The 112,252-nt window shown below is 45.7% G+C and overlaps 2 protein-coding genes and 1 long non-coding RNA gene across 3 annotated transcripts; all 3 read right to left on the bottom strand.

Moving 5' to 3' along the window:
* Window positions 1-23,322: 23,322 nt before the first annotated feature.
* Window positions 23,323-37,851, bottom strand: Lsmem1 (leucine rich single-pass membrane protein 1). The gene is made up of 4 exons (XM_040743207.1): window positions 37,120-37,851; window positions 31,525-31,656; window positions 30,033-30,161; window positions 23,323-25,215 (listed from the first exon to the last, which is right to left on the bottom strand). The coding sequence occupies exons 2-4, from the start codon at window positions 31,649-31,651 to the stop codon at window positions 25,085-25,087; spliced, it is 387 nt and encodes a 128-aa protein (XP_040599141.1). The 5' UTR covers window positions 31,652-31,656; window positions 37,120-37,851; the 3' UTR covers window positions 23,323-25,084.
* Window positions 37,852-41,216: 3,365 nt separating this feature from the next.
* On the bottom strand, window positions 41,217-56,744 carry Ifrd1 (interferon related developmental regulator 1). Its single transcript, XM_005076204.4, has 12 exons — window positions 56,437-56,744; window positions 50,521-50,625; window positions 50,299-50,383; window positions 49,301-49,425; window positions 47,776-47,933; window positions 47,165-47,215; window positions 46,902-47,080; window positions 46,386-46,494; window positions 43,737-43,871; window positions 42,433-42,561; window positions 42,033-42,128; window positions 41,217-41,606 (listed from the first exon to the last, which is right to left on the bottom strand). Exons 1-12 carry the CDS (start codon window positions 56,522-56,524, stop codon window positions 41,517-41,519), a joined length of 1,350 nt encoding a protein of 449 aa, XP_005076261.1. The 5' UTR covers window positions 56,525-56,744; the 3' UTR covers window positions 41,217-41,516.
* A 1,767-nt stretch (window positions 56,745-58,511) lies between these two features.
* Window positions 58,512-84,015, bottom strand: LOC110342035. Its single transcript, XR_005876358.1, has 3 exons — window positions 83,583-84,015; window positions 83,408-83,466; window positions 58,512-58,893 (listed from the first exon to the last, which is right to left on the bottom strand). It is a non-coding gene; the product is annotated as an uncharacterized LOC110342035 (long non-coding RNA).
* Window positions 84,016-112,252: the final 28,237 nt, after the last annotated feature.

Here is a 112,252-nt window from a genome sequence, read left to right as displayed (position 1 = left end):
CCAAGTTGAAGCAGGACCAAGCCCCTCTCCCCTGCATCAAGGTTGAGCAAGGTATCCCATCATAGGGAATGGGCTCCAAAATGCCAGTTGATGTGACTACTCTAATTTTCATCATCCTGCATCCAGTAACTGATGCAATGCAGTGATCCACAGCCAGGCACTGGGCTGAGCTCCTGGACCTCAATGGAAGAGAGGGAAGAGTAAGGGGGAGTCAAGATTATCTGACAATTTTATGGTTCTATCTGATAGAAGGTTGTCAAGTCAGACATGGAAGTGGGCAATAAATGGCCATTAAGAGGTTAAAGATGACCCAGCACAATTTTAGTTGTGGATCTTCAATACCCGCCCCCCACAATCACAAAGTTGTAATCAGCCAATCAGCCTTATAGACTGTTTATCATAGATGTAACTTTTTGCTGGGGTCACATGATTAATGTACATGTAAGTGAGTGCTACCATACAGCATGAGTGTTCTGGGCTGCTGTGCTGAATAAACACTCTTTTTTACTAACATAATGTCTTAATTGAATCTTTGGGAATGTCACATCGTGCTCCCTACATCTGCTTATCTCCCAGCCCCTCCATGTCCCCCCTCACCCCTGCAGCATCCCCCAAAAGAAAACTCTTTAAAAAATCAAAACAAAACAAGCAAAGAACAAACAATAACAACAACCTCTTTGCTCCCCCATCTTTCCTGCCTCTCCAACCCCTCTTCATTCATCCTGATGTCACTGGGAACGACGGTGTGTGACACAGTTTACTCTTCCATGCAGTCAGCTTTACCTGCAAATGCTCATTGCAGTGAGTCTCTGGTCTGCTTCGGGGCCTCTGGTTTCTGGTACCATCATCACTGGGTCCTCACTGAAATTCCTCTTGGGTATTCCACAGCCACCCTGAGTCATGGAGATCCTACAGGTATCGTTTCTACAGGACCAGTCCCTTCATGAGCTCCAGCAGGTCCTAGATGTTAGAATAGGCCAGTCCAAGGCCGGGCTGAGGGCCTGAGTGGTAGCTGAGCTGATCATTCGGGTGGCAGATGCCACCCGTGGGTGGAGGGGGACCAGCTCCCCTGCACCCATCCCCCCAGGGTCAATTCTCCCTGGACTGTGGTGAGGGGTGGGGACATCGCTCCAGAGTGTGTGTGGGGGCATCTCTCCTATGAGGGTCCAGACCAGCTCTCTTGCTGAAGTGTCCAGTGAGGGGCAGAGCCAGATATCCCAGGGCTCAGCATGACCCACTGATTTCATCACTCACGTTTCCTAAGGTCTCCTGAGCTGACACAGGCTACAAACATCAACCCAGACCCAAGATGCAGCAGGACCGTGGACCCAGACACAGCCTTTGGCAGCAGCTTGGACCCAGACAACATCCTGGCTCCTGGCGGAAGCACTGGCCACTCAGATCCAGACCCAAACAAGGCTAAAGGTTTCAGCCTCAACCCAGGACTTCCGTGTAACCTTTGGTAGCAACATGGTCCTCAGGAGCAGCTGGGTCTGGATGTCACCATTCCCTCAGGTGGCAATGCGGGCCACTCAGATAGGCACAGCCCCAGCGGCAGTGTGGCCCTGGGACACCAACACGGCATCCCCATGGTCTTCGATGGTAATGGGAACCTTAGACATCACCACAGACCCTGGTTGCAGTAGGGCCACAGACCCAGACATGGCCCTCAGCTGCAGCTCTAGTCAGGACGTCACCATGGCATCAGGAAATAGTACAGGCCACTCAGATCTGCATGGCCCCAGTGGTGGCGTGGCCAATGGTCAACAACATAGACTCAGGTGGCTGGCCTGGGCGTCTGCATGGCCCTCAGTGGTGAAATGGGTCACAGACTTCAACATAGATCCTGGCTTCTATAAGGCCACAGACTCAGACGTGGCCCTTGGAAGCAGCCTGAGCCCAGACGGCACCATGACCCCAGATGGTAGGACAAGCCACCCAAGATGGGCTGGGCTCTCCTACATGAATTGTTCATCAAGAAAATGCCCCACAGACTTGTTCACAGGCCAATCTGAGAGAGACATTTCCTCAATTGTGATTGCCTTTTCTCAGATGACTCTAGCTTGTGTTGATCTGACAGAGCACTGACCAGGACAAGCTCTGAAGATCAAACTAAGAGATAAGTGGTTGTGTTTCATAGAGAAGCTACCAGAATGCACACCCTACCAGCCTTTCTACAAGATGGATTTGCCCAGAGTCTGTTCCATCTAAATTAACAATTGACATTCTGAAATGTTTGGTTTGGTTTTTTTTTTTTTTTTTTTTTTGTGGGCACTATTATTCCTGAAGGAAAGCCCTGTGAAAAACCACTCTGATTCCTGGAAAACCAATACATGGGTGTTTAGTAGAAACATTTGTGATGCCTGTTACTATCTGTTGACGAAGAAGGCAGCAGCCACATATATCCAGGATACATGCTAGCTGCAGCCACATCCTGGATACAAGCTTGCTGCAGCCACATCCTGGATACATGCTAGCTGCAGCCACATCCTGGATACATGCTTGCTGCAGCCACATCCTGGATACATGCTTGCTGCAGCCACATCCTGGATACAAGCTTGCTGCAGCCACATCCCGGATACATGCTTGCTGCAGCCACATCCTGGATACATGCTTGCTGCAGCCACATCCCAGATACATGCTTGCTGCAGCCACATCCTGGATACATGCTTGCTGCAGCCACATCCCAGATACATGCTTGCTGCAGCCACATCCTGGATACAAGCTTGCTGCAGCCACATCCTGGATACATGCTAGCTGCAGCCACATCCTGGATACATGCTTGCTGCAGCCACATCCTGGATACATGCTTGCTGCAGCCACATCCTGGATACATGCTTGCTGCAGCCACATCCCAGATACATGCTTGCTGCAGCCACATCCTGGATACATGCTTGCTGTAGCCACATCCTGGATACATGCTAGCTGCAGCCACATCCTGGATACATGCTTGCTGCAGCCACATCCTGGATACATGCTTGCTGCAGCCACATCCTGGATACATGCTTGCTGCAGCCACATCCCAGATACATGCTTGCTGCAGCCACATCCTGGATACAAGCTTGCTGCAGCCACATCCTGGATACATGCTAGCTGCAGCCACATCCTGGATACATGCTTGCTGCAGCCACATCCTGGATACATGCTTGCTGCAGCCACATCCCGGATACATGCTTGCTGCAGCCACATCCTGGATACATGCTTGCTGCAGCCACATCCCAGATACATGCTTGCTGCAGCCACATCCTGGATACATGCTTGCTGTAGCCACATCCTGGATACATGCTTGCTGCGGTCACATCCTGGATACAAGCTTGCTGCAGCCACATCCTGGTTACATGCATGCTGCACTTCCGGGATTGCAGAGACCAGTCTCCTGTCACTCAATGTGGTGTGGAAACTCCAGTGGGAGAGGTGGTTTGTAAATGTTCTCAGAGGTCTTTGAAGTGAACATTTGGTCACAGGGAATGCACCTGGAGATTAAAAGATAAGCGGCTTATTGTCAAAAGAGAAGCAAAGGGTAGGGCTATGTGTGGTCTTTGACGGCCTGCATGGAACATCCTATAAACAAAGGAACTTAATGGACAGGTGGACTCCAGTAGGGTATCTATCGGTCAAGGCCTCTGAAAGTACCAGTAAGAAACAGCAGGCCTAGGCCAGAATTCTAGAGGCTCAAGCAGGGCCTCTGTGAATTCTGGAAGCAGGGACTCAGATGAATAAAGAATGAAGCTGCTGCCCAGGATGGAGAAAAAGAGCAAAAATGTCCTCCAGAAGCCAGTCGATGCTTAGACGCCAACATAGAGGTGCCAGTGACTAATGGTATCAGTGTCTGTGACATATTTTCTCCTCTCTCTCTCCCCGTCACCAACAGCGTGGAGATAAAATGTAGACAAGAAGCAAGTGTGGCTGATGGAAGAAGTTTCAGAAAGAGAGGAAATGACAACTTCCCATCTTACATTCGCGAGCTGCAGAGCGGCCCCTACTGGGGCCCGTGGAGGACTTTTGAGCTGAGCGTGAGACCCAAAGTTTACTTTAAAACGCTGGAGACCTTATTTGTTTTTGAAATTTAAGGCAATTACAGAAGAACTTCTGATTCAGAGATTTATTGAAGTCTTAGATATACATAGTACCCAGATTGGTATACGGTTCGTTTGGTTTTAGTTTTGACTGGTCCTGTCATGTAACCCAAGCTGACCTCAAATACTTTGCTCAGGTTGGCCTTGAATGTGTGATCCTCCTGGCTTTGCTTCCCAAGTGCTGGGATTACAACTGAACATCACCACACCCAGCCTGAAAGAAATATAGTGCCACAAAGTAACCACATCTGGAGTCAGAAACAATACATTTCCAAGACTCAGAAGTTCTCACTGAGTTCATTCCCTTCAAATGAAAGGAAGCAAACTTTCTGATTTCCCACATATGGACAGATGATTTCCTTCATGTAAACAGAATCTTCTGTATATGAGGCAATGCATCTGATGTTTTGTTTTGTTTTGTTCGAGACAGGGTCTCACTATGTAGACCAGACTGGCCTTAAACTCACAAAGATCGTCTGCCTCTGCCTCCCAAGTGCTAGAATTAAAGGCATTCACCATCATGTCTGGCTGACTTTTTTTTTCTCTGTTTCACTGGTATGTTTGTGGAAGTCATCCATGTTGTACTTATATCAACAATTTGTTTATTTTCCATACTGTATCTAACCCATTGCATATTAGCACACTCTAGCCATTGTGTTATCCATTGACACTGGACGTGATCCTGCCTTAAAGGTCATCACAATAATTTTATTATGGATATTCCTACACATATATTTCGTATATATGTGTGTGTATGTGTATTAGCTAAATATAACTACAATGAAATCCTGCATCATAAATTATATATACAGACTCAACGTTAGAGTATTTTGTGAAATAATTTTTCGAATTGCATTTTTCAAACCTTCAAGCAGCATACCGGATTCTAGTCACGCATACACCAGCCAGTCCTCACAGTGTTTAATTTTCTTGTTTCAGCTCTGTGGGGGAGAGTGTATTACAGCCACTGTTGTGTAGATGATTGAATCTTCCTGATAAAGACGAGCATATTTTGATATCTTGTGGTGTTTACCTAAACTCTCTGAAATCCCTTTTACTCTGTTAGTTTTTGTGCCTATTTCTTTCATTGTTAACTCCATAACCATCATTCACAAATACAAAAGAATTCTTGCCCTTCTGAAGACATCTTTCTGGCAGACAACCCATTCTTTACATGTTCATCTGACCCTCTAGGAGGCAGCCATCCGATGACGGATATTCTACGTACCCTCACACTATGGACTTGTAGATTATTTCTGAACAAGTATTGAATCGCCACTATTCTGGTAGCACAGAATGCCACCCTCTCTTCATTTTTGCTTTATAAATTTGAAGCGCACAGTTTTTAAGTGTTTCCTCATACAACATGTGAGTAGCCGTGAGTGCCTCATGCTCTGATGCCAATGCTTTTTGAACTGACCGTTCAGAGCAATCAAATCGAGTCATTTCACAATGATCCCACCAACATGCTGCAGATGAGAAAACTATGCCAGGCAGTGAGAAAGTTACCCACAATCCCACAAGGCCTATCTCTCTGCAGTCGTGATGTTGATGACATGTTGATATGATAGTGGTTACAACGGAGCTAAAATTTCTTCTTCCCTATTTATTGTCACTGCGGCCCGCACAGGGTTCGCGTGCGATGCATCACTCGTGGGTGTGGGGTGAGACACATGCTATCAAACCTGCTGGGCTGCTGGCCCTGCGGAAGAGTCCCACACACACTTGTATATACTTAGCACACAGTATACCATGCTTGAGAGGACTGACAAATGCCTGCATTGCTGGGTTATGTGTTTGTTGTTGTTGTTTTAGGCAGTCTCACTGTGTAGCCCAGGCTAGCTCAACCCACTATCTTCAGCCTCCCAAAGAGATGGAATTGTGGCACATGCCACCTCACTCAGCTTTGTGCTATAATTCCCACTATTGTTGTTACTTTAGAGTGCATTCTTGCATGTACATTTGTTCGTTTGTCTTTCTTGTATTTCTTTAGGTCAATTATTAAACAGTTGCAGAAAGCAGCAGGTGCACTCTGGATACGTGATTGCTGCAATGCAGAAAATGCAAAGTCTATTCTGCCCAGGAGTGTGGATTGAGTTTGACATGAATGACATGTTCCAGTGTGGAAGCGGTTCCTTGAACATTAATAGTCACAGGACAAAAAAAAATCATAGATCAAGGCATTTGCCGAGTGCACTGTTGGGGACTTGAGGTTGGCAGATGACCACAAAGTAGGAAAAGCTCTGCTATTGGTCTCAGATGTTATCTGACGGCAAAGCTAGCCCTCACCTATCTGATGACCGCTGTGTTTCTTCTTGTTTTGTTCTGTTTGTACAGATCTTCTCAGTGGTGGCAGGGAGACATTGTCCAGAGCTGCGGCCAGCAGCCTGGCAAGGTCAACTCAGGGACCTGTGCCACTAAAACTGGATCAAGAGTTTTGCCGTAGAGAATTATTCCAGGAGAAGTGAGAATGAAACCAAGTTTATTAAATAGAAATGAAAGACAGTCCCTGCTTCCGATTTAACTGCAACCGCTGGGGGCCAGCAAGGGAGAGCAATAAAATAGGAGAAAGGAGGCCAGGCGTTGGTGGCACACTCCTTTAGTCCCAGCACTCAGGAGGCAGAGGCAGGCAGATCTCTGTGAGTTCGAGACCAGCCTGGTCTACAAGAGCTAGTTCCAGGACAGTCTCCAAAGCCACAGAGAAACCCTGTCTCGAAAAACCAAAAAAAAAAAAAAAAAAAAAGAGAGAGAGAGAGAGAGAGAGAGAGAGAGAGAGAGAGAGAGAGAGAGAGAGAGAGAGAGAGAAAGGTTGGCATACACCCACGGTGTCTGTGCAGGCCTCTCCAAGGACAAAGCCCACGTGTCCTAACACTCACTACTATTCTGGCCACCAAGTGGATTGCACTCAAGTGGCACCAGACAACTTGAGTCATCTTCATTTATGTTTTATCAGAGTTTTATTTTCTACCAGGCTGACATGGACAGTCTTATTACTGATTCCTAGTTCTGACTTTTAAGAAACACATCTTACTTTAAGAACTATATCGTAGTCCTTATGCTTCCCCGCTGATTCCCCAAACATACTTCCCCACCCCCTACACACCCTTATTGCAGACACAGAGGTCAGCATTTCTGCAGGGTTAGCTAAATATCCAGCCAGATACACTCCACTCCTGCAGCACTATGCCAGCAGGCAGCTACTTGCGTTGCAAAGTTCAGAAGTAATAGACGTGGATACAACGCTTTCAGGACAACAGTATCCAAACCCAAAAATCAATTCTTGCATGTGTGTAAGATACATTTTTATTCAGTTCCCTTTTCCACCGGAGAGTCCTACTCACCTCTGTCTCTCTGCAAAAGGCAGACTTTGATAAGACTCTTCTCCCATGCCACCGCACCATTGCTCTTCCACCAGTATAAGCCCCTGTATATGGTAAAGATGGGTCTCTCCATCCCTTATTTTACATTGCACTTTTTCCTCTTGGAGGAAACCGGATCCTACCATGGATTCTACATGCTGGGTGTCCAGGAACTTACTCTCACCTACTGCTGCTATGAGTATCCCCGGACTTTTCCCCTATGCTGTGTAAGGATCCCTTGCTCCCTTCTCCACAACTGGGAGGCGTGGCTAACGCTTCAAGTGTTGTTTTCCTGTGTGTACCCGTTATCTCCCGCCAGTACTGTTCCGAGTCTCTTTCTCCACACAGTGGTTCTATCTGCCTTTGCCTTACAATTACCAGAGCAGGACCCATTCATCTTAACTGCCTCTACTGAGCCAGAAAATTTTCCAGTATTAAGAGTTACAGTTAGTAATTCCAGATTTAAAAAAAAAATCTAACAGATAGGAAACTTAAAAAACATTGGTCCCTGCTGAATCTTAGGGGAAAACACTCAAGAAAGAACATCCAGGGGAAATTACAGCTGCTGCATGCATGCCTGACAAAGTGAAACAAACAACAACAACAAAAAACCTCCGGAAGAGTAAACAGCGAGAGAAAAGGGCCTGCAGGCTGTGTGAATTCAGCAAAGTTCTTCACTGTCCTGTGGTCTACTGGTCCTTGCCAAGGGAGAATTGTTTCCAAGGGTATCTTGCCCCGAGGAGACCCGTTGGACAGGCAGATCCAAGATTAGGCTGCACGACTCCCTCCCGACAGAGGCTTGGAAGTTTCAAAGATTATTTCATTCCTGAGTCTCTCTCTCTCTCTCTCTCTCTCTCTCTCTCTCTCTCTCTCTCTCTCTCTCTCTCTCTCTCTCTCTCTCTCTCTCTCTGTCTCTCTCTCTCTGTCTCTCTCTCTGTCTCTGTCTCTGTCTCTCTGTCTCTCTGTCTCTCTGTCTCTCTCTCTCTCTCTGTCTCTCTCTCTCTCTCTCTCTCCTTGTTGCCCACAGATCCAGAGAGGTAGAACTCTTAGCTACTTCCCAGCACCATGCTCCCAGGATGGTGACAGTGGATTAAACCTCTGAAACTGTGAGTGAGTCCCCACTAAACGCTTTCCTTTGTAAGAGTTACAGTGATCATGGTGTCTCCTCGCAGCAACAGAACACTGACTAAGACAGGCACCCTCATCTAGTTGCCTGTTATGAAGGCAGACTTGACTTGGCATTAAAGTCCAGAAGATGAGGCATAATGGCTTCCATTATAATCATATATATGGACATGATTATATATAAGTATATATTTTATATATTTATATGCAAATATATTCAGTTATATATATATAGTCTAGGTCTTGGAATTTTTGTTACTAGTATAAAAATATGCATTCTAAGTATATTCAAGATTGATATTATATCTGTTTTCCAAATATTGAGAAAGTTGTTGGGTTTTTGATCACTTTTGTTTTGCATCAACAGAACTGGCTGCTTTCAGCAAAAATGAATAAATATAAAAGTTTTCTATAGTTGTTTCAGTTATCAGGGAAAAAAATCCCTCCGAACCACAAACAGTCTGGCCCCAAAGACACACCCTTTGTCAGCTGTTTCTAACTGCCTCGCTTTAGAAACCTTCAGGAAAAATCTCATTGTCTGGATGATTGCATCAGTTAGGTTGCTGTTCCTGATTCACAACCAGCAACAGATTCAACTGGATCCCAGTACGAAGGGCTCCTTCCCTTCCTGTGTCCTTATATTTCCCTTGTCTTTTCATCCTGACTTCGTTCTAGAAACAATAAGCCACATATCATAGAGCCTGAGTACATAGCAGTCTGTACCATCCAGATCCATGTAAAAACACTCTGTGATGCCCACACAGCAATAAAAACATCCAGCCATTCACTTCTGAGTATATCTCTACTGTTAAGCAACATGAATGGCTGTATTATCATCAATAATCACAATCAATAATTGAATCAAAGTGATGTCAGCGGCTGTGTCCACAGTTCATATATGTTGTATTTTATAATGACCTGAAACCTGAGAAAGCAGATTCTAAATTTTAGTAAATAATTCAGTATCACACAATTACAGGTTAACTTGCCTTCTATCTGAATCGGCCACTGGTCCCCTTCTCATGGACTGTGTGACTGCAGAGGAAAGAAATGAGAACGTGAGAAGGCACAGGGCCACTCAGATCCCTGTCTGTGCCCCAGCTATGAGAAGACGTGACTGCCATTCCATAGGTGAAGGCGTCTGTGCGAGCAATGCGCCCAGGACCACATGCAAGATGGGACCTCTGCCCAGGCTTCCTGCCTGGCAACAGCACTCCTCCGCTTCCTGGGGTCCGGAATCAGACAATGAATCCAGACGCTGGTGAAAATGAAGGCAGCTCTTAAAAAAAAAAAAAAAAAGTAAGCTTGTGGGCAAGCGAGGCAGGGAAGGCAATGGAGTGCACATTGAACCTTGAACCCCGGGGAATTCTGGGAATAGTGGTGTCAAGCAACCGCTTTATCGCGACTTGTCGGATGGATACTACTGGGAACCTCTGCGTCTTCAGACCTGCTGTGGGCTTCCCGACCAAGCCTCACGCAAGGATACACAAATGTTTCCCAATGGAAGTCAGGCAAAATGTTTCCAGTCATAAACATTGGGAGAACAAACATGGGAGTCTTCTAATACTTCTGAGAAATCTTAAATGGTGACAGTCTATTGGTAGTTTTCAAAATTCATTAAAACCTGGAAAAACAATGATTAGCAGGTCTTTCAATCTCTAATTAAAACGCTGTGAGTGCCAACCAGACACTTCATTCAATGTTACTATGATACAATTTTTCTGGGCTACCATATACCTCAGTTAAGAGAATAACTGGATCGTTATTCTAACGAGTTAAATGAGCATTCAGTAACAAACCCGGATTATTGGCTCACCTAGGCAGGTGTGTCTACATCTTTTTCCACCCAATCCATAAATGCACCACACACCTTACCTGCTGCCTGCTGTGTGTCTGCTGGAAGACGCTACAGAGGAAGCCAGCAAAAGCAAACATGCATTAACTTTAATAGGTATTTCTTTTTTCCTAAATTGGTAGCTGTGAATCTGCTTTAGAGCCGAGCATGGTCATACACACCCTCTAATCCTACACTCAGGAAGCTCAAATAGGTGGATGGCAATTCCAAGTTATATAATGCTTCCTTGCTAGCCTGGCTACACAGGAGATCCTGTCTCAAATGATGGGGAGGGTGTGCTTTGACTGCTCAGGCGTACACCGGGTGAACATCTTGTTCATCTAGACCTCAGAAATTACAGAACGGACTTATTTGCCTAGGGTAGACTTTAAACCATTGTAAAAGCATGTTTTCTCAAGTGTGTACTATGAGGGGAGCGACAAAGGAAGAGGAAAAAGAGAGAGGGAGGGAAGGTGGGAGAGAGAGAGCACACACGCATGGGACTTTCTGTCAGAACTTCTTTAAACACGATATTTAAATTCTCTGAACTTAGTGCCCATGGGCTCCCTGTGGGGGGAAGGGGAAATTTGGGAACTATTCATCACAACATTCACCTTTCAATCTACTATATCAGTGATATCCATAATAAGGGGGAAATAAAAATATCTAAATAATGCACTCTTCACATTTCAAGAGAAAATTGGGGTTCTCTATATGATTTCTTTTCAAAGATACTTCTCACGATTACCTAAAAACTCCTGTTCAAAGTGCTGGACACATTCCCAAACCTGTGCAGAAGAAGCCCAAAGCACTATGTAGATTTAAAAGCTGTGAAGCTGGAGAGATGGCTCAGTGGTTAACAGCCCTTGTTGCTCTTGCAAATGACCCGGATTCAGCTCCCCATACCCACACAAGCGGCTCACAACTGCGGATAACTCCGGTTCCAGTAGATCCAATGCAGTCTTCTGGAAGACCCCACATGCTCACATTTATGCTGGCAAACACTCATATTAATTCCAGCCCTTGGGAGGTCTTGTAAGTTCAAGGCCAATCTAGTCTAAATATCAGTTTCCAGGACAGTCAAGGCTACAAAGACAGACCTCCTCTCTCTCAAAAAAGGAAAAAAAAAAAAACAGTGAACATTTGGTAAAATTAGTTTTGAATCCTAAGTGCATTCACAAGGCTTGAAGATGGCAAGTCTTTCTGTGCTGTCTCGTGCACTATCTTTTCAGGGGCAACACTCGTGTGCTAGACACAGAAACTCAACAAGAAAGTTACCAAAACCTGCCTTTGTTCAGGGTGTCTCTGGCTAGGTAACTGCTTTGGTGATAAATTGCTAGGTTTACTCATCTCTTCTACCCAATCTGCTGAAATTAACCCTGTCCTTCATAGTCCCGCTCCAAGCCCACTTTCCTAAAGGTCTCTTACTCTTTTTTCTCTTTCTGTCTTTCTTTTTTCTTTTCTTTTCTTTTTGGTTTGTTTTTCAAGACAGGGTTTCTCTGTTTAGTCCTTGCTGTCCTGGAACTCACTAGGTAGATCAGCCTGGCCTTGAACTCAGAGATCCATCTGCCTCTGTCTCCCAAGCGCTGGGATTGAAGGATTGGGAAGTGTCTCTCTAAAGCATCTCCTCCCAGGACTTTGTAATGTGAATGGCACGTTTTACATCCTATTTTTTATTTTGCCTCCAAGGTTCTTGAGGTCAGGTGTTCATTAAAAGCATCCTTGGCATTTTCTCCCATAATGAACTACAGACAACAAGCACATGCAAGGAAGTTGACATGTTCCGTTTCACTACACACACGCACATAAAAGCAATCCATACTAAAGTATGTGCACTAAAATTACTGCAGTTTTATAATTATAAAATCATTTGCTTCTCATTTTGAAAAGAAGAAAATCTAACTACTATCCTACCACCCAGGGACAGCCACTCTTGACATCTGCTGAGGTTTGAATGTTGTAGTAGATTTTTTTGTCTGTTTGTTTGTTTGTTTCGAGACAGGGTTTCTCTGTATTGTTTTGGAGGCTGTCCTGGAACTCGCTCTCGTAGACCAGGCTGGCCTTGAACTCACAGAGATACACCTGCCTCTGCCTCCCTCCCGAGTGCTGTGATTAAAGGCGTGGCCATCAACGCCCGACATCTTCTTAGTAGATCTTAAGAGATGGGACCAGGTAAGAGATCGTCATAGCAATGGGATGCTCACTCAGGAGGATTCACATAGTTTCCTTGGAATCTCAGCCTGTTCCACAGAGTGGATGATGGCATAAAACCAAGCCTCACCCTAGCAACTCTCTGGCTTCCTGTCTTGTCATGTGATCTTTCTTTTCCATGGACTCCCATCATGATGCTGTCTGCCATGTATTGATGGGGTCACCCTCAGAGGTCACACTGATGGAACCTCATGCTCTTGGACCTTCATCCTCCCAAAATGTGGACTACATAAACCTCTTTCCTTTCTAAATATCCACCCTCAAGTATTATGTTATAGAAACGTAACATCTTACTGTCTGTTTTTAGATATAATCACAATAACTAAATATAATATGCATTCTGTATTCACCCTTGTCTAAATAAGGAGTGTTGGACAATGTGAACTAAGCCTACAAATGGTATCATAGCAATAACAATGATGACACTAGGCATGGGGACATATGCCTGTAATCTCAGGAATCAGGGGGCTGGTACAGAAGGATTCTAAATTCAAGACAGTCAGACCTACACGATGAGACAAAAACAAGTAAGTAGTGATTGAAAGCTGCCTGTATAGCCCAGCCTTGGGAAAGAAGAGACAGGTGGAGGACTGGGGGTCACTGGGGGCCACAAGGTGTGCCTGTACAGCCCAGCCTTGGGAAAACAGAAACAGGTGGGGCTGAGTGTCACTGGCCTGAGTAACAGGGCAAGTGAGCCACCCATCTCCAAAGCAAAAGAGCTTGTTCCTGAGGAAAGATGCCTGAGGCTAACCTCTGACCTCAATACATACATGTACACACACACACACACACACACACACACACACACACGCGCGCGAACATGCACATAAATTCAGGATAATAAGTAAAATGTATTTAAAGACGTTCAAATTCATTCTTTGCTGCATAGAGTTTAATGACATACCAGAACACTGGTGTTGTACCATGTGAACTAGCTTAATTTTTGCAGTGCTCATAACTTTATGACAGCTTACCTGTACCTGAGTAACTTCAATTTAAGTCAAAAGAGTACTTCTCAACAATTGTCTTTTTGCCCACGAACCACAAAACGACCAGCATGGCAAGATAACACTAAGGGTGCAATAGCAGTATGCACACCTTGGCCATAGCCAACAGTTCTCTAATTGGACTTAAGGCCTCCTCAACAAAAGGGGAGCAATGCCTAGTACTGGAAACCCGGCCAACTTCTCGGGACTAGTGAAGTCATGGACTTTGGAGGGAAACCTACAACCACCTCCTTACCGAATCAGCATAGCCCTTCCCTGGATTCTAAACATTTGTCCCTATACCCACAGATAAGGTTAGCCCTCATCCCTTACCAAGGGGACTTCTCTTCCAAACAGATGGACACCATCGCAGAGAACCGTAACCAATGAAAACACAGAACTATGGAGCCCAATGGAAAGGGTGCAAAGATGGGAAGAACAGGAGGATCAGGGATGTTGCTGCAAGACTGTGTCTCCTAGGAATGTCAGAAACCCATAAAGTCTCACTGACATGACTGCCTGGGAACTAAACAAGGGTGATGATAGTAGAAATGTCAACGTGGATTGGAGAAGCTCAGGAGGTCTCAACCCTACACAAAGAGCTACAGACAACTAAGGAATGGGAGGAACGGCCTTCTTCAGGGAAGAGCACATGAATGGCTTGTCCAATACCAAACGGTGAGCTCTGAAAACGTACTTATGAGTAACATTTTCACAATGAGTGTGTGTGTGTGTGTGTGTGTGTGTAGTAACAGTTAATGAAAAAGAGATCATGAATTTGAAAGAGAATACAGCAGAGTGCATAGGAGGGTTTGGTGGGAAGAAAGTGAAGGGGAAAATGGTATATTATAATCTCGAAATGTAAAGCAAAAATTTAAAAAAAATTTCACTTCAAGAGTATAATAAAATAGAGAAGTCGAATTATAGCTATTGAGCATGTTATACATCTAAAACATCACTAAATAAAAGCTCACAAAACAAACAAAAAAAAAACCAACTGTATTTGTTCTCATCTACTCCAGGAGGAAGCCTCTCTGGTGATGGGCGAGAGAAAACTTATCTATGAGCATAGCAGAACATCATTAGGTGTCATTTTACAAGTACATTTTTTTCAGAACAATGCTATTTGTTTTTCCTAGGTTCCTGGCCCATCTGGTCTTTGGGTCTCGGCTACCCTAGCAGTGTCAGGGAGGGGTCCACCTTATGGAGTCAGACAGTGGTCAGCTGCTCCCACAGCTGTGCGCCGCTGTTGTAGTAGTGGTGACTTGCACCGTTTTAGATGGCAAAGACTGTAGTTGGTGTTTACCTTCCTCCTTTGGAAGCATGCAGGGTACCTTCTAATCTGCAGAGGCGAAGGCTGTAGGTAGGCACCATCTCCACATTCAAGGTGATGTCTTTAGCAATAAGGCCTTGCTGTCAGTTTGTGGAGAGCAACCAGTAGTCTGGACTGTTCTGGAGATTCCCATGGGGCCCCTTTGGTCAAGTTGGCAACTTAATCTTATTTGCAGATGGATTTACTGGTGTTTGGTTTTGTTGTGTTTTTTTTGGGGGGGTGTTGTTTGTGTGTGTGTGCGTATGTGTGTTTGTTTTGAGTTAAACTTATTTCAGGAATATAGCAAATTTATCAACACACGCCTAAGGCAGAGAGACAATTGGGGTGCTGTTAGTAAGTAAGTCATAGAACAAGTGAAACTTTTTTATTTCCTTTTTTTTGTTGTTTTGCTTTTTTGAGATAGGGTTTCTCTGTATTGTCTTGAAGCCTGTCCTGGAACTCGCTCTGTAGGCCAGGCTGGCCTCGAACTCACAAAGATCCACCTGCCTCTGCAATTTTTTTTATTACTTAAATGAACTAAATTGAACTGAAATAAAATTGGTACACTCAAATAAAATACAAGGGTTTCTCCCAAAGGCTGAATTGTCATAGCACAGAAAGTGAGCATGGCGGTAGCAATCAAGTTGGGTGTGGCTCTCTTCTTAGTGAGTAACCAGGAGTCTTCCCCCAGCACACAAGGAACACCGACCATTCCAAAGGCTGCTCTAGTCCTGTCAAACAGACTCTAAGGCCACATCGGAATCAACCTGTTACAGTACTGACATCTGGTGGTCATACTAGTAATGACACTATGCTTCCAGTTCACTCGCTATCCAGAAAGATAAAACACTCTTTGAACTTTACTTCGTAAATCCTAAAGTTTCAACTAGGATTTGTGAAATACTTAAATAAACCCCAGAAGCTATTTCCAACTGACAACCACTCTCAAATGAAAAAAAAACATGTTTCATTGACAGTAATGCATTTCATTTATGAATGGAAGTTATTTGATGCCCTGAACAGGAGAGTTGTTGCCCATAGTTTCCCAACATTTACACTGACAGGTATAATAAGTGACGTAAGATTGACATCACTGAATATTTAAATAAGCCACACCAGGTTGTAAGCACTTTACCTACGTCCATATTCAGAATTTGTACTGTTATCCCATTCATAAATGAGGAAAGAGTCTCTCTAGTTTGTGCACAGCTATTAGATAGAATGAAAACAGAAACGATCTGACCCTGGGGACCAGGCTCCTACCTGCTTCACTGCAAGTACAAATTCATTCTTTTTGTCATACTTGTGTATACTTGTTCTTCTCTTTGCATAGGGAGAATCATATTTATATGCTGGAATTATAAATATTCATATGGAATATATTCATATTGTGATAGGATTGTATTTGACATCATTTCTGCTTCTGCATTTCCTGATACTCTTTTCAATTATAAACCCAATTCTTACCTATACGTTAAATGATTAATCATCAGAAGGAAAATATTAAAACAAGGAGAAATCCTTTTTAGTCAACCTTCATTCATCCCGGTCCAACCTGCTTCACTCTCTGTATTAGATGTTTGGGGGAACTGAGTTAACTTGTAACTCAATTTTTGCATCAGATAGGGTCTCTTGGGGATTTGGGGGTTCAGAGTTTGGACACAAAACATATATATACAATTAAAAATACAAATACTTTGTATCTCAGAAAAATGACTTTATTATAATTCTGTGTATGGATGTCTGTGTGGGCGTGTGGACATGAGTGAAGGTATTATCCCTAGAGACCAGAGAAGGTCATCGGATTCCATTACCTTGGATTTACTCCTGCAAGAACAGCGTGGTTCCTGACTGCGGAGTCATCCCCAGCTGTGTTATCCACAGGATCCCATAACAGGAGCAGTGCGGTACTGTGATGGTGTAGGCAGCCACAAACACAGCTGAACCGGCTATGACAAGCTGTCCTTTTGTGTGTGCGTCTCGGTAAGAGGTCAGGTCCTTCCTTACCACCCGGAATGTTCACACTTGTCCTTCGACATCTCTACAAATAAACCCTGGACACCACCCCTCTCCTCCTATTAGAACCCATTGGTTTCTCTTGCTTTCCCCGGCAGTGTTGTAGCATCTATCTTACTACAGACACGTTAGTTTTTGGTTTCGAGTCTAACTCACAACTGACCTTTGAGTTCCTTAAGGACATGGGTTGTCAGTCAATTCTTTTTCAATTCCTTCTCCCTAGCACATGGCATTAACCGAGACAAAGGTCCTCAGAAAACGCAGCGAGGATTCTCTTCCTTTGTGCAATCGCTCTCTGCATTTCTGAAGTCCTTCTCTACTTTGTGAGCCATTCGAAGATGGCCTCACCTGAGAGCAGCCCATAGGTTCCACTATTCCTTTAGAGACAAACGTGCCCCATTCCCATGCCCACGGCAGATTCTTCCATGGGAAGACGCCCTCTGCATGCTGCATCGTGAGTAACTCATTGCAGTATCCCTCACAGGCTCCCAGCTCTCAACAGGTGAAAAACACTGCCCAAACGAAAGGATAACCCACGGGAAACACGGCCGCTGACCCTTCAACTTTCTAGAACTCCGTCAGGGACTGTTAAAGAGAAGATGGAGACTTCCCAGAAACACAGCTTTGCCTGCGGAGTCTCAGCCTCCAATCCAGATAGCCCGCTTTTTCCACATCTGGATTCGCACAAAGTGAAGCTCATGTTTGTGGAGATTGGAAAACCTAGCTAGTGAGTACTATGTCCCAGAACCACATGACGTTGGCATTTACGAGAGTGTTTGATCCTCAGGAGCTTTAGACAGCCCGGGGAAACAACGCACGCTGGTAGAGAAAGAACGCACACATGCCGGATGCTTGCTGCCTTTTCACCCATCTTATACAGCTCAGAACCCAAAGCAAAGGATGGATGCCAACCACATGGCAAGGGAAACCCCCACAGACACGCCCTCAGACCAATCCAATCTAGATAATTCCTCATTGAGACTTTCTTTCTCTATCAGTCTAGACTGTATCAAAGATATATTAAAGTCTTACACAAATGCAGAGTAATACCAGCTATATTTGGTTGGTTGCTTGGTTGGTTTTGGTTTTCTCTCGTCTCATTGGGTAGCCTAGGCTGACCTGGAATGTTTTGTATAGCTCAGGTTAGCCTTGAATGTGTGATCCTTCTAGCTCTACCTACCAGTGTTGATATTACACGTGTACACCACCATAGTATATTTATTATTAAAATAAATATAGTGCCCCAAAATAACCGTATCCCGGGTTAGAAATAATGCATTTCCAAGACTCATAAGTTCTTGCTGTGTTCATTCCCTTCAGATGAAAGGAGGCAAACTTCCTGGTTTTCCACACATGGACAAATAATTTCTTGCACATTTGAATACATGTGGGGGAAAATCCAACAATCCTTCAAGATAATAATCCCTGAATAGACTAGAAATGGAGGCAACCCACCACAACACAATGAAGGCACATATTCAAAGGACAGGCTCTTGAAATAGACAAGCAAGATGACTCTGAGTAAAAGCACTTTCTGACTTTGATCCCAGGAACTCACAGGGGAAGCAAAGAATTGACTCCCAAAAGTTGTCCTCTTGCCTCCAACATAACGCTCTCTCTCTCTCTCTCTCTCTCTCTCTCTCTCTCTCTCTCTCTCTCTCTCTCTCTCTCTCTCTCTCTCTCATAAAAAATAGCATTTTCTAAATTAGCCTTAATTTTAGAACTTAGAAAAGAGAAACAAAACCCACATATATTCCTTCGGTCAGAAGTCAGCATACGAAACAAATACCTATGTACATGCGTAAGCTCACTGTAATGTTATTTGCAATAGCTAAGCTACGCAGTCGACCTCAACAGCCACCGACAGATGAATAGACTGAAAGGTGTGAGTGCTATTCGTCCATAAAGAAGAATGAAACCACATCATTTGCATCAGAATAACTAGAACAGAACATCACGTTAAGTGAAAGAAGTCAATACAAGTACAGTATGTTCTCTCTCATGCAAGAAAACTAAACAACAACAACAAAAATAGAGACTACCGGGGTCTGTGTGATGTGACTGGGGGTGGGTCACGTCATTACCTCTTGCTCTATGCGTATTTGGAATCTCCTCGCTGTGCACAGTTGGTATGTGTTAATAAAGTATATACAAAGAAAGCTTAGCAAGGACGGTTTCCGCTGTGAGTGTCCATCAGCCTGCGGCAGGGGACGAGGAACGGATGAGAGGTTGAACAGTAGGAGACGCAAGATAGGACTATGGGCGAACTCAAGTCCTTCAACTCCAAAGCTGTTGGTCTTCCAGCTGCCTGGCAGCCCTCTGACAGTTCTTGTTCCAGATGTGTATCCCAGATGTTCTATCTGAAACAGCTGCTTGCCCTCCATCAGTGTGCCAGGGTCTTCTCTTGCCTGCCTGCCTGCTCCCTTCCTTTTTTTCAGATGGACTTGCTGAAATAAGCAGCTGCCACCAGGTGTCACCCTCTGCTCTAAGTGAGCACAGTTTTGTTCCTGTTTCAAAGCAGAGGTCATGGAGGTGGCCTGAAGGAGACTCTTCCTCACTGAATCCATTTAAACAAACGCACAGGGTCAATCGATGTGCCACACCCTGGAGATGCCTAGAAGAGACAAATTCCCAGTTTCAAGGCAAAGCTGAGAGGTTCAGATAAAGTTGAAGGAAGAGACTATTTCAAATTGATTAGGAAAAACAATGATTTAAAAAACAAAAACAAAAAACCTTTTGTGAGATTGGGGGAATAGCTCAGCTGATAAAGTGCTTGCTTGCCTTACAAGCATGAAGACCTGAGTTCAATCCCCAAAATGCATGTAAAAAATACAAGAGAATGCTAACATGTGCTTGTATTGCCAGCACTGGGGAGACGAGGCAGAAGGATCCCTAGGCTTGACTGGCTAGTCAGTAGAACCTATGTGTCCAGTTCTAGACTAGTGAGAGACCCTGGCTCAATGGAGGTGCATGATATTCCTCAGGATAACACCTGACGTCATCCTCTGACCTCTACACACATGTGCATGTCTACCTGCACATACATGAACATGCAGACACATTCACAGGAAAAGAAAGCTCCTTTATTACTTCTGCAATTAATATGGAAACATCTGAGGCTCTCTGTTGTCTTCACTCTGGAGACATTTAAGGAGAGCCCTAGGGGAATAGGGAAATGTCTTGATAGGTAGAGCGTATCCTGGGAGGGCATGAGAACATGAGCTCAGATAGACAGCACCATGTAAAGAGTCAGGCATGGGGGCATGCTTCTGCAATTTCAGTCCTGGGAGGTGTGAAACACACACACACACGTGCACACATACATGCACAGACTCACACACATGCACACACACATGCACAGACTAACACACACACGAACAGACTCACACACACTCATGCACAAACACATGCACAGACTCACACACATGCACACACACATGCACAGACTAACACACACACGAACAGACTCACACACACATACACACACGCATGCACACACACATGCACAGACTCACACACATGCACACACACACACACACACACACACACACACGTCCTCGAGTGTTGCCTACGTCCTTTCCAACACTTCTGTCGCGTCTGCTGCGCGGCCTGTGTCTGAGAAGGTGCGGAGGGTGTCGGGGATTGACAACACAGAGACTCGTTCAACGATGTAAAGAAAACTTTAAGCAGGCCCCCAAAAAGGTTCAAGAAAACTTCCTAAGAAAGGCCCCCACCAGAGAAGCTTCTGCTCTCTCCTCTCCCCTGGCTGGTTCTGCTCTCCCCAGAAACTGATCTGGGCGTGGCAGAAGAGGCGGTTAGTCTTTGGACAAGGTCGAGGTCAGGGTGGTTTCTGTGGGCAGGCCTTTTCCAGGAACTTAATGCCCCCAGGCATTGTATTGTTTTTAGTAAACATTGTCTTACAGCTGCCTACTCCCAGGCAGAAGGGGAAGTGGGTCTCTGCTCAAGGTCTGGTGTTCCCACAACTTCTTTTCTGAATATATAAAAACTATTTTTAAGCCCCTAGACAGATGTACGGCAATTCAGAAATTGACCCCAGTATACAAATATCAAATTAATTTAGTCTGTCTCTAGTAATATTTTAAAAATCATTTTATAGCATGGAAAATTTGACATTTTTAACAGCTAAGGAGTCATAATTAATCACTTTTTCAAGTTTTTGATCTCCTCTGTCTGTTCATCAGACAATAAATGCCCTGTAGAAGACATCACATTCAGAAAAAAATAGTCCTGTTGGAACAAACTTACACAATCTGCATCCTTGAGGACTCATGCATGAATAATAATGAAGCCTGTTTCAAAACCTAAAAGTGAACTTTCAGAGTCAGAGAGCTCAAGACATAAAGAAAAATGAGGAACCACAACTTCCTCTGAATTCCTCTGTGTTCCTTTGAATGAGAATGGCACCTATAGACTCATATACTTGAACTTTAGCCACCAGGGAATAGAAGCATTTGAGAAAGATAGAAGGATTAGGAGGTGTGGCCTTGTTGGAGGAAGTGTGCCACCGGGGTAAGCGTTCAAAAGCCCACGCCAGGCCCATGTCTCTCTCTCTCTTCCTGCTGCCTCTGGGTCAGGACATAAAATGCTCAGCTTTTGCCCGAGCACCACACCTGACTGATTAGCGCCATGATGATCCCAGACTCTCTAAAACTATAGGTCAGCCCTTGAGGAAATGCTTTCTTTTCTATGTTGCTTTGGCCATGGAATCTTCTCACAGTAATAGAACAGCAACAAAGCCACGACCATGAAACCTTTCTGTCTTCCTCCACCATGAAAGAGGCCAAACACTTCGAGGTAGGATCTGTATTCTGTGACACAGCTGCCTTCTCTACCCTTATTTGCCTTCATCCTCCTATTTATACAACTGAACAAAAAGCAAGTGCCTATAGAGAAATCCCTAGGCATTTTTTAAAAATTATTTTAGAAAACTAAACAAAGGGCTGAGGAGCTAACTGGGTCAGAAAAGCACTTGTCGTGAAACATGAGGACCTGAGTTCAAAAACTAGAACCCATGAAAACAATCTGGCCATGTGGCGTACCTGTCATCTTAGAAGCATGGATGTAGAGACAGGGAGACCCCTGGAACTCACTGGCCCATCAGCCAAGCCCATTCCGTGGGCTCCAGACTAGTGAGGGACTCTTGGTAGTCAGGGTCCTCAGGTAGCCCCACACCCCAGTAGCGGGCAGGTGTCTCACAGAGTGTGGTGAGCTGGACAGGGCGGGGTAAACAGGAGAGACACCAGAGGTTCACTTCCGGTCTACAGACACGCTAAGAAGTGCATACATGTGAATACTCACACATAGATACGAAAAAGAAAAGAAAAAAATCTGAACTGCATGCAAGACAGTCTCTACTCTTAAAGTTGCCCTCCCGTTATAACTGCCCAGCCCTCCCTTGCCATCTTCAACTCGTGGTTTTCAACCTGAACGTTTCCTTGCCTGGATTCGTGACGTATGACTATCACTGGCTTCAGTTAACCAAGCGCCATTTGTGTTGAGACCATGCTTCTTTAAAAAACGACTTATTTTTATTTTATGTGTGTGGGTGTTTTGCCTGAATGCAGATCTGTGTACCACGCGTGTGCTGGGCCTGCAGAAACCAGAAGATGGCATCAGAGATGGTTGTAAGCCTCCATATGAGTGCTGGGAATCAAACCTTGGTCTTCCAGAACAGCCCGTGCTCTTAGCTGCTAAGCCATTGCTCCGGCCCAAGATGTGGATTCCTTTCAAACCTGCTCCTCTTTGATTTGTTTTTTTCTTTTTACAAAACATGCTTTGGAGATGGGTGACCACCAGCAGTTCTGGCTACATAGCCCTCCTGGTTACAGGCAGCCCCACACCCCAGTGGCCTTCGGGTGTCCCACAAAGCATGGAGAGCTGGGCTTACTGCAGGGAGTTGCCATGGCAAGGTCTGAAAGAGGGCCCTGCCAGGATCTCGTGACTAAAGAGAAAGTACATGACACCACAGGACCTGGTGTCTTCAGATCTGTGCCATCTTCTAATCACAGCCGGAAGAGGACATTTAAACTTTCCTTTCGTTTCCCATCAAGATGTGTGTCACCAGTCCCTTCTATTTCTTTTCTACTCTTTTGCTTTTAATATTCTGCCACACACACATACACACACACTCACACACACGCACGCATGCACGCACGCACCTTGTAGTCAAGTCATTGATGAGTACAATGGAGACAGGTCTTGATTCCATCTAGGATAGGCAACAACAGACCCTAGCGGTCTCCAAACTAAATCGCTAGGGAAACAAGAAACCCTTTCATACCTGTCACCTCCTAAAATAGTCCCTCTCTTCCTATACCTGATGCTATCGTGATACTATGATCTTAAATGGCATTCAAAAATAATCAGGTCTCTGCCAATAGACAATGTTTACCCACATCAGTTTATTTCCATAGTGCATTCCATTACTTTAACGATAATAGCCGCAACACTAGCTGGAATTTGCTGAGTACTCACTCTGTTTCAAAACACTTCCAATGCCTTCACTTTTGTCACCTTCTAAGGTCTCACACTAGTACCATGAAATGAATGTATAGGCATCCAGTTTTACCAGTTATTCTCCCAAAGTCACAGTCAGCAGTGACGCCAGGATTTGAATTGGTAAGTCAGATTGCCATTCCCATGTTCCTATTGCTGCCAGTTCCACAATTTAATAAAAGTCCCAGAGACAGAGATTGGGGTTCAAGCTGAAGATCAGAGAAGCAAAGCCGCTGGCCACTAGCTCCCACCTCTACCTCATCTCAGACCAAAGGGGCAGCATCCTCAAACTGCTCCAGAGTTTAAAATAAATCCTTACGACAAGAAGCTTTTGCCATAACAGAATTTTCCAGTAAACACAATAAATGGGGCGTTTTCGAGACAGGGTTTCTCTGTGTATCCCTGACTGTCCTGGAGCCGGCCAGGCTGACTGTCTAGGCTGGCCTTGAAATCACGGAGATCTGCCTGCCTCTGCCTCCCAAGTGCTAGGATTAAAGGTGTGCACCACCACTGCCGGGCTCAAAATTTTGTATTTTTTAATGATCTGCATGATATTGATCAATTTTAAGAAAAAGTATGCAATATAAATATTTTAGTGCAAAATTAATAAATAACTAGTAGAAGTAAAATTGTTCATGTTTATCCCATCATCTATTATTATTCAAGATGTGTTTTTGCACCTGTTTCATTTTCAGGTTTACTCAAATGTTTTGAATAAACCAAAATGACAAAAAAAATCAAGATAATTCTTCAACTGACTCACAGTATATTCCAATTAAATGAAAACTCATGCTTTAAACTCACTTATTTTGCCCCGTTTTGCCATATACAGCATACCCTATTCTTGTGTGCTAAAACAAGAAAGCTTCCAAATACACATGTTTCTTCTCTACTTTAGCAAAGACCGCAAATCTAAGCCAGTTTCTCCCGAAGGAGAAAAAAACCAAGGGTTTTTTTGTTTGTTTGTTTTTCATGGCAAAGCTATCAGGGCTTATAAATTAGACACAAGTCAACATAATTGCCTTTATCCGCGTGTGCGTGGGAGTGTCTCTGGAGTCGGCTGGTTCCCACATAGCAGGGGCTCAGGAAATGGTGGTAGACTACAGTAGGCTTTCCCTCTGTCCTCAGCTTCACCACACACACCTCTACCCAGGCTTTCTCAGCAATGAGCACACAGCGGGCGCTCAAAAGCTGTCGCCCGAGTGAGTCATCCCAATAGAAGAACGTGTGCAAAGAGTGAGCCCCTGGCCCGCCTCCAACACAGACAGTTCCGTGGATTCCTTGGGCTGGTGCAGGAGTCTGCACGGGTTCTGGGGGGCATCGCAGACCTCAGTAGAACACTGGAAGTCTTCTAAGCCAGGCTCGTTTTCTGTGAGTAGCGGCACGCAGAGAGCCGAGTTCTCTTGCTGTTGATTCTTCTCCATGCTAGCCCCCACCACCCTAACCGCACCAAAGCTGAAGCAACCGGTTAGCAGGAAATTAGCCTGAATCAGGTTCAGTGCGTTGGAGTGATTCCCGTCCTGGAACCAGCCGGTATAACAGATCAGATCTGCTGCCTGAAGAAGTCCACTTTCTCAGTCCTGAGCCTACGTACTTTCAGGCAAGTGAGACGCTCCAGGTATCCGTGGCTTCCCCTGGGGAAAAACCCTTCAGTTCCGTCCCGAGTCCAGTTGGTTGAGCCGCTTGACGATCATGCTGTTGATTTTCTTAAGATCATCTATGTCCTTTCCCTCAGCCGTCAGTCTTCTTGACACGTCGTCCATCTGGTTTCCTGTCTGAACTTCCAAGTGGAAAACAGACTGTTATGTCAGAGCCTGCAGAGGGGGCCCTGTGAAGATGCTCAGCTGAGTACTGAGCAAATCACCCTGCATCCCGGAAACCCAGAGAGAACTGGAGTAGCCCAGTGAACTCTCCTTATGACCTCGTGGTGCCAGGGTGGACCACCCCTAGTAACTCTGTAAGGTTCTGGCTGAGAAGGCTGCGCCAGGGGCTGCCAGTGCGCCTGGTTAGTTCCCCGGGAGTGACTGTCACATTTCCAGGCCCTTTCTCAGAAATAGCTGTCTCTGTTACGTGAAAAATGACATTTTCTGGGTGCCAACATTTACCTCGGCCTCCATACACATGAACATGCATACACACAAATATATACACATGAACATAAAAGATAATGAGATTAATGTCTGGCCAGGGCTGCTTGTACAACAAAAATATACATTTTTTTTAATGTAGAGTCTCAGGTTGGCCTTGAACTCACGTTCCCCTATCTCTGTCTGCCAAGTTTTGAGATTACAAGTGTGTGCCATCCCATTCAGCATAAGGGCACTCTAATTCCCTCAGGTCGCTTATGCTTATCTTACTCGGTATAAAACACTTGAGCAAAGCATGCTGGTCCACAACCCTAGTCCCAGCACGCAGGAAGTGGATGGGAGCAGATTACACACTCCAGTGAGGCCAAATCAAAACCGAAAGCAAGCTAAAAGCAAACACTTGAGGCAAATACCAACTAATTCCTTTCTGTTTTATCTATTTATTTGTAAAGTTTCTTCTTTTTGAAGATTTGTTTTATTTCATGTGTGTGAGCATTTCACCTGAATGTCTGAGCACCACGCATGTACCTCCCTGAGGTGGCCAGAAGAGGGCATCAGACCCTCTGGAACTAGAGTTACAAACTGTTATGGCCTGCTGTGTAGATGCTGGGAATTGAACCTGTGCCCTCCGCAAGAGCGACAAGAGGTCTTAACCACTGAGCCATATCTCCAGCTCCTACTTATCTGCAGCCCAGACTGGCCTTGAACTCGCTGGACAGCCAAGAATAACCTTGAGCTTCTGGTCTTTCCACCACAAGCCTGTGCCCCTCAAATAAATTCTACTTTAAAAGAGGGCTAAGGGGCAGGGCTGGAGAGATGTCTTAGTAGTTCAGAGCGACTACTGTTCCTGCAGACGACCCAAGTTCACTTCCTATGGTGGCTTACAACTGACTCTCATTCCAGTTCAGGAAGACTGGATGCCCTCTCTGGCCTCTACCAACACCAGGCATGCACATGGTACATGCGCACACATGCATGCAAGGCATTCATACACACAAAGTATTAATCTTAAAAACCAGGCAGTGACATTCCCGCCACGCCTTATGTTTTATGTCAGTGTCTGTGAGTCCTGAGTTGGCCTTCTTAGCTCCATCACCTTGAGCCTATGAGGTTTCAGTGCCACCAACAGTAAACGGGAGATAATGGTAGGACCTAGCCAGGCATGGTAATGTCATTCAGCAATTCCAGCTACTCAGAAGGTTGAGGCAGGAGGATAGCAGGTTCAGCAGCCTAAATGGACTTCTCAGTGAATTTAAGACAGTCTAGTGAGTCTCAAAATAAAAAGCAAAGAGGGTGCTAGCAATCCAGTTTCGTAGTAGAAAAGGTGCCTAATATGCACAAACCCCTAAGTTCACTCCTCAGTATTAAAAAAAAATAGACCCTATACTACACAGTTATCAGAAGGTTTTTGACAGACAGTCATCAAGTATTCAGTGCATGGTACCTAGGACTACATACCTCATATAAAACACTTGTTATTGTTACTTCTCTTAGTCGTCCACTTATCCTATAGAAGTCAGGTTTTCCTTTGGGTCGCTTGGTAGTCTATAGACATATCTAAAATATCTTGCTAGTTTAATTGGGTCTTTACCTGCAGTTAGGCTTGGCAGGACAATGGGCAGATCATTCGTTTATGTTGGGCTAGCATTTCAGAATAAGAACATATTATCTCTTTTGGCCCTGTGGGTTCAATTGCTGAGCCTCCTCCAAATCGATAGCTAGCTACTAGATTACATTATTGCAAGGATAGTTCACCTGGCTGCTTCTAAGTAGAAAAGGAAATAAGCTGGGAGGGAAGGAAGCAATTGAACTTCATCCCTGTTGTATGGCTTTTCCTGGGAAGATGTGAAAAATGCCTCTTGATCCCCTCTGAGGCACACAGAACACCCCAGAAGAGGGGACATAAATAAGTAAGTGCTTGGGGACTGCAGGGGGTTGGAGAGGTGGCTCACTGGTCAAGAGTGATTGCTGCTCTAGTGGAGCAGAGTTCTATTCCCCGAACTCATGCTGTACCATCTGTAACTACCAATTCAGGAAATTCGGTTGGTCACTTCTAACCTCCAAGGCCGCCTGCACATACATACTCATAAATAAGAAGAAAAATAACCTTTGTTTTTTAGGAGGAGCAGTGAAAGCCACAGCCAGAAGAGGAGAAAGACCAGGAGGAGAGCCAGAGGACAAGGTGGAGGGTCCTGTGGCTATTTCCTCCAAGTTGAAATATTCCTTTCTGGATGGAGGAGAAAGGTTCATAGCATTTAAGGCTCAGGACTCATAAGGCTCCTCCCCAAGGAGAAATCAGTCACCAGCTGCTGGGAGAGGACACTGCCTGGCGGAGCTTCCTACAGATATACAGAAAGTTCCCAGGATGCAGCCGTTCCAAGCAGCCTCACGTGTTGGAGTGGGCTTCGTGATGATGCAATCTGCCTTAGAGGTGCTCATGGTTGGCTCTCGCGTGTGAACACTCGGTCCCGTGGTGGACTGTTTGGAGCCCCATTAGAGGTGGTATGTCACTGGGGGTGGGGACTGAGAGTTTATGTCCTCGTCACATCCCCTGTTCCCTCTTACATCTGTGGTGAACGACGTGACCTCTCAGAACCCCGCTCCTGCCACCATGCCTCCCCAGCATGGTGGACTGTTCTCCCTCTGAAACCCAGTGTCTTAAGGCACTTTACTGCTCCAGGACAGGGTCGTTGGGCACAGGTCCACGGCATGCTCCTACAATGCTAGATCTCATTTGCATATCACCCCAGAGGGATGATCAAAATTGACCGATGCTCTACTGCACAACTCCTAAGTGATCTTCTAGAGAGTCCAAGTTCCCTTTTCTTTAAGTTGTCTTTTATCGTGTTTTATCGCAGCAACAGAGAAGTAAGTAATACACCTTAATGCGCGATAATATAAATACATAATCCCAATAGACCCATCGGCTCACCAAGGTGAGCTGGAATACAGTCATTTTGGTCTATCTGGGTGCCGAGGATAGACACTTTTTTCATGGCCTCGCAGGAAAAGTCACACAGCAGCCCTTCTCACACACCCAGCCTCAGACACCCAAAGGAGTCTTCTCACGATCGACACCTCCACCTCCTCTGCTCTGGAAGGAGCTTAAATAAGAGGCTTTGCAAAGACATGGAGTTACAGTTCTCATTGAAGAGTGCTGGAGGCAAGGTAAGCACGGTGTCACATGCCTATAATCCAGAGCTCAGGAGGCTAGACACAAGGATCTCAAATTCAAGGCAAACCTTGGCTATGTAGTGAAATCCTGTCTCAAAACAAACAAACAAACAAAACCAGATACCAAGGCATGCAAGGGAAGAAGAAATGACAGTCAAAATGGTGTTAAACGTAATTCCCTGTCGGGGCCATAGAAACGCCTCAGTGGTTAAGAGCACTGCTTGCTCTTCCAGAGGACCCAGATTCAATTCCCAGCAACCACATGGAGGCTGACAACTGTCTGTAACTCTCGTCCCAAAGAATCGGATGCCCTCTCACAGACATACATGCAGGCAGAACACAAATGCACGTGAAATAAAAATTTAAAAAAAACAAAAAGGTAAGACCCTCCTATCCTCAGCTCTTTGTAGCCTTCTGTGGTATGGAAAAGCAGTAACTCCAGATATAGTATAAAAGGGTCATCTGAGAGAGAATTTTCGTGGCTCTGGTGGAGGAGTGAGCGCCCCCCCTCACATCCTACACACACACACACACACACACACACACACACACACACACACACGACACTGCAGGCAGGCAGTTCCTCTCCTGCTGTCCAAAGCTGACAGGAGGTTGACAGGAATCCGCTTAGGGGTCTCTACACTGAGATGTGGGAAAGCCTCCATGTCACCAATTAAGAGTATGACACGTATCTCTCAGGCCGAGAGTAGACAGGACAGAGGCTAACCCCAGACAGGGAAGAAGTGACCTGCTCCTCGCATCCCTGGCACTGTCTCCCGTCACCAGCCTGAGCCCTGGTTACTCTGGACTGACCTCTTGGGTGATATGCAAATGAGAAAAGATGCAGGGAGTGGAGAACCTCATGAAAATGTATGTTACGTCTAGATGTAAGGAAGAAATCTATGCAATGAGCAAAGGAAGCTAAAATTAAGTAGGATATGTTGTGTACAATTTGGGGCTCCAAGTGACAAATTAAAAGCTTATATAAGTATTTAACATAAATGTGACCCTGCATTGTGGGAGCGTGCTGTGAGCTTGTTCTCAAAGACCCTATCCAGAAGCAACAAGGTGCCCTTAAGACACTGGCTCTCCCCCTGGCTTTTCCTGGAAATTCTGATGGCCAGAAAGTGCTAGCTAGATACAGGACCAGGACACAGAGAGAGAGAGAGAGAGAGAGAGAGAGAGAGAGAGAGACAGAGACAGAGACAGAGACAGAGACAGAGACAGAGACAGAGACAGAGACAGAGAGACAGAGACAGAGACAGAGACAGAGACAGAGACAGAGAGACAGAGAGACAGAGAGACAGAGAGAGGCAAGCCTGCCTGAAGTACTTACTTATTAGGAAGATGGCAAAGAAGACCATAGCTAGGCTGACTGTCAACACCAGGAGCAGCCCCACAAAAAACAGACCTCGGCTTCCATTTCCTGGGTTTGTACCAGCGTTTGGGATTTTCTCCTCTAAAGCTAACAGGAGAGAAAACAACAGAATCTCAGAACCACACTGAGAGATGTGATGGTACACTTTTTTCCCCCCTGGAAAGCCCTGGGAAGTGATTCTGCATCTGGGATGCCTTTGGAAGAGCAGTTTTGGATCTGTTTACCTTCTCTGTTAGAATTCAAAGAGTGAGTAGGCTTAAGCTATGACCTTGTACCCATTTGGAAGGATCTTTGGAAACTGTTAACTGTGGAGTAGAAGGGGCATGAATTATTCTTTGGAAATGGAATGGAAGATTGATGGAGGAGCTACTGCCCATCTCCTCAGTGATCTAAGTGGAGCTGGGTATGTGATACCTTCCCCGTGTGGAAGACCAAACACTGTGTGGCATCTCTCAGGAAATTGTTTTTATTGTCAGAATAATCACTTAGGTCCAATATCCATTAGACAAAAGAACCCCTGGGGTATTTTGGTTTCTTAAAGCTATTTCCAAGATAGCTTTGCTCTCGGAGGAGGCTCTTCTTAACACTTTGGGCTGGGAACTGCCTTTCATTAGCTACTTTGTAACTCTTATGTGCCTAGTAACGCTCGAATAAAGTTGGATAAGAGCTGTGAGCCCCTAGGGTAGGGAGATTGCTGGATTACATTTTACATTCTCCTCCTCTCTGAATTGGTCCCACACATCGCACTGATTGATTATCTAATCAGGTACATCCCGTGTCCCATCCTCTCAACAGCTTCAGCCTCCTAATCAAAGCCGTATATAGCACAGGCTGACACCAATGCCTCCCTCCTGCCCAGTGGCAAAAACACTGCATGATTCTTCCCCAGAAGGCTTTTATTGTTGTTTCGGTTTTTCGAGACAGGGTTTCTCTGTGTAGCAGCCTTGGCTGTCCTGGAGCTTGCTCTGAAGGCTGGCCTTGAACTCACAGAGATCCACCTGCCTCTGCCTCCTAAGTGCTGGGATTAAAGGCGTGCGCCACCACTACCCCACTCCCCAGGAGTTTCAAAGGGAAAAAATAGGACATGAAGCGGACTCTTACTATGCAACCAGGCTGCCAGGAACTACCTGTTGTAGCCCAAGCTGACCTTAAATTTATGATTCTCCTGCCTCACCTGTCCAACAGTTGGAATTACAAGCATGGGCCAGTATGCCTTGCTTGTCTCAGGAATTTTGAAGGGTTTAGATATTGCCAAAAAAAAGTCGATTATCCTGTGAAGGATTAGGAGCATAAAATGAAAACTGTTTAATGGTAAATAGCATTTCTGGTGCCCAGTGATCGCTGATGCACACCCTGCCCCCACCACGTGGAACACAGCCACTGTGCCCTTGATACTTTTAGGAAGTCCCAAAGCCATGGCAGCCTGAAACACTTCCAGGACCATACGTACGGAATAGATGCTGCGATTCTGTCTGGCAAAGATTGAGTTTGTTTAAGTCATTTATGGAATCCACAACATAAAGTTTCCCTTCTTCGTGGATGCCATGAGGTCGGGCATCCTGGGAGGAATGAGTCATTGTCCCTGAAAGAAAATACCACCATCAGGAAGAAGAGGCCGAGGAAATGCATAAGCCAGAGCATTGCCCACAAACGCGGTGCTATAGTCCAGCAAGACTGTGTCTAGAAGGAAGTATGTCCTTGTGGGCCTCTGTAGTGGCCATTCTTTGGCCTCTGGTTGCCAGACTCGAATGTGTGGCTAGCATCCAGCAGCTCCTACCTGTGTGCCTGCAATGCTCTCTCCTCCTTCTCAGCTTCCCATGTCATCTTATTTTCCCTGGATCTGACTTTTATTTCATAATTGCCTTTCGAAACGTGTCTCTCTTATTAGCTTGTTCCTAGATCGACACACTTCAAGGCCTTTCTGCAAAAATACTACTTATAATTATGAAGACAAAACAAGCTCGTCAACAAATGACCACAAAGACAGGCAGATGAACAAATAGATAACCCTTCTACTTTCCTAATTTTTAAAAATCATTTATGTATTGTTATTTTGTGTGCATCGGTGTTCTGCCTGCAGGTATGCCCTTGGGAGGGGGCCAGGTCCCCTAGAATGGAGTTACAAACAGTTGTGAGCTGCCATATGGGTGCTGGGAATTGAACTCAGAGCGTCTGGAAGAGCAGCCAGTGCTCTTAACCTGTAAGCCAGGTCTCCAGGCCCCTGGTTTCCTAATTTAACACAAAATTGCAATCTTGCACTTGCCACCAGCCTGACCTCCTGAGTTGGCTCTCAGATGTCCCTGCGGTGGAAGGAAAGAACAGAATCACACATCTCCCACGTTAACACAGCAGACAACGAAAAAGTGCTAACGGCAAGCTCTGTGTTTTCTTCAGTTTGGCTTGAGTCCTTGCTCTCAGACATATCCTTTAGCCGTTAGGTGCTTGCTGTGGCTTCCCAGGACAAAACCTTAGCAAATATAGGCACTAAGGAAAGGATCTGTCAAGGGCATGGGCATGGTCACACACGCCTTTAATCTCAGCACTCAGGAGGCAGAGACGGCAGATCTCAGTGAGTCTGAGGCCAGCCTGGTCTACAGAGACCAGAACAATCGGGGCTATTACACAGATATGATTATTTCTATTTTCAGTTTTCTTTTTATTTGCTTGCATGTGTGTATATGCACCACATGTAAGCCTGGTGCCCGAGGAAGCCTGAAAAGACAGTTGGATTTCTGGAAACTAGAGTTAGGGAGCTGTGAACTACAGTGTGGTGACTGTAGTTTACCTGAACTCAGGGCCTCTGCAAGAGTAGCAAGTGCCCTAACTGCTGAGACACCTCTTCAGCCAATCTTTTCTTGCTTATTTTTGTTTTCTGAGGCAAGGTTTCTCTATGTAGCCCTTGCTATTCTGGAGCTGTTTCTGTAGATCATGCTGGCCTTGAACTCACAGAGACCTGCCTGCCTCTGCCTTTGGAACACTGGGATTGAAGAGGTACACCACGACTGCCCAGAAAGAGAGGAATCTTGACAGTTGTGGGACCTGATCTCTTCCATCTGGCTTCCAAGAAACTGAGGTCATTTATGTAAGAATTACTTTTTATATCACCTGGAGGGAGCTGGGCTACAGGTAGTTGTAAGCTGCCTGATGTGGTTGCCGGGAATTGAACTCAGCTCCCCGGGAAGAGTGGTATGTATTCTTAACCACTGACCCACTGATTGCTCTCTCCTGACAGCACAGCTTCCACACAGAAGAACCTGAGGCAGCTAATCAAGTCTGCAGGAACACCCTTCAGTGCACAGCCGGCAAGCTGTCTCTGTGTGTAAATGCTTGCTGCACAACCATGAGGTCCTGACGTCACATCTCCAGCACATAAACCTGGGCGCACGGGTGTCCATCCACAGCCCCAATGAGGGTGGAGACAAGCGGATCGCAGGGGCGCATTGGATTGGCCAGTCCAGCCAAAGCGGGAAGTTCCAGGTTCAGTGAGAGACCCTGTCTCAAACATAATGTGATAGCGGAAGATATTTGACATTGACCTCCTACCTACATGTGAGTGCACGCGTACACACACCACACACATGCACACACATAGACATCGCACACCACTCACATATGCACACATAGGCACACACACATGCACACATACACAGATAGACTCACACATACAGACACCACACACACAAGCACACATAGACACACACATGCACACACACAGACACCATACACCACACACACACGCACACATAAACACATACATAGACACACACATGCACACACACAGACACCACCCACCACACACACATGCACACATAGACACATACATAGACACATACACATGCACACACACAGACAGCACACCACACACATGCACACAGACACATACATAGACACACAGACACCACACACCACACACACATAGACACATACATAGACACACACATGCACACACACAGACACCACACACCACACACACATGCACACATAGACACATACATAGACACACACACACACACACACACACACACACACACACAATCTAACATAATAGGAGATCCTGGACCGTTTAAAGATGTGAAAAGCAAGCTGCCAAAACTTGCCAATGACTAAGGAAGCTTGTTTCTTTCCATAAAGTGAGTTAGTGGTGATATAAGGTCTGGGGTCTAGAAGGCACTGGGGACTGGAGAGAGGGCTCCACGTTCTGGGTGAGTACTGTTCCCTCAGAGGATCTGGGTGCAGTTCTCAGCACCACGGTCCAGGGCCTCACAAGTACCTGGAACTCCAGCTCCAGGGGATGCAGCTCCCTCTTGTGGCCTTCTTGGACACCTGCCCTCACACGCACATACTAAGTAAGATACACATACACAACTAAAATAATTCTTAGGGGGGTAGGAAGCGCTGTACATGTTGTGCCTGCCTATAGGTGGCAACAGATTTCTTCCTGATACCATTCTCCTTTTTTTGTTGTTTTTTTTATTTTGTTTTGTTTTGTTTTTCGAGACAGGTCTTCTCTGTATTGTTTTGGAGGCTATCCTGGATCTCGCTTTGTAGACCAGGCTGGCCTCGAACTCACAGAGATCCTCCTGCCTCTGCCTCCCGAGTGCTGGGATTAAAGGTGTGTGCCACCAACGCCCAGCTGATACCATTCTCTTGAAGAGATTTCTTTTAAGACCCAACCATAGAATAAAAATAACTACAGAGATAGGAGAGACTAAATGGGGGAAAGGATGCTAATATAGCCAGGGAAAATCTGGAAAGTATCACACATTTAAACTACACTATAAAGAATCAGGAGCTTCAGGGCTGGACGAATGACTCAGCTTCAGAAGCTTGCTGCTCTTCCAGAGGACCTGAGTTTGGTTCCCAGCACCGAGACCATGCAGCTCACAACCACCTTAAACTGCAGCTCCAGGGGATCTGACCTCCTCCTACGGCCTCTGTACCTACACACATGTGGCTCACACACAAATGCAGACACAGAGAGAGAGAGAGAGAGAGAGAGAGAGAGAGAGAGAGAGACAGAGACAGAGACAGAGAGAGACAGAGAGAGACCGAGAGAGACCGAGACTAATAACAATAAGTAAAAAAAAAAGTAAGTCTTTAAAATAATAAAAATCCAGTGATTTTCCAGTGGCACCTACAATTTAGTGGTACTTGTGTAAAACATTCGTAGATCCCTACCTAAGAGACACTCTGCAATCAGAAAGTCATGCATTGTGTTTAATCCCAGCACTCGGGAGGCAGAGGCAGGCAGATCTCTGTGAGTTCGAGGCCGGGCTGGACCGACAGCCTCCAAAACAATACAGAGAAACCCTGCCTCGTAACCCCCCCCCCAAAAAAGGAAAGTCATGCATTGGTTCTTTTTTTCAGGAATTCAAACTGTTTTCATTTTCCTGAATTTTCGATTGGAAAAACACAGTGCACTGTATGCATTGAGACATTACAAAACATGTGAAGAAGTGAAATTAGTGAATTTCAAGTATATTCCATGGAGCGGTCCAAACGCAGCAGCAGCAGCGGCCGGAGTGAACATGCCCTAGCGAGCAAAGCTCACCCCTTGGCGGACAAGCCAGGTCCCCCAGTGCTGACACCTAGCCCTCAGCCATCCTACAAGTGCTTCCTTTCTTTCTCGTCATCTCTACGCACCTCATTACCACAAGCACTACTCTTTTTTTTTTTTTTCCTTTTGGATCAGAAAAAAAAAGCTGTCTGTGTCAGGTGGTGGGATGATTGTTGCAAAGACAGCTTCTATTTTGGGCATGGTAACGGAGACACAGTTCATTTCTGAATCTGACTTAATATCCTCCAGCTTCTATTTCACCCTCAGGAATGCTACTGCTGTTGGAAAAAAAAGTTTACAAAGTAGAGGACTAGCTAGAAAAGTCATTGCTTAAAAAGTCTTGTCTTGAGAGTCCAGCTATAAAATGGACTGGCCTTGCCTTGCCAGAGTAAGAAAGCGATGCTGAGAAACCGAACGGATGGAGAGATGACAGCAAGCCACGCAGCCAGAATTCCCCGTCCTTCACGTGCTTCCCAGAGACTCCTGTGAGTTTGCAGGCTGTCCTCCGACCGCCACGTAAGCACTGTGGCATGAGCAGGTGCCCTCCAACACACGATTTAAAATAAAATCTGCGATAAAAGTTGTTAATGGAGCACTCTGACAGAAAATCGTCACAGTGGGCGCGGTGTCGGTAGATGTATTTCAATATACTTTTCCAGTGTTGCAACACATAAAAAGATAAGCTGGTAAAGAAAACAGGCTTAGGTGACACATGGCTTCTGAGAGCCTGCGGGTGGCTGGCCAGTGACTCTGCCAGTAAATGGATACAAGGTCACATGTCTTGAAACCCAGAACCCACAGCTGTTGACGCCAGCGGTTGCTATCTTTGGCAGCTCAAATGAGGGCATTTGGGAGCAACCAGCACGACGGGTGCGGAGGGTGACTACCCATCCTGTGTCACACTACCTCGGCCCTCCTGTCCCACTCCGCCGAGTAGGTCACCAATGGCCAAGGCAGCATAACGGGACAGCTTCTAACCCTGGAGCGGAGACGATAAGTAATTTCATTTTCCCGTGCTCTCAATCACTGCTTCAGCTGAACCATTTGGCCATTCGTCACTTAATAGTTGCTTGATTTTTCTACCAATAGATATTGTGACAAATAAAAAGTCTCTGAAAAAAAAAATCAATGTACTCCCTTCCACCCCCCACCCCCGCACACCTTTCATATCAAAACAAACAACACCGCATTGCATGCCACAAACTCAGAATTGCTTGCAGTTAAAACTGAATTCAAAGCTTAACAAGATGCTTTGTTGAGTGAGTCATCCCCACTTGTTAACTGCACTCCTGAGTTCACTCTGCAGTCACGGAGCAAATTTTTAAAAGCAAGTCTACATCTTTTCAAGAAGTCAAAAAGCACATTGAGCATGCAGTGAAAACCCCACGAACTCAAGAACTGTCCTTCAGTGAAAGGTCCATAGACTCACAAACTGGACACAAGAACCACCCTTCAGTCTCAGTACGGAAAAGCATGCAAATTACTTACAAAGATGTGCGCTCTGACTGCTCAGTTGCCTGGGAAAGACTATTCGGGAGCAATGACAGCAAAACTTTCTACCAACTCTGTACTTTGTTCTTGGTCTTTCTGCTGCTCACAGTGCTCTCCCATAAGCCCAGCACATTATTGGTGGTCTATATTTAGTGTTCATTTAGCCACGCAATGCAAGATTCACCCATATTGTCTGAGAGTTTTAGATATGAATTCCTGAAACTTTTGCTTTAAGACAAGAAACCACGAAGCCTTGATTGAGTTGGTAGCTAATGTGGTTCTTGGTTAAATTGAAGTCCAAAGTCCTCGCTCAGTGGAAGTGACTGGGCTGAGTCAGCTGACCACACACGCCCAGCACTTCTGCTACGGTATGCTCCTGTGTAGAAATAAGTAGCCCTGCCTGGAGCAGGTGTTACTGCGGCGACAGCTGGCGTGCAGGGACTCCAGCCTGACCAGAGAGCTACAGTAAACAGGAATAGCTGTGATAACACAACTAGCATGGTGGCCGGTGTTAGCTTTCCATTCCTGTGTCAAAAGTATCCAAAATGAGTCTGCTGTTATAAAGGTTTATACTAGCGCACTGTTGCAGACCTCTGGCCCAGGCTTGCAGCAAGAGTAGACACCGTAGTGGGTACAGCAGAGATCAGAGGCTTTGTCCCTGGCAGCCAAGAAGCAAAGCAGAGGAAGGGACCAGGTCCAAGTGTGCCCTTCAGGGGCATGATCCTAACGATCTGCCTTCCACCAAGTTCCACACTTAAAGGTCCACGGGCTGGTGACTAGGCAAGCCTTTGACACCTGCCTTTAGGGAGACTTTTACAGATCTAGAGCAGAGGACTCCTGGGTCTCCAATTAGCTTTTTTTTTTTAAATGTGACTGCAAAGATTGCACATTTCATCATTCCAAGCTTTCTTCTAAGCTTAGGCACAGCATCAGTTCTCGGGAAAAGCAGTCTTGTTTCCCTTCTACCCCCGGCAAGCAGCTCTGCCCCCTGGTGTACACAAAAGGCTGTAACAGTGAGTGGAGGACCTACAGATGTCACTCGGGCTGCTCTGTTAGCATGGGCAGAGACTTGTAGTTGTTTATGAGCTGTGGTACCTTGCACGGCTGCCTGCTCATTACTCAGTTTCCCTTACAGCTTTCTTTAGGGACTCAGTTGAACTGTTGGGGAACAGGAATGCTCATTTTGAGAACTAGAAGACTATGTAATTGGTAACTTTTATCCCAAGTGTCACACATTTTAAACTAAGCTCCATCATCTTGTCCTGCAGGTCACAAAACAAAAGCCTAATTCCCCCATGTGTCTCAAACCCCCATCATTTGCAACAGTACCTGCTCCATTTCCTGACCAGTTTCTCCCCTCTTGACTAACTTTCTAATCCTCAAGTGTGAGCCCTTGAGAACTACAGAGCCTAGGAACTCCACTGCCAGCGGGCAAGTGGCGGACTCCAGGCATCCCCCCACACCTGTCTGAAGGTGACTGTCTTTAGTCAGAATCCTAGAAGAGGACTTGACCAGAACATGACCACTTCTTGAATATCTGAAATGCTGCTTTCGGAATTCCAAATCAGAAGAAAATATTGTCAAAGATTCCTTGCTATTTCTTTGAAATGTTCCTGGTGGTATTCAGATTCAGTTCCCAGGAAACCCAATAAATACCACCAGAGTCAAGTTGGCCATAGTTGATTGCTCCAAAATGAATTCTTGAACCACAGCCATTTGGCTGAGAATAAGTGGTTGGCTGGCCAACCACACAGCAGCACAGCACCTCACTACTTTCAATTCATTTTTACCCATCAGGTTCCCAGAAATCTTTATCAGCAGAAATTACTCAATGATCTGGAAGTTTCCATCTTTGTAAACTCCATAGGAATAAAGGCCACAAGATGACAAAAAGGAAGAAATACTACGATTCAGTAAATGAGAGCACTCTGGGAGGAGACTGAGGTGCCTGGATTTGCAGGCGGATTCTGACAAACCAACCACTGCTGCAGACAGGCCAGCTGGGATGTTAAGATGTAAGCGTGAACTAAACCAAGGCAAGTCAATTAATGTGAGCCACAGACAAGATGGACTAAGACTGAACGTGTTAAGGCATTGTCTCTCAAGGAAGAAACTAGAAAAATAAGGCCCGAAGTCATTCTGGTAGCTCCAGCAACAAAATGAAGACTATGAAAAACTTATTTCCAGATTGCTCAGCATGCTATCTGCCATGTAACCGATTTTAGGTGCTAACGACGAAAAACTCATTTTCACACATCACAACAAACCTTTCAAAACTGAATTGTCCAAAGTTTAATTCTGAACTTGATCTTCTACACAGAAATTCACAAGTCAAACTAGCCTCCAGACGAGGCCTTAAAATAACTGATCCCTTTTGTATACATTCCTAAGAAACCACAGGAGACACGGAACTCCAAGAATGAATGCCACCCGGGAGGACAAATGAGTGTGGACTCTGACTTGGAAACAAATCCAAATAATTTTGATATTTCAAAAACAGCTGTACACTTACTTGGGCGAGACACTAACCTACACTGACTGACAGAGAACCAAGTCGGTTAGGAGAACTGTCGGCAAGCATTTGGTGTGTGTGTAAAATCCAAGTAAACACCACTTTAAGGCAAAAATAACTCTTCACTTAAGTCAACCAATGCAGAAAGACAATAAATCAAGAAACTATTTTAGCCGGGCGGTGGTGGCGCACGCCTTTAATCCCAGCACTCAGGAGGCAGAGGCCGGCGGATCTCTGTGAGTTTGAGGCCGGGCTGGACCGACAGCCTCCAAAACAATACAGAGAAACCCTGTCTCGAAAAAAAACAAAAAACAAAAAAGAAACTGCTATTTTGCATAATCAGAGAAATGTGAGAAACATGAAACTAAGGGAGAACGCCACTGAAGCTTAAGCTGGTGCTGAGGAGCTGACAGATTACAGGGAGAGAGAAACAGCCTTCATAATAAGCCTTGAAGTAAATAAACTATGTTTACTGTGATAAAAACTCCTTAGAACACATACACAGGACTGGAAGTACAGTGCTCGTCTGGAAAGCCCAAGTCTTGACTTGGGTACTCAGAACCCACAAATCAAAGTGGCCAGTCTCAGTAGTGGAGAGGTCGAGGCAGGATCCGTTTTCAGGAAAAGATGAAGGGACGATGAGGAATGGCGCTCGTGTACACAAATGTGGAGGGACACATAAAGTATACATATGCGCGAACTGAAAATGTAGGGGATCCTATTGACAATGGTTCCTAAGACTCTAGCCTACTTGGAATCAAAGTGACAATACACACCGCCACGCTCTGGATCCCAGTGTTCCCCACTGTGCTGTATCTGAGGGTTGAACTGAGAGCCACAAGCCAGATTTTCCCCGAAGAGTAAGATTTCTTCCTGTTTCTGAGGACACAAACAGTAATCTGGGAGAAACTCCTCAAGCGACATGCTTCCTAGGCCCACCCTCAGCATCAAGTTAACAAGTCCTAGGCCCACCCTCAGCATCAAGTTAACAAGTCCATGTACCCACTGCACACATGGAAGCACAGGGTATGCACTCAAAATGTTTAAGTCAAGATGCCAGGCAGGGGCAACAAGGCAGAAACCCCGAGGTTCACTAACCTAAGTCCGGTTATCCATGATGCTACATCTCTTCATCTCAATGTCTGAGTACTCAAAGCTTTGTCTCCTTTGGTTTCCAAATACAGCTGTCTCACTCCCTGGTGCCTGGCTTGACTCCAGTCATAAACTGTTTCTTCTATTAAGAGGCACTTTCAGTGGGAAAAAACCTTTATTCCCAAGAGGAAAACACACAGCACCTCCTGCTCTTGGCTCTTAGGGACGAAGGTTGGCAGCCATTCTGGCATAAGCTAATTATAACATGAATCCCAAGGTCTGAACACAAGGGCCTGAACGCAGCGTGCAGTAACAGCCTTTGATGAGCCCACTGGCCCAACTAAAATAGTGACCACCTTCCACTTAAACTTAATACAGTAGCTTTCCCAGAGGAATGCATTCCCCAAAATTATCTATGTGTCAAGTGAAATACCCTATATGCGTGTATCATTTTAATCTGTCAGTACTTCTGAGGAACAGTGTAAACAAGTTAACCTTTGGCTGCTAATTTTTATTATGAAATACCATCTTCTGCTCATTACACAGAATATGACCAAACATCATAAACACTTTATTTGTGGATTCCAATTATTTTTACAGAGATAATTAATAAACAGAATTCATTAATTTGTAACACTGTACATTAAATTAAAATATAATCCACCCAACATTAAAAATTATCTAAATTTACCTCAAGATAAAAAACTGTCTCTAAAAGCTTATATACATTAGAAGTAGCAAAAATAATAATAAAAGAAGAAATTAGAAAACAGCCATCAAGTGCAGACATCTAGAAGAATTCTCCAACATCTGCTCTCTTATCTCGGCATTTGCTTCGAGCTTTTGTTCGAGCTTTGAAAGCTGCAGAGTTATATAAATGCTGAAACGAAAAAGAAAAATATACACAGATCAAGAAGGCAAGATAAACTTATAAACAAGCTAGGGGAAAGAGATAAAATCACAAAGGAACTAGACAGCTAACAGATGTACATCACACTGGGTCATAATAAAGTACATTAAAATTCTGTTACATAATGTCACCTCAATAAAAAGCCAAACTCCACTTAACAATTTTTGAAATGGTAAAAAGGCAATGATGCCCAGTAACGATTTCATGCTATACATGCTCTCCTGGATCTCACCAAGCTATTACCCAGTACAACAGAAACGTGGAAATGTTCCCATTACCAGACAGAGTAAGAGTTTTGGGTCTATTTCTCTTCAAAACCAAAAGATCTCTATCACCTGAAGAGAAACCAGAGTAGCTGTGCATTTAGTTCTATTAAAACACAAAAAGAAAACCCACCCTTTCAAAACGAGAAATCTTCATGGTCTTAAGAGCTGCAGCGTCAAGCATCACAGGGGGCCCAAGCTCAAATACATTGCGAAGGAATTCATTTGTCTAAAATAAACAGAAGAGGTGAAATCCAAGTATCTGTTTCACTACATAACAACTCCAACATGGTTATCTCTAACTAAGAAGAGTTATGTTTTCCCAGTAAGAAGGCAAAGTGTTTTCTACAGCCCTAAGTCCTAGCAAACCACCGATGCTGTGCTTTCAGAGAGCGCCAGTCATGTTCCAGCAGACTTTTACTGCTTTCTAATGCCTGCTGCATCCATCCCGGATGTTGAATTAACTTCAAAAGCCAGGCCAGTCCTGTGACTCCACCCCACTCCTCAATTAAAGCAAGGATGTCGTCACTCACCTGCAGGTGGTACTGCATCCCTGATCCAAGAACCTCCTTAAAGGAGTCATAGGTATGTTTTTTGACCCAGCTATCAATATACATGCGTTCAGGACCAAACTTGACAGTTTCTGTTGGAAAATCCCGTTCCTACACAACAGAGGAGCCAAAATTATCACATGCCCTAAAATGACCCAAACACAACTTCTACACCAAAAAAAAAAAGGGGGGGGCTGGTACTTCTCTACCAAAGTACCAGTTCCTCTATCTCATAAGATGACCATAGGGTTTCAGAGGTAGAGTCATTCTGTGGAATATAAGGAGGGGAGGGGAGAGGGAGAGAGAGGAGGAGAGGGGAGAGAGAGAGAGAGAGAGAGAGAGAGAGAGAGAGAGAGAGAGAGAGAGAGAGAGAGAGAGAGAGAGAGTGAGTATAACAGATGACTGTAGGGTTTCAGAGAGGGTGATTCTGTCAGAACACCACTTCACCATTTCTGAAGTAAAGTCAGGAAGTTTTAGCCCAAGAGAAATGGACGTCACAGGCTAAGTGAAACATACAGAATAAGATTTCCCTATAAATAACAAAGTCACCCAAAATGGAATGAGGAAACCCTACTGTTTAACTCTTGGAAGACTTCCAAGAGCAAGCACGGGAACAAAGCAGCCAGCGATCACAGGATCATAAACACTTCACACCTACTTAACCCTTCTCCAAACAGATTAAGTCTATCTGGACTTACAGGGCTTGTCATTTTAGCAATTAACCTTTCTGAATCTATTTTGTGACCTATAAAATGAAGCCACCAATATGCCAGCTTTTATAGGTATTAAGTAAAAAGCATGAAGGACATCCTGGAGTCAAAACTAGTGACACTGTTCTTTCAACCTTCGTAGCTTCAAGCATTTAGGTTTTTTGTTTTGGTTTGGTTTTTTGGTTTTTCGAGACAGGGTTTCTCTGTATGGCTTTGGAGGCTGTCCTGGAACTCGCTTGGTAGTCCAGGCTGGTCTCGAACTCACAGAGATCCGCCTGCCTCTGCCTGTTGAGTGCTGAGATTAAAGGTGTGCACCACCAACGCCTGGCTTAAGGAACACTCTTATCTACCAAGCCCTGCCCCAGGCCCTCTTCAAACCTACTCGGTGAAGCGCTTTTGCTTTCCAGGGGTTCTTCCCTCACACCGTGAAAGCCCTGCTCTGCTGTTTACATGAGGAAATTCTTCTGAGTCAAAGTGGAAAATAAAGCAACAAAATGACTCGTGTCAAACACATTCAGTTTTGGACAACCTCATTGACGAGTGAGCCGCTAACTGTCTGCAACTGCAGAAGCCTACCTCCACGGCCCTCAGGACATCTCTAAAGACGGACCGCTGCTTTCTCTTGTCCACTTTGGCACGGTGCTTATTTCCATCTGTAGCCAGAGCCCGGAGCATCTGGGTCAAAGAATCCATGTCTTCATAAAAAAAGTCCTGACCAAGGAAAGAGAGTTCATTTCATAAATTTCTTTTACAACATCCTCTAGAACAAACAATGACCTACCTCCGAAACACAACAGCTACATAAAGCAACAATTTTGCTATTCCTGGAGATTTGTATTATATGTGCAGATTAATTTTATATCTGTACATAAGATTATTATGCAAAAATTCAACTCCAAGACGCCCCAGAAAATCAGCACATGCTTGGGTGTACACGGGGCTGAGATGCCTGTAGGAGTGCCGACTCCCTGTTCTGACTCCCGATTCTAGACAGCTGCTCTCTAAAACAGTCCCCTCTGTTTCACAGGTGAAGTTAGTCAGCAGCCATTTTCACAGGACGTGATTTCTATTCACTGCCATCATCTCAAATAAGCAGTAAGATATAGCAAGAAACACCGTTCAGTAATTAAATTGATCTACTACCGGTAGAAAACAAACTTGAAATCAATGTGATATTTCATTAATCTGATTTTAGTGCTGCTGGTATTTCAGATTATCTTTAACTCTTCTGACAAATTTCCTCAAATCCTCCAACCAACTTATGTCTCTTACATACCATACCCATCTGTTAAGTCAGACCCAAGTTACACTACCTTTACATTTAAATGCCAAGAAATTTGATTGTATCCAAGCATACACTTCAAGGACTTCAAATTTTTCACCCAAAATTTTACCAACTTGTTATCCTATTTTTTAAAGAATGTGTGGAGATTTTTCAAATCTATACAGACAAGCCAAAACTTCTTAGAATCCAATCCATTATCTTAATTGGATCCAAGAACTGCAAAGCACTACCAGCGATTCTCACTGGAAACACCCGACAGCACACTAGAAGCCTTTAGTCACACATCACAACCTGTCGGCTCTTAGCACAGCAGTGCCGAGGCTGGCACTGCTTGAGTGCAATCTGTGCAACGGGAAAAACCCAATCTAAGGACAACTGGTCAGTCACTAAGCTCAAGGCAGTACTAAACCTTGGAAATACAAATGCCTGACACAAAGTTTCCATAAAGTGTGAACACTCAAAAATAAATAAATAAATAAACGCAATACATGCCCCAAGGATGTAAGGGGAAACTTAGGACTCCGCCATTAGCCACATTGCACTCTAAAGACGCATAGGACAAGTAAGCTAGCAAAAGGTTCTGAATAATTCAATTCTACTCATTTTTGCTCTGCTCTAGGAATTATTTTAAATCTGCCTATTCATCAACCTGCTTCTAAAGTTTTTTCTTTTTTCCAGCACTGGGACCCTGCTCACTCTTCAGCAATTGCTTTACCCATAGCCTTAATTTAATTACCTTTAAAAACACTGTAACTACCCAATGTAAAAAAAAAAAAAAAACCAGGGTCTGTTTGTAACCTAATTTACTATTATTGTCCATTGGTAAGTGTTTACATCATACCAAGCACATCCGTCAGAGAACAGGAGACACACCTGGGTGGCACATGACATTTACAAAGTTTAAACAAATAATCTCTAATTTAAACTTAAGCTGCATATTACTTTTAAAGTGCATTTCAGACAGTGGAAACTAAGGTAACTTATTTCTAGCCAGTAGAGTAATGCAAGATTAAACCCAGGGCCGGGAAGTGGTGGCGCACACCTTTAATCCCAGCACTCAGGAGGCAGAGGCAGGTGGATCTCTGTGAGTTCGAGATCAGCCTGGTCTACAAGAGCTAAATTCTAGGACAGTCTCCAACATAGAGAAACCCTGCTTTAAACCCCGCCCCCCCAGGCTGTGACAGGCTAAAAGCTATTTCTCAATTTCATTTAATTTTCTTCCCTTTACTTTCATATGTGTGAGTGTTTGCCTTCATGTATGTGTCCACGGGCACCAGAAGAGCACATGGATTCCTTAAGACTGAAGTTACAGACAGTAGTATATAGGTGAGGAAATGAAACTTAAGAGTCCTTGAAAGAACAAGTGCTCTTGACCTCTGAGCCATCACCCCGAGCCTGTTCCTCAGCTTAAGAAACCTGCACATTACAATGATTAGTAGCTAGGAACAAATTCACCTTTCCAGTGGCAGTAACAATTAAGAACTAGGATTATCAAATATCATTGAATGCCCAAGAAAAAAGGTTTTTGAAACATAGGGCTTTGGGGTGCAGTTTAACACTACCAGAATCAGAGCCAACATTCAAATACCCTAGAGGACCCAGACACTGTAATTACCATCTGCATGGGGACAGTGGGTAGGACACAAAGCCACACACTCTCAAAAGCAATGCTAAGTAACTACAGAATTTATCTCTGTGCAAATCTATGCTGACTGATATTTACCCATATGTCTTATATTATAAAGCATCACATGCCTGAAGTACTGTTAACAGTACACAATTCCCTAACTTTTCCAGATAGCGAGTAAGTTCCTGCCAACTCACCAATCAATCACAAAGTTCCTTCTCAGGTCATCAGTCCATAGATTTATTATCCAATTCCTAATTGTGACAATGACAATGGAGGAATGTGTGTCTCCTCTTGCCAACTAGATACTCACACTCTCCACTCCTCTGGCCAGTTCAAACAGAAGTGCCAAAGATTCGCCAGCAGCAATTCTCATGTTTACATCATCACAAGAAAGGAGGCTGGGAAGTTTATGGAAATGCCTAGAAAATAGTCATTACTTTATGAGTACAACCAGTTATGTCAATTAAATGGCTTATTTTTAATTTTAAAAGAAGAAGAAAGCTAAAGAGGGGGATTGGAAAACTGGCTCAGTCATTTAAGAGCACTTGCTGCCGTTCTTGCAGGACTCAAATTTGGTCCCAGCACACTCCAGTTCCACAGCATGACCGCCTCTGCTGGCCTGTGAGTGTTCACGTGATACACACACACATAAAAAATGAAACTAGAGTTGCAGAGTTAAAAACACGGGCTGCTCTTCATGCACCCACACGACGACACTCAACCACCTCCAGTTCTAGGGAGCTGAAGCTCTTGGGGCCTCCAGAGACCGCACTCACATGGTGCAGACACCCATACACACGATAATTAAAAAAGAAGAAATACATACAGCTCCAGCTTTTTCTTCACTTCATTGATTGGGCAAATGGTCAGTAACAATGTCCAGGCAAGAAGGGAGCTGATGTGAAGCACTGTATTAGGGGTGCTGCAGATGACACTGGTGTCTTTCTCTTTAAGATAGGACTGGGTGAAGAGATTTTCCAAACATTCCAAAGCTGAATACAGCTCCTAGTAGAGAAGAATGGGAAGTAAGTCTCCAACTGTCAATCAAAAATAACAGTACTAATTAGAATTAAAGATTACTCTGCTTACAGTGATGTCATCTGTGGCAATAAAACAGCACACTCCAAAGCAAGTTGCACACTGGCAAATAAAAAAGGAAAGATATTAATGACTGTTATTTTACTATATATCTGCTTTTTAAAATTCAATGGGAAATTTCTCTCAACTACTTCCCTGCATTAGGTGCCATATGGTATAAGGAGAACGGGAAAGAAAGAATAGTGGACTAAAGTTGGGACAAGAGGGCTTTAGTGCAAGCTCTGCTATCAACTTTGCAAGACAACTTTAGAAAAGTGAAGTGTTCCTCGTGCTCTTCCTCCGTTACTAATCCATCAAACTAGAGGAATAGAGCACACAGATCAGCTGCTAGGAAGCTCTAGGCAGAAACTAGGAAATTCAGTAGTTCTCACTGGAGAACTGGAAGCATGCCCACACCCCAAGACAGATTAAAGACCTCACAAGAGGAGACGTCAGAGTTCTCCATTTACCCAAATTACCCTTTTCTAAGGACGGAACCCAACAGACATAGTGTCTAAACCTATAGCTTAAGCTCCAGTTAAATGTGTTCGGTTTAAGACAGAGCAAGATACTAATTAAACTCAATTTCTTCAGGCTGGGTGTCATGTAGTTTCCATACTTACAGTTTGCCTAGCCTGAATGCTAGCTGTTCCATCACAAATTATTTTTTTTAGGACTGGCCCAAGAGTCTTTAGTATCTCTTCACTTTCAAATCCAGGGCCCAACTGAATACAAAGAACAGACGCCAACGCTGCCGCTGCTCGCTGCTCATCACTCTTTCCTGGAAAGTAGCAGGGATGAAAGCAAGGTCGATTTTACTGTCAGTAGATCTGTATCAAGACAGTCGGTTTCAAAGCTTTCAATTGGAGGGGAACGTTTACCAGTATGAAATCCATACTGTGCTTCAGGCTTATGCCAGAGACGGACATGCCTCATTCAAATCCTGGTCAACACTTACTAGTCCTCCCCTTAACTATTCTGACTCTCCAAACAGACTTCCTCTCTGCAACAGACTGTATGCATCCTGGAGTTCTGGACTGACGAGCAGAGGCATGTGTTCCCGTCAGTCTCTGCCTTCTAATCCCTGAAGGCACTCGCACCAACAGTGCTACAGCAGCCCTTAGATTGGCCCAGCACTCCATTATGGGCATGTGCAGGGTCCCCTTCTGATTACTTTAACAAAATAAGGAACCAAATAAAAGATTCTTTCTACATACAGACAAATGCACTAGAGGGTTTGGGTAAACACTGGACTTATTTGTTTGTTTATTTATTGAGACACGGTGGTGGTTATGGTTGGCCTTAACTATGCAGACCAGAACAGCCTCAGAGACCCTCCTGTCTGTCTCTGCTACGATTAGACACGCACCACCTTGGCTGGCCTGAATTAAAGATACCATCTAAGAAACTATAAAATATGTATATTGAAATGGAATTTTGTTTTGGTTTTTTGAGACAAGGTTTCTCTGTATTGTTTTGGAGGCTGTCCTGGAACTCACTCTGTAGACCAGGCTGTCCTCGAACTCACAGAGATCTGCCTGCCTCCCGAGTGCTGGGATTCAAGGCATGAGCCACCAACACCCGGGTTGAAATGAGATTTCTAATGTCAACTCTAGCTACCACTAAGGGAGAAGGTATCAATGTAATTAATATACCTCAAAAAGAAACTGCTAGGCCATCTCCCCTTAGTTTCTGAGACAAGGTTTCTCCCTGGCTTAGAGCTTGCTTTTGTTTAGGATTCCTAAGATGGAAAGCAAACATTTTACCTAGTATCTCTGTGGCCTTTCCTCTTTATTCTTAGGAATTCCAGAATTCCTACTACACAGTTACAGAACTAAATATGCCAGGGACACCCTAAAAAATGGCGTTATGTTAGCATTACAACTTGTTTTACATGCGAGGGAAAATAAGCTGCAGTCTTACGCTGCTTTCCCACGTTTAGAAAAATGAAGATGTCTTTTGAAATCATATTTCAAGTTACAATCTGATGCTTTCATTCCTTCCTATGCAACCTGAGAATGGCAATTACCTCTTCTAAGGTAACAAAGAATTACAATCTTTTGTTTCTACTTTCAATTTGTTTATCAGTAAATGTCACTGCAAGAAGAGAGTCAATCCTTTATTCGTTCTGCACAGGTCTGGAATTACCTTTTTTCAGACAGCGCTCAATGCTATCAGTTAAAGTCATTCTTCTCTCTAGAACAAACTCATACAGCACTTTTGAAGACAATGCATTCTTAACACCTTCAAGGGCTGCCTGTCTTGTCTTCGCACTGTTTAAAACGTAATTGAAGAGAAGGAAGATCTGGTTAGGAGAGTGCTACAAGCCAATGACTCTGAAGACGTCAGATCTCTGCACCTGTCACCAGGCTGCAAGTATCTTTCAATAACACACCTTTTACCTACTTCATTATCTCAACGACGGGCTTCTAAGGTGCTTTCTGTCGTGCCACTTCACTGTTAGTAACCACAACTATAAATGACTATGAGTAAGACATGCTAGATAGTACATATTTTAGTAAATTCACACTGCTTTAGTCTACTCTACCCCTTTAAAGCTGAGAACTTGTCATTTTGTCCATCCAGTCTCCAATTCCTGAGCTCAAATATCTTCTCACCTGTCAGCCTCCTCCATTAACCACCTGGGACCAGAGACACAAACCACTATACACAAATAAGTTCATATAAGTCTAGTACTCATATCTGCATATTCCAGACTTCCTCTTTCCCTCCGTTTAATTCCAGAGATATGAAGAAAACCTGATAGCTTACATGCCCATAGGGAATTTAGTAGACAAACAACTTAAAATAGTTTGTCATTTTTAGTTGCTCATACTACCACATTAAAAGGCCTAAGTAATGTTACATCATCCAAAGTAAACAACCAAGCTTCAGAAAGTCATACTACTGTTGTCAGAGAGATGCATGAATTAAAAGTAACTGATTAGAGCCGGGCGTTGGTGGCGCCCGCCTTTAATCCCAGCACTCGGGAGGCAGAGGCAGGTGGATCTCTGTGAGTTCAAGACCAGCCTGGTTCCAGGACAGCCTCCAAAGTCACAGAGAAACCCTGTCTTGAACCACCCCCCCCCAAAAAGTAACTGATTAGAATCATCTGCCCAGAATGGAAAGCTTTTAACATCTCTTACCTCTTATCAAGGGTTAGGTCAATTAATCCCTTCAATTTGTACTCTAAGTCTTCTTGAGTTCCTTCCTCATCAAGAACTTCTGGTCCTATGGAATAGAAACCAACGTTGTAACATAAGAAGGCAAAGGCCGAGTGGGAAAAGGGACACTGCAGATTCCATGTAAGAACCCCACCTACACCAGCTTTGTGTGGCAAGTACAAAGTTTACATTTAAAGCTCCTACCGTCCTCGGCAAAACTGGAGGGATCGCTATAGCCACTGCAGTGACTCATTGTTTCAATGGATGCGTCTTCATCACTGAAAGGTTGAACAGTCCGATGCGGGCCACCTGTGACATGGGAAAAAGAGACAGATCAGTTTTTTACCGTCTTTTTTTTTTCTTTGCTATACATGCAAATACTTGACTTACGAGTTCTAAAACTTACTTGAGAGCTATCTAGTAATAAATTCAAACTTTTTGTAATGAGATACTCACATTGCCAAAGAATGCAATGCCCCTAAAATACATGGATGCACCTCATCTGTATTTCACAAGGGCCAGTTCTTCAGTTGCTACACATTATGAAGCAACTTTAGAAATGCTATTTGTCAATCAGCTAGCAAAACTTGGTAAGATGAAAATTACTTCCCAAACTACTTCAAATCGTAAAAATGAAAACAAGATTTAAAAAGAGTATTATGCTTTAGATCATCATAAGGCAATTATATTTCCCAATAAGTAAATGGCCTATTGCTCAGATGTATCTTATTTTAAAGACAAGTAGCAAGTTGAAAAGGGGCAGTTTTAAAGGTAACAAGAGAGAAGCAGAAGTTTCATATTCGATGTTACAAAAAGCCTGGTCAAATTAAGTTTGCTTCCCTTACTCCACACCCCTTTAAGTCAGGGTCTCACTGTGTAGGCGGGGCTGGCTTGGAATTTACTATATAGGCAAGGTTGACCTTAAACTCACAGCAATCCTCCTACTTCAGTTTCCTGAGTGCTCTGCATAATTTAAGATAAAATTACATCGTGGGGAAGAAGGCATGTGTAATGCGAGCTGTGGGAGATCAATCTTGGGTGTCCATCTTGGCTTCCACCGTGTTTGAGGCAGGGTCTCAATTCTGATGTCTGACACTGTGTACAGCGTTAGCTGGACCACAAGCTTCTAGGGGATTCTCCTATTTCCATCTCTCCACAGGAGCACTAGGATTACAGATGTGTACTACCATCCCGGCTTTACAAGGGCTCAGGATTTGAACTCAGGTTTCACGTCTGCAAAACTGACCGGCCCATCTGCCTGTTACCACATCCAAGAGTTTAAAAATACCATTGCATCAGGCAGTGGTGGTGCACACCTTTAATCCCAGCAGGCTCCAAAGCTACAGAAAAAGCCTGTCTCAAAACGAAAGAAACCACAAACAAAAAAAATACCAATGCCATAAAAAGAGAAATTTAACTAGCATTATTTTCAACTTCATTAAAGAATAAATTCATAATTTAGGGATCTCACATTAACTTAAAAATTATAAAATCATGAATCCTGAGTCCTGAGTTAAAATGAGTCTCAAGTTCTGACCATCAAGTGTCCAGGGTAGCCTAATTTACCTGAATTCAATTTCCTTGTACTAGCAAAATCAAAAACAGCATCATATATTAAGTTCCATAATACCTGGTGCTTTTTAATATTTAAGAGTATACTCTGCAGGAGAGCTGCTAAGATTATTACCTGGGCAGAGTACAGAAAGATGAATATAAACTATACAAATGGAGGTTAATCTCATTCACTCTCCAACTTACCTAACCTCTTCCTTTGGTACCTATTATGTACAGATCTTATATACTTACTTATTTGCAATCATACAGAAATATATTTCAACACTAAGCGTATCAAAACACAATTGTATCATTCAGGAGTATTACAATTAGTATGTTCGATACTCCAAATTTAGGAAGTGTTCTACTGATAAAAGATGTTAAGTGTTGTGATTATGCAATCATGACTATGTATGATATACTAATGTAACAATGTATCCTCTAGATGCATATAATCTTTCCTTGCCAATTCTCAACAAAGACCGGATGGAAAAGGAAAACATCAAAAGTCCATAATAAGTATATTCAGTGATCAATGTTATCATTTATGACTAGCTAAGCAAATGTAGATTAATGGGCATTACATTTGATTGCATATCTACAGAACTGCAATTATTAACACATTATTGGTCTTTTGTTTTTTTGAGACAGGGTTTCTCCTGTGTAACCATTCTGGCAGTCCTGGAATTTGCTCTGTAGACTAGGCTGGTCTTGAACTCAGAGATCTGTCTATCTCTGTATGCACCACTGCCACCCATCCTATTAACGAATAATTGTTTATCAATGCCTCAAAAAATTAAGCCCCTATTTCTTTCCTTTTTTTTTTTGTTTTGTTTTTTGTTTTTTGAGGCTGTCCTGGAACTTGCCCTGTAGACCAGGCTGGCCTTGAACTCACAGAGATCCTCCTACCTCTACCTCCTGAGTGCTGGGATTAAAGGCGTGCGCCACCACCGCCCAGCTATATTTTTCTTTAAAATGTCTATTGTTTGGGGGCTGGAGAGATGGCTCAGAGGTTAAGAGCACTGATTGCTCTTCCAAAGGTCCTGAGTTCAATTCCCAGCAACCACATGGTGGCTCACAACCATCTGTAGTGAGACCTGGTGCCTTCTTCTGGCCAGCAGACATATACATGTAGGCAGAATACTGTATACATAATAAATTAATTAAAAAGAAAAAGGATTTTCTAAAAAAACGTCTATTGTTTGTTACCTTACTTTTATTTACTGCTTTATTTCAGTTTTTGATGACCCAGTCTGACTCTACAAGCCAACCACTATGTAACCCAGATTAGCCCTCGACTCCTGCCAATCTTCCTGCCATCCCAGCCTCTCCAATCCTAGGATTAATGGGTGTTAAGTTTACTTTTTAAATCCTCTAATATTTTAAGCCTGTTAAGAGTTAGGCTAATTTGCTTTTAAATAAGGGTTGCTTTAAAAAAAAAATCAATGCAGAGAAGTTAGCAAAATTCTCAGTTAACAAGTGACCTTGAAATGTGCTTATCCAATGCCAAAGCAACTCCAATCAATGTAGGAAAGCACAGAGAATAGGTGAAGATGCCAAAAGTCCTTAATCACAGTACTTAGGAGAAAAATAAACATCAGCTATTTCTGGATCTTTCCTCACGACGAATTATGCTACCAGCTGAGTTTATTCTGGATAATCTTACCATATTTACATACAAGCCAATGCCATTTTAAAACTGTATTTGGCCTGTTTTTATGAGGGCTCCTAACTAGTTTCTTCATGACTGGAGAAAGGGGTTTGAAAGCAGAAAGGCTAGCAAGATGTTTCTGTTAAGCCAAGCCTGTCTGCCTGAGCTCATGGCTCCCTGCAACCCACACACAAATGTGTCCTCTGACCCTACATTTGGCATCTTGGTGTGCTCATATACATGCAAATAAATGCTTTTTCTACAGTAAGTTGACGCATCTTGTAAGAATGCCGAACATCCAGGTCAAACTTACCTTGTAATATTGTAATCCAGGTATCAATAATTAGCTAATATGCTAGACATTTGACGTCTCATTTCTTAAACTTTGTTTTTTCTTTTTCTGTTTTTTGTCTGTTTGTTTGGTTTGGTTTTTACAGGATTTCTCTGTAGCTTTTGGAGCCTGTCCTGGAACTCCACTCTGTAGACCAGGCCAGCCTTGAACTCAGAGATCCTCCTGTCTGTCTCCTGGAGTGCTGGGAGTAAAGGTGTGCACAACCAGGCCCAGGCCCCCCAACTTCATTTTTTCTTAAAACCCCTGTCTTTCATACTAAACTTTGTGGCTTTACATCTGCAATCCCTGTATCTGAAGGCCAAGTCAAGAGAAGACCAGCTAGGACTACATTGAATCCCAGGTCAGGCTACAGTCAGACTGTCAAATCAGAACAAGTGCTTACTGTGTAAATACAAGTGTCTAAGGTGAATTTTCTCGGTTTCCCAGCACTCCCCGTTTACTTACAAAGGAGAACGTACAAACCTACGAACCTAACCAGCTGAAAAGTTGGCTATCACCTTGGTTGTATGGGAGATTCATTTAAATTGCACTTGTTCTGTCATCCAAACCTCAAAAGGAAAATTGGGTTTTTTTCTTTTTCTTTTTTGGTTTTTCAAGACAGGATTTCTCTGTATTGTTTTGGAGGCTGTATTGGAACTCGCTCTGTAGACCAGGCTGGCCTCGAACTCAGAGATCCGCCTGCCTCTGCCTCTGTCACCATCACCCGGCTAGGAAAATTGGGGTAAGTAAAATTTTTGATAATTCCCGTTATCTGGCTCATCCATTTACTAAGTAAAATATACACGTGACTAAGGTAAAAAATTACAGACAAGTATATTTCGTCCAGTTCCACTTTTATGGTAACGATGTCAAACATTACAGTTGTTACCAACAAATCAATTACTTTCCATTTGTTTATAGATGCTAAGGAAAAAAACAAAGCTCAGTGCTTGTACTACATAGGCTAGAATGTAGTGTTTAAATGTTATCTTTTCCACTAAGGAGAATTTAAAAGACAGCTGTGATGACCAGTCTGATGACAGGCCAGGCAAGCCCTAGGAAAATGTGTCCTAAGAATGGAAGAATGCTTGGCAGGAACTAGAGAAGGACAGGACGGATCCAGTGAGGCGGATCCAGTGAGGCGGAGGCCACTTCTAACACCACCCGTTTCCAAAATGTCAGTGTCTTCTCCATTATTTTACCTCTTAAAAGGTAAATGAACAAAACTAGTGAGACTCTTCCAGAAAGCGCTCAAGTATTTATTCAGGAGGGAAAGCTTAACCAGTGGTAAGCAGTATCCTTGACTCAACCTCATCTAGATTAAATGAACAGTGTCTCATAACTTCACATGAATTTCACGATGCGAAAAATCTGTATTTGTAATAACCTATTCTCAATCATCGTTTAGTGCATGATCAAGAGCGTTCAGTCTTCTCCAAGCCCTGTAGGAACACGGTTTTTTTTTTGTTTGCTTCTTTTTTGTTTTTGCGATGCCAGTTTCTAACATTTAACAAGAAAACTGTTCATCTACTTTTCCAATGAACAAAGGCCTAGCATTCGAATGATCAAAACCTAGCTATGTCAAACACCTAGTGGCTATTTCCTTGGTGTGAAACGTCTGCGGGTATTACAATGTTGAACTCCATAATCTTAAATGAGATGACTACCCAGTTTAACAGTGTTTTGTGTGCCGTCTTGGAGAAGGGACCTTCGCCTGCAGTCATTTTTTTTCTTTCTTAACCATGTGTTCAACAAATTATCCGTCCAGGACAAGCTTCCGCTTGACACGGAAGATTCAAACAAACAACAAAAAACCCACACCAACACTATCCCTAAAACTTTCAGCCAATTGCAGCCTCGGCTGTCTCACCATCTCTACCGCTGCATGGAACCCACACTATAGAATGCAGCACAAAGGAGAACGCGGTGGCCCGGGCTGGTGGCCCAGGACCGCGGGGGGCTCCTGGTTCCCGCAGGCACAGGGTTAGGCGTGGGAGCCACGCTATGGGTGGGGCGGTGGCCCTGGGCTTCCGACGCCTCCACCCCGCCTAGCGGACCCGCGGGACGCGCAGGGACGCGGCGGGGTGGAAGCCACTCGCGCCTGTGCGTCACCCCCCGGCGGCGCCGCGCAAAGCCCAGGCCGCGTGACACAAAAGCCGGACCGGACGTTTGGCACTCCCGGGAACTCCGCGTCGGAGAGCCGCAAGCAGCGGGCGGCACGGCGAGCCACCGGCGCTCCCCGCCCCCCATCTATAGTCCGGCATCAAGAGCGGACAGGAAGCAAGAGCTCCGAGTAAAAGAGAGCCAGATCCTGATCACCCCATTCCAACTCTGCCCCCGGCCTCAGGTCCCGCTTCTCCGCCCCCACCCCGCCCGCCCGCCCGCCCCCAGGGCCGGTGCCCCAGCCCCAGCCCCGCGAGCGCGGCGCCCGGGGCATGATGGGAACTGCAGTCCAGGCGCGCCACGCGCCAGGCAGCCGCGGGCGCCCGAAGCCGAGCCCCGGACTACAAGTCCCGCCGCGCCCCAGGCCGGGGCCTCCCATCCGGCCGGGGCCGCCGGCTGCCGGCGCGGGGACGCCCCTCACCTGCCGTGGCCGCCGACGTCGCTGCCCCGGAGCCGCCGCCACCCCCGCCACCGCGGTGGGGGGCGTTCCGCCTCTTGTTCTTCGGCATCGTGGGCCGCCCGGTGCCGCCTACCCTGGGAGCTCTCAGCGAGGATCAGCCGATGGAGCTGCACTGTCTACTCGTGCGTCTGTGCGGCGGGCGGCTGAGCGGCGAGTCTCGGGCTAACGAGAGAGGCGAGGAGCGGCGCGGGTGAGAGGCGGCGGCGGCGGTAGCAGCAGAAATCCCCGTGAAGACCTGCGAGCGGAAACGATACATGTTTCTCTCTAGCGCGGGAGCCAGGGCGGGCTGGGCCAGACCGCGACGCCTTAAGTAGCCAGACGGCTGCCTGTCGTCACCATGCGTGGGCGGGCCTGCGGCGCCCGCTGGCCAATCGCTGCACATCTCCCCACCCGGCGTCCACGGGGTGGGGGCGGGGCCTGCATTCGGACTCCCATTCCCAGAACTCCACTCTGCGCCCGGCGCCCGAGCTGCTAGGTCTTGGGGCCCGCGCGGAGCTTTGGGAGATGTAGTAGGCCAGAGGGCGCGGCCTCCTCGGGGCTCCACCCAAGGCCGATTGCGTCGTGACCGGGTCCCTGCTGGGCGCCCGCCCTGGGACTCACCCGGGTCGTCACCGCGATGAGCCATGCGGCAGCTATGCAGCGTGACGAGCGTCAGGCCGGAAGATTGCGTGTAATGACCTTTCTCCTGCTCACATGGGGCCTCTGCCCAAGCACGGCCACACTCCTCCTGCGGATCTAGGACGCGTGTGCTCTCCACCCTCCAGAAGAGCGGTGCTTTCGGCTGGCTGCTTTAGTTGTATTGTTCGCGGGTCCTACGTTCTAGACTAGAACAATCTCAAATAACTGGGCCGGTGTGGTCCAGTCTCAGATTTCCTTACCAAAACTAAAAAAATAAAAATGAAAATAAAAAAAATGTCACCCTGATTCTGCCTGCCAGTTAGGAGGTCAACCCGGGATAAGCGTTTCTGAGAAGTTAGCAGCTGAGGAAACATACTTGCCTTTTTCATATCAGTAATCACAGCGGGGTCTGTTTTCTCAAGGTCTTCATAGTCCTCTGTTTTCCCAGTCACAGCGTGGGTCCTGTATTCAGGGCGTGCTAGCGCTGGTAGTTCCTGTGTGTCCCTACGGCAGACTAAACTCACGGGCTGACTCGTGTAAGTGACTCATGCTCAACTCCACCTGTCTCATCAGCTTCGTTGTCTTCACGTGCCTGGACATTCCACCGGAGTGTCCCTCTTGTACTTTAATCCAACCTCAAAAGTTCTTTTTCTCTTCCTCTTTTTTAAACTGCCATATATTAAATACCCAGTGAATTATCTTCCCCTGTGTTCAGTTTACACAATTGTAATTCATTCACAGCTCCTTTTAGTGTCCTCTGGAGCAGTTGATTTTAAAATGAAATTCAAGTTCACATCTTGATTTCTAGCACACGTGGCCTCAGTTCATGCCAGGTTCCCAGGGCCATGTTTCATGCCCAGTAAGGCTCATTATTTACTCTTGTGTCCCTTGTTTGGCTTATCCACCTGGGTAAATAGCTGTTCCAAACCCTTACAGATATGCTAAAGGCCAACACTCTTAACCTGCCCTGCCTCTCTCTCACTTCTTTCCATATAGCTCCTTCTTTTCCTGAACTAAACCGGTCTTCATTTCTGGTACACAGCTCTTTTTGTTGCTTTGACTTCATCATTCGTCTTGCTTCCTGGTCTTCCAATGAGTGCCCTAAGCCCCCCATCTTCATCTTTTTGTTGTTTTGTTTTGTTTTGTTTTTTTGAGACAGGGTTTCTCTGTATTGTTTTAGAGGCTATCCTGGAGCTTGCTTTGTAGACCAGGCTGGCCTGGAACTCATAGAGATCCTCTTGCCTCTGCCTCCCGAGTGCTGGGATTAAAGGCGTGCGCCACCGACGCCCGGCCCCATCTTCATCTTAAGAGTTACAGCCATCCACGGAGAGGAGATGAAATGCCATCACCTTCATGAAGCTTCCCCCTCACAGGTCTTTAACTTTGTAATACTCTGCCAGAACTCTCTGTCCCTACAGATCACACGTGGCCTATTCAAAGATTTGATTTGCAGAGAAACATTAAAGGGTTGCTTTACTTTGTGTACTTTGGAAGAACAAGTTGCGGGCACAAAGCATGGATACCAGAAAGGTTGCAGCGGCAGTGGACAGAGGCTCCATTGTGTCCCTGGTGTCTACACCTGAAATCCAAAGGTCTTGGCTCACATGGAGACAAAAGAACATGCTCTGAGCCTGACTTTTGGGGCCTGCCTCCCTCCTCATCCACAGTTCTGGGGATAAAACCCAGGGCTTTCTGCCTGGTGGTCATGCGCTGTACCCATATAATACATTTCCAAGCAGTAGTGATACACACCTTTAATCGCCAGCCTGGTTTACAAAGTGAGTTCCAGAACAGTCAGGGCTATACAGAGAAAACAAAAGCAAACAAACAAAAATTTCATCAGTTTTATTTAAAACTAAGACTGTAGAAGTTAAAAATGAACGCCCTCGTGCATGAGCGTTTTAGAGACACAGAAATACCAGCCTTGTGCTCCGTGTTGTTTGATTCAGTGGCTCTTAAGGATTGGCTGCCATCAGGTTCTCGGGATTGTCTGGTCCACATTTTCACTCGGGACCACCAAGTGTGCACGGACTGTGATGCCCAGCCAGCAGGGGGCAGCTGATTTCCCCTGTAGCTTTTTTTTGAGTTGGTTTGACAGAATTTCTCCCCTACAGCTGCATGCTTCCCACTGAACGTTTTCTCCAACTCATACACTAGACATGTTTATGTTTTCTGGATAGATTTCAGTAGAATTGCTGGAACAATAATGGTGACTTTTCAAACCACTTCCAACTTTACTTGGCTTGGGTGCCATGATGAACCTTGGGGTCAGAGTTCATCTCCAGCTACAACAGTGCGGTAAGAGGCCCAACTCAAACTTGTCCAACATTAGACACCATCATCCTAGCATCTCTGGCTGAATGTGGGTTTGGACATACAGCCTGCTGGCTGGGGAAAAAGCCCAACTCTCAAAGAGCTCCAGACTTGTTTTCCCTTTTCAAATAGCCACTTACACCTACATTTCATATTATGTCCTATTATGGCCTCTAGTTGCAAGAGGTTAGAGGATAAATGTTCATGCTATGCTCATTTGCATTCACATCCGAGGGCGTAGAAAGATATGAGAAAGTCAGCTTAGCGATGCCCATCTTCTATATTATGAGGCAAAGTTCTCCCATGTTCTGCTCTGTGACATCCTTCTCCATCTAGGCATTAGGCTCTGCCTCTTAACACTGAGTCATGGTGACATACACTCTGATAAAACATTCCATCTGATAGATAATGACATATTGGTAAGTCTACTCAAAATGTTGTAAAAATGGGGGTTACATTAGAATCCTCAGCTGTCATGGAGTCTCTATGTTGGGCACTTTGGCTTAAGAATGTAGCACATGTATGTTCCTTAAAGGCATGAGAGGTTTTCTTTTAATGACTTTAGTCATAGCTCCTTGAGATTCTTTGCATAATATTTAGTAGAATTAAACATTTCCTTTGTCCTCCATATAGTGTTTGGTACAATTTAGTTGTTAAAAGATTTTCTTTTTTTATTCATATGTATGTGTGAGTGTATGTTACATATGTGTGGGTGCATGACAAGACCAGCAGAGGTCAGATTTCCTGGAATTGAAGTTACAGGCATTTATAAGCTGCCTGATGGTGGATTCTGGGAACTGAACGTGGTCCTCTGCAAGAACAGTAAGCACTCTTACACAACGAGCCATCTCTCCAGCCCCAGAATCTAGCTCTGGCTTATATCTTCCACACCGTTTCTCACCACCTAATCCAGCCTCTTTCCTTCTAAGCTCACGGGGCCCGTGATCTGGGCTTCCCACATGTTTGGTATGTACTTACCTCTTACCTACCCCTTTAGCTTACTCTAATTCAGCCATGTCAGTCATCTTTGCCGACCCCAAAGCACAAAACGGATTGCTTGCTTAAGCCTTCTGCAGTAGCTCCTGTCTGTGCTATGATCATCTTGAGCTTCCCACAGTTGCCATTCCGATCTCAGCTTAAATGACACCTCCCCAAGAAATCTTCCCACTCTTCCTCCTAAAGTAGCAGCACTTCTCCGTCCCGCAGCCTAACCTACCCTCCCAAGGCGCCTCTCCGTACCTCTCACTTCAGTTTTCTCCCTCCACTAACTAAAACCACAGAAGCAACTGCTTTATTGCTGCTGTTTAACACAGGGCCTTGCTTTGCAGCCCACAAAGGCCGAGAATGTGCCAAGTAACCGAGACTCACTGTACTTGTCTCTGCTCCCGAGCACTGGACTTGCGGCATTCTGCTTAAGAGAGCCTGTTTCATTCAGCACTGAGACAGTCTGTGGAACTTAATACATGTTCAGTCAGGTTGAGTAGAGACGTAATTGAATGTCACATCTGCTAGAACATCACCCACGATCTCTCCATCGTCTGTTGTCACGGACATTGCCCCCATCCCAACTTGTCTGATTAAATGTCTCTGGTGTCCTCAACGTTTGCTGTAGAACATTATTAATTATGGACATTATAATATTTTTTATCTCTTTCCCCATCAGAGACAAGGTCCATATATATATATATACATATATATATATATATGGTGAAGGTGATCATTCTGTAGCATGTCTTTGCAGATATGCGTAGCACCTTTGTGTGAGTTAGAAGAGGAAGCTAGCAGACTTGAAGATTGAAGAAGTCTCCTGCTGAACCCTTCATCAAGGAAAGGGGGATGGCTGTGGTATACAGGCTTACGATGAATTCCTAAGCGAATGTACCATGTATCCGAATGGTTTCCTCGAAAGCAAAGAAACAGGTGGGTATAGAACCCAGTAGGCACACAGGTCCACACTGTTGGGCTGAGGAGATGGCAGGCAGAAAGAGTGCTGCCTTACTGTACACGCTCCTGAATTTGTTTCTCAGAACTCACATTTTAATGGAAAAGAAAGTCAGATGTGGTGGTGCCCCGGTACTCTCCTGGCTGGAGAGGCAGGGACGGGATCCCTGGGGCTCACTGGCCAGCCAATCCTAACTTACTTGACAAGTTTGAGTCCCATAAAGTCCTTGTTTCAGAAACAAACAAAACAGATATGTGGCTCCTGAGGAATGGCACCCAAAGTTGTCCTCCGGTTTTCATGGGTGCAGGCACACACGTGCACACACATGCACACATGCGCGCACACGCACACACATGCACAGAAGTTTTTCATACATCTCACGTGATTCTTACAACAGTCAGAATGAATAGTCTTACCATTCATAGATGAAGAGATGAGCTCAAAGGGTTTCCAACACCACTAAGGTCATGGGTATCAGTGGAAATAGTGAGGTTGTGACCGACACCCAGGCCCATCTGCTTCCAGCGCTGTTCCTGGCCAAGCTTTGCCACGTGGGAACCTGACTAAGAGTCATTGCCCAAAGGTTCATTTGGACAAAATCATCACTGTACATCTTTTTGTTTAGTGTTCTTTGACCTCCACTGTCATTCTGTAGTCCCTATTCATGACTGATGATTTCATGGCACATTTAGATCATTCAGATTATCTAATAAGATTGCAGCAGAACTTTATTATCAAATAATATTATTCAAACCAGGCAGTGGTGACACACGCCTTTAGTCTGAGCACTCTGGGGGCAGAGGCAGGCAGATCTCTGAGTTTGAGGCCAGCCTAGTTTACAGAGGAAGTTCCAAGTCAGCCAGGGATATATGGACAAGCCCTGTCTCGAAAAAAATAAAAACTAAATATATATGCATATATATATAATTTTATCAAACAATTTTTAAGTAGACTGCCACCTGTAATCTTTGGTTTTCTTAGCGTGTTTGCAATTTTTGTCTTATTGCCAAGAATGGTGATAATGCAGTATGCTAAATATGAAATCCCTGTTAGCTTGAAAATGGACACAATGCTGGGCAGTGGTGGCGCACGCCTTTAATCCCAGCACTCGGGAGGCAGAGGCAGGCGGATCTCTGTGAGTTCGAGGCCAGCCTGGTCTACAGAGTGAGCTCTAGGATAGCTTCAAAAACAAAACCCTGTGTCAAAAAAAAAAAAAAACCAAAAAAGAAAATGGACACAATGACAAATTTAGTCAAAACTCTCTTGGCCTTGGAATATATTGTTTCTCATTATCCTCAACATAGTATAGAGAACTTTGGGTATGGTTTAGTATTGAAGTTGCATACTTTCTCTAATAAAATTTCCAGCAAAAGACTTAGATAATGATGTTAAAGTCTCCTCTAAGATAAGGATGTTTATCTCACACGGTTGCAGTATTGTCAATAATACAATGAGGCTGTGTTTGAAAGAGTACAGTGATCCATTAGCACGGCAAATCAGTACTTGTGACATCACATTGGAAGAGCTTTTCTATGGCAACAACAACAACACACACACACACACACACACACACACACACACGGTAGAATATTAGTTTATGGTGTGTTACTTTTGTTTATGCTGCATTTGTTTATGTTAAACTGATTTTTTTTGCCTGTCTAATAAAGAGCTGAGTAGCCAATAGTGAGGCAGGAGCCAGACTAGGTGGGCCTGGCAGACAGAGTATAAATAATTAAATAGAAGGAGAAATGAGGACGAAGGGAAGCAAAGAGGGAAGGAGCCAGCCAGCCATGGAGTAAGAATGAAAGTAAGATATACAGAAGAAAAGGAAAAGTCCAGAGGCAAAAGATAGATGGGATAATTTAGATCAAGAATCAAGCCAAGCTAAGGCTGGCTATTCGTAACTGAGAATAAGCCTCCATGTGTGATTTATTTGGGAGCTGGGTAGCAGGCCCCTCAAAAAGGACAAAAAGTAAAAAGAGTAAAACTTTACACAACACACACCTGAGTTATCCTTTCCTAACAAAGAATGCCACTGGACTTTGTCATTTAGCTAACCTTGGACCTTTCACACCAAACGTAATCAAGCCAATTGGTCTTTACTGACCTCTCCATCCTGTTTCCTTCAGCCATTTCGCTTCACCAGCATGGCCTCATCTCTGGCTAAGCCAGGAGATGACAAAGTTGAGAAAGACTTGAGAGTTGACCTACTTCAAATTCCTCACCCAGGAAACACTCTAACAGTATGGTTACAATCTAGTACCACAGTCGTAGCCAACACTCAGAGACAGGTGGATCTCTAGGTTGAGGCCGGCCTGGTCTAGAATGAGTCCCAGAAGGAGATCCAGGGTTGCACAGAGAAACCCTGATCCAAAGCAAAACAAAAGTTCTAGTACTGAGCTAGAACTTAAGATCGGGGAAAGGAAGGGACGTGGGTATTGGGCCTCGTGTATCCCCAACAAAGGGCACAGCAAGAGGCACCACAGCTGGCCTTCCCTCTCCGCCCACTCAGAGGTTGTCCTGATTCTCGTGACCAGCTTCCACCCCCAATACTCAGGACAGGACCAAAGAGGACCTTCATCTACACTAGGGAACTAGTGTGTTCTGAGCAGTCATCCTACCCCCAAGTGCCTCCCTTGCCTTCTGTGAAAAAGGAGCCAATAATTGCTGCCCTGTTGTCACTAGATATCATAGAAAAAATTGAGATCATTAAAGTCTCTGTAACTTGCCAAGTACTCTATGCTGATGGGGTAATCTGTTTTAAACTAAAGAAAGAAATAATTCTCCTAATTACCGATTTTAGGTTTCGGTAAGCAAAGGAAGACATTTTGGCTGAGGGTTGAAAAGAGAATTTACCACGCCCCGGATCAGATTTATTTTCTTTCTTTCTTTCTTTTTTTTGTTTTTTTTTGTTTGTTTGTTTGTTTGTTTTTCGAGACAGGATTTCTCTGTGGCTTTGGAGGCTGTCCTGGAACTAGCTCTTCAGATTTATTTTCAAGGACACCTTAGTCAGCAAGGTGGTCAGCCAGCATTGCTCCTACGAGCCTCATTGTTGGCTACAGATTTGCAATCTAGATGGATCTAGATTGAAAAGTCGATTTCAGTGACCAGTTTGGCAACTCTTAGGAGTCCTTAACTGCTATTCTCTCATTTGTAAATCAGATTCTCTGAGAATCTTTCTCATCGTCAAAGAGACACTGTCTTCTGCCTACTGCAGACATGGCAAACACCAGAGCAGGTTTGCAGTGAGAGAGGAATGAGACAGGGTTGTTGGAAGAGAGAGATCCAAAGGGAGGGCCCAGCTACCTACAGTTCTTTTTCAGGTGGCAGAGCTCTCGGAGTCCCCACGACCTCGCCGTGAGGGTCAGAGGATACCTTTAAGCTTCTAAAGCTCTTTCTTCAAGCTTAGGTCAGATCGTGCCGGTCTTCCTTGTAAGCCAGAATAGAAGCCAGTGTCTTTTAAGCATTCCCCTTTCCTTGGTCTAGTCTCCCAGGAAACTGTCTGGTCACCCTCAGGTAGAACTTACAAAGCCTGTCTTTTACTCTCGGCTGAAAGGCAATAGGAAATAGGAACAGATTGGCAGCAATTCTGAGGCAGTTTGGCAACGAAAATGAGGGAGCTGCCAAATTTGAACTTTAGCAATATTTATTGTGAAGGAATCCAGTCAAAAGAACTCCAAAGACACTGAAAACTATTTTTCTGTTGGTGATATCCCAGATCGTATTTGGCACATTGAAACATTTAGTTCTAGTTTCATGTCTGTCGATGTGATAAAGCATTGACCAAAAACAACTCAGGGGAGGAAAGTTTATTTCAGCTTACAAGTTACAACCCATTTTGGGGGAAAGTCAAGGCAGGAACTCAAACGGCAACTTGAAGCAGAAACCATGGAAGAATGCTGCTTACTGGCTCACTCACAGCTCATGCTTAGCCTTCTCCTTATACAACCCAGAACCGCCTACCTAGGGAATGGTGCAGCCCACTATGGGCTGGGAAAGCATTGGTGATTGCCCGCCCATGACCCATAATATCTCCCATGTTCAATCTCAGAATGTTAATGTTCTCAGTGCCAGCTTCCCTTGGGGAGCCAAGTGCTTCCCAGGGATTGGGCTATGACTGATCCCATGACTAATCCCCTCCTACAAATGGCTGGTTAATCTTGGAAGCACAACACAATTCTAGCCAGTAGGGTATTGGAGAGAAGAGGCATAGGGAAAGTAATTGTCCTCAAGAAAAATGCAAGTGAAAAGACAGTCATGTCTTTGGATGTTGTCACTTGCAACCACAGGACAGGCAAATCCAGTACCCAATGGCAAAAGCAAAGAGCAAAAGAGCCTGGATGGGGTTCTGTGCGGCTAACCTGGCGCCACACGCCACCTCTAGACACGACACATGAGAGGCAAGTACCCCAATATTTAAGCTAATATTTCACTTCTATGACTTGGGGCTGAAAGTATCCCAACCAACTATGTTGTATCTAACCATCTCTTTTAAATGATGATAACATTTGGCAAGGTCTAGCATTCTCAAAGTCTGCAGAAATGAGTGGAGTAAAAATAGTCGCTCAACTCTTCCTTTACCTCCCTTTAAAGTCCCATATGTTTCAAGACAGAAAATGCCTTTGATTCCCTCACTCCTGTCATCTGCTGTTTTGTACATAGAACGTACCAACATAGGGCCACTGCCCACTTTCTGCCGCCTCCACAGACTTCTGTCCAAGGACACCCTGTTAAAGCTCTCTATTTGGAGCTCCCTTCCATCCACACACACGGTATCATGTGTGACTGGTTTTGAGGGAATCTTATCCGGTCTCTATTTTCCTCTCCTTCTTTAGAATCCCTAATTAACAGTTTTCCCTTCCCTTCATGGTCCTAATAGGAATCCTCCTTACTGTTTGTTATTGCTAATTGGCAACATACTTTTTTTTTTCTTAACTGAAATGTCTTCCAATGGGAGAAATCTATTTTTCTGTCGGTGGTATCCCAGATGGCTAACTTCGATTATGATTCATGAATGGTTATGTTTCCTTCTAAATCAGACTTGTCACGATGAGTAAGCTGTGGTACCTTCTCTATATTCCAAACACTGAGAAAAGGAAATGTCCTCCATCTCACGGGCATATTTAATAAGGTCACGACTTGTTTCTTTGAAGGCTGTTTCTCTATTCCCTTTATATTCGTAACTTGTCCTTTCTGGTGGGGATGAAGGAAGTATCTTCTAGCCCTAAGCATCTACCCAAACAAATTTGCCTTTGTCTCCTCGCTCTGCTTCTTACAATACATTTAAGAAGCCCTAGGTGGATCAAGCAATTCTAATCAGTGAGTCAGTAGCTTTTATACTGCTTCTTTACATGCTCATGGCAGTATCTTCTTACCCTGTTCTCCCAAGTTCTACATCTTGACCTTAGTCGGCCCTCTCCCACCCCCAGAATTATAAATAGTACTTCAACACCGTTTTCACACCATAGAAGTGAAAATACCTGCCTACATGTTTGCTTTCGTTAATAAAGTAGTATATAAAGAAGCTTCACGGTTTTCTTACTTGTGGTATTATTCTTTTTTTTTTTTTACATTTGGCCTCATTTTAAGATGGAATCAGTGGTTGCATTTTGACACATTAGTGAGATATAAACAATTAACTAATGTATTGGTTTGAAATTCTTCAGATATGACACAATACAGTTTTTAGCTTTGATAGTAACCCCAGGTTCCAAAACCCATGTTCCAATATTACATCCCACCAATTCCCTAAATTCCACCACTGGAAAATTTAGTCACCTCTACTCCTGCTCCATTAATAATGTTAGCGGGTTTACGATTCACCTCAGCACCAAACTATTCCACACCTGAGCCATGTCTAGATTCTACCGCCTCCCTCTCATTGCCATGGAAACTATGAAGCACAGCTTAGCCTAGGCTTGCATTCCTAATTCCCACTTCCTGCCCTGAGCCACGAGAATGGCTTTCCTGACAGGTACCATTATCATTTCCATAACTTTCCAGCTCCTGTTTCTTTTAAATGTGTTGTCCTCTGGTGTGGTCCTGGTGCCCTAGACAGATCTCTGTCCTGAGGAAACAGCATAGCCTTTAGTAAAGGTGCATTTTCTGGAGTGAGACAATTAGGAACTAAACTCTGGTTCTGCCACTTAACAGCAGGTAAGTTACCAGATCACCACGTGCCTCAAATTCATCTCCTACAAGATGGTCCTAACCTAGGGTCTGTCTCAGAGATGATAGGAGAATTAAATCAGTTAACACAAGTTAAAACATCTCCTTTGATCCAATATCCCATTTTAAACACACACACACACACTTCTTCTGTCTCAGCTTTGTGTTGGCGAATTCCAACTCAGTTTGCTCTCAGTGAATTGTCCAATGAAACACTGTTTCTTAAAGATGACATTCAGCCAGAAGAAATAGATGCTCAACATGACAGTTTCATGACATTGTCTGTGAAACTGCAGAGAGCCTCTGGCTAATGATGATAACCACATTGTCAGACCCATGTTTTACAAAGGAGCCCTGGCTGGTTTAATGAGGGAACATATCACTGTCCTGGGAAACTTCACTTTCTCTGAGAATAAGCCCTGGGGTGGCTCATAATTTGATGGTCACTGTGAGAACTATGAAGAACTCAGAGACGCTCTGGATCAGCTGGAGGTGACATACTGGAGCTGATTTTGAGGAAGCTCTGTGGAAAGGTCACGATGCTGCTACCACTCACTAAAATGCAAACTGAATTATTGCCAATAAGGTATTTCTGTGTCCACTGTTAGCATCCAGGCATTATGCTAGCCTGCCCCCTGTCACCAAGCAGGATGTGTTTGCCAGCACTCAGGCAAATACCAAGCCACCAAGCCAGCCTCAGAGTCTTACAGCCCCACATGTGCTTATCAGTATTCAGGCAAATGCTTAGTCAGCCTGGGATGGGGGCCTATAGCACATCCTGTGCTGTGTGACTACATAAGACTCAGAACCCATGGGCAAAGGGCCCCTTTTAAGCCAAGCTCTGCCCACCCCCTGCTATCTCTTCTGATGGGGGAAGTCCTTCTGTATGTTGTGAACATAAGTTTCTCATATTGGTTGATAAATAAAGCTGTTTTGGCCAATGGGCAGGCAGGATGTATAGGCAGGGCTACCAGACTAGGAGCATTCTGGAAAGAGGAATGCAGAGAGTGAGTCTCCAGTGAGACGCCATGTAGCTGCCGAGGGAGCAAGAGGTTTGGGCATCACCGGTGAGCCAACACCATATTAATAGAAATGGGTTAATAATTAAGAGAGAGCTAGCCTATAAGAAGCCTGAGCCATCGGTCAAACAGTTATAATTAATACACGCCTCTGTGTGTTCATGGCACTAAACAGCTAAACCGGGTGGGACATAAACATCCACGTACCCTCTTCACCACTCCCCCTGCCCAGTCCACGGCCTGACTTCCTCTTTCACTCCCCTATCAATAAACTTCCTTGTGGGTTTGCTGAATTCTGCGATTTGTTTTGGCTGAGACACCAAACTACAGCATCCACCATTAGCCCAGCCGACCAAAAGCATCTTGTAATATGAGCACAGCAGTATCTCAAAGGAGCAATGTCAAAAGTGCTATGTGTAACTCCTCGGAAGTTGTTAACTAACGCAGGATGAATCAAAAAGAAAGACTGCCATGGTGTGTTGCAAGCTATCCATCCAACATCCAAAACGCTTGGGACCAGGAGTCTTTCAGATGGCAGGGTTTTCAGATTTGGAAATGTTTACATAGAGTTTACTGTTTGAACAATCTGAAATGTATATTGTTTCAGAATCCAAGGATTTGGGGTTTGGGGATCTGGGGCCTATATTCGTTTTGCCTGTATTAAAGAATCATGTCAGGGTCAATTTATGAGTAACTACTTCAATGTCTAGCTATACGGACTGTGTTAGGTTTTGCTTTCTGATAAGTATTTTGATTATTTTCAGTCATTCTGTAACATAGTAGGGGCATGTAAGCTAGGTCCAAAACACTCCTGAGGCGGTTTGAACGAGAATGGCCCCCAGAGGCTTGGTTGTTTTGAGACAGGGTTTCTCTGTGGCTTTGGATGCTGTCCTGAAACTTTCTCTGTAGACCAGACCAGGCTGGCCTCGAACTCACAGAGATCCGCCTGCCTCTGCCTCCCGAGTGCTGGGATTAAAGACGTGTGCCACCACCGCCTGGCAAGGCTTGTATATTTGAATGCTTGGTCATCAAGGAGTGGGATGACTTGAGAGGTACTAGGAGAGATAGCCTTATTAGAATAGGTGTGGCCTTGCTGGAGGACGTGTGTCTTGGAGTGCGGGGGGGGGGGGGTTGAGGTTTTAAAATCCCAAGCCAGTTCCTGTCTCTGTCTTCCTGCAGGTCCACAAGCAGAAATACCAACTACTTCCCCAGTACCACGTCTGCCTGCATGCTGCCATTCTCCGGCACCATGACGATAATGGAATACATCTCTGAAATTGTAAGCAAGCCTCAATTAAATGCTTTCTTTCATAAGAGTTGCTGTGGTCATGGTGTCCCTCCCTACACAGCAAGAGAACACTGACCAAGACAGTCCACAATTGAAATTTAGATAGTCTATGAAGTCACTGAAGGTAAAAATATTGTGTAGTTAAGTGTTTAAGCTATTTTATTACAGATAATACTTTAAATCATTCTTACTTAAATAACAGTGACATTATAGTTTCTTGATTATAATGAACATGAGGCTGCAGAATAACTGTCTAGTATTTCCACTAATTAAAATACTTTGAACACAGCAAAACACTCATAGACCCATCTGCTAAAACAGTTTAACATCACTGGGGGGTAGTAACACACGCCTTTAATCCCAGTTCTGGAGAAGCAGAGGCAGGCAGATCTCTGTGAGTTCAAGGCCAGCCTGGTGTACAGCGCTAGTTCCAGGACTGTTATACAGAGAAACCCTGTCTTGAAAAACAACAAAAAAACAAAACAAAAAAAACAGTTCAACATCCTACTCAATGAGTATTATATAATGCACGTATTTGTTGATCAAAACAATAGCAACACCAAAAAGATTAAGGAGTAAAATAATCTTACCTTTCATGTATTGTATTTCCACTGGATAATAAGTCATTTTCAACGTGAAAGTGATACCCTATAGCGCTCTACTCAATAAAGCCCTTTCCCTTGGCCTTAGTTTTCAAGGATGTCTCATGTTAAATCCCTCCTTGGCCCCCAGACATTGTTTATTCTCTCTGGGCGGCGTACGACTCCTCTGCTTAGTAACTTTATTCACTTGCCTGCTGGCCATGAGTTCCTACAGTCTGAAGCGTGTGGACAATTCCTCCTAGGCAGGGTCCCAGGCAGCAGCAATGTGAGGCCTGAGGCTAAGCAGAGGGGCACACAGCTCTGTGATCGTCGGGAGCTATTTTAACTCTCACTGTCTGATTTCTCTATTTATAAATTGGAGATAATAATGCTGAATGCATGGGATTTCTGTAAGAATTTAAAATGGGCCATCGCGGAAAAGATCATCAAGATGCAGGTTCCTTAGAAACAACCGGCACTGTGTTTTAGAGGGAACATTCATTTTGGGATCCTAACTTCAGGTACTTTCTCTGAGGCTCAGCTTCTAAATGCCATGTAGGTGGGATCTTGTCTGTCTTTGTGATGTAAGTGTCTAACACAGCCTGCCACATAATTGATGAATGAATCAAAACACAAACACAGTTCCTTATAACAACAACAACAACAAAAGAACCACTTATAATTACAATGCCTAGTGTCTTAGTTAAGGTTTCTATTGCTGTAAGGAATTGAAACAGCATGACTGAAAAGCAAGTTGAGGAGGAAAGGGATTATTTGGCTAACAGGGCAGGATCTCAGAGGCGGGAGCTGATACAGAGGCCATGGAATGGAGCTTCTTACTGGCTTCCTCGGCCTGCTTTCTTATAGTAGCCGGGATCAGAAGCCCAGGGATGGCACCCCCCCCCATGGGCTGGTCCCTCCCACACTGATCACTAAATGAGAAAATGACGTACAGCTGGATCTCATCCTGGGCTTCTCCCTGCAACCTGGGGATTGACAATTAGGCTAGACTGGCTGGCTAGCAAGCCTCAGGAATCTGCCTGTCTCTGCCTCCCCAGTGTTGGGATTAAAAGCACACAGTACCAAACTGTCCAATGAAGACTGAACTCGAGTCCTCATACTTACATGCAAACACTACTAACTCCCTAGCCCCACAACTGAAACAAAATTTAAATGTATAGGTATGCATGCATGTATCTGTGTAAGTATGCATGTGTGTTCCTGTGTAGGCATACATGCTTGTCTCTGTGAGTACAGGTGCCCAGGAGACCAGAGGCATCAGATTCCTTGGAGTCACGGGCATTTATTAGCTACCTGATGTGGCTGCTAAGAACTGAACTTGGTTTCCCTGCAAGAGCAGTACATGCCTCAACAACTGATTCTTTTTTTTTTTTTTTTTTTTTTTTTTTTTTGGTTTTTTAAGACAGGGTTTCTCTGTGGTTTTGGAGGCTGTCTTGGAACTCTCTTGGTAGTCCAGGCTGGTCTCGAACTCACAGAGATCCGCCTGCCTCTGCCTCCGCCTCCTGAGTGCTGGGATTAAAGGCGTCCGCCACCAACGCCCGGCAACAACTGATTCTTGATGGTCAAAATAAATGGACACAAAGACATAGATGTAAAAGGCCTCATGCCATTCATTCTCCTGTAATTACGGACATGGCTAGTGTTTGCCCTGATGACTAACTGTGCCTATGCTCCCCACGCTACTATTATAGGCAACGAGAGTCACTTGCCGGTTTAGTAAATATTTATGACATACTTAGGACGGAGGAGATCCCAGAATAGATAAAATACTTATGAACACAGCATCTCTGTGAGAGACAGAACATTGGGGTGCTGTTTTATAAGGCTCACAGCCTCGGATGACTGGAGTTTTCACCCCCAAAAGATCACAGTGAGTAGGCGACACATGGTGTAGCCCTTTCTTTTCTCTGTTTCAGATATTACTTCCAGAGCTGTGACTTTTCTGATTCTCCCATTGAGGCAGCATGAGTAATCCCGTTTGGTTATAAATGCAGATGGCACAGAAATGTATCACGTAAGGAGACTGGTTTGTTGACCCTGATTTGAACATTTCACAAAGTATGCGTATATGTGGGAGCATCACACTACACCTCATAAGTGTACGTGAGTTTTGTTTTTCTGTATCAGCTCTAAAAATAAGCCATAATTAATAGAAGCAACAGGTTATGGAGGTCAGGACAAGGGAGTTGCCTGGTGCCCTGGATACTTTCCTCCTATTGCTTTGACTCAAAGGGAGGGAGGGAGGGCAGACCTCAGCGGGCAGCCTAACAAGAATGACTGTGCCCTTTCCTAATCTAGATCCAGGTAATCTCACACACAACATGCTAAGTGGATGCATATCCTTCCTGCTGTCCACCCCACTCGGGATAACAGCCCCACGAGGAGCACTGGAACCCCATTTGTCAGAGAGGAAGGCCTCTGAGCTGCTTTGCTGAGGTCACAATTTGAATCACATTGCCCTGCGCTGAGATCAATCGATCTAGATTCAAAATAGATGATAGGACAATAGTTACAAGAACGCTCAGCTCCCTCCGTATCCTCCAAGCCACTAATGAGGCAAACAGATTGCTGGCCACCACAGGAAACAGAGGACACTGGAGTGAAATAGCAACACAGCTTGAAAAATAATGAGCAGAAGATGCATTAGGATCAAGGACACCAGCAAAGAAGCGGGAGGGCCCGACAAAGGAGGATGGAAGAGCCGCGGCAGCCGAGGAGGAACTTAACAAATTCCACCGCCTCGAGGATGTCAGCTCTGAGCTGAGTCAGCTCTGAGGAAGGGTCCTCCCGCCCTCACTGACCTTTGAGGGTCAGCTGTGTCATCTGGAACAACAGAGTGTTGACCTGTGTAATAGCCAGAAGCTGGGAAGTCTTCTTTAATTTAACCTTAATTTCTTGAGAATGTCATACAAGAGCAGTGTGTGTGTGTGTGTGTGTGTTTATATAATTTCTACCCCCTTTCCCTTTCAATTCCTCCCTGTGTCTCGTCCCCACCCTGACTCAAATTCGTGTTTCTTCTGTGATTATTGTTGTTTTACACACACACACACACACACCACAGATGAGGTGGGGGAGGGGGGAGCAAGACTGTGGGAATGAGTAGCTGTGGGGAGGGAATGTTAGCTGTCAGGAGTTTAGGGTAGGAAGAAGGGCTAGGATGTTAGCATGGACTGTGAAGTGTGTAGCAGGAGCTTGTGATACTGAAGGAGCCTGGAGGCCAGCAAGAGCTGAGAAAGGCTAATAGGCACCACAGGTAGCCATATGTCCCTTCTGCCAGAACTCCCTTTAGCTAGTTGAAAACCGGTTTCACAAGTCCCCGAGGAATGCTGGCTTTTATCCAAATGCCAGAAATCCTCCTATGGTCCAGGCTGACAGCTCACTGGGACTGCCTTTTGGAGTCTGAGGAACTGGAGTTTCCTTTGAGCCTAACAACAGACACTCTTTCTCCCTCTCCCTCTCCCTCTTATCTCTGTCCCTGTCCCAGTCCCTGTCCCCCCCCCCGTCCCTCTCTCTCTCTCTCTCTCTCTCTCTCTCTCTCTCTCTCTCTCTCTCTCTCTCTCTCTCTCTCTCTCACACACACACACACACACACACACAAAGCCTACTGAATCTCACCGGCATTACCAGCATGTACATAATTTAGGGCTGACGGCTTAGGAGTGGGAACCTATCACTGGGCACATCACTGGGGAAACTGATTTACCCTCAGCAGCCACTGACTGCCCGTAGCTGTTCAACCAGATCAAAAGCTGGGGAAAACCTTATTCAGGCACCATACTGTGTTCTCGGTCAGGGCTGGTAGGGGGAGGAGGGGTAAGAGGTAAAACCTGCTACAAAAAAAAAAAAAAAATGTTTGAAGGTCTCTGATATCTTTCTAGTTCCCTTTATGTAAAATACCTCCTCCTTTGTCTCCTTCCCCTTAGCTAACCACCAACAGAACAGAGGGGAAAGAGAAAGGCGGTTAGCGGTTAGGCACGAATGTGTGCAGAATACACGGGCTCTGGCCTTGTTTGAGCACCGGGCTCCTTAGTGCTGGTTCTGCATTGACCAGAGAGTATATCATTTTGCTCTCCTCTGTAGTTTTCTGGTGGAAGCAAGGGTCAGAGTTCACGCTGTGTGTGACTGAAAGGAAGCTTGGTGTCCCACTAAGTGCTCCTTCCTGACTGCTTCTGAAAATCAAGGACTCCACACCTCGCCCCTAGCCTGGAGTCCATGCCTGCTCAGGCCACCCAGCACCATCTCCTACCCACCTTCCTCAGGCTCCGCCCAGCTTCTTTCTCTTTCTTACTCCAGCCACCAACGCACAGCATCCCTACGGCCCCCAAAGCAACAGACACCAAAGGACCTGGCACACGGAAGGAATTAACGCTAGAGAAAACAGCATTTTCTCAAAAAAAAAAATGGACACAGACACATATACATAATGGGGATACACACACACACAATGGACTCTCTCTCTGTCTCTCTGCTGCACCTGTCCAAATCTTCTTGCTTACCCAATGGAAATGTCTTTTTTTTTTTTCTGTTTGGACTGTTTGTTTTTGTTGTCTCACATAGCCTAAGCTGGCCTTGAACGCTGTAAGTAGTTGAGGTTGTCTTTGAACTCTTGATCCTCCTGCCGCCAACTCCCTCCGTGCCTGGTTGGAAATGACCTTTTCTTTAATGAGGAATGATGGTGGATATTCCCCTGAGCTCTTCAACCAGGACAAGCCCCTGGGGTTTGCCACCAGCCTCACCGCCCCTCTGGTTTCCACCGAGTGACACGTCACAGGCGTGGGATTGTGAAGAAGAGCCCTAAGGAACATCTGGCACGAATCACCTCCACAGGATGTGGAGTGTCCTACAGGGAAAGCTGCCCTCACTTTCCTTTCCTTCTGTAGAACTTTCCCCATGATAGAACTCACTCCACAGAGAACTGAAGGACATCGCCAAAGAGCTTAAGAGAGCGCCAGCTTTTATTTATTTATTTATTTATTTATTTATTTATTTATTTGGTTTTTCGAGACAGGGTTTCTCTGTATTGTTTTGGAGGCTGTCCTGGAACTAGCTCTGTAGACCAGGCTGGCCTCGAACTCACAGAGGGGCTCCAGCTTTTGTAACACAAGGCTGAACAGCATGTTCTTCCTAGACCATGGTAGGCCTGCCCTAACATAAGCACACACAGAGAGTGTCTTGTTTATTGAGCTTGCCAAGATAATAAACGGACAGGATGCGTCCCATTTTAGTGTGTCCGAATGAGATCCTGTGGAAGCCGGTGGGGTGTTATGAGGAAGAAACGCTTAGAAAGTGAAATGAGATTCTTTTTCATACAAGGCACAGCAGCTGCCCAGATAACAGAAGAACTCTCAGAAGTCATTTACCAGGTGACAATGCAGCAGACAACAATGATGAGACCCGGTCAGACCAGCCCTGTGACTGCAGGTGACGACCAGTTACAGATAGAGGGACTATCAGATAACGAATGGCCAAAGGTTAATATTCTAAAATGTAAATTGCCTCTTGACCCAACGTCATCGAGCAGGGAATTCCGAAGTGTGACCTCATGCTAAATGTACTCTCTGGCCACAGTAAAGGGTGACGTTTGCCAGTGTCAGGTGGTTTTCAGGGAGGAAACTGCCACAGTCATAGTCATTGCTGAATGACTACTGGGAATTCCACGGAAAATGACCAGCAAGCAAGAGAGTTCAACAAAACAGTCACGGGAAAGCACTTTGCAGGCAGATAGGTCTCAAAGGACTGACAGTCAAAAGTTATCTTTCTGAAACTATAAGCACCTGCTGAGAAATTAATTTTAGACAAAAGAGGTGTGGTAGTTTAAATGTAACTGGCCCCTATAAGCTCATAGGGAGTGGCACTATTAGAAGGGGTGGCTTTTTTGAAGTGGATATGGCTTTGTTAGAGGAAGTGCGTCACTGTGGGGGCGGGCTTTCGGGTTTCCTATGTTCAGGATACCACCCAGTGTCTCAGCTGACTTCCTATTGCCTGCAAGATGTAGGACTCGCAGCTACCATGTCTGCCTGCATGCTGCCTCGCTCCCTGTCATGATGCTAGTGGACTGAACCTCTGAGACTGTAATCGAGCCCACCCCAATTAAACGTTTTCTCCATAAGAGATGCCATGGTCATGGTGTCTCTTCACAGCGATAAAAACCTAAGACAGGAGGCAACGGGCAACTCCTCGGTTAGACTGTCAAGTTGACAAAAGCCACTGGGGTGATGACCAAGATGTTGAGCCTACGGCTGACACAATGCAGCTGTCTGGAGGAGATGTCAGGGGCTAGTAACGGACGAGCTGGGGGTGGATCTGGGGTCTGTATCTGCAGCTAATATCAGCTGAAGTAGGCTTGGGACCCCTTCAAGAGAAAGAGGATGGATTTTTAGAAGACAACATTTCCAGGGCCTCTTCTCCTCTATCACCTTTGAAGAGGCGCATGCAAGAGTCTCCGCATGAAGTCTCTCAACCTTCCCGGTGAACCGCCTCATGGGTAAGGCAGTGTTGGCTTTCACGCCTGGGAAGAATGGCTTGGGGTGCCTATTTAACCTATCAAAGCAGACATTGGCCTCCAGGTTCTCCCCCTCCCTCAACCCCTGCCAGTTACAAGGCCCTTCTGGCTGGCGTACCCCACCCCCTGCCCTGAACTCCCCAGCCCAGGGGCCTGGGCTGCTGTTCCCCATATAATCCAAACGTTTGGGTTACCCTCTCTCTTTGTACCTTTGGCTCTCCTGGCTGCATCTTGTCCCCCCCACCCTTCCCTTGCCCGGCTCCATGTATACATGGCCCTGCTCAGTCTGGTCATGACCGCTCTGGGCTCTCCCTGATATCCCCATCTCTACTGTCCCCATATCTACAGTAACTCTCCTCCTCCTCCACGCTTATAAGCCGTCACATGCCCTTTCCTTTTTATTTCTTCTTTTTTTTGTTTTTCATTTAGTCGGTATGACTTTTCTCATTACTGTGGCAACGTGCTTGACAAAGGCCACTTAAGGAAGGAGGATTTTTCTCGTGATTTAAGAAGGAATCCATAACAGGGAGAGTTGGATACATTATGACCACAGTCAGGAATCAGAGAGCAGTCTGGAGGCTCCCTTCGCTTTGGACTTTTTTCTTGTTTTATTAACTGTCAGGGCACACAGCCCATGGGCTGGTGTCACCTGCGTTCAGGATGAACCTTCCCTCTGTCAGTTAAATCAGTTAGTCTAGGTGTGATTTAACTCACCTAGAGCTGTGTTTCCTAGATGATTGGGAATCCAGTCAATTTGACAATGAAGATTACACATTACAGCAGTCACAGCAGAACCACCAAGGCCGCCCTCACTAGCTGGTGCCAGGCCAGAACCCCAGGAGTGACCCTTGATTTGTTCTCATGTTTTCTCTTGGTTACGGAGTCATTTATTTCCTAAGCATTTCTCAGACTCACTTCTTTCTTCCTTCTTACTGCTAGGACCAGAGATCTGACCATCTCTGCCTCTAACTTGCTCCATTCCTAAAACCCTCTAAGCCGGTGCATTTTCCGCTCGTAAGCTTCTTGAAATTTTGTTTTTCATTCTAATGCTCAGAATACTCTTTCTGCAGGTAGACCTGACTACATGGTACTCCCCGGAAGGAAACCCCCTCAGGATCCCAAGGGCTCTGTGACCTCACCCCTTTGTACCTTAAACCTGCAGCTCTGAGGATCTGGCTTTAGTCTTTGCACACTGCTCAGAGTCCTTTGAAAAGTCTTTGCAAGTTCTTAACGTAAATTTCTGGTTTCTGACTTGGGATTACTCTCCCTTCACCAAAGCTCGCCCCGTACCCGGCTCTCTATAAATGCTCACCTTTTCTGGCATGGTGACTAACGTTATGCTGAAAGCTAACTTTGTGTTTAAAAGTTTAAAATCCCTGTGCTTAAGAGAACTACAAAGCAAAATTAGACCTCCAAATGTTAAGGGCTATTAAGGGTTACTTTTTTTTTACGCAGCTGTTTCTGCTTCTGTAAACAAGCTTGCTTTACATAAGATGACCTTCTGTTAGCAAGAGAACAAATTGTAACTTTGTATTCTTTGCCTTTATAAACCCCTGACTGAGGTGGCTGGGCTCCCAATTCCTGAATCCCAAATCCTAGGTGTAGTCCTGGGGCCAGTATTTGTATAAAAGCATCCATTGTCTTCGTTAATACTTATTAATGGGTAGATGTGATTCTCTGAACAACTGCAGACCCACTAAACGGGAAGCCTTCTCTAACACCTATCTCTCTGTCCTCAAGCCGGTGCGTCCTGAGTAACCACACAGACAATGCTCCACTGAGGCACTCACGTACCACATGAGCTGGTTGGAAAGAAAATGTCCTCCAAAGGTGGTAGCACTATGAGAAGGTGCAGCTTTGTTGCAATAGGTGTGACCTTGTTGGAGGAAATGCGTCACCCTGGGGGTGCACTTTGAGGGGTCATATATGCTCAAGCCACACCCACTTCCTGTTGCCAGCCAATCAAGATGTAGCACTCTCAGCTCCAGCACCGAGTCTGCCTGCGGGCCACCATGTCCCTCCATGATGATAATGGACTACACCTCTGAGACCGTATGCGGCTCCAATGAAATGTTTTCCTTTATAAGAGGTGTCATGGTCATAGTGTCTCTTCACAGCAACAGAAACCCTAAGACAGAAGCTGGTACCAGAAGTACCAGTGTTGCTGTAATAGGCCTGACCATGCTTTGCTTTTGTCTGGAGGAATTTGGACTTTGGGAGTTTGGGTTAGGAAAGCAGTTGGACATTTTAAGTGCTGCTTAACGGGCCACACTAACAGGAGCATGGAAGAGTGATTTGAACTGGGCTGGGCTGGCTCAAGAGGCTTCAAAGGAGAAACATTTTAATGTTTCCTGGAGATCTTTCTTGCCGTATTTTGGTGAAGAATGTGGTTGCTTTTTGTCCTTGTCCAGAGTCTGCCTGAGCCTAAAGTGAAGAGATTTGGATTAATTCTGTTGACAGAGGAAATCTCAAAAGAGCCTAGTATAGACTCTGCCATGCGGTTGCTAGTATTCACATTTATAAAATCTAAAATGAAAAGGGGCAAGCTGAGGAAGCAAAAACAGACATTGTAAAATCTGGGGAGAAAAGGAGTACAAGGAAGTGAAATGGAGCTAAATCCTGTGCTCAAAGGAGATAAACAGATTAAGAAACAGAATAAAGGGAGTGGTAACCTCCGGGCGAGATCCCACCCAGCTAAGTTTCCAGCCTGTGAAGGCGAAGTAAAGGAAAGCTCAGAGCCGTCCCGACCAGACGGTGGGACAGATGGCTAGGTGTGCAGTGACCTCGAACTTGTGAGTCAGAAAACGGAGTTTCTGCATCCCAGGGTCTCCAGCACACACCATGGTGGACTCTGAGAGCTTCTCAGCCCCGGGCTACTGGTTAGCGTGCACCAGCTTCTGGAGCACCAAAGGGGGCGTCTTCCTGCCGGCTGAGAGTGAACCGAGCCTGGTGTTTTCAGTTTGCTTCCAAGCTTCAGCATTAGCACCGTCCTCCGTGCTGGTGACTAAGATGATCTTTGCTGGGGCTGGAGAGATGGCTCAGAGGTTAAGAGTGCTGGCTATTCTTCCAGAGGTCCTAAATTCAATTCCCAGCAACCACGTGGTGGCTCACAACCATCTGTAATGAGATCTGGTGCCCTCTTCTGGCATGCAGGCGTACATGCAGACAGAACACTGTATATGTAATAAATCTTTAAAAAAAATAAAAGGTGGTCTTTGCTGCTGTCTTACTTGTCTTTTATGTGCATGACCTGCACTCCCAGATATTCTTCAACTGGTCAGGAACAGACTTCAGATCCCTCACAGCAGCCATTCTCTGTCTGACCACCTCCACTGTCCTTGTAGAAGGAAAAGGCAACTCCAAAATGCCGATGGGATATTGGGCATTTTTGTTACATTGCTCTTTTCCCTCTAAAGAGCAAAGACACACACAGCCCACAGACAGCCTGGGATCCTCATTCTGCTACCTGCAAACAGCTCCTCCGTCAAAAACTTCCTCTTGGCAGGTGTGGTGGCCCATGCCTTTAACAACCGGCACCCAGGAGGCAGAGACAGGTGGATCTCTGTGAGTTCAAGGCCAGCTAGGGCTATACAGTGAGACCTTGTTCACAAAAACAAAAAACAAAACAAAACAAAAACCCTCCTCCTGTTTCCACAACACTTCTGCCAATTCTCTAACCCCACTGAAAGTGCAGGAGATTAACCTAGAGTCATCTGCATACTAGGCTAGTGCTCCTCACTGAGCTACATGCCTTGTTGGGAGAGCTTTGCCTTCAGTCAACACTCCCAGGTGCGGTCACCCTTATGGGTGACCTAGGCGCCCCCTTGCTCTGCAGTACCAGCAGCAGCTGACATGAGTTCTGCGTGAGCCATCCCCTCACATAAAGGACAGAATGGATGACCCACTACAGATTGCCTTTCCTCTGTGTGGGGTGAGCTGTGAAGGGCTAAAGAGATAATAAACGGGTTGTTAAAATCTACAAAAAAGAAGGGAAGAAAGTGACAGGACTGAGCCGATGCCGTAACAGGCTGCCCAGTCTTCTCTCAGGTATCAGACCTCAATTTCAGTTTCTTGAGACTGAGCAAGCAGTTTCTGAGGAAGAGCCATGAAGAAAGGACAATCAACCTCCAACACCCACCACTGACATGGAGGACATGCAGTACCAGGTCAGGCCAGGCCTGAGTCACAGTCAGCAGATAACCAAACACGGACAAAGCCTGGGACTTGTCCAGGCCTGCCTCCAAATGGAAAACTGTACTCCTGAAAAGCCCCTAATTACGCTGCTGGGATCCGGCTTGTATCAGTCCTACGCTGCAGGGGCCATCTATTCCGGACTGATGTCTTTGGTCCAGACCTGAGTGGGAGAGTGTGGATCAGGGAAGTCCTAGCTACCCAGTGGTGTTAAGGATGAGACAGAGGCATCATGTCATATCAGGAGGGCTCCCAGTTAATACTGGAGACCACAGTTTATTCAAGCTTCCTCTTAAATAGCTTTCCAAAAGCGGGGACACTAGCAGAAGACATCTATTATCATGTATATAAGGCTGACTAGGAAACATTTCCTTTAACCCTAGAGATGGTCCTAGAATGCATGTACACAAGCCCACTGTGGCCAGGCCATCCAGAGGTAACCAGCCAACATCTAGAAGACAGTAGGAGATTCGAGCTCCTGGAATTGAGCTGAGGCCTATACCCAAAATATCATATTCAGGCCCAACATTACCCTTAGTCAATTAGAACAGATTAATGCCGTTGCCACTTGCTTAAGTCAATTATAGATAAAATGACATTAGGCCCTTGTCTATGCTTAGAAGGAGCTCCTCAGGGTCATCCCTATTTTGACTTTGTGTGGGATGGACAGTCCCATCATGCTGGAATAATTAATGCTCTTGCTGATTGCATACATGGATGGTAGTCTTCTGTGGGATTTCTCCAGGACCCTGGCAAAAGAAAAGGAAGGAAGGAAGGGAGGAAGGAAGGAAGGAAGGAAGGAAGGAAGGAAGGAAGGAAGGAAGGGAGGAAGGAAGGAAGGAAGGAAGGAAGGAAGGAAGGAAGGAAGGAAGGAAGGAAGGAAGGAAGGAAAGCTTAGAGCTGGGTGTGGTGACGCATGCCTTTAATCTTAGCACTGGGAAGGCAGAGGCTGGCAGATCTCTGAGTTTGAGGCCAGCCTGGTCTACAGAGAAATTCGAGCTTTGGCAGTGAAGAAAACCATGGAAAACAGAAAGCTGGTGAAGATGTAATTGAATGAGAGGCCACATTCCAGCTCAGCTCGCAGCCCAACTTGGCAGCTTCAGCCACGTGGTTTCAGAGTTAAGGATGGCCACGGAATTTGCTGAGGCCAGGCAAGTGTCAGGGGTGTCCCTGAATGGAGGCCTGGAGAGGGCTGTAGCTTAGTGGTGACGAACTTGCTTAGCAAGTCTGGGTTCCATCCTTAGCACTAGCCCCAAATAAAAATAAAAAAGTAAATAGGGGAGATGAGATAAGAATTGCAAAATGTTTTGCTTTTGCTTTTTCTTTTCCTGAAGGAAGAATAACCAGTTTGTTTGACAACATCAGTGGAGAAAGAGTTTTTTTTTTTTAATGTTGGAGTCTTAAAGCTGGAGGTTTTAGTCCCAAATCCAGGATACCACTCCTTTCTCAGCTGGATCAAAGGAGAAGGCAGTTTAGAGTCACTGACGGGGAAAGAAAGCAGGACCAGAAATAATAGTAGTTGCCGGCTTTCAGGCCCCTGCACTATGGGGCCCAAGCACCAAAGTTGTCCACCCCAACCTGACTACACCCCAGCCCGTGTTATCAACTAGGAACCATCCCTTCCTACTCTCCAGGCGGCAGGGCGGAAAACATCAGCTACGTAAGAAAGAGTATCAGCCTTCAAGAGAGGCTGTCTCACTCACCTCACCTCTGTAATTACACATCCCTAACCCAGTGCATGAAGGGCACTTTCCGCATGCCTACAGCCAAGGGCAAGGGAACAAGCAACGCCAAGCCTTTGCTGCCGTGGGTCTGACTCGCATTCGGAAAGCAATGCCCTGCCTCTGTCTGACTCGCACCCACAAACGTAGGCTTGTGCATACACACAAATGTATGGGATAGTCAGACTCTCACTCCTTGAACAATTCAACTGTGGTAGACTACTGAAGTGTAGTTATACCATCTCCTGAAAGTACTCCCAAGTGCACAGTGAGTGCTAGAACTATCTTGGGTAATACAGGTGTCTGGACCAACCCTAAATTCCATACAACGGGACGCCGAGCTAAAGGTTAACTGACCATTTAACTGCTGTCTCCACTTCTGTAAACAACGCTAGCTTGCTGTAGATCTCCAGAGATGCACCTCACAGTTGCAGAGTTGTAGAGGTTGGGGACAGTCCCATTCACCTTATTCAGGCCTCTCGGGAGTTTTTCTCTTCAAGTACCCCATAACATAACGTCATCACCATGCCTCCAGTTTCTCATCGCAAATAGACACGACAATTCTTACCTCACTGTCAGCTTCTGAGACGTACACAGAGTCTCCCGTTGGTCCCATAGTATTGGCACCTAGAGATAGATCACCAATAAATGGTAGTTATTATAAAACAATACTGACAAAAGAGGCCAGCGTCGGCCCAAAGCATAGCAAATTCCATCTGTCGGCTCAAGGGAAAGGAAAGTACCATCAAATATTGGGATGAGCTGCACCCATCCGGTCTGGAACAACCTTTTACTGTACGGACAGAGAATGTTCCGGGGGCCAGAAGGAGAACAGTGTGGTTTCGCAGCCGTCAGCCTGGGTAGGGCCTCCTGGGCTTGGCCTTTGTAGTGATGGGAAGTGCTGAGTCACCCTGGCCCTGGAGAGGGTGTGGCAGGGCCAGGCCTCCGGGAGAGCTGTCCAGGCCCACTCCATCCACTGGGTCTCCTGACCCACTTAAGGGTGACCTTCTCTTTGTCCCAGCCCTGTTTACACTCCAGTCTCTCACCACTGATCCAGCTGGTCATTTTCCTGTTCTGAGCACTAGCCTCCTGTCTCAGTTTCTGAGGCGGAGCTCAAAGGGGAAGGTGCCCTAACAGACACCTTCACATTACAGGGAGTCCTGGGCAGGAAGAAGTGCCTAAGAAGTGGGTTCTTAGGAGTGAAAATTGAGAGGGAGGAGGGATGGGTCAAAGTCCTGTACAAAACGGGATTGGATGCCAGGGAAGCCAAGGGGAGAAGGAGGCAGGTTCTAGAGGACGGAGCTCCGCCCCTTTGTTCCTTTCCCTACCCATCCGTGCCCTCTGGGAGGAGGTGCCAGGGTTGCAAAGACGGCTTGCTCTCTCTCCTCTGCTCTGGGTTATCTCTATAACAAGTACTTATTTTAGTCGTTAATTGGCCCCGGCTCCATACACTCGCAACTATGAAATGGCTTTGTAGGCTGCACAGCTCTCTAGCACTCAGACGTCAGAGTCAACCGACGGTTGACACTGACACAAATGACTGTCATTGTAAAGAACCCTGCCTTCTCCCGGTGTTAAGTTGACCACTCCCAGCCCCCTGTTTCCTTTTAACTTCACTTCCTGTTTCCTCGAGTGTGTAATGCAGAGTGGTTGGAAGTCTCAGGCGTGAGGACCACGCTGTCAGAGAGGCCTCCTCTGTCACCACTTTTCTTGCAACCGTGGCCGCAAGCCTGTGAAATGAGGAACACAACAGGAGCTTAGAGGTTGAGAAAACAGCAACCACCGCCTTAGCCACGCCCTTCCTCTTGGGCACCAATCTCTGAGATTATTCTTTTGAGCCTGTGGGAACTGCCAGCGCCTCCAGTGATGATGCAGATGACATACCCCCTCACACACACACATACACACACACACATACACACACACACAGACACACACACACAGACACACACACACAGACACACCCCCCACAGACACACACACATCCCCCCCCACAGACACACACACATCCCCCCCACAGACACACACACACATATACACACACTCACACACACAGAAACACACCCACACACACAGGCACACACACATCTCCCCACACATCCCCCACACACACATACACACACTCACACACACAGAAACACCCCCACACACAGACACACACACAGACACACACTCACACACACAGAAACACCCACACACACACAGACACACACAGACACACACTCACACACACAGAAACACCCACACACACACAGACACACACTCACACACACTCACACACCACACACACTCACACACAGACACACATGCGCACACACATACACACACTCACACTCTCACACACACACACACACACACACTCTCACATGCACTCTCACACTCTCACACACACCACCCACACACTCACACACACACACACACACACACACACACACACACACACACACACACACACACACACGGGCTTTCTGCGTGCTGATCACTGCGGATGCCACAGCAGCAGCTGTTTCCCTACTCCAAGCCCATCATCAGTCCAGTTCCTTTGAAGCAGGCACTCTCCCAGCACAGAGTGGGGAACTAAGCTTCCCAGAGGACACTCTGTTACTCCGTCCCCTGAAGTGAGATTCCTTGTCTTGCCCCATGCTTTGAAAGACTTGCCAGATACCCACAAGGTCTTAAAAGTTCTCACTCTGACGTGAGTGCTAAGATCTACTCCTCAGTTTCAGTTCTTAGGTTAATCAAATTTAATTATATTTAAGTTCTTTGTCCTAAGATCTGCTCCTCGGTCCATTAGCTACCATGTCTGGGCAGTCATTGCTTCTTCAGCCTGCCAACGAGATGAACAGATATTATTTCCTTCCTCTAGTTTAATTTTTGTTGTTATTACTGAGAAGCCACATAGAATAATTAATAATTTTTAACTATAAAATGTACGAACCATTCTTTCATTAACAATTCTGATTATAAAGTGACTATAAAGTCATTTTTATAAGATGTAAAAGTCCAGGAAAGTTTAATCATCAACAATAAAAAACCTAATAATCTCACAACCCAAGACTGCCATCATGTTTCCACTAATCTTACTTCTCTACAACTGGGGGTGGAAAAGCTGCTCTTAAAAAGATAATGGAAGCTCCATTTAGTAAGACTGGCACTGTCTTAGCGCCATAGCACATAGATTTGCTGTGTCTCCAGTGTGGAAAGATAGGTGTTGGGAACCCAGCGAGACGACTCAGCAGGCAAAGGTGATTCTTGGCTCTCCCTTCTCCTGATAACCTGAGTTTGGTCCTCGGACCCATATCATGAAAGGACAGAACAGATCACAAAAGTTGTTCTTAGAACTGTATACATACACACACACACACACACACACACACACACACACACACACAGAGTATGTACATAGTAAATAGATGCAATTTTTAAAATATAATTTAAAGAGTAAGTGTTCCTAAGATTGAGTAAGCTGAGTCCCTGAATGGTGAGCTCGTCACTCATCCAAGTGGGATCCAGACCTCGGCCCCCGTCTCATTCCCAGTGTCCTAAGGATTTTCATGCTGACACAGGAAATACCGAGAGGGGTCCGAAGGTGGATGCTGCCCTTGTGACTCAGATCTCCCCAGGCTGCCGTTTAAGCAACAGGAGGAAAGCTTTCTGTGTTCAGACTTTTTTTTTTGAAAGGAGATTTTTTTCTTCTAAGCATTCAAAATACAGAAGCTGACTAGAAAGCAAGGGAGAGATTCCTCTGAAACTCCACAAAAGCAACCAGACTGGAAGTCCACCAAGGAGAGAGGAAATCCTTGACCCGTGGGCCACTTTGAACACTGCATGAGCCTGGGTAATGTCTAGCCTATTGGGGACTGCCAGCTGCAGATAAAGTCACAGCAACAGGGTCCAGGGCTGTGGTCCAGGCATGAATACATGTCAGTAAGGACAGAGACGCAGCTGTAGTTCTCCTGAAAACATCTGGGCGCAGATAAAAGTATATCAGGCTGTCTCTGTATTCATCTCCTGCCATCTTTTGTCATTCAATAAATACCTAAAGGAGAGCTTGTTCACAGGAGCTTTCCTCACTCCTCACACATTTTCAGTACGTAGGTTCCAGACATTGTGTAGGCTGTGTGGATAACTCCAGGAACAAAACAAGGAAGCATGCTGTGTGCAGCTGTTTAGTTGGAGAAGACTCACAAGAGACAAGAACCACAACAGAAACGAGTTGTGCATAGTCCCTTCTTTCATGTGGTCCAGTATGAAGAGGGGCCTTGAGGTGGACACTCAGGGTGGACATCAGTGACGGAGGCATGCCATACTGTGGTTTGACTTTTTTTTTTTTTTTTTTTTTTTGGTTTTACGAGATAGGGTTTCTCTGTGGTTTTGGAGGCTGTCCTGGAACTAGCTCTTGCAGACCAGGCTGGTCTTGAACTCACAGAGATCCGCCTGCTTCTGCCTTCCAAGTGCTGGGATTAAAGGTGCACACCATCACACACCCCCAACCCGGCTCTTTTGTAACTTGCTTTTATCACAGCAGCAGAAAAGCAGATGAGCACAGTGGTGCACGTCTTCAATCCCAGCACCAGGGGGCAGAAGAGACACCTTCCTGTTGAGGTTATTTCCCATTGGTAATGATGGGCGGCAGTGTCTGCGTGCAGTCAACAGTGGGCACATGCAAATACGACTTATTACCGAGTTCCCGACGGAACTCATGGAGTTCCCGACAGAACACAGAGGTTGGGCCTTCTGTTCTTTCAGCAGTGATGACAGCAAGCTTGCCGCCTGCCACAGCCTCCGCAACACAGAATGGCAGCAAACATTTTGAGTTCTACCTATTAGAAATGTTTAAGATTGCTTTTAATTTACTTTTTTTTTTTTACAAACATAATCAGGATTAGCTAACTTTCCAGATATTTAAGGGTCATTGTTTCTCGAGATAGGGTTTCTCTGTGTGGCCCTGGCTGTCCTGGAACTCACTCTGTAAACCAGGTTAACCTCGAACTCATTGCCTCCCCAGTGCCGTGAATAAGGCATGCACCACCATGCCTGGCTAGGACCACCTTTTAAATTATGTTTCTCTTCTCTGAACAACTCCTTCATACCTTTGGTCCTTTACGCTGCCTTTTCGGGGAATTCCAGAACATTCTGGTGTATAACTAGCTCTCCATGTGCAGCAATCCCTTGCCTAGTCACACAGTCTACTTTGTGTGTCACTACTGGGAGCACACTCTTCTTTGTATGTGCTTTGCAATTTTCCTGTTCTTAGCAGAACGGCAGCAGGATGCAGCTGAACGCAGCCAGAGTTGAGCGCACCATCACGATGACTAGTCATACTTTAATCGTATTCCCACAGACCTCAAGCAACGCCTCCTCCAGCGTTCCCAGCTCCCCGGGCTGGGCTTTGCGCTTTTCCCGTCTGCACTTACTGACAGAACAAAGAAACAGAAAATCAGCAGAACACCTGCTGTTTCCCATACACTAATAATCACAACCACCTCAACTGAAGCCCCTCCAACATACCCACTCTCTGGAAAAAGTACAAATCGACTGTCAGGGAGAGAAGCTACAACAGTTAAATAAGTAAATAAAACATGCATCATTAGCATAAGTAGGAGATAGAATAATGCATCATTAATATGTATTCACTGGGGATTGATTCCAGGTCCCCAGAGAATATCACATGTTTTTGGATGCTCAACTCCCTCATGTAAAATGGTAAAGTTTGTAGACGTCAACCTGCACATGGCTTCTTATCTGATTTTAGTCATCTCTACATTATCTGTAATTTTTTTTTCCAAGACAGGGTTTCTCTATGGCTTTGGAGACTGTCCTAGAACTAGCTTTTGTAGACCAGGCTGGTCTGGAACTCACAGAGATCCGCCTGCCTCTGCCTCCCGAGTGCTGTGATTAAAGGTGTGTGCCACCAACGGCCGGCTATCTGTTAATAGTGTATCGCAACAAGAAAAACATCTGCGCATGTCAGCATATGTGTAGTTGTTTTCAGAACACTGTTTCCACAGTTGGCATTGTAATCCGGGCAAACCTGGTCCTGGCAATCACCCACCTGTGCAAGGCAGGCGAATGCACCCTAACTCTTTAAAAGAAATCTCTGTGAGTTCGAGACCAGCATGGTCTACAAGAGCTAGTTCCAGGACAGCCTCCAAAGCCACAGAGAAACCCTGTCTTGAAAAACCAAACCAACCAACCAAACAAATAAAAAAGTTCACCCACTCACATTCCCCACCCCCGTTCCTCTGAAGAGCAGACAGAACCTTTCCTGTCTCCCCCACTCCACCCCCCTTCTCTTCCGTCCTGTCTCTGTGTCTCTTTACCTTTTTTTTTTTACCTCCCCCTCAATAAAGCTTCCAATATGACTCGCATCTACAGGTCTCCGTTCCCCATCCGCCCACCGCCCATCACAGACCAGGGGCTGCGACCTGCAGTCCCAGCCGGGTCCACCGTATTCCTCACAGTTGGCTCAATCGGAGGAACTCAAACCTTTGGACACGGAGGGCCAACTGTACGGATTTCAGTTGAACTCTTAAATGGAGAAATCAGAATCCGAGAGAAGCCGTTGTTGGAGAGTTTCCTCCAAACACAAGGCTTCGGGAATACTGCTCGAGAGGAGAGGGTGCAGGGTCTCTGTGGGCAAAACCTTCCATACCCACAGCTGGGGTCCGTAGCGGCAGGGCAGGGGTGAGTCTGGGGCTGTGCTTGGTTCAGCCCCTGCACTTGCCCCACAGAAAAAGGATGGCCTCACGGCCTTACATAACTGTGCGTATTCTGCCTTGACCACTGCACATGGGCTGGGGAAGTAGGAGATCTCACACAGTGCGACCCCCGGAGGGGATCCCCGACCCGCAAGGATGAGGTGATGAGGGTCGCTACTAATTTGGTGGGTCTTCACGAGCAGATCCGATCTTAAAACTTCAAGAGGTTAAGGGAAGCAGGCTCAAGACAACTTTTGCTGATCAAGAGCGTTTATTTTTGGGGTGAGATGATTCTTATAGGAAAAGAATCTCAGGGGGCGGTACAAGCATGCCGATCAAGTCTCAACTCAAATATACACCAAATAAGGTAAAGACAAAGCTATAATTTTCCATCGGTCATTAGTTACATTCCACAAATGCTTGTCAGCATAAGTCAGGTGCAGGAATTAGGGAGGGGTAGGAAGTATTCAAAGGAACACTTTAACCTTTTGTTAACAAAGACAATTACTCTGTAAGGGTTACTTCCGCCTGGCTAGGTGGGTGGGCTGCCCTGTATAAATTTAACTTTTATGGTTAACCTTTTCCTTTGTCTCAAGGGCATGTGTGCTCGCAGTCACGTAGGCAGAAGGCCAAGAAATGGCTGACAGACTCCATTTTGTTCAAGATTCTAGCAGTCCCCAACAGCACAGGACGTCAGGGGAGATGGGAGACCCTAGTTCCTCTGCCTCTGGTCTTGTTTGTCGTCAACTGATGGTTCCAAATGTGACCCAAGAGATGACAGCACGTGGCAGTTAATAACCAAGGTGGAACAGCACTCCCGGCACGAGCTGACGACTTTCTTAATGAAATAGAGCCACTGAGAATAGATAGGAAGCGGGGTCTACAGACAGATTTTCATTTCTGGTACACACATCGTCAAGGAGACAGTTGCTAAAGGAACCCCAAAAGCAAGCAGCATGGAGGGCGTATATCTGAGATCCACATGGATGTCTGATTGACAGGTTCTCAGAGAGGTTTTAATTTAGCCAGCAGAGGGCAAGAGAACATTTGCCTGTCCAAGAACTGTGGTCTTGAGCATGTTTGGAATGGGGTTGTGTAGGTGTCTTTGCAAAAACAAGTTACATAACCAATATGAGTGTGTGCGTCTGAAAAGAATGCATTTGGAAACTATATGCCTAAACCAGAAATGAATCCCCACTGGCACTGCAACAAATAATTTTTATTTAGAATAATCTTCTCTAAGTGGCACACACTCTTCTTTGAAGGTCCTTGAGTGCTTGACAAAAGCACGGAACTAATTTCAGAGTAATGAAACCTTATATTTTGAGAAACATCTATTTGAGGATTCTATAGAAATAATGTCCCTGAAACCTTAATAAACATCTGTAGCGGTGACTTATTACATAAATCTCAAAAATAAGTTCCCTTAAAGAATGTGAAGCATGCAATGACATCCATCGGAGAGAGGACGAATGTTTAAAACAGCCACGTATCAAACAAAGGTAGATGGGAAGGAGAGCGGAAATGCCCTTCTATGGGCAGCAGACAAGAGGGGGAACAGAGCTCAGGGAACCCCTGAGGCCAGCGGCCAAGTGTCTGCTCCCTCCAACGGCCTTCAGCTCTTCCTATGGAGACATGCAACCCCCCCCCCCCCACTGCTGGAAGAATGCTTGCTGATCTGATGGGGTTTCAAGCCCACCGGCTATAGGACCAATAGGGGGCTTGTGGCATGGCTCCCCCGTGTGTTGAAAATTTGCTGTCTGAGTAGACATAGCTTTCTGTAGGGCTCTTGCCTAGCAGAGTATACACGAGGACCTGTGTGTGATCCCTGGAACCACTCGGACGGAATTTAACATTGTAGTTAATTTGAGGTAGCAACAGAGAGGGGCATTAGCTAAGCAAAAGGCCTGGGATTCTGGCTCTAACACGGACATGATCGGGATAAAGCCTCTGTTTGCTTTTTGTTTGTTGTGTTAGGCACGTACCTAGAGCCTTGTGTGTGTGCTGGGCATGTGCTGAACCACCCGGCTACACCTCTAGCTCACATTTTCAGTGTAAAAGGAAGATTTGCCGCTAGGTGATCCCCAAGATACCTACCTAATCACGGATCCCATAATTCTGTCCCATCTGTCCCCATCTTAATGTTCCCTATCTCAGTCAACACACCAACTTGTAGAAGAGTAGGAAGCTAGTCTTTCACCAACAATCAGGTCATGTAGGAAAGGATTCCTACTGACTCTACCGTGTAGTGAGCTCGCAGTATTGTCCACGCCCAAAGGGGCGGGGACAGGGGATGGACATAGCTGAGATATTTAAGGGAAGGAAAAGGAAACTCGCTGTCTCTCTTGGAAGCCTGCCACGCTTCTGACCTTTCAGCTTGTGTGTAAGATCTTTCTCTGGTAAATAATTATATTCCATATTCCATTGACCTCCCTCGTCAGTGGGTACCAGAAGTGGGCTCACCCCTACACTAGTCTGTCTTTCCAGTAGGAATTTCTGACTTGAAAACATGAGGAAATCAATTTTCTTCTATTTATTTCAGGTAGACAGTTTGTGTACCCTTCAACCTGCTTCAGGCTGGAATACATATTGTTCGTATACAACCCTAGGTTTTATGAACTTTATTCCTTGGGGCTTCTCAAAAAAAAATTCTAACGCTTCTGCAGACTGCAGCAGCTGAAATGAACAGAATATTCAGTCACTGAGACCTCCACTTGAAGGAACAAGAAGTTTAGAACCAGGCCTTTCCAGAAGCGGCCATCGTGAAACAGTCATCGCTGGTCAAATTAGGAGCACGAAACTATAGAGTGACAGCCAGGTGTAGGGATTCTCAACCCGGCCGAAAAGCAAGAAGCCTGGGTAAGCAGAAAGGGATGGGTGGGCAGCCCCGGGTAAGCAGAAAGGGATGGGTGGGCAGCCCCGGGTAAGCAGAAAGGGATGGGTGGGTAGCCCCGGGTAAGCAGAAAGGGATGGGCGGGCCCCTGGAATTTCTTCTCATGCAGCTCTTATGTATGAGAGAAAGAAAAGTATTGGCCCAACCTTGCTCAGGCCACTCCAGGGGTCTGCACAGGTATCCTGACACTGCTGTCACTGACTGGTCCTGTCTTCCAAATGATCTCACATAAATGAGTACGTTTCTCTGCTAATTCAAAACAGTGACCAGGCTTAACCCCGACTGTGGCACACAGAGGGAAAATTAAAAACAAACAAATAATGAAACACAGCTGTTGGCAGAGTAGATGATCAGCACTGCCTTTGTTGAAGCCAGCTAAGGTGAGGTCATCAGAATTCTTTATGAAGGAGGTCACAGATTTCTCTAGGAGAGTGCCTTGTGAGCTGGTCATCGCTTCGCTACTACTTAGTGCTATTTGTACGAGAGGGGTGGACTCAGTGAGTTCCAGCAATAAAAACCACAATAAAAGTCAACGTGGAACAGATGGGCTCTGTGGCGGGCTACCCAAGCCACGTGGTTTCCAAACTAAAATCAGGAAGTCCACGCACTTCCCTGAGACTGTTTCTTCAGCACCGTTCTATAATGTAGGGACACTTGGAGCTGAGAGAAAACTGTCATTTATGAAATGTATAATGACTCAAGTAAAAGAACAATGGTAGGGAAGCCAGGGTCAACAACACGAGCCTTATTTAGGCCAATCTTGTCACCATGTTCCAAAGCCTGGTATACTCCACAGTCCTGTCTAACCTGCACTACACAGGCTGCAACGACACCAGATGATCTACCAAATATCTACAGCAGTGACAATGCTTAAAGATGTCTCAGTGTAATCAAATAAGGGAATTGGTCCTGTTTCGAAGCGTGTTTTTCTTTCCTGTTTTGTATAGCTCTCCAATTAAATCTTTAAGATTAAAACTATTTTTTATTTATATTCATGTATATGTTCACGGTCTACATTTCTGTGTACCACATGGATGCAGTGCCCTCGGACACCAGAAGGGGGCATCAGACATCTTGGAATTGGAATTGCAAGTGGCTGTGAGCTTCCTGATGTTGGCCTGGGAACTGAACCTGACCCACCCCACAGGAGCAACACGAGCTCTTTCATTAGTGAGCCGTCTCTTTAGCCCCACAACCGTAGCATTAAAGTGCTCAGTTAAGCCTGCTCCCAAAAGAAAGCTGGCAGTGATGCCTCCAATGCAGGCAACCTAGTCTGTCGCAAGCAGAGGCGCATGGCGCGATGGAGGGAAAATGCTGCCTCTGCTTTCCCGATATCCATCGAGCCAACAGAGAAACACCAAGCATCCTTTCCCTCTTCCGTCCCTGTAGCTGCAGAGTCGCAGACCAAGTCCTAATGGGGAGCTCAGGACGTTTGTCAGGGATCGTATGCATCTTTGTACTTGAACAACCCAGTTTGGGCTTTTTGTTCGTTTCTAATGTATGATTCTCCAACTTATTTTTTTGTTTCTTCTTCATCATATTTTATGGTGATATATTATTTATGATCTAATAAAGCTTGCCTGAAGATCAGAGTGCCAGGCTAGCCACAGCCATAGAGGCCGTGGTGGCGCACGCCTTTAGTCCCGGCACTAGAGAGGGGTATCAGACAGGAGCAGACTCTCAGCGCTGACCGTTTGTCAGCCCCGTTGAGCCTCGGTAGAGGCAAGAGCTCTCTGGCGGTTGGCTGCTTTGCTTTTCTGGTCTTCAGCCTGAACCCCAATATCTGTCTTGGGTTTTTATTACTCACAATACAATATTTAGCCCCACTTTCTTATCGGTTGGGGTTACTATGCTAAAATGCCACAATTGGGTAAAATAAACAGTTAACATTTATTTCTCGTAGCTCTTGAGGTCTGGAGGTCCAAGACTTAGATTAGGTACTGTCCAGTCGGCTCCGGGAAGGGTTTTCTGCGGCTTTGGTTTTCTGTTGCATCTTCTTATTGAGACACTAATCCTATGCATGAGGCTTCACTTTCACAATTTAATTCCCTCCTTCAGATCCACTTTCAAATGTCGTCACTTCTGGGATTTAGGTGTCAACACACAAGTTTTGGGCATAGTTATTTGGTCTACGGCATCCACTAAATGAGTCTCAGCAAATTTAATCTCCACCTTTCCTCTCTATTGTTTAGCTTGTTGTGTTTTGCTATCTTCTGTGAAAGGAAGTCTGTTTTAGCAGACTACCTGATTATCACCAGGGAGACATTTCTGAGGCCGGCTTTGCGTGCGTTTCTGCAGTAGCCCAACAGAGGGCAGCACCGCACTGCTCGCGCCTCCTGCGTGGGCGGCCGCAGTTGTCAAAGGAATTCCTTTCTGAAAAGCCGAACATGGTTCTTTCTGAGCTTCTATCTGTTCAAGACTTTAGAGCAGAACTTTAGACAAAGGATCTTTAATTGCATGCCGATAAAATGTCAAAACTATTGAGCACTAAGTAACTGGGCTTTAAAAAAAATAACTTTTTAAACAATGCATTCAGGTTGCCTCTGCGAGTGAAATTCATTTTGTAACTCATTAGAAAATCTTCAACCTTATAATCTCTGTAAGTCTTTAGGCCTTGCCGTCCTACCTCTTGGATTACATAATAATACCATATGCGAAAATGAATGGTCTGCAGGTTTTGGTTAACCCATTTTTAACTACAAAGGGAGTGTTTTTATTTTTTAATTTTAAGCTTCCCCGTGAAACTCTCAGTGATGAGTAAGCGCCGTTGTTTGGGAAGTTGCTTATTTCATAGAACACAGCTGTTATGCCTCATGTTAAATGGGGAGAGGCGTCAGAAGGTGACCTTCTCTCACAGTCTGCCATGGAAATAACCCCCAGAAAACACAGCAGAGGACACCGCTGGGCTTTCAACCAAGGCATAGGTAACCTATTGCTGCCTAGAGTTAAGGGGGCAGGAGCTGCAAGGTTTCAAACCCAGTTCCTAAGGCACCAGTAAGAAACTTAGAAATAACTTCCTTGGAAGTGGGAAGGTTTTGTTTCTCTTGAGCTAAGACACTTTCTAAGAGGGAACATTTGGTGAACAGAATGATCCAGAAAAGAACAGGCACATGGCCCCCACCCTAAGCACCGTATTTAAGGCTGAAGACCAGGCAGGAACCAGTGCAGGCCTATCCGCTAGTGTTCTCTTCTCGATTTCCGTAAAGATTCGTGTCTGTCTCTGAAACACATTCAACAATCCAAAGTAACAAAACAGACATGCTGTATGCTGTCAATGCTCAGGTGGAAAGGTATCCTGGAGCTTGGGAGCCAAGGACCATCACAGGTTGCAGTAAGCTTGGCAGCTTACAGCCTTGCCTCAGAGAAAGTCTTCTCTGGTGTATCCGGCAGGAGGTTTCTCAGGCCGAAGTTGCTACAGTTCAGCTCTGCTCCTGGAGAGTGGAGAGACGGGGAGCAGAGTGTAACAATTGGAAGGCAGCTGGACCAGCCAAGGTGGACATACACAGGGTTTATATAGGGATTCTTGGGGTTGGGGAAGTTTTTCCAGAGTAGGGATTGGTCCGATTTCAGTGCTGAGCTCAGATTGGCTAGAGCTCTGCTCCGGGATTGGTTACTTTTTTACACAGGATTAGGGTCAGATTTGGCTCTGGTTTCAGGGCCAAAGTGTGTTTCTTTTTCTGGTCCTTTTTAGCCTTTTGGCTCCAATTTTAGGGCCAGGGTACATTTCTTTCACTGACTCTGATTCCAGGGACAAAGTGTGTTCCTTTGGCACTGGTTTTAGGGTCAGGGTACATTTCTTTGGTAGTGGTTGCAGGGCCAAAGTGTGTTTCTTTGGCTCTGCTCAGGGTGTGTTTCTTTGACTGGTCCCTTTCCCTACAGGGTGATCTTCAGAACGTCAGTGCTGAGACCTGTGGCACAGGGTGTTAAAGATGTAAGAACACCACACAAAGGGCTGGCGATGCCTCTGAGGAGGGATACCATAAATCTCACGCTCATCTAAGAACACCGCCGCCCACCTTTCTCAGAGCGTCTGTAGCGGATGTCAGGAGTAGGTGTGAAGAATAAACTCCATTCACGCCCTTTAGAAGAACCATCTCGAACACATTCATAATGAGCACATTTTACAAGGCATGCAGCTAAGTTTAGGAGTACAATAAACTTCAGAGGAGACCAAGTTCACGTGGATAAACAAATGATCACTGGCTGGGCGATATTGACGCATGCCTGGTCTACAGAGTGAGTTCTAGGACAGCCAGCTACACAGAGAAACCCTGTCTCAAAAACAAAAAACAAAGAGAAAAAACAACAAAAACCAAAATGAACAAAGAAACAAACAAAAAGAAAAAGAAAAGAGATCATTGTAAAAAATATCTGTCGGAGCCCAGCATTGGTGGAGCACGCCTTTAATCCTAGAATTTGGGAGGCAGAGGCAGGCCAGTCTCTGAGTTCAAGGCCAACCTGGTTTACAGAGTGAATTCCAGGGCAGGTTCCAAAGCCACAGAGAAACCCTGTCTCAAAAAACCAAATATATATACATATCTGTTGGGCTGGAGAGATCACTAAGATCACCGACTGCTCTTTCAGAGGATCCAGGTTCAATTCCCAGCACAGCACCTGCACTGCAGCTCACAACTGTGTGTAACTCTAGTTCCAGGGCTTCTGACACCTCACACAGGTATACACACAGGCAAAGCACCAATGCACATAAAATAAAAATAAACTATATTAAAAACGCTTGTTAGATTCTTGGTGCACATTGGGCCCTAACTTGTGCTACACACACACACACACACACACACACACACACACACACACACACAAAATCGCAAGTTTGCTGACATAAGATCTTGCACCCTCCACCGCTTGCCAACAATAAGGGGTCCTCAGCCCAGAGAGATTAGGTGTCTACTCCAAAGCCAGACAGATCATGGGCATCTGATGCTGTGGACAAGGACCTCAGAGAACCTGAGGTTCTGCTATCAGAGTAAAATGAAAACTCTTTTCTCTTCTTTTCTGTGATGGGGATTGCTTTAAATTAGTCTATTAAAATTAAAAGAAAAATCTCTGATTATAGAAAATGTATTATGGTAAAAACATAAGACTGTGTCAAACCTTTCAAAGACTATGATAAAGTGGTGTTAACCATGTGTGCCTTGCTATGTAATGAGCTCTGGGACTCTTCCTGGTTACAAAGCTGGAGCTCTGGGTTGACTCCCCTATTCCTCTGTGACTGTCAGCAATCACCTCTGCTCACCCTTTCTAAGAGTTCAGCCACTTTACAAACTTCACACAATGGAACCAAGCCGTGAGATGACTCAGCAGGTAAAATTGCTGTTGCCCAAAGACCCAAGTGTACTCTCTGGAACCATCGTAGAAGGAGAACACTCCCAAGAGTCATCCTCTGACCTCCACACGGGTGCTGTGTTATGCAAGCACATGTATGCACCAACACACACGCACGCACACACTTTGAAAAACTGACATAATACTATAGTATTTGGCTTTTTTGTGACTTACTTATTTTACTTACGATGATGTTCTTAAGGTCCATCCATGGTGTAGAGTGATTATCAAAATTTTAAACCAAGTTGGTTTAAATTTGTATTTAATATATTATAAACAAACATGTTTGCTTTTTACTTACTATTTAAAACTATTACCAAATCTCATTAAATGTTTTTATGAAACGGAAAGTTATGGTTATTACTAGCCATGGGAGTGAGATCCTCAGAATTCCCTCTAGAGGAAAAAAAGGCCAAGAAGGGTACTAGAGCCTCCTGCTATGGCATGACACAGACATTCAAAATTTATCAGCATGAATTATCCAACCGTTGTCCCCAACGAGTGGTGTAGTCCAGAGGGCAGAGTTTACCAAGTACCAAGTGAGTGCTTCCATAACCCACCTCTTGTAACCATTTTATAATCTTAGAGAACTATGGGTCCTGCTAAGTTTCCAGAGTGGTCTCTTTAATTGCCAGTGTTAGGTTCAAGTTAAGCAATTTTCTACCCACACGAATGGGTAGAATCACACAGTGACTCACCAATTCTCCCACTCAGCAGAGCTGGGTACAACTCTTAGGCCATCTGGCTAAGATAGCAACTCTGCGATTAATAACCCAGGGTTCTCTGGGACCTAATAATTATAACAGAAGAATACATATAAATCCTGCTAGCTGAATAACTGCATTGTGCCAAGGCCAGGACACAAAGGAGATAATGATTTAAATAACATTTGAAGAACAACTTAGAATGTAGCAAATTATCTGTCATTCATAGTCACATTTGTTTCTTAGCAAGCATCTTATGTGCTAGATGCTATTTTTATTATAACCCTTTCACCACGTTCCTTCTTTGTATCCAGAAAAGGATTTTGAGGACTCCAGAATTCAAGAGCAATTTTCCAGAAAGAGTAGCAGTCGGCCCTCTAAACGGTAGCATTCCTGAGTAAAAAAGGAACTATCTCCAATGACAAAAATCCTATCGTTCTTCTCTCCCAACCTACCCTTGCTGGACTTTGAAATTGTTTCTATTTCAGATTCTGGAGATTTTGTGTCTGTTTTCTTCTGGTTGTTTTTGTCTTGCCTAATGAGTCAAATTTTCTGAGAGAAAGGTTACCTTTGGTACTGGCTGCATAAACAAAACTGACCGTGTTTGCTGTGAGGAAGAGGCGGCTTTGATGTCATGGTAATGAGGACCTCCTGTGGGATCTTCATCTCCCATAGCATAGATAAACAAGCTTCCAGAGAAAGGAAAGTCCACAGTTTCTGTCTGTCTGGAAGCTGATGTGTAGTCAGGAGTCACATGTGCACGCTCACTTCTGAAGCGGGACTCTAAGTGTGCCCAGGAATCCACTCCAGTAGTTTGAAATCATCTGCTGCAAGAGCCCCGTTTCTACAGCTGATGTGTAGCCAGGGGTCACATGTGCATGCTCACTTCTGAAGCAGTTTCTACAGTGAGGCTGCGCCACACCCTGCTATCTGTTGCTACTTCGTTGCCCAGGTCGGAAGTTCTTCTTTGCAAATGCTTCTGGCTATGAGACTCATGGCCCACCTGGGTTAGTTTGGGGGATCTCCCAAGCTGTGTCAACCTGTGTTGGGTATTGGAATCATTTGATATTTTTCATTGGTGCTTTGGACTAGGGGATCCAAAGAATATTATAGGGTACCTATGACCAGCAAGGACTCATCAAAATATCTCTCTCTTTAAAAAGGAAATACTTGAGGGAGCTGGAGAGAGGGCTCAGGAGTTAAGAGCATCTGCTGTAAAATCACAGGGATCAGAGTTCAGATCTCAGCACCCATGTAACAGGCCAGCTGGGCATCCAGCTGCCACCGTACAAACAAGGTAGGCATCCCACAAACGCCTGTAACTCTAGCTCCAAGGGATCTAATGGTCTCTTCTGTCCTCTACTGGTGTGCATGTGAATACACACATACACACACACACACACACACACATATACATGAAAGACCTCGGCATCAAAGCACCGGGCACTGAACCGAACCCTCTGCCCAAGAACCGGGGCCAGACCACTGGCTGCAAATGCAAGAGGTGATTTATTGAGTACACAGGCGCCTGCGGATGCTACTGCAACTCGGGTGCAGAGCATACCGGGCTTTCAGGGAGTACAATATTTATAGAGTTTTAATGGTTACATAAGTAACAGGTATTTCATTGCCTCATCTTGGGGGCAGGGGTAGTTCCCAAGGACTAAGTTTCCTGGTATTACTTTATGAAAGACCCCGGCACGCTTCAGCAATTATTATCCGGGTCCCATGACTACTATGGTGATCATAGACACAACTGGGGGCAAGGGTAGTTGCCAAGGACTAGGTGTCCTGGTATTGCCATATGAAAGTTCCCAGCACGCTTCAGCAATTATTATCCGGGTCCCATGACTGCTATCACAGATATCCTGTTTTGAGGGTGAGACACCTGGTCTGGGTTTCTTTCATTAGGCAACGGCCTGGCCTTGCTTTTCTTTTCCTAGGGGGTCCTGGGTAGGGGTCTTTCATACACACACAAACACACACATACATACACACGTGCACATATACATACACAAACACACACATATACACACATACATACACACACACACACACACATAGACATACACATAGACACACACACACACACTATTTTTTAAAAAGGAAATACTCGAACAGTAAAGAAAACAGGTTACAAAGTGACATGTTTTGGCAGAGCTGACAAGATTTCTATCAACCTTTATTTTCTTCGTATTTCAACTTTTGATTTTTAACATGGACACATCAGAAACAAAGGTATTTTTTTCAGTCACTCATCTTAGTTCCGGACAAAGAGGTCCTATTGAATTGAACGCAGATAAGATGGTGGGAGCAAAAAAAAAAAAAAAAAAAAAAAAAAAAGATGGTGGGAGCACAATTAACTGCCCCACATCAGGACTATGCCAGGACAGCCACTGCATTCCAGTTGGTTCCACATACCACGGAATAGACCCAAAGTATCTCCACGCTTTATGCACACGACAAAGAAACAACAGCTCTTTTATGTCGTCACTATTCTGGATTTTTATCGTAAGTGAAGAATCTATGTTCGCCCTACTTTAATATAATTATGTAACTGTGTAAGCCGCTTATACTCAAGGAGCCCAGCCCTGCAGCCCCCATTCTTCCTCTGTGACCCCCATGTAGGAAGTTTCCTCTCTCACTGACACCCTCATGCCCTCCCATTCTCTTTCTGGTGGAATCTAGGGTTTCGGGAGGTCTCTTTCCTTGAGTCCTTGTTGTCCCGCCCCTCCCCCTCCAGTGAATTTCCCAACAGTTTTCAGTTCCCTCTTGCGGGACTCCTGAAGAATCCCGCCATCACCAGCCGGGCGGTGGTGGCACACGCCTTTAATCCCAGCACTCGGGAGGCAGAGGCAGGTGGATCTCTGTGACTTCGAGGCCGGGCTGGACCAACAGCCTCGAAAACAATACAGAGAAACCCTGTCTCATTAAAACCAAAAAAAAAAAAAAAAAAAAAAAAAAGAAGAAGAAGAAGAAGAAGAAGAAGAAGATGGCCCACGAAGCACAGGTCTCCACTGAGCTTCTGCTCTGAGCTCAGGGGGGTTTCAGGTTCCTGGCAGAGACTGATGATGCGCTTGGATTCCAATAGGAGGGGTGGGCGGAGCACAGCATAGGGAACTTACTCGTAGAATTCTAGAACAAGCCAGAGCCTCTACTCAGAACGTAAGAGGGAGGGGGAAGGAAGGGAGTGCCACACCGGGAGAAAACAAGTACTCTGAGCCCTGGCTGAGGCATCCAGCAGCCCTCATCCGCCCTGCCAGGAGGAAGTCAGGGGAGCGGGTACCCACCATCCTCCCTCTGCTGATCTCACAGGGGCCCGGGCAGGGGAGGGGAGGGAGGGTGAGTCTGCCCCCTGAAGCACAGACCATGCCTGGGATCTGGGTACCCAAAGGCCTAGTCAACACATTTTGAAGCACCATGACATTTCAAACTCAGCACGCCCCATATCTAACCTTGCCCCACACTTGGCCACACTTATCTCTTCTGCTGTTCCTGATCGCAGGAAGTGGCCCAGTCCCCAGTTGGCTCATACAGAGGGAGAAGCGTGGGAGGGCCTCCTGGACTGTCTGCCTCTCCCCTCCTACATCAGCTGCAGCCCAGCGGAGAAGCGCTGTGTGGGCTAAACTCAAGAACACAGATTAAAACTGCTGTCTTCCAGTATTTGCGTTCTTGAGCACAGGGCCGTCAAGGGCAGAGGTCTGGGCGCCTTTCCACGGTGTCCCCTGACCGTTGGACGTCTCTGCTCTTCAGCTTCCCATCAGTCCGCGAACGCGGGCTCCTAGATTTGGCTGGAAAGCCTCCTGTCGCTTCGTTAGTGAAAGTTAGTTTTTGCTGCTTGTAGGAGAGTTTCAATGAGAAAATAAGATGCCAACTGGGAACCTGGCTCAAAACGTCCTTCTGTCCCTAAAACACTCCATTCCCCTTCACAGTCTATGGAAACATCTCTATTTAAAGATGTCTTCTCCAAAAACGAATCAATAAGAGATAATGTTAGTAATTTAAACATGCAAGGCACTGCTCTGTGTGACCGGATCACAGCTCATGCCGGTGTGACAGTGTGTCTCTGGGGCATGCTTAAAGGTCACATACTTTCCTCTTTCAGTCTTTGGCCCCGTGTTTTCAAATTGTGTGAGTGAGTACACATCACTCTTGCAACTAGATTTTGCACAGTAAGTAGATAAGATCTTAAAAATAAATTGTGTATCGATGCTAAAATAACAGTAAGGAAGGTCTCTCATTGTGTCAAAGAACAATACAAAGATGTCTTTTCCAGGATTGCTTAAATTAACCACTCCCCTGCCCCCTCCACCCCCAACGCTCATACTCAGAGCACACACACACACACACACACACACACACACACACACACACACACACACACAGCTACCCATGATTGAATAAAAGGACTAAGTATCCACTATGCCTGTCTTGGACATTCAAATGAATGACAGCCAGCTCTCATCCTTGAAATGCCTTTCTGTGCATGCTTACTCAAAGTGGTCAATGGCCACCTACACTCAAATCCCATTCCCCCACCTCATCCCAGGAACCAGGAAACACAATGGAGGAAGATTGAAAATGACCTTGAGTAGCATAATGCATTAACTGTGCACAGGCACAGATGTTCCAGCACACCCAAAACAAAAGCATCCAAGACACGGTCCCAGGACTCAAACCTTGCCAGCTTTAAACAGAGTTCCAAAATATCAATATTATAGATTTACACTTTTGCCACTTTAGGAGTAGACGTACAGGAGTTAAAAGCTGAATGTGGCGGAGTCAATAGACAGAAAGGATAACTGACAGATTTATTACCCTCTTGTTTATCCTTCAAACATACTGTTTATACCTTCATCATGTGCCGTCTATGACCAACAATAAGCACAGCTGCATTTCACAGTTGTGAGTTGAGGGCGTCTTATGTGCAGAAACTAGAGTGGAGCAATACTCACTGATTCTGGAGCAATACTACCTTTGAGATGAAAGACCCCAGCAGGGATACTTTCACGGAAGGGAGACCCGAACCCAAGGAACAGCGAGACCACGAGCTTGGATGCAACAGCAAGAGGCTTTATTGGTAACACACGGGTACCCTGGGGACTCAGGGGTTCTTTTATAGCAAAAAGCGCGGTACAGAAGCGAGAAGCCTAGTCACAGGACCCTGATTGGGCAATTTAAATGAGGCTAGGGCTCAGAGCGCGGGCAATTGAGGTTTTTCTTGGAACTCAAGTCTTGGCCTTGGCCCTATCTGAGGAACAATTAGTCTCTGTGTTTGCTCAATCCTGCTGAGCTGGCCGTCTGGTCGTCCGCAGATATCTCTGTGTTTGTTTAACCTTGCTGAGCTGGCCATCCGGCCACCTGCAGATACCCGACAGCCTGTGTCCTTGGGACTGAGCTCCCTTCTGATAGGCAATGACTATGCAGCTGTGGGGGAACAGAATTCTCCATAAGCCTCAGCTGCCTGTTTAAACTGGGCCAGGGTCTTTCATTCCCCATTGCTCTTGTAACTGAATGGAATCTTTCATTCAGGAGTTTCTGCCATCTTGAGATCCCTCTGTTTTAGCTGCTGGTACTGTTGGGTTAAGACCAGGGATTGTACAACCGATAACCTTTCTTTTATGAACTGGGTCAGTCTGTTTAAGATGCATGGCCCAAACATCAGAACCAAGAGTATAATGATCAGGGGTCCCATAATGGTGGATATGAGGGTTGAATACCAAGGGGACCTGTTATACCAGTTCTGAAACCATCCCTGTTGGGACTCAATTAGTTGTTGGTACTTTTGGCGTCTTTCTTTTATCTTGGCCAGGTTGTCTCTTACCACTCCTGTATGGTCTGCGTAAAAGCAGCATTCTTCTTTAAGGGCCGCACAAATTCCCCCCTGCTGCAAAAATAAGAGGTCTAGTCCCCTTCTGTTTTGGAGGGCTACTTCTGCCAGGGAGGACAGGGACTTCTCCAGGGCAGCGACAGATTCTTCTAAAGACCGAATATCTGCACGCATTACTTGTTGTAGGAGTTGGAACTGTCTAGTTTCCTGCAGTGCGACAGTACCGGTTCCTATTCCTGCCGCTAGGCCTCCCATGGTTAATCCCCCTAGTAGGATGGCAGTAGTGATGGAGATAGGTTCCCTCTTACTGCGGCCAGTTCTTATTAAGTCATAGTCAGAGGGGTGGTAAATTACCTTAGGCCATAATTCGATCAGAACACAATAGTCAACGGTGGTATTAAGTACTGTGGTGGAGACACAAGGGGTTAATCCAGTGCTGCATGCCCAATATGTCCCATTGGGGGCTATCAAGTAGCGGCTACTTTGGGGCAAAGGCTCAGTAGTATTGCATAGTCCTTGATGCATGGCGGGGACCTTACCTATACATAGCCCCTTTCCGGACACTTCTGAGATGGTCAATTTATGTTGCATGGCTGTCCCACAAAGAGCCTCGGCTGTGGCCTGATTTATATATTTGCCCACAACCGCTAAGCCTTCATAATAGGGAGGTTGCGGAGTCAAACAAAGCCAGCATTCCTTAGTCTTATCTGGGCGAGTTAAATTTAGAGTGGCATATGTCCCTTGGATCAGGGCTAATATTTTATTTCCCGTGCCTTTAGGAGGGGGAACCAAGGAGGGTTTGGGAGTGCTTCCTGGGGAGAAGTTGTGCGCGGGAGCGGCTGTGGTTCTAGGCAGGGTCATGGGCCTGGTATCAGCCATGGGTATGAGTAGGCTAGGCCGCTTTTGATCAGCAAGGACCTGGTTAGGGCCTATGGCCTGTGAATTGACAGGAGCCACTTTACATCTGATTTTGAAGATTACCCCCCTGTCTGGCCCGTCTAGATACCAGCGCAAACCCCAGGTATACCCAGTCTGCCAGTCCGAGGCTTGCTTCCCCTGCGCAGTGAAGGAGATGGCAAGGGGCATACCTATCATTTCAGATTTTTCTTTTTCCCAGCCTCTGCATACTTGTATTTTATCCCAGGATGAGGATGGCCTCCAATATGCATCCCCTGTGGTCTCCCACCCCCAAGATGCACAGAAAAAGTAGTCGTATCCCCCACATTTCTGGGCCTGTTGCCAGGCACGCCCATCTCGGGGGCAGACATAGAAGTCCTTTGAACTTAGCTGCTCTCTGGCTCTTTGATCAACACACCCGGGGGTGGTTTCTCTGGAGTCCATGAGTGCACGTCGACGTCTGTAAAAGTGGGAACCATTGGCGCATGCCTTCGGGTGGCAATGGGGAATGTCCCAAGTGCATGTGGTTCCGTGACGACATAAATGACCTCCCCCGTTTGGGAGAGAACCTCCCAGGTTAATTTATAAACGGTATGGGGATTGGAGGCCAAACCAGTGTTTGATTTTATGAGGAGGGCTATTAGCAGGAGGGAGAGGAACGGGTAAGTCTTATCTTTAGAGGATTTTGAGTGCGCTGAGCCTTCCATCCTGGGTCCGGATCCTCAGGGGAGGCAGCTTTTACATGCGAGGCGTGTATCCAAGCAGCAATCCCGTCCACCTTATGAGCAGTAGGGGTGGTCAACAGGACCGTGTATGGTCCCTTTCAGCGGGGTTCAAGGTTCTTAGCCTGGTGGTGTCGGACCCAAACACTGTCTCCCACGTGATAGGAGTGGGGGACGATAGGGTGTCTCCTCTGGTCTCGGTAGGCTTGGGCCAGGGGCTTCCAGACTTCCTGCTGGACCAGCTGGAGTGCCTGCAGGTGAGCTTGAAGAGAGGGGGAATTGGCATGGTCAGAAATATCTTGGTCAAAGAACTGAACAAAGGGAATGGTGGTTCCATATAAAATTTCAAAAGGGGTGAGGCCATGGGGGCCCGGTGTATTCCGGGCACGATAGAGGGCAAGGGGGAGCAAGAGGACCCAGTCTTTAGTGCCAGCTGCAAGCGATAATTTAGTTAGAGTCTCCTTAATGGTTCTATTCATTCGCTCTACCTGTCCTGAGCTTTGGGGTCGGTAAGCACAATGTAATTTCCAATCAATCCCCAACAAGGTGGCCACAGACTGACTTACCTGAGAAACAAAGGCAGGCCCGTTGTCTGTCCCCAATACCTGTGGCATTCCGTAACGGGGGAAGATTTCTTCAAGAAGTTTCTTGGTGACCACCTTTGCCGTCTCATGCTTGGTAGGGTAAGCTTCAGTCCATCCCGAAAAGGTGTCAACAAAAACCAGGAGGTATTTGTATCCATATTTTCCTGGTTTGATTTCTGTGAAATCTATTTCCCAATGCACCCCAGGCCGGTGCCCCCGAGCTCGAGTCCCCATGGGTAGCTTTAGCCTGGTCGCATTTACGCGGGCGCAGGCGTCACATCGCTCAGTTACTTGTTTTAGTAATTTTTCCATTCCCAACAGGTGGCGGGTATTTTCTTGCCGGGCTAATAGTTCTCGCATTTTCCTGGAGCTCAAATGAGTGAGTTTGTGTAGGCTGTTAATCAGATATCTAGTCATTAAGCGGGGAAGGACAGTTTTTCCTTGATAGGTCCAGAGACCATCATGTACTCGGGTCGCCCCCAGTCTTTTTATGGCCTTGATGTCTCCTATCTCATAGTCCCATGACGGAGAGGTCTTCTCGGAAGCCTCATTTGTTACAGGGACTACAGCAGCCTGAAGGAGGTGACTGCTGTTTTCCATGGCCAGGGCAGCCTCCCAGGCGGCCAGGTCTGCCCTCCGATTTCCCCGGGCGACTGGGCTGTCGCCTTTCTGGTGCCCTGGGCAATGTATGATACTGAGGGTGGTTGGCAGGTGCAGAGCTCCCAAGAGGGCCAGGATTTCCTTTTTGTTTTTAATGTCTCTGCCCTCTGAGGTCAATAGCCCCCTTCGCCTATAAATTTCACCATGGATGTGAGCTGTGGCGAAGGCGTAGCGGCTGTCTGTGTAGACAGTGAGTTTCTTACCTTCTGCCAGTCTCAGGGCCTGTGTTAAGGCGATCAGCTCTGCTCGTTGGGCCGATGTTCCCGGCGGCAGGGCCTCGGCCCAAATTATTTCCGACTCAGTCGTCACCGCAGCGCCGGCTTTCCGCTCCCCTTGATGTACAAAGCTGCTTCCGTCCGTGAACCAGACATGGTCGGGGTTGGGAAGGGGTTGATCCGTGAGGTCAGTTCTCGTCCCATGGACCTCGGCCAGGACCTGCAAGCAGTCATGAGTCTCTGCTTCCCCAGGAAGGGGAAGTAGCGAGGCGGGGTTTAGGGTCACCGGAGCCCCGAAGTGAATTCGGTCCTTGTCCAGCAACAGAGTCTGGTAATGGGTCATCCTGGCATTGGTGAGCCAGCGGCCCGGTGGCTGCCTGATGACCGCCTCCATAGCATGGGGGGCATAGATAGTCAAAGGCTGCCCCAAAGTCAATTTGTGAGAGTCCTTTATGAGAACTGTGGTGGCGGCGATCATGCGGAGACATGGGGGCCATCCTGACGCTACGGGGTCTAATTTCTTAGATAGGTAGGCGACCGGTCGTCTCCAGGGTCCAAGTTTTTGGGTTAGGACCCCTTTTGCATAACCCTCTTGCTCAGCCACGAATAGGTCTTTGAAATGTCCTTCTTTGTTTCTTGGGGCACTCCCTGGCCCAATGTCCTTTTTCCTTGCAGTATGCACATTGGTCTCTTTCTAGGCGAGGCCCCCTTGGTCCCTCTCTCTGCCTATCTTGTCTCTGCTCTGCGACTACTGTGGCCAACAGTTTAGTCATTTCTCTATTACGCTTCTTGTCCCTCGCTATCTCTCTCTCTTCAATTTCCTGTCTCCGACGTTCTGCCCTTTCTTGATCCTCTTTTCTCCATCTCTCTTCCCTCTCTTCAGTTTCCTGTCTCTGACGTTCTGCCCTCTCTTGATCCTCTTTTCTCTATCTCTCTTCCCTCTCTTCCTGGGTTTCTCTCTTATTAAAGATGCGCTCCGCCTCTCTTAATACATCTGGTAGAGTACAACCCTGTAAATTTTCTAGCTGCTGTAATTTGTTTCTGATGTCGGCGGCTGACTGCCAGATGAAGGACATGGTCAGGCTAGTAGCTTGCCCGGGGTCCTCAGGGTCATATGGGGTATACATTCTGTAAGCTTCCTTAAGTCTTTCTAAAAATGCGGCTGGCGATTCCTCTGCCTTCTGAACTATCTGTCTTACCTGGGCCAAATTTGTAGGGCGCCTACCTGCCCCTCGGAGACCCGCTACAAGCAACTGGCGATAAAGACACAGATGGGTCCTACCTGCCTCAGTGGTGAAGTCCCAGTCTGGGCGGTCAAGGGGGAAAGCAGCATCAATTTCATTTGGAAGCTGCGTAGGTCGTCCATTTGCCCCAGGAACATTCTTCCGGGCTTCAAGAAGGACCTGCTGTTTTTCCTCCGAAGTTAGGAGGACCTGCAAAAGCTGTTGGCAATCGTCCCAGGTGGGCTGATGGGTAGTGAGAACTGACTCTAATAGATCAGTCAGTCTCACGGGGTCTGCTGAAAAGGAGGGGTTATTATTTTTCCAGTTATAAAGATCAGAGGCAGAAAACGGCCAGTACTGTAATTGGCCATCATGGCCCGTCCGGAGGGGCAGGGCGGTGGAATCCGGAGCGGGCTGCTCCCTGCGGCCTCGCAGTCTAGAGGCCATAGGTGAGGGCTCCGGGTGGGTAGGAGGCAAAGGTTGGGCCTTGGCTGCTGCCGCTGCCGGTTGACCTGCCGGAGGAGCCTGGTACGGTGGGGGTTCCTCCGTCAGAAGATCCAACAGGAGACTGTCTTCCGGAGGGAGGACCTTGGGGTCTCCTCTTTTCTCTTTCTGCTTAGTTACGGTGGGTTAAAGGCCAGAATGGGAGGACTGAGGATGCGGGGAGGGGGCCAAAGGGGGCGGAAGGGGGGGTGCGGATGCGGATGGGTTGGAATTGGCGGGGGTTAGGGAAGAGGAGGAGGGGGGACCTCCTGGGTGCACAAAGGGGCGCACCCAGGTAGGAGGGTTATGAACTAACGCTTCCCAGGTGACTATGTAGGGTACTTGGTCCGGATGGCCGTGGGGCCCAGGATCCATCACTTTCTCCTTCACCTGGAAGATAATTTGAGGGTTAAAGGTGCCGTCTCGTGGCCAGCCAACATTAAAAGTTGGCCATTCGGAAGAGCAAAAGGTGATCCATTCCTTCTTGCACACATTGACAGACTGGTTATGAGCGTACTCCTGAACCTGTTGCCAATGTGAAAGGGTCAGACTGAGCGGAGTGGTAACTGTCTGGCCCATCTCCTCGAGAGCGATGACTAATGACACTAAGACGGACGAACAGACAAGAAACACAAACAAACAGATATTCGCTGCGCGGCTTTGACGTAAAGTCAAAAGCAAAAATTCAGATGGGCTTGGGGACGGGCGCCACGTGCTCCCGTCCTCGTCCCCTACCAGGATGGAAAATCCCTCTGTCAGCAGGACTTCCCCAAACAGACGGGGCAGATTCCTAGACATCTACCCCTAACCCAGATGAGTCCTTAAGGACTCCAGACGCTACCAGGACGTCTCCTGGAGCTGCGGTCGGGAGTACGAACTCGTCAGTTCCTCCTCGGTGCCGCCAGATACAGATGCATACAGCTGTATACTACAGACGCAGGCGCGAGAAAATAACAGGCAAAGACAGACAGCAGACAACAGAAATTGAATCCGGACAATTCTTACCTCCCAGAAGTGGGTCGGTGGTCCCTGGGCGGGGGTCTCAAAGATTCCCGGCCAACGCACCAAATGAAAGACCCCAGCAGGGATACTTTCACGGAAGGGAGACCCGAACCCAAGGAACAGCGAGACCACGAGCTTGGATGCAACAGCAAGAGGCTTTATTGGTAACACACGGGTACCCGGGCGTCTCAGTCTCGGGGAACTGAGCGCCCTGAGCTGGGGACTCAGGGGTTCTTTTATAGCAAAAAGCGCGGTACAGAAGCGAGAAGCCTAGTAACAGGACCCTGATTGGGCAATTTAAATGAGGCTAGGGCTCAGAGCGCGGGCAATTGAGGTTTTTCTTGGAACTCAAGTCTTGGCCTTGGCCCTATCTGAGGAACAATTAGTCTCTGTGTTTGCTCAATCCTGCTGAGCTGGCCGTCTGGTCGTCCGCAGATATCTCCGTGTTTGTTTAACCTTGCTGAGCTGGCCATCCGGCCACCTGCAGATACCCGACAGCCTGTGTCCTTGGGACTGAGCTCCCTTCTGATAGGCAATGACTATGCAGCTGTGGGGGAACGGAATTCTCCATAAGCCTCAGCTGCCTGTTTAAACTGGGCCAGGGTCTTTCAGAGACATGAAACAGAAAGAAAGGTTACATTTAGGCTTTTCTTTTTTAATTGCAGCATATGCTGAGAATTCTCTGTTTAGATCTGCACGCCGTTTTCAATTGGATTATCTGGTGTCTAGTTTCTTGAGTAATTTATATACTTTGGAGACCAGCCCTCTGTCAGATGTGGGGTTACTGAAGATCTTTTCCCATTCTGTGGGCTGCCTTTCTGTCTTACCGACCATGTCCTTTGCCTTACAGAAGCTTCTCAGTTTCAGGAGGTCCCATGTATTAATTGTTGACCTCAGAGTTGTGTTCAGGAAGTGGTCTCCTGTGCCCATGCATTCAAGGTTACTTCCCACTTCCTCTGCTATCAGATTCAGTGTATCTGGATTTATGTTAAGGTCTTTAATGCACTTGGACTTGAGTTTTGTGCATGGGCATAGATATAGACTCATTTGCATTCTTCTTGTGCACATCCAGTTATGCCAGCACCATTTGTTGAATGTGCTTTGTTTTTTTCCATTGTATAATTCTGGTTTCTTTGTCAAAAATCAGGTGTTCATAGGTGTTTGGACTAGTATCACCGTCGTCAATTCGATTCCAGTGGTCCACGTATCTGTTTTTATACCAATACCAAGCTTTTTTTTATTACTGAAGCTCCATAGTAGAGCTTGAAGTCAGGGATGGTGATGCCTCCGGAAGTCCCTTATTGTACAGGATTGTTCTAGCTATTATACAGGAGTTTTTTTTCCATGTGAAGCTGAGTATTGTTCTTTCAAGGTCTGTGAAGAATTGTGCTGGGATTTTTGTGGGGATTGCATTGAATCTGTAGACTGCTTTTGGCAAGATTGCTGTTTTTACTATGTTGATCCTACCCATCCAAGAGCAATGGAGATCTTTCCATTTTCTGTCATCTTCTTCAATTTCTTTCTTTAAAGACTTAAAGTTCTTGTCATACAGGCCTGTCTTTCACTTGTTTGGTTAGAGTTACCTCAAGATACTTTATGTTGTTTGTGGCTATTGTAAAGGGTGATTTTTCTCTGATTTCTTTCTTAGCCCATTTATCGTTTGTATATAGGAGGGCTACTTACTTTTTTGGAGTTAATCTTGTATCCTGCCACATTGCTGAAGGTGTAGGAGTTCCCTGGTAGAATTTTTGGGGTCATTTATGTATATTATCATACCATCTGCAAATGGTGAAATTTTGACATCTTCCCTTCCAATTTGTATCCCCTTGATTTCCTTTTGTTGTCTTATTGCTCTAGCTAGAACTTTGAGTACATTTAAAGAATTGTTCAACATCCTTAGTCATCAGAGAAACGCAACACAAAATGACTCTGAGATACCATGGCTAAGATCAAAAACACTGATGACAGCTCATGCTGGAGAGGATATGGAGTAAAGGGGAATGCTCCTCCACTGCTGGTGGGACTGCAAACTTGTACAGCCACTTTAGACACCAGTATGGGCAGTTTCTCAGAAAACTGGGAACCAATCTACCTCAAGACCCAGCAATACCACTCTTGGGCATATACCCAAAGGATGCACCATCATACTACAAGGA

Source organism: Mesocricetus auratus, unplaced genomic scaffold (genome assembly GCF_017639785.1).
Source record: "Mesocricetus auratus isolate SY011 unplaced genomic scaffold, BCM_Maur_2.0 Super-Scaffold_15014, whole genome shotgun sequence".
Lineage (NCBI taxonomy): Eukaryota > Metazoa > Chordata > Mammalia > Rodentia > Cricetidae > Mesocricetus > Mesocricetus auratus.
This window is presented reverse-complemented; position numbering and strand designations above follow the sequence as displayed.

Coding starts and splice junctions, on each gene's coding strand:
- Lsmem1 (XM_040743207.1), bottom strand. CDS start 31,651: ATGACTCATTCCTCCCAGGATGCCCGACCTCATGGCATCCACGAAGAA. Junction 30,162..31,524: donor AGAATCGCAGCATCTATTCC/GTACGTATGGTC, acceptor CTCTCCTGTTAG/CTTTAGAGGAGAAAATCCCA. Junction 25,216..30,032: donor CTTTGCCATCTTCCTAATAA/GTAAGTACTTCA, acceptor TCCACTTGGAAG/TTCAGACAGGAAACCAGATG.
- Ifrd1 (XM_005076204.4), bottom strand. CDS start 56,524: ATGCCGAAGAACAAGAGGCGGAACGCCCCCCACCGCGGTGGCGGGGGT. Junction 50,384..50,520: donor CTCCAGTTTTGCCGAGGACG/GTAGGAGCTTTA, acceptor TCTATTCCATAG/GACCAGAAGTTCTTGATGAG. Junction 47,081..47,164: donor TTGCCACAGATGACATCACT/GTAAGCAGAGTA, acceptor CTTCTCTACTAG/GAGCTGTATTCAGCTTTGGA.